Below are 111528 nucleotides of genomic sequence, written 5' to 3'. Positions count from 1 at the left end.
AATGAGAGCATTAATATGAAACTAAAATTAGCATTATGTTACATTGATATTTTCTGAGCTGTGCTGTTCACCTCCTGGTCAAATCAGATCTGAGAGTTCGACAGCAAGCATGATAAATGTCTTTGGTATGTCTTTTGGAGGGTATGCAAACTGCAAGCAAAACACTATTAGAAAAGCATATTTCAGAGGTAACCTGTATGAATAAACTGTCATTTGAGAAAAAAAATGAGATGATGAGAGTTCATGTTTTAGCCTTTGAAGTCTGTCTTTGTTTAAATGTGAGTAAACAGTGGTGCAATTTATGTAAAATTGAACTACTGCCCATTTCTCTGGCAGGTCTGGCCAACAAACAACAGCCCTAAGAGCCTTCCTTTCTATTCATTGGTGGGTAAAAACAAGATTTTTTTTTCTAATTGAGACCACATGTGTGTGTGTGTATGTGTGTGTGTGTGTGTGTGTGTGTGTGTGTGTGTGTTTAGGGGTAGGGGGTGGGTGGGATGTTCTGTGGTTTGATACTGACAGTCATTCCCCCCACACAATCCCATAGACTGAAGAAATGATGTGAGGACTTTCCCGTCAAACTCCCTGCTCTCGTTATAATCTCCGCTCTTTAAAAAAATATTAATGTAAATGATGATTCTGGATAAAATTCTGTTGCTTTTATAGTTCAGCAGTTAAAGCAGTTTCAATGGTTATGATGGTTTTTAGAGATTACCGAAATACCAAATTATCAGTGTGAGAAACTTGCAGGTTTTTGCCGTTCCACTGTTCCCAGTTATAGCAAATACGATAATTCTCTAACTATAATAAAAAAGTACCAAGACGCAGGACTTCCCACTTTCTCCCTCATCTGTTAGTCCTTAAAGAGCCTATTTAACCCTGATAAGGATTTTGTGAACTGACACCAAAAATGTTCCCTGACTTTAAAAAAGGAAAAAAAAAAAAAAAAAGCCTTTACATAGTTCTGTCCTGGAAAGGAAGGAAGATTTCACCAGTTCTATCTTTTCGTCCCTGTTCCTACATAGTGCACATGCATACTGCGAAGGAAGGTGACTGGGGGCATGGTGGCAGCTTGCCAGAACAGGGAGGTCTGGAAAAGGGGAGAGTAAATGAACAAGACTTTGTTAGGCCTTTGACAATTTAACTCTGAAGTCAAGGGCAAAGCCAGGAAGCAGTGATGTCAAGTCTCACAGTTTAACTTTGATGCAGTGACCTCTGAGACGCACCTTGTGTGAATGCTTCTCTGAGCTTTAAAACGATCCAGTGACCCTCATGATCGCTTATGATATTAGTGCACAGGTTCCTGGACTGGTTATGCAGATTTCCCTTGGAAATGTAACTTCAGCTGTCACTTAATAACATGCTGTTTTCCTCTATGCCTGTGGTTTTCCTCAGTTACAATATGTTGACAACGTAGTTTTATGATCAAGCGCTTAATGATGTTATTAATGATATCATGATTAAAGCTTCAGGCAGTTAAACTGTAAATGCCGTACATCAAATGACAAGCACAGAATACGAGATTGTACATTAGTTTACCACAAGCTATATTATAGTGGAGTTTACTGTGTTGTTTCTGTATTGCAGTAAAGGGACACTTTTAATGATCAGATCAAGGTGTTCTGCCTGCAGTCATGGACTCAGCTCAGCTCAATTAATGTTAAACAATACTCATTTAAACATGATGTTTGAAAAAGCTTAACACTTTTTTATCGTTAATCGTCTTCTCAGTACACTGTATGTTTATGTGTTCAGGCAAACTGTGTACTTTGATATACTCGCTTGCATCAGAAACCAACACTTTGCAGAATTCCCTCACTAACTATTATTCTCCTTTAACCACTATTCTCCCTTTACTAACTTTATGTCTTAACTGTCGTTGTTTCTCATTTAAGTATAATTAGAAGGAATGTAGGCCCGGTATTGTTTCAAGAGTCATCTGAATTCTCTTCCTTTCAAAGGTTGACACCAGGTTTTCTGCCAAAAAACAGCTTACCCCGCCCCAGGAAAACCTAAAGACCTTGTCAGCAAATTTGGCCCGAATGGAAATCCTGCTTATCACTGTGGAATTTTATTATTTTGTCACTGTTTGATTCATAGTCACCTGGTGTCTTTCCTTTCCCTTCTCTGTCACGAGATAAAAAGGAGGGGTCGGTCTCCGTTCGTGTTTGTCCAGTAATAATATGTTCAGCCATGTCTTTTGCACTACGTATTTGACCATTTCATTTTTTACAGGTCACACGTTAGCAGAAGGGAGGATGATTTCAAATGGAATAATACAGTATATTTATCATCATAAGATCATGCTATTTTTTTTGGCTCTGTGAGATGGAAAAATGTCACAGATGCCCTCAGGGCTTCATTCCTCTAACTCAGTGTTGACCGTTTAGAGATAGAGACAGCTATCTGGTGGGTGTCCTGCCGTAAATATTGTTCATTTGTTTGATTAGTCTATCACGATTTAGACATTTAAAATTACCAGCTACAATCTGTTGGTAAACTGGGTACTGCTGTACCATCTCTCTCTCTCTTTCTCACTCTCTCCCGCTCTCTTTGTGTGTGTGTGAAAGTGTATGTGTGTTTTTCTCCCCCTTGACATCCTAACCCATGTGATATTTGATAATGATGGCTTTATCAGCCTCTTTGGCTGCTGAGATCCAGTTGCAGCCCAATCGAGAAAAACAGGATGTACAACGTAATGTAAAAGAAGCCACACAGCTTCAGCCCAGAGGTCTATATATAGAAAGCCATTCTTTGAGAGAGAGAACAGACTTTTGACACGCCCTGAAATTTCTAGGAATTGTTTTGTTAATTTATATGAATAATTTATTTGATTTGTGGTCGTACTTTCCCCCATATATTAGTATCATAAAGCAGGCAGGTGGAGTGTATGTGTGTATATATCTATATACACTCACTTACTCTCTCATCTTCTATACCGCTTTATCCTGAATTCAGGGTCACAGGGGCCTGGACCCTAGCCCAGGAGGCTTAGGGCACAAGGCAGGGTACACCCTGGACAGGGTGCCAATCCATCGCAGGGCACACACACACACACACACACACACACGCACACACACACACACACACACACACACACACACACACACTCACATCATCATTCACACACTACGGGCAATTTGGGAACGCCGATACACACACACACACACATATACACCTAAAGGATTATTGGGAACACCATACTAATACGGTGTTTGACCCCCTATCACCTTCAGAACTGCCTTAATTCTACGTGGCATTGATTCAACAAGGTGCTGAAAGCATTCTTTAGAAATGTTGGCCCATATTAACAGGATAGCATCTTGCAGTTGATGGAGATTTGTGGGATGCCCATCCAGGGCACGAAGCTCCTATTCCACCACATCCCAAAGATGCTCTATTGCGTTGAGATCTGGTGACTGTGGGGGCCATTTTAGTACAGTGAACTCATTGTCATGTTCAAGAAACCAATTTGAAATAATCCGAACTTTGTGACATGGTGCATTATCCTGCTGGAAGTAGCCATCAGAGGATGGGTACATGGTGGTCATAAAGGAATGGACATGGTCAGAAACAATGCTCAGGTAGCCTGTGGCATTTAAACGATGCCCAATTGGCACTAAGGGGCCTAAAGTGTGCCAAGAAAACATCCCCCACACCATTACACCACCACCACCAGCCTGCACAGTGGTAACAAGGCATGATGGATCCATGTTCTCATTCTGTTTACGCCAAATTCTGACTCTACCATTTGAATGCCCCAACAGAAATCGAGACTCATCAGACCAGGCAACATTTTCCAGTCTTCTACTGTCCAATTTTGGTGAGCTTGTGCGAATTGTAGCCTCTTTTTCCTATTTGTAGTGGAGATGAGTGGTACCCGGTGGGGTCTTCTGCTGTTGTAGCCCATCTGCCTCAAGGTTGTGCGTGTTGTGGCTTCACAAATGCTTTGCTGCATACCTCGGTTGTAACGAGTGGTTATTTCAGTCAGAGTTGCTCTTCTATCAGCTTGAATCAGTTGGCCCATTCTCCTCTGACCTCTAGCATCAACAAAGCATTTTCGCCCACAGGACTGCCGCGTACTTTTCCCTTTTCACTCCATTCTCTGTAAACCCTACAATTGGTTGTGCGTGAAAATCCCAGTAACTGAGCAGATTGTGAAATACTCAGACTGGCCAGTCTGGCACAACAACCATGCCACGCTCAAAAATGCTTTAATCACCTTTCTTTCTCATTCTGACATTCAGTTAGGAGTTTAGGAGATTGTCTTGACCAGGACCACACCCCTAAATGCAATGAAGCAACTGCCATGTGATTGGTTGATTAGATAATTGCATTAATGAGAAATTGAACAGGTGTTCCTAATAATCCTTCAGGTGAGTGTACAGTATATATATATATATATGTGTGTGTGTGTGTGTGTGTGTGTGTGTGTGTATATATACACATAATGTATACATAGTTTATACCCATATGTGTATATACACACTAATGTTAGTACCCATCGGAATAATTTTTTTTTTTTTTGTAGAAATAGTAAAAGGTTAAAGCTAAAAATAAGTTAATCCTCCTTAGTGTAATCAGTGTTGATAATACTTCAGGTTAAAGCCCACATACATGTCTGCCTGTTTTTTCTACTTATTAATACAAAGAAATAAAATTGAGTTGACGTTGAGTATCTTGTTTACGTTAAGTTGTACTTTTTTCGGCGTCAGCCAAATACAGTACTGTACATTCCCTGTTTGGTAATCAGAAAGTGAATTACAGATGAGAAATTATATGGAATGGGAAGTAGATGGGATAAAGATTTGTCTTTGAAGTTCTCTGAAGTTTTGTCTTCAAATGACTCCATTAAAATTCACTTATACCATTTCAGCACTGTTATTTCAGCAGTGAAAATATGAATTAATCCCAGTAAAAATATTTAGTTAAGCTTTTCTATTTAATATCTACAGCCGCAGGTGTTTGTTTACATTGAGCAAGTAGCTTATTAGTAGTTTATTATAGAGTAGAATTATTAAATCCGCACATAAGCACATACCTTTTCATAACATCACTTTATAGTGTATGAGATATCATGCCCTCTCGTGTCCTGGCTGAAGCCACCTATATTCTTCCCGTAAAGGCAGTCAAACCTGTGGTGACGTCGGTGTAGCCCTGCCTACACCATAAGTCATAGTCACCATGGTTGACTCTCAGTTTAACAGCCTCATTTGGTGAGTCGTTTACCCAGGTAACGCTGACCTTAAGTGCACTGTCAGTCAGAGTATTAGCGACATCTCAATTTGGTTGGCTTCTGTTTAGCCGTGCTAACTGTGCTAGCTAGGATGAGCATGGACGCTAACGTGGCAAAAAAGAAGTCCGCTGTTCGCTACTATCCTCGGGAGTCCAGCTTCTCCTTGCACGAGAAGGACCAGCACAAAACTGGCAAGCGGCCAAGAAGCTGAAGGTGGAGTGGCCCTCCCCGTTAAAAACTGCTTGCCCTTGTTTCCCGACTTTATCGGTGAGATAACATCATCATCATCACTTCTGCTGTCGACCCGCTCCATGATGACGTTAACTTACCGATAAAGTGAGTTAACGTCATCATGGAGCCTGGTTACGGACAGTATTTGCAATTGGACGGAGCCGATAAAGCAGGACTGGTTGGCTGACCGCCAATGGAGCCGTCTTTGGCTGCTTATTTGGCACCCACGCATAATCATGGAATGTCTGGCCCTACTGTCCTTCCGTCCAAACACTGTAGATTCTTCTCTGCCCAGCTGGAGAAGATTGACCGCGCTCAAGTTGGTACCGCTCGTGCGCTCAATTTCGTTATGCTGCTTCAGACGTATCAGGCAATGTGTTTGGCAGAGCTCAGCTCACCGGTGCCTCAAGAGAGCCTGATATGTGCGCTGCTTAACGAGGTCAGGACTGCCACAGACTACATTTTGCGCATGACTCTCTCCCATTTCTCTCTCATTTTGTGCGGCTCACTCCAGGCGAGGCAGGAGGATGGCGAGCGCAGTGGTAGCACAGGGGCATCTATTGCTCATGATCTCCGACATCCCAGATAGAGACAGGGCCATCTGCTTAGATGAACCGCTGTCTGCTGGGGGTTTGTTTGGCCAGTCACTCAATGCCATTCAGGCAACGTTTGACTTCAAGAGAAAACAGGCTGAGACGTTGCGAGACATCAATCTGTGACAAGAGGTGAAGCCTAAAAATACTCAAAAAGTGACCACTCCGCGGCAAAAGACCACCGTCATTAACTAGCTCTGTCTCTCGTCCGGTGAACAAAAAACCTCCTGGGCAAAACTCACGGCAGTCAGCCTGGAGAATGGGCCCCCCATCAGGCCTCCGGAAGGATTCATCGATTAGGAGGAAGAATCCTCACTCCTCCTTTCTCAGATTTTAAAGGGAGAGGAGCTCTGGCAGCAGGGAGACACTGTTTCTTCCCTCTCAATGCCGCCCTATGTTATGCTATGTAATGTTCAGGGAATCAGTCCCAAACAACGTTGCACTTCCCTAACACAGTCTCCCAAACACAAGTGTATCTTCTCAATTTATGAATCCCAGTTTGGGCGTGTTAAAAAATTTCAGGGACTTAGAGCAAGTGCCCTCAATGTTTACAGTTCGATTGCTCCAGAAATGGTGCCTTTTGTAAACTGTGTGAATGTTCCATTATTAAAACCAATAAAGAGTTTTCCTGTTTACAATGTTGCAAAACAAAACATGAGACTGCTCTCTGAGGCTACACTCTGGCGAAATGCCAGATGTAGGCCAGATGCATTCGGTACTCAATGTGAGCCGGTTGACTTCCTACTTTCTCGAGTGGTGCGCATGCACAGTCTTGACATGGGTGCAAAACACAGTCGGTATAGAATAACGACTATCGTAAGCCACCGCACTTCTCTTCCGTAGTCAACACCATGGTGTCGGACAAGCGGTGTTCCGGTAGGAGATAAATTCTCTTCTGAGCAAAGGTTGGGACAGCTGTTACTTTGTCGTTGCAAAGAGAGGGGGGGAGGGAAGCATCCTGTTTTGGACCTCAGAACATTGAACACTTAATTTAATAATTTGTGCCCAGGACATGAATTACAGGTCTACATGGACCATACAATAAATATGCGCTTATGTGATCAATTATTTGTCTGCTTTGCCAGTCCAGTAAAGGGTAAGGCATTGTCTAAACAATGGCTTTTCCATTGGATTGTGAAAGGTATTTCATTAGGTTATCGCAGCAATGGTGTCCCTTTGGCTCAGGGTGTAAAGGCACATTTAACGAGAGCTATGGCAACATCCTGGTGCTGTTCAAGTGCATGCCCGTGGATTATATTTTTGCGGCAGCCAGTTGGTCTTCACCACACACTTTTGTCCGGTTTTACTGTCTATATATATACAGCACATTGCTGCCCCGCCTCACAGCTTAGGCCGGCGAAAAGCGGCTGTCAAACTGAAAGTCAACAGTGCTGACAATGGCTTATAGGTGTAGGCGGGGCTACACCTACGTCACCACAGGTTTGAGGGCGTGAAATCCCACGGTATGTAATGTACCTTGTTCCTCCCCCTCAGGCAACAGAGGTTATAGTCATAACCATTCGTTTGATCTCATAGTGGAGCTTTACAATACTGCTTGTTGTTAGTACCACAGTTTCAGAACATACTGTATGTGACAAGCTGGTTCTAAACTTTCCGCAGGAATAATAAACATACAAAAACATAAAAAAAACATATTGATTCTTCCATTTATCTTCAAAGGTTTGGGTTTTATAATGTACTTCCCTTTTTATGTTATGTCACACTTTTATTTCTGTCTGGTAAGGATTTGGGCATCTTTTACGTGCATTATCGTCATTTCTATGTCCTATGCAAACTCTGCATGGTAAAGTATTGTGTTGATTGGCTCTGTTGAGGGATGCATCTAGTCACTCTCACCTTGAGGGAAAAATCGCTATATTCACCCAAAAAAGTGCTAGATGCTGTGACGTAATAACTGTTCATAACATCCCTTCTACTCAACATTTTAATTTCATTTATGTTCACATACACACATTTACACAATCATTCACACACTAAAGGCAATGAAAAGAGCGAATCCCTCCCAATGCACTGACTTTTATGAACACACCTTTTGCAACAATCTCCTTTGAACAGTTGATAAAGATCTATTGCCTACTTATGCTCTGCAAAGCCTTCAGAACGGCTCTAGGTGTTAATAGGTGCCCCATGTGCCACCAATGTTACTCTGGCCTCAGATGCAAAGGGCCAGGGTGTGTGTGCTGTGGTGTCTGGCACCTGAACACTGGTGGCGGACCCTTTGAGTTTGATGGACTGCATGTCCCCTTATTGGTTCAGGCTTGTTTGTCTGCTGCATGGGTGCTCAATCAGATTAGGATCTGATGAGTTGGGAGGCCAGGTTGGCTGCCTTGGGCTCTTTGCCTGCTGGGGCGAATAGTAGCAGGCTGACTTAGCAGGCAGACTGCCTTTGGGGCCCATGATCCTGTCACCAGTTTACTGGTATTATCAATATTATTTGGTTCGCCTGACAATGGTGTTACTGGTATGGCTGATCATTGTATATGTGATCACTTGCACAATGTGACGAGACCTGACAGTATTGGAACTACTGCGACTGACACACAGCTGTGAGGCCGTTAAAAAATCATAAACAGAACTTGTTAGTGAGTCTTTTCATAAAATAAATTTTAAAAAATTGTTAGGGAACATAAAGACTTTGAAGCAATGGAGTGATATGTGCATCATGGTAAGAAGAGATGCACATGAATTGATGCATCGATCATGCATTGTGCCCACTGTACAAGCCACTGTGTCATGCAGTATTTAGAATGTCCACCAGAATTTATGCAGTTATTGCATCAATGTGAAAAATGAAATGAATGAAATATTACTTTGCAATTTCATTAATTTATTTATTATAAGCAGTGTATACACACATAAACACTGGAACACTGGTACACCTATACATTTATCCAATTATCCAATCAGCCAATTGTGTAGCCGCAGTGCAGTGCATAAAATCTTGTAGGAACGGGCAAGCAACAAAAATTAATTTTTACATTTACTATCAGAATGGAAATTGATATGATCTCACTGATGTTGCCCATGGCATGAATGTTGGTGCCAGGCATTTTTCACGCACAATGCTCTCTAGGGTTTTCTTAAAAGTAGAACAAAATGCCTTGATAAGTTACTCTGTACAATTCTGGTAAGCAGAAAAGCATTCCCAAATATCAAAACTTAAGGTGGATGGGCTATAACAGCAAAAGACCAGGTCAAGTTCTAATTCTGTCAGCCAAGAACCAAAAGCTGAGGCTGCAGTGGAGACAGGCTGACAAAAACTGAAGACTGGAAAAAATGTAGCTTGATCAGATGAATCTTCACTTCTACTAAGGCACACAGATTGGGAACCAAGATGCCTTTTGAACGCAGGTCAATGGAGCTGGTGTAAGGGTGTGGGGGATGTTTTCTTGGCACATTTTGGATTAATTGTTATAAATGCCCACAGATTTTTCAAATATCGCTGCTGACAATATGTCAACAAATCTGAATCCTATATAACTATTTTGGGATGTTATAGAATGGGAAATTTGCATTCTTTCAGAAAAATCTGAAGTCATTGTATGATTGGACTCGAATCTCAAAGAAATGTTTTCAACATCTTGTAGAATCAATGCCATGAAGAACTGATTATTTATTATGCATTATTTAGTTCTCCCCCATTCTCCCCCATGGTCTGCATCCCCTTCAACCTCAAGTCCTCTTCCAGAGGGCTGGGAGTTTGAGGGTCCTGCGTAATATCTTTATTGTTCCTAGTACTCAACACTTTTGTACAGAGACCTCTGATGTTGTTTCTGGGATCTGTTGGAGCCACTCTCGTAGTTTAGGAGTCACAGCTCCACCACTGGGACCACTTTGGCCTTCACTTTTTACATTCTCTCCAGTTACTTTTTCAGCATTTCATCCTCTTTCTTACTGATGTTTCTGTTACTTGGGACTGCTACATCTATCACCACTACTGCCTTCTGTTCCTTGTCTACTACCGTAATGTCAGGTTAGTTAGCCAGTACCTGCTTGTCTGTCTGGATCTGGAAGCCCCACAGGATTGTTTCCCTGTTATTGTCCATGACCTTCTAAGGATTCTCCCATCTGGAATTGTGCAGATGTTTTTGTGTTCTGTATTCTAATCTTAAATTTTTCCTCATGTCAATTTGATTGCTGATGAATTAAACATTGTAAGCATTATGAAGTGTTTTCTACTTTTATATTACAATATTATCCCTTATCATGAACTTTTAGCTTCATGTTAAGTGGAATATATACATTGGCAATGATAAAAATGTTTGACGGTGGGAATGTGTGAGCATGGTGTGATGAATTGGAGTTTTTTTCAAGAGTGTATTCCTGCCTCATAAATAATGTTACTTAGACAACCTCTCGATCTGAACCTACTAGGACAAACCGCTCAATGAAATGAATAAATGAATGAATGAATGAATGAATAAATGAATGAAGATATCAGTCATGAAACTGTTTAAATTTACAGCAAGGGCTAAACATCTTTGAGTGAATTGTAGGGAACAAAGGAAGCATCTAATTTGAATGTGGTTTCAGAGCCTTGAGTAATTACTGTAATACTATTGTATGTTAATGGAAACCAGATTATGTTTTTGTTTCCATGTGGCACATGTAATAACTTAGTGATGTAAATGCAGTGATTGATTAAGCCTCTGAGGATGATTGATCAAATCCTTTTCACAGTGAAAAATATTTGCAAAAACACTGATGTCCTGCCATGCAGTTCATCCAAAATTTGTTCCAAGCTGTTAGTGAGAAAAGCAAAGAGATACAATACACTCCTTTAGAGCCAAATACCTGTGGTTTTTCAATATCAATATGGAGCAGAGGTTTGGAGACCGTAGAGGCCATGGGAGAGGCCACCCAAAGTGTCTGGTAGTGTCAGGACAATGCATTAATGGAGGGCTGACCAGGAGCTGCTAAAATTTTTGTTTTGTGAGGTCTGGAAGAAGGCAGGGTGACGATGTGCGCACTTCCTCTGCAGCAAGTGTCAAATGTGGCAAGCGTATGGCTGGGTGTCTTTGCGTATTTGGCTTTCAGCAGCAGCCTGTTACACAATGTGGGCCTCAACTACTCTTAAAGAACATACTTGGCTGCCGTTGCCAGGTTGCCGGCAGCGTATCCCTCCGCTGTGGTTTCATGGGTGAAGATGTGCTTGTCAGGGTGGAATGTATGATTCACTTTAATAGTTTTAATTTACTGCTGTCGGGACTGTCTCATCTGCTGCCAAACACCCAGAAAACCCAGGTTCTTCTTGCACTGCTCTTAACTGCTTTTATGCGTGCGCGCACACACACACACACACACACACACACACACACACACACACACACACACACACACACACGCACTACGAAGAGCATTCACTGATTTCCCCCACTTGTACATGGGGCCAATTGAATTGTTTGAGGGAAAAATAAATAACTAGGATAAGTTGAAGGGGGCCTGAAGTTCGCCTCTGGCAGTCAGTTGGACACTTGGCCTGATATCCAAGTTGGGGTCATCTGAGGAGAGAAAATTTTATAAAAAAAAAAAAAGAAGGAGAAGAACAAGAAGAAGCAGACGAATAAGGGAAAATATTGAATATGGGTGTAAATATTAGAATAATTTACGATGAGCCTATAGATGCTACTATATGCTGCCCTTTTATTAAAAAAAAAGTCAATGTGTAAAATTCCTTTTAGGGCATATGGCCTATGCATATGACTTTACTAAGTCAAATGAGTGGTGGGTAAGTTTGGGTTTGGTTCAACTATAACATTTATGTTTCAAATGTGTTCTTTTTTCTGTCACCTTGTTCACATCCAGAAAAACATATTGTGTGCCAGATTAACCCTATCGCAGGGAAAAGGTTGGTGCATGTAGATGTTCTCAAAGCTTTTTACTTACTAAAAACAGTTTATACCCAAGACTCACTCTCGGTTTAGTGTATAATTATGCCTGGATTCTATAAACTTCTACCTAAGAACGCCTATTCCACTCATAAAGACCATCATGCTTATAATGCAAATCTTTTCAACGTGCTTGAAAATGTTAGACTTAGAGTAATATTTCTTTCCACAGTATCTCATGACACTCACAAGAAGGTTGATTGTCTGTTTTATTTCGGTTCCTCTCGTGTTTTCATCCTCATGTTCTTTCTGGGCGTTTTTCCCTGCCACTGTTACTGCTGGCGTCATTAGCAATCTAAATTTACAAGTATTCTACATGTACTAGATATTCGAGTGCCCTTGGTGTCAGACGTACAGTTTAGAGCACAGCGAGTCAGACTGCCTGTGAAGGAAAACACCCGGATGTTCCTCAATGTGCATTATACAGTCCAAGTCGAACATTACCCTTTCACTCTAACATTCAATTAAACTGTGTAAAGTTCCTCAACAGCTGTGGATAAGGTTTGCGCACCAAGCCAACAATAAGAGAATCGTCAAATGTGTGTAAATGTTTTGGTGGTCTTCAGAGATTGTTAGGCGGTACTTTTTTTTTGTTTTCGATGAATCAGTGCATTACCAGCTAATTCATGTTTGTTTATTTCAGACTTGTTTAAGTCTCCATTGGGCTGAAGAATTTATAAATGTGAGCGTGTGTCCTTTACCTCCCTGATCTCACATGCAATAGAGCAACAAGCAGACACTGTTTAGCTTGGACTGTGTGAAATTAATACTTGGGCTCACTATAATAGTTTTGGTATTTTTTCCGGCACTTGGCTGTCTTTTCTGTTTAAAGTGAGGACTTTTGTGTTCCTAGAAGCTCGGGTTGGAGCCATGCCCCTGGGCCAAGGGAGGATGATCTCTGTTGTTTTAAAGGATGTGCACCTCCGAGGAAGACAGGTTCTGTGCATGCGCCCTGCTGCTTTGGTTCTTGGAAGAGTGTGTCTGGGGAGGCCATGCTCCTCATTTGCCTTGGGTTGCACATTGCTGCCTCCCTGATTGGTTTCTCCAATTGTCTGGGGGAAAGAAAATCCAAGAGGAACAACAACAGTATACGCATCTGTATCCTAAAGAGGAGAACTAGAATACCAATCAGAGGACACCTTAGGTTCATGTTATATTTTTACTCTCATTACACCATTCTTTCTTAATGAACATCCTTTTCTGGTTCTGATTATGCATCATTAGATTCCCAATAAGGAATAATAACGCGCAAAAACGCAGCCTTGGTTGCGAGGCCAAATGCTAAAACCGTACCTGATGTTCAACATCATCATCATCATCATCATCATAACTTTAACCTGACTTATAGTCAAATCAATGAGAGGATATTTTGGGGAAAAAAAGTCCTAATTAAATACCATCTTTTGATGCAGTGAAAACCATTTCTATTGAGACACAGATGCTATGCAGCACTCTGAGAGCTGGCGTACCCAAGCTCTGGTTGGCGTCGGGCCAGCTTGTGCAGCTGTGCTTACTCTCATTGTGAGGGAAGGCCACTCAGATCAGGTGGGAGGGTGTGGACAGCGTGGCCCGTCTGCCCCGTGTTCTCTGAGCATCTCTCACATCCTTAAACCAGCTTCTCTTCAAAAACAACCGCCACTGTGGAACTGCAGCTGGACAAAAAAAAAGAAAATAGTAAATGTTTTTCTGCCTCTGAAAGACGAGCCTCAGATTGGGTGATAGGGCTGCAAAATGTTCAGCAAGGTGCTCAACACCCTGTTTTCTTTACCTTTGTAGCATATGTGCATTTTTCGAGGCAAGATTCCGTCTCTGTGACCTAATTCTCCGCTCAGGCAGTTCAGAGAGTCCAAGAAAGAAGGGGCCAGGAGGAGCGGTGGCGTGATGAACAGATCTGCTGTTTGCACATGGGCCCATGTGAGAGGAGAGGGGAGATTTGCAAGGGCAGAAAAAGTCCATACTAACATCTGTATCAGGGGTCATGTGCTTGATGAAAAGGGTCGGCTCGGTCCTCCTCTGCCTAACTACGAAGAGTTTTTCACCTCATATGACCCTGATAGAAGTTTTACAATCCATACAGCTCCTATCGCCTCTTGCATCTTCTTAGCCCTGTCTCCGGCCTCTGTCTAGACTGTTTTATTTCATCCCTCAGATGTTTTTCACAGAGCGAGAAATGTCATTCTGGGCCAGGCTGGCCTAAAAGTTTGTCTTTCGTAAGCCACCAATCTGTGTTAGGTATGAGGCATAAGAAAATCTATTTCATTTTATTAGCATGTCAATGACAAAAGTATAAAATAAAAGAAAGAAACAACAAAAAAAAAAAGTTTACGATGAATATGAGGGGGATTACTGCGGTGTACTACAACTGCAAATATCAGCCCTCTCCATCACCCGGACACTTACACACACCGCCAACTTCTACAGCTTGACGATAGGCAACTGCTGAGAGATGGAATTCAGCATAATGTCAAATGCCTTATTTGGAAGCATCAAGTCTCCAGGTCATGGGCAGGGAAAAAAAGGAGAAAGAAAGGATGAAAGGAAGAAAATGTTTATTTGCGGTGGATAGATCCCCAGGAGGTGATGTGAGGTAGGGAGGCATTCCAGGAGAATGAGGCAGAGTAGGGTCAACAAAGGATCACGAAGGACATTATCCAAAAGTTTCACACTGCTGCTTGTAACGGAGACATGGTATTTTATTTAGGCACAGAGCAGAAAAATAGCGAATGCCTGCACGAAGAAAGGAGAAGGAAATATTAATCAAAATGACAAATATCCTGCAGGAAGACAAATATTCAACATGAATTATATGTAAGCAGTAAGAAACATTCAGAAGGCTGCATAACATTTATGGGGGATGATAAAGTAGTATTTTTTTTTCTGCTACGCTTAATCTGAATCCTTTTACAGGTGTTCCACAGAAAGCTGTTATGCAAAAAGTCTGTGAAATCGTCCAAAGGTGGTTGGGGTTATGACTGTTATTGCAACCGATGTTTGCAGAGGTCGGGAAGAGTAGTCAGAGTTCGAGAGCAAGAAAATATAAAGGTTAATTGGACATGCACATCAGAAAGCAAAGAGGCCAGGTTGAATAAAGGCCCAGTGGGAGTCTGCAACACTTTAAAATGGTTCAAGATTATGTTTGGAGAGTCTTAAACGTCTGAGAATGTTGTGGTTGGCAGTTTAATGAACACAACATCTTGGTCTACTTCAGGCAGATTGGAGGAAGTGCTGAAAACAAATTTGCAACAGAAGCATTCTCACTGTGCAGAGAGGCAGAAAGAACAAACAATTCAGGCTCGGTTTCTAAGAGTAGCGCAAAACTCATGGGCCACTAGAAGACCTGCGACAATTGACATGTCTGATGCAATGATGCGCACAGCCGGTGGTATGTATTAGGACCGTAAAATGCTGTTAGTGCTTCATGTGTCATCCCACAGGGTTATCGGGAAAGGTTTCAGCTAGGCAGTAGACGCCTAGTGTGACGGCGCTGCTTGGAATCCAGAGTTCGTAATTAACGTTTATCGGAGCTAAAGGAACTGTGGGGATTCCACTCATTCTGATTGGTTGCTTTAATCATGTGGCACCTCCTCTTCCCTTTGAAGTCTAAGTGAATGTGCTTAAATGCCCATTGTTGAAGACATAAGCAGACTTGATTACAACAAACAAATGCGAGGCAGAGTAGGGAACCTCCGCCTTTGAAAAGCAGTGTGGTTCTGGTTAGGCTGCGGTTGTGGCCTCTAGAAAGGAGAATACATGGGGCCGGCACTGCAGAGCACGCACACGTCATTTTAATGAGCCTTCCTTTGGGACGTAATAGACTTCCAAAATCACTTCCTGCAACGTAGGTAGGCATGTTTGATTCTGCTCGCTCAGGCGTCCATGGTGTTCCCGTGACAGAGATGATCAAGACAGATTAGAGGGGCCTTAACAATCAGAGCCAGCTGGCAGAGTGAGAGACCCCAAAAAGAGCCCCAACCAGAAATCTGACCTTACTGACCCTGTAGTTCTTTTCCAGTGTAAAAGTGGTAAGTATTTTCTCCTCACCAGCAGGGACTGAAGGGGACTTTTCCAAGGGAAAGTGAGTAGTTAAATGCACTTAGTCATAGTTTTAAAACACTTTTACTAGGATTAACTAAAAAAAGATGGGGATTCTGCAATATTTGGAAAACGTTCTCTGAAAGTGTTTATTTTTTTAATTATTGTCTGAAATATGGTGTTTGTGCGTCACCGATATCAGTGTGGTCAGACAGAATAGCTCTGGTTCTATGACGGTGCATCATTACAATGATGCCATTTTTTTTTCTTGTAATGATATTATAATCAATATATTTTATAACAGCTCAATCCATTTACAATAACTGTACTGGTGGTACATGTGTACCACTATGTGTACCACTATGTGTAGATGTGTACCACCATCTCTATTTGTATTATAAGTTCTATTTGTCTTGACCTAATAAAACTAAGAAAGTTTAATCCCTTTAGTGTGACTGCAGTTTCACTTCAGACATCCAGACAAGAAGCAGCAGACAGACGATGCAACAGACACAAATGGCAGATTCGACAAAGAACAAAACATACAAACAAAGAAACACCCAAAAGCGCCCAACCCTCCACCCACATGGGTTAAACCGATCAACCTGTGGCACCAAGTGAAAACCACAGAACACTGCTGTTCCCAACAGCGATCTCCGTTTACTATGAGTTTTGGTTGTCCAACATGGCATAGAGAGACAAACTAATTGACACTTAAAATGTGCCCCTATATTAATATAATATTTTTCAAAAATAGATCAGTAATCAAATTTAAATCTGTTATATAGATTCCATCATGGATTTTTTTTGGCACTTTAATTTTATGTGGGTAATCTCCATACAGATATTTAAAGATGCATGAAACAACCAAACGTAGGATTACATTCTGTGGGACACTGAGGGACTCAAACCACAAAATTATGCCTGTTTACACCCTTCTACTTTGTCAATCATCCAAACCCCTCAGGAAATAAGAAATACCATCAGATTTGTTAATAAATTCCAGTGGTAAGTGAAATTTGGTCAAGAAGAATCTATTAGCAGTGCATTCATATAGAAGTGTCCAAAATCATTGACAATTAGCTCATAGTCCAGATCAACAGTGAATTTTTTCAACAGGTATATTAAAAGTATATCGAAGCTGTAAAAAAAAAAAAAAAAGAAATGAACGGCATAGTGATTACTGTCCCAACATCAAGAAGTGTGTATGCATGAGCACATAATGAAAACGTGCACATATGAGCTCACATATGTGAAAGAGGGCAAATGTGTAATTCTTTCTTCTGACACCACTCTTTGAAACAGAATGAAGAGCAGACCGAGAAAGATGCAGCTGGCACGTGAGGATGCACGTGTTAGCCTACGCTCTCAAACACAGCTGTTGGTAGCTGTTGTCTGATATGGGAGAGCTGGCTGGTGCATGAGAATTGGCAGGTGACCACATTTTAGAAACAAATAAGGCAAAATTATTTTTAAAAAAAAGAAAAGATTGTATTTGAAGGAATAGTTTTATGGGAATCATTTATCTTAATCTTATTCTCTTCAGTAAATATGTAAAAACAGAGATGTACTGAAAAACATGAAACTGCGTGCGTGCACTAGATGTAGTAATGTAGAAATTATTCGATATCAAAAGTAGAAAGAAAGAAATGGTTAAAAAATAAATCAGCTATGTTTTCATTTGATTTCACGCTGTCACATTTTAGAAACTCGCCACCGACCGTGCCCGTCTCTCACTGTGCCATCAGATGCTTCAGATGATTTAGTTTTACCAGCCACAAACCACAGAGCAGCAATACAGCTCTTCCTGAATGACTGTCCTACATCGTCAGCAACACTTTTAAGGCTGTACTTAACATATATACTCTACAGTACAACTACACTTTCATGGAGGAAACATGACTTTTGACAACTGGATAAACTCTTTAGACTGACAATGGATCTCAAAATTGAATTATTTATAGTATAGGACATAATAATTAGAGCACTCTGGGGCATGCAGTTATAAAAATTATAATATAAAAATAATCACTGATGGAGTGAAGTGATGCCTTTAATCACGTGTTTAATCCTTTTTCAGCCATTTTATTAATACTGACAAGTTGGACTTTTTATCATTTATAAATCAGTTTAATACTGGTGAATAGCTATAAATCATGTGTCTATTAAACTTATGCTCCAGTCGCTTTCAACAGTCTTTTATTCATCAGCCTCTTTCTCTCTCTCTCTCTCTCTCTCTCTTTTTTTTTAAGTTAAGACAAATGAAAAAAACAAAACAGTTTGTCATGTTACCTAGAAACTGCAAAGCCTTCCAGCCCAAGACTTTCCTGTGTCTGAAAGCTTAAAAGTTACAGCTTTAACTCTGACCGTTACAAAAGGGAAGCCACTGGATTTCTTTAAAACATCTCTTTACAGAAATGTTCACATACACAAAAATATATAAAAATATTTCTTTATGTGAAGATTGTATTTCACAAGTTACTATGAAAACCATACAGTATTAGAACGAGTGCATGAATATAAACTGTGCAGCTGTATTTTTACTGTATGTCGATCAGCACACATGTATGACCGGATACTACAAATCATCTACACACATCAAAGGAGAGCTTTGTTTACCCATGTAGCCTAGAAATGAAGTGCATAATTTTCGCTTCTATTCTCAGTTTATTCGATAATTTGCGATGAGGCTCTTAAACCTATTCATAGTTCAGCATTTCTGCCAACTTGGCCCAAAGTACAGTTCAATCCTCTCTCATGAAGGGCAGTTACTGAATAACCTGACATTTTGGACTTGATTTTCACCTCAGACCGAACATCCTGGCCCTCATATGTTAACTTAACACATCGTTTTAGTATTTTCCCATGACACTGTGCTAAACCCATACCCACTACAGGCTGTTTACAACAGCAAACAACTGGCATGAGAGCAGAGAACCTATTAACTGAAACATGTTGTGCAAATTGTGAATAGTGTTTTTTTTTTTCCCTCTTGTCCGTTTTTTTTTAAATGAGTACCGTGCTAATGTTTTAATTGGCACATGGGCTCTGGCAGAGGTCACTGTTTGTGAGTCAGTGGTTTTGTTTTTCCTTTTTCAATCACACTATGTTTCTGTGTCTCTCTTCCTTACTCTCACGCACGCATTCTCCGCTGTTGTCTACAAAGGGCAGAGAGAGTGAGACGATGTGACTACGGCGTGACTACAGCTACGGCATATGGTTTCGCCTTGGTCAGATTCCTTTCCTAGGTTTCACTCAGTGACCGTCATGCGTTGTTTGTCTCTCCGTTTTGGATAAGGAAACAATGAAATGCAAAGGAAGTTTGGTGAGACACTCACCGTGTGATTATGTCTGTGGCACATCAGCGACACTTGTGCCTATTTAAAATATTTTACATGCCGTCTGTAGACATAAGCAGACAGAAAAGAAAAGAGGAAAATGAGTTGCGTCGGAATAACACACCAGGGACACACCCTAAAAAAAATATTAGGTGTGTTTATGTATATATATATATATATATATATATACAGTTTATACAGTATAGATAGAGAGAGAAAGAAAGAAAAAGAGAGAGAAAGAAAGAGAGAGCGTTCTTCTGAAATTTTTAACATTTAAAATATTCTTTCCGGATATGGTACATTACAATCCAAAGACACTCTGCACTACCATTATACTGATAATGTTAGCTAGAAATCTTATTTTGGGAATTTCGCTGTCTACAATCACATAGTCCTTAAAAAGAATATTCTATTTCGGGAGGTTTGCCGCACAATGTAGACAAAAACAAATGTGACCTTATATTCCCTTAGCATATGACAAGAACAACTTATGTACAGCCCTACCAGGAATTAGGTCAGGTTTTTTTTTGTTTTGCTTTGTTTTGCTTTAAAAAAAATTGCTGAGATAAAGTCTTGAGCATGATATGTCTGTAGCGGGTAGTAGTACCATATTGAATATCATGCATTTAATCAATAAATCTCCAGACAGTGTGCCTCACGCTGCACTGTATTTTTTCTTTTTTAAATAAACACTGCAGCTAGTGCTGAAATTTGCCACATATTGTGCATTGTATAGAACATGGAGGTCCAGATTGCTTCAATTAACCATCCGTCGAGGCTGTTTCTGGTTAAATCTTGGCAAACCCAAGGTGATTCCTTCCTTAATGGAAAGCACTAGGGAGACCGAATACAAAACACTGGCTATCAAAGAATAATAGGCTCACTTGAGAAGGTCTCCTGCTCTCCTCACACTTCCCAGGGAGTTTCTTTCCATGTAGCCTACATACATGCAGGCATGCCAAAGTATATGAACAAACACATGAAATGGATGAGAGCCTTGTGCAACGTTAGGTCAAGGCTAGGTCATCACTGTTTACCTCATATAGGTTACACGGTTGCATAGTTACCGAATAGAGAGCTTCCCCTAAAACCTCGACATCCTCCGTGTGTGGGTTATTGATGCAGCAGTGTTTTAATCTTTCTGCCGCTCCTGTGTAAGGTAAGCCTACAAGATGGCGCCTGTCAACTTGTTTTTCTCGCCGCCGCGTGATTCAGTCAGGATGTGCTGGTTGCTTGCGTGCAGCCAGAGAGACACCCTGCAGATCAACAGTGAAACAGAGGAACAGGATGATGCCCTGTGCCAACACTGGGCCTTCGCCTGCCCAACCACGCTAACAGACGCCCAGTCAGGAGGGTCAGGAGCAGAGTTCATACTCACACACGAGAGGAAACCAAGCCAAAGGATGCAGCTATTATAAGGGAGGGATATTTTTACAAGTAGCAAACTGAAGGAAAAAAGCAAATGAGATGCAAAGACGAGGTCCAAATGACAAAAATCTATTTGATTGTTGCTTCTTATTTGAATCGTCACATTCACATATTTGTTGTATTGTTTTCCAGGTTCCTTACAAACCGTACTTTTATGCACAATCACCAGAAACCGTAGTATGCAGGACACTATTAAAAGATCAATTGACTACAAGTCTAAAAAAGGATTCATGCCTTCTTACTTTCACAGAGTAGAAATTAAAAAAAACTTTCTTGCTTAATAAAACAAGAGGGTCATCCTGCTCCAACTGATCAACTGCCTGTTAGGATAAAAATCCAGGAACACAGCACTGGCATAACCCTGGGAGGTCATACAAAGTCAGAAGACAACTCAAAAAGCTGGCACTTGTTTTTTGATTACAATGTAGGTACAAATAGTTACAAGATTGTAGTTGTAGCACATATTTGCCATGTATGCCCTTTTCTGATTAAAGCCTTCTTCCAGTAGGTGGATGCAACAAATATACTGAAAAGCATTTGCATGCAAACAGCGGGAAACCCATTCACTATAATTAAATTGGCATTTTTTTTTGTCCACATCCTCTGTTCTGCACTTGCACATGCAACAATGAGGCAAATTTGAGGACATGTGAACTAAAACAGTCCTCTCCCTCACTAGCACTTCCCTGTGAACCCTGTTCTGTCAGACCTCGGTAGACCCGAGCCAAAATGTCTCGTCGGGTTGTAATTGTAGTGCTGGAAGCCTCAGATTGCAGTGTAAGAATGGCAGCCCGCAAGCTTGCAGAGGAGACAAAGGTCTTGGCTTTATTGACCCTTCTAGGAACCGCGTTTGGCGTACACATACACTAACCGTATAAAGGACAATGTGGAGTGAGAGTTTCATGGGCAGGTTTTAAAAGGTCAACAGTCCAGTGAAGGACAACAAATGTCATTTCTGTTTACTTAGGTAAAAAGGCCATGAAAATCCCACTCTGTTTCACGGTGGGCAACAGTGAAGAACTCTTGCCTATGTGCTCCTAAGATCCTTGTTTTTTCTAATCTTGATTCAAATTCATATTTTGCTAAATTCAATAGCACTTTTTAAAAGGAGACTGATTAGATTTAGATTAGCGATTAGATTTAACACCCCGTTTCAGAATGAATTAGTAACTGAAATATCCTTTGAGATAGCTAACTTTGCATGAAATGTAGCTTTCCATTAGCTCACTCTTCCACTTTTCTATTTTGAAATTGAAACACCACAGGAAAATACCATTAGTTTAGCAACTGAGGTTTTCATTCAGTTCTTGGAGCTCAGAATACATCTGAGGTTAAACCGGGTTCCACAGAGAAGCACAGGCCCAACAGCTGGATTTCTTAATACGGTTATGGTAAACAGTGACCTGGCATTCATGGGAAAAGCTGTGGGCCTCTTGTGCTGTACGGTTTTATTTAGTCTGAAGAGAAGCCGATAGCCATGCTGTGGAGTGCAGCTGTCTTGTTGTTTTCTGTGCTGTGTTACACTGGTTACTTTCCTAAAAACAGACACCCAAGAAATTGCATTAAGAACCTAAAACTAAAAAGCATAGAAGGCGGATATGATAAGCTGTGGTACAAAGTGAATCCATGTAGGTATTATAGAGTATATGTAACACTATTAGACTTGAGCGAATTGATGATGGTTTCAGAAATAACCAGATTCGAAGACAGTGATGGACTTTAAGTTTCCTGGGCTGAGATGCTAGACATATTTGGGTTGCTGGAGGTTTGAAGTAAACAGATCATATTTACTGAAGGTGATGTGAGCTCTGTTTCTTCTCACTTCCCTCGTAATCATTTGTACCACCATGCTTGCAGTGATTGGCTGCTGGCCACAGAGTGTTAGAAAGAGAGAGTCATATGAAGGTGAAAATCAGCACTGCAGCACATATGCATGCCAAGACTTTCCAACAAAGTCACGAAGTGACCCCATGACATGGTGTTCGATATAAATATTGTTGTTTTACCGCCATCTTTTATTTTACTTGACTCATCTTTGTACAAATGTGTGACCACTTGTATACCTTAGGAATTTATCCATATAGAGTAATAGCCTTTGATGATGTTTACTACAGGTTCCCTGTACTCCAAAGATAACAAGACAAAGCCTACTATCTGTTCATTTTCATAAGTTGGGTTTCCGTTTCAGCTTTCATAGCTTCTACAGTTATTTTACTGATTTTTGCTAAATGTTTACAATTAAAGACCTTTAATAAAGCAACAGCACTCTAAGTTTACCAGATAAAAAACGTTATTTTACAGATTTTTCCCAGAATTATACGATTAAACATCTTCTTTAAAGCAACAGCACTAGAAGTTTAGCACTGAAACACCGTTATTTTACAGATTTTTGCTAAATTTATAGAATTGAAGACCTTCAATAAAGCAACAGCACTATGTTTAGCAGTGAAACACAGTTATTTTGCAGATTTTTCCAAAATTATTAAAATCAAGCAAAATCATTAGACATTTAGCAGGAAACACTGTTATTTTACAGATTTTTCCTAACATAAAGATCAAACACCTTCAAATAAAGCAATAACACAAAAAACCCTGTTATTTCACAAATTCGTCATAAATTCCTATGAACACATATGCTCAATATAGTGTTAACACAAACTCAAGATTATAATATTTGTAAAATAGCCTGTAGAACTGTGACACAGTATAGTATAAGTGTGATGCAAAATACAATACAAAGAAATTTGGTTTTATAACATTACAGTAAAATCCTAAAATAAAAAACAAAATGAAATATTTGGACTATTTTACTATAACAGTGGAACATTCTTTTTCACAAACTTGAAACTTTTGACTGAGAACCTTTAAAGAAATAAACAATTTCAAACAAGATTCCCAATGTTCCAATTAAAGTTGGATTAGAAACTTTATTACAAATAAAGTACAATGTGTTCCCTTTTTTACTCTATAGTTCTTAAATAATGTATGTGTACAAATAACTTTACCCTTTAGTTCCGAATCCTAATGCATTACTGCAAGTATATCAAATCTAAAACAAACCAAAATAGCAAAAAGGACAGTCCAGTATATCCAAGAAAGATCCTTTCCCAAACAGGCAGTAAACAACTGGATCCTTGGTGCATTAGGATGGATCGGAAGAGAGAAGAAAAGAACACATTAGGATTATAAATAAAAAAAAATCTTATCTTTTTCTCTCTTGCCCAAGAAACAGACTAAATATTCTATCATCTCTTTTTTTGTATGAAACATAATCATAATCAGTCCAGTATCAAGTTTGAACATTATAACCAGCATTCACAAAAATGCTATGCAATTTAATCCAACAGGACAAGCATGTAAATCAGTGTAAACAACTTATTTTCACCACTGACAGGCTCTTACGGATTATAAGTAAGACAATACTGATGGGATCTCTACACAGTAAAAAGAATTGAATTTAAAATGATCCAATGTTGAAGAAGTTAACTTTTAAATCACCATAAAAAGATTCAAAGTAGTCTTATATTGCACTCCATACTTACTAATGAAGGACTTGTCTCTTTACTGGATGCTTCTTCTCCCATGGTAAATGTTTGATCTAAAAATGTAAGCAAGTTTCGGGGGGGCACAATAGAGTGTCTTCTTGTGTCAGTCCCAAGTCTGGATAAATTAACTAAATTGGGCTACTATCTTCTAAGAGTTTAGGAGTGCTCATGACAGGGAAGGCAAGAGAGTTGGTTGACAGATGCAGAGAAGGAAGGTAGATATACTATGTGTCCAGGGGACCAGGTGGTACTAAGGCTAGAAGCTTAGAAGCAAGGTTCAAGTTGTTTTACCATGGTTTGGATAGGGAAAGAAATAGAGTAGGAGTTGTCCTGAAAAAGGAGTTTGTAAGGAATTTCTTTCTAGAGGTGAAAAGAGTATCAGACAGGTCGATGAGTCTGAAGCTGGAAACTGTTGATGTGATGTGCAATGTTGTTAGTGGTTATGCCCCACAGGTAGAACATAAGTTAGAAGAGAAGAAGAAATTCTGGAGTGAGTTAGATGAAGTGATGAAGAGCATCCCCAGAGGTGAAAGAGTGGTGATTGGTGCAGATTTTAATGGACATGTTGGGGAAGGGAACAGAGGTGATAAGTATGTGATGGGTAGGTTTGGTCCAGAGGACAGGAACGCAGAAGGACAGATAGTGGTGGACTTTGCAAAGAGGATGGAAATGGCAGTAGTGCAAATTTTTTTCCATAAAAGGCAGGAACATTGGGTGACATACTGTATGAGAGTGGAGGCAGAAGCACTCAGGTTGACTACATCTTATGTCAATGTTGTAATCTGAAGGAGATCAGTGACTGAAAAGTATTGGGAGGGGGAAAGTGTAGCCAGACAACACAGGATGGTGGTGTTTAAAATGACCCTGGTGGTGAGGAAGGTGAATAGGACAAAGGCAGAGCAGAGGACAAAGTGGTGGAAGTTGAAAAAGGAAGAATGTTGTGCAATTTTCAGGGCGGAGATAAGACTCTGGGCTCTGGGTTTTCAGAAGGTGCTTCCAGTTGTCTGGACAACTACAGATAAGGTGATCAGGGAGACAGGTAGGAGGGTGCATGGTGTATCATCAAGAAAGGGAAAAGAGACTCGGTGGTGGAACAAGGAAGTCCAGGAGTGTATACAGGGAAAGAAGAAAGAAGTGGAGAAGAACTAAGAAGAAGTGGGACACTGAGAGGACTGAAGAAAGTAGACAGGAGTATAGAGAGATGCAGCGTAAGGTAAAGGTAGAGGTGGCAAAGGCCAAACAAAGAGCATTTGAGAACTTGCTAGGTTGGACAGGAAGGAGAGAGAGGTGGATCTGTACAGGTTGGCAAGGCAAAGAGATAGAGATGGGAAGGATGTGCAGCAGGTTAGAGTGATTAAAGATAGAGATGGAAATGTACTGATAGGTGCCATGAGAGTGATGGGAAGATGGAAGGAGTATTTTGAAAAGTTTATGACTAAGGAAAATCAAAAGTTGGTCCTGATGACATACCTATGGAGGTATGGAAGTGCTCAGGAGAGGTTGCAGTAGAGTTTGTGACTAGTCTGTTTAACAAGATTTTGGAGAGTGAGAGAATCCCAAAGGAATGGAGGAGATGTGTATTAGTTAGTAATTTATTTTTAAGATCAAGAGGGATGTGCAGAGCTGTGGCAACTACAGAGGAATAAAGTTGATAAGCCATACAATGAGGCTTTGGGAAAGAGTAGTGGAAGCTAGGTTAAGGACAGAGGTGAGCATTTGTGAGCAGCAATATGGTTTCATGCCTAAAAAGAGTACAGTGGATGCAGTACTTGCTTTGAGAATGCTGGTGGAGAAGTACAGAGAAGGGTAACAGGGAGTTGCATTGTGTCTTTGTAGATTTAGAGAAAGCGTACAACAGAGTGCCAAGAGAGGAGCTGTGGTAGTGTATGAGGAAGTCTGATGTGGCAGAGAAGTATGTTAGAGTGGTGCAAGACATGTATGAGAGCTGTAAGACATTGGTGAGATGTGCTGTAGGTATAACAGAAGAGTTCAAGGTGGGGGTGTGTCTGCATCAAGGATCGGCTCTAAGCCCTTTCTTGTTTTCTATGGTGATGGACAGGATGACAGATGAGATTAGACAGAAGTCTCCATGTACAATGATGTTTGCAGATGACATTGTGCTTTGTAGCCAAAGCAGGGAACAGGGGAAGGAAAATCTGGAGAGATGGGGGTACGCTCTGACTTGTTACGCTTAGCTGTTGCAATCTAGGTACAAAACAGATTGTGTGGAAAGGAGGTGAAGAGGCGGCTACAGGTAGGTTGGAATGGGTGGAGAAAAGTTTCAGGTGTGTTATGTGACAAAAGAGTATCAGCGAGAGTAAAAGGAAATGTGTTCAAGACAGTGGTGAGACCAGCGATGCTCTACGGCTTAGAGACAGTGGCGTTAAAGAAAAGACAGGATGCAGAGTTGGAGGTAGCAGAGATGAAGTAGAGAAGAGGAAGCAGCGGATAGGGTTAGGTGGAGGCAGATGATTCGCTGTGGCTATGCCTGAAAGGCATTAGCTGAAAGACAAAGAAGAAGCTTCTGATTGGCTGTGACAGTTTACGCAGAGAACTTGCGGAGTTTTTGGTACAAAAATAACACCATAGTTCCCTTCATCTAAGCAAAATATTAAAGTGTAACTTAAAGCTCTGCTTTAAAACAGCTACACAACAAATACATTATCCTTGTGTCAGAATATTCAGGCCTGCATTAAGAAAGCTGATGGCTAGATTGCCATGGTGATATTTCAGAACAAATGTCATAAAAACAAAAAAAATATTTTTGCCGTTTACAATATGTGCATGGGTGCTGCACTGACTATTGGTCTCCTACATTCTCTCCATATTCTTTGAAGGCATAAAGGTAAAACTGTAGCATACATGTAAGTGTGGGGCTTCTGCTTCCTTACCTGTGCCACTTCCTCTGGATAATCTTTTAAAAAGTCATGAAAAATGCTCAACTTGCATCTAAAACTTGAATGTCAAAGTATTATAAAACTAATATGATTTATCTTAAAATTACAAAGAAAAATATTAAATTTTTAGTATGGACATTAACCTTTATCTAATGAGTTTCATATTTAATTACAATGTATTATTATAATTTTACATAATGTTGTATGCAATTTTCAATGACAAAAAAAAAAACTCGAAAAAACTCGAAAAAATAATGTTTTTTTTTACTGTTAAAAAATGTAAAAGAAAATGTAAATTTTTTAGTATTGAAATAATACTTTGAACCGCAGTCCACTTAATTTACAGATAATGTCAGTAATTTTACAGAGATTTGCATGTAGTTTTTTTAACTACTATTAAATTTTAAAGTTATTTTCTGTAAAAAAAATAATAAAAAATGACTTTTTACAGTGGCTCAATATAGCACTCACTTCTCTTTTCTTTTCTAAGTTGTTTAAATTTCCCCCATCTGGTGACCGTGTCTATGGCTATGTGCCATGTGTATTTCAATAGTCCCACTATTGCCAGGAATACTGCAGTGGGGGGTATTTCCTTACCATCTCAGCTTAAACACTTCCAACACATCAAGTATTAAGACATACACATCCTGACCACCTGAAGACTAGCAGACCTGTGATTATATACTGCTCGTGTGTTTTGAGGGTCTTTTCCAGACCATAACACATGATTCATGATACATAACACAGTGACTCACAAGTCATGAAATCTGATTTGCATTTGTATCTGGACCCCCCCAGAAGATGATTTGGCTTCGGCATTGACTATCAATAAAGGAAGCAGTCTCTGGCTTGGACATCCTCTGTGCTGAATGCCTGGCAATCTCAATGATGACACAGCTGACAGATTAATGCTCTAACTTGGAGTGGAATCTGACCCAAGAGCCTCAACTTAAACAGCCTACTAGTCGCAAAACATCCTTGTTCTTTGATGACTGATAAGCAGATAAGAAAAGAGGAAAATTAACTCAAAACATATGCGCACTACCTGATGTCATGCATAGCACAGCTGAAATTGTGGATTCTGAAAGTAAAACTCATGTGGTAGAGGCTTGCACTCAGTGGTTGAACACGGATGTTGGTCCCCAGTAACAGCAGAGTTTAAAACAATTTCTACCAGGATGCTTGTACTGCTAGCAGACTCTGATGGGTACCCAAGCAACTAATGCAGATATACAGATGGCATTTATGAGATTTGTATATTTGGTATTTTATCAAGATATAAGAATTTCATATTGTGCATGTGTGTGCCTTTGTTCTGCAATGAGTTGGCAAACCATCCTGGGTGTCCCCTTCCTTGTATCCTCAGCTTTTCCTGATTGGCTCCAGGCAGCCCTACTAGGGAGAAATAGTATAAAAATAAATGAATGAATGAATGAATGAATTAAGGATTAACATACACTAATCAGCTATAACATTATGACGACATGTCTAATATTGAGGAGGCCCATCCCCCTCTTTGCAACCAAACTAATGACCTCCTATGTGTTGTTACACCGAACTGAAAAACTGTAGTTATTCAATTGGATCAGACTACACATCGGAATACACAGAGGATCATAATAATCCTCTTGACAGTTTACCAGTTTTCCTTCCTTGGATCACTTCACATGTCACTGTCACATGTCCTGACTAATGTAGCCTGGAAATGTCCCACAAGAGCTGCAGTTTTGGAGTTTCTCTGAGCCAGTTGTCCAGCCACTACAGTGGTACAGTAGCTTCTCACAATTTTTACATTTTCAATATCTCGAACTAAACCCTTTTTTCTGAAGTTGATGGGTTGGAAGGAAAAAAAATGGGCAAGTGTAAGAATTTGAGTGACTTTGACAAGGAGCCAAACTGTGATGGCTAGAGGACTGTTTGTTAGCAACTTTTCTGCTTTCATTTAAACATATTCTAATATATATATATATAGCTTTTTTCTAATTTGCAGTTTTTAATCCTCTTGATCCTTGATCAGTTCTTGTGAATAAACAAAGCCTCATTGCTAGCAGTGGAACATCTAGGACAGATTGATTGGAATTGACTAGTGTCATGGCATTTTGGAGATGTACACAGGTAGCTCTGTCATCTCCAATGACCACAGCCACCCATAAGTAAACTTTGAAAAAATATCCATAACACTAAGACAGGCCACCACAATAATTGATGTTAGATTTAGTTCCTGAATAATGGTAATGGTATTCACTTTGGTTACTTATCTGTGGTAATAGTTTATGTAAAAGTTGCTACAGTCATTGACTGCAGCTGCAGTTGTAGTAAAGAGTCATCCAGAACTCAGTTATCAGCTCAAGGTTACCTCATTATCACTATTATGTCATTATTTGAACAAATCAAGATAATGGGAATTTTACTTTATTTTTTTCATGCAATGAAACTGATGTATATCAATCAATATTTAGTAAGAAGTCATTTATTTTTAAGAACCTGCTGTATTCAGCTGGGCATAGAGTCCATAAGACATCTGCATTACGCTTGTGTCACTTGCTCAATCTATGGCTGCTTCATTGCTTCTTGGAGAGTTTATACCAAAATTGGCCACACAAGTTTTCCCCGGCTTCAGATAGCAAAATTATACCGCATATTTGTTCCATCAATTATCTAAACCAGCTGATTCCCATTATACAGCGATTAGTTCTAACTGTATAATTTGATTGAAACGAGAGGAATTACACGATAGTTAATAAAGAGCATAAAATCACTGGGATGTCTAACTATACAGTATGTAACACTCTACCACTTCACAGGTGTTCTAATAACATTAATTACACTAACAGTCACCAACCAAACTGGAGTGCACATGACACACATATGTGCCTGTGCATGGTTATAACAAGATCGGTAACAGCTTCACTATTTCTCACTGCTGTTTCCAAAAATTAAAGAATGATTTAATGCTTCATTTCATTAGTTAATGCTAGCTAGTTAACTGATTCCAAGTAGGGACATAATGGGCACACATACAGGTAAATACACAGACGTGTAAAGCAACCAAAATTGCAGGTAACTGCAAATGACCCAGTCTCTCAAATGACTCACTATTAAAAATATAGTGCACTTCATAGAGCAGAACAGAAACAGATAATACACAGCCTATGTACTGTTCTTCAGTAGGAAATTAGAAGTTAATTGTTACTTTGGCAAGCATGGTGGATTAGTGGTTAGCAATGTTTCCTTGCACCTCCAGGGTCTGGGTTCGAGTCTTATGTTTCCCTAACACTTTTGGCTCCCACTGTACTGTAGACCCACCATGGATGCAAAGAATTTTTTTATTTGGACGTTTTAGTTTCTACCTGATGTTGAGAGGAAAGTTGTCCAGTGCCAGGTGGGACTGATTTGATGTCAGGAAAACCCTGATCTGAAACGAGCTAAGCCCACCCTCCTTGTCCCACTGAGGAAGTCTCCCCCTTTCTTTGCTCCACAGAGGACACTATTTTGGCTCATGGTCTTGCCATGGAGATCACTCTGTCTCTTTGCTTTGCCTCAGATGTCACTAGATCCCCCGGCTCCATGTCAGATGTTGCCTCTTTGTTCCATTGAAGACATCACCCTGCCTCCCTGCTTGACAATACTCTACTCAATAGTCTCTCTTCTTTGCAGTGGACGTTACTCTGTCTCCTTACTCCACTGAGGACATTACTCCTCCAACCAGCTTCACAGCATACATTATTCTCCTTTTATGCTTCATGGATCTCACGCTCCCTGTTGGCTCCACATTGGACTTTACTCAAGCAGTGGTGTTTATTGATGTGTATTTAAAAAAAAAAAACACCACTTTGGTAAGTACACCAAAGATGCAGAAGGATGCAGAACACACACTGTTGAGGCAGCACATACAGAACAAACACGTGAGTGATATTTGCACAAGTGGTGTGCAAGTATTACAGCGGTAGAATACTCTAAAGCCATGGATGAATGCGTAGGTGCATGCGCCTGGATGTGAGGACCTGAGACAACATCTTTACAGAAAGTGACAAGGTATTCTAAAGCATGGCGAGAGCCAAACTTTCCTTTACCTGCCTGTAACAGAGATGCTCCTTTTCCAGATGAGGAACTTTGAGCGGTAAAATTTAAGAAACGGGAACAGAGTTCAAACTTTATATGAACTGCCAGTAAAGGTTTGTAAAGCCGAGGATTCTCTGTAGTCCTTTTATTTTTGAAGCTGAAGCCACAACTTCACTCTTTGTTTTGACCTTCATAACACCATGGCTATACAAACTGTGTTCAGAAACACTTTGAGGGCTTGTAAAAAAAATGATTAAAATAGTTTAACCGAAGCTTGGTATGACTTGCCAAAATTTATTCATATGTTTTTGGTCCTTATGTATAATTTTAGACAATCACACATTGGTTTTAAAATAAAGGATAACTTTTACCATAAAGAAGAGAAAGTGATTTGATGGATGTACAAAAAAACCCACCTGGCTCCGTTATATATCTGTATTGCAAATACTGATGGTGCAATCTCACAGACCATGTGTGAGCAATTCAGATGTTTAGTTTTTGGTTAGTTTTTTGGTTTTAAGTTTTAGGTTCTAAGTAAGATGCAGAAAAAAGCCAGAATCATAACACTTTAACCAACCTCAGGGCTATTCGTAATTCTGGCTCAGCCCCACCTTTCTGAGTGGCAAGGGTGTGGAAACTAAATATATATCCAGCTACAGAATGTCCTCCGTGACTTAGCGACAAGAGTTGTTCCCTAGGATCCCTCCTTAACACTCATTGATCAAAAGCTCCCTGAAGGCCCTGAAAGTGTTGGAATGTTTATTGGAGTGTGGATGAATGGAAACTAGCAAGAAGGAAAAATCACTTTTCTTTAATCATTTTCTTTAAAAACTATCATATGTTTTGGGTGGAGCAAAACAAAACTTTTTATGCTTAGCTCCAAGTTAGTGGCTTATACTTGGTTACTCACAGCTGGCTCTAGTGTTTAAATAGCTGATGTAACACTGCTTCAACAAATATAGATAAGTTCGGCTGAGATCTACTGGAGTATGCTTTTAGGAGTTGGCCTTGGAAATCTACAGACAAATGTTTAAGATTTATGCACATAGGAATTTAGTTCAAAAAGAATAAAAATGAAATCATTAGGAAAAGATGGAAGTAGCCATTTGACTTTGAAGTACAATCCAAAGGAGTAAGAAAAAACAGCAAAAGTCTAAACACCATTATGCCTTGCATTAAAGGTGCAGGCTATTAGTTGGTGCCTCAAATAGTAATCGCTACAGTGACCGCTTATGGAATAGCTTCCATTTAATGTTCAGGACTTGAGGAAGGCTAATCTTGCTGAAGTTCTTGGTAGTCGTCCTTAACTTACGAAACAATGATCTTACCAAATAACTTGCATTTCCCACTCCCTCTAACCTCTTTTCAATCTCTGTCAAGCTACACATGCCAAGTCTGAGATATGAGTAATCCTGACCCCTTCTGCTCTCCAGACCCGCCTGATCCGCCCTGATGCCCTACTTTTGGTTGGCTTCTCATCACTTGGAAAGCACTTACTGCTGCTGAGTTTGGTCCCCTCATAGACGGCTTTAAGATATACTTGGTAACCTTAAAGATTTTTTGCACTGTAATTGCTATGAAAAAAAAGTGTTCTTCAATAAACAGCAAATAAATTGAACTGTTGTGTCTTAATGTCTTAATGGTAAAATAAAAGTGATGAATTTCCTGGTTATATAATTACACGTTACATATTATAGAAGGTTTTATATATATATATATATATATATATATATATATATATATATATATATATATATATATATTACAGAACAAATGTCCCAAAACATCTTAAAAGTATTCTAAAGTTGATGGCTGGGGGGCACAGTGGGAGAATGTTATATATTTCACAACCTCCCAAGACTAAACAGTATTGTTTTTTACGTTAAGTTCAATTTGTTTCAGTAATGACAGTTGGCGTGTGCTTCAAAACAATAGCAGGAAGTCTTGGTTTCTTGTGGATTCCCTACAATTGAGTCATGACCCCAGATGTTGATCAGGAGTTTTGAGCTGCACTCCACACACTTAAGGTTTTATTACTGCATGATTGTTTTGAGATCCCTGCACATATGTGAATGCTTGTTTTCAGTGTCATGTAAGTGGTAATTACTAACATCCAGCGAGTTAGTAATCATCATCCATCACATGTGCCCCACCCCACTTTCTTTTTCTTTTTTTTTTTAAACAAAGGATAATCTGTATTGCCTTCAGAAAAATTACAGCTATTTCTAGCTAAAGAATGAAAGGTTTATTTTATTTTACCAAAGAGGTAAAGCTTTAAAATGTCCTGGGATTAACAAGGACATATATCCTTAATCCCCCTAACTATGACCTAAAATTAATCTCTCTTTTCTCTTTCACAATACTTCGTCTCACGCGGCTTTTCTCCTGCCACTTCATTTACTTTCTACCCAAAATGATGCATGTCACTATATTCTCTTACCTCATCAAAGGCTCCATGAAAACAAACCTGTGTTGTATGCCAGTTTTTATCCTGCTGGTGTTTTCTTCACAAACTGAGGCCAGGGCCACAAACCATGAGCTCAAGCCAAAAAAGAGTTTGGAGCACCATGTTGTTTTCTTCCCAGCTCAGCTCACATTTCTGGGACGGATGCTTCTAGTTTAGTGATCCACTCTAGAGATAAAGGGGTTCTTCCTCAATCTTTTGGAAACTCCCATTTGAATTTTTATTATTTTGCACTGATTTTGATTGAGCCAGTTGTAAAGGAGGTGTGTATCTCTTGCAATTAATAAGCAGAAAGCTTTTCTTTTATTTATCATTTATTACAGCACTGCAAAATAAATCACTTTGCATATCCCAGCATGTTTGGACAGGGTCAGCACGATACCTCACCTATGGCACAGAGATGTTTTAAGGGTCTTGCTCAAGGGCCAACAAGTTGCAGCTTAGCAGTGGGGTGAACCCCCAACCTTTTGATCAGTAACCCACAGAACTAACCATTGAGTCACAACTGCTCCATGCATATATTCCTAATTGCATATGTTTTATAGATGTTGTCATGTCCTGAGTCGACATGTTTCGCTAATCAACACATAATTAACCAATGTGGTTATTTTGGCCATTCAGCCTCAGGCCTGTGGAGTCCTATTGTTATTGTTGCCAAGAATACTAATGTTAGCACTGAAACGTTGCAACCTAGGTAGTGAAGTAGGAGTTATGTCCCAACTATAGTCCGCTAATAAGGTAAAGGAAAGTGGTGAGCTGGCAAAAAATCAGCGGGACATCCCTTTAAGACAGTGGTAACAAAATGGAAAGCAGTTTCCCCTGTTGTGGAGATGTGGAGGGACGCAGTGGGGAACTCTTTCAACACAATGATGTCATCTATCAAGCGTTCAGACAACAGACCTCAAACTGCATCACCTACTATTGCTTTCTACCCAAGCATCTTCCAGACCTTATCCAATAGTGTTTTTATGGAAAGACAGAAAATAGCTTAAGTAGGTCAGGCCACAGGACTTGTTATTGCCAGTGAGCTTACAGTGAGGCCAGGGAAAATGAATCTGTTTACTCTATTTCTCTTTCTTTCTCCCTCTCTTTGTGTGGTCAAAGACTTAATCTAAAAGGCAGAAAGATTAGACAGATTTGATTCACCAACAACAATATCCTGGTAAGATATTGTAACAGTACAAGAAAATATTAATTTAATTAGTAAAAAGCTTCATTTCCTGTTCATATATAACAATGTGAAAGAGAGAGTAGAAAATGGGAAATTATCTACGGCACAAGGTACACAGAGACATAAGACATAAACAGACACCTCCCGTTTTTTATAAAATGCATGCAACAAAATTAATTGTATTATTATGACTACATTTCTATTTACCCATCTTTAAGCATGCTCCATAGAGATTTCTGATTTTTAAAGAGGCCAGGATGATGGTCAATCAATCTGGGCGTGGACTGCCTCAGAGACAATTAGCTAGGAACATTAAAATACTACCATTAACAAAATTAATTAACATAAAAATGACATAGAAAATGTTAAATATCAACAGGTCTTTCGAGAACAAACCTCGCATTAAAACAAACAGTAAAAAATGTATTAATACTGTATTTGAATCGAATGCTTGTGTATATAAAAATTAAACACATTTTGATGTAAAAAAAAATAGGGTATATGATTAATTCTTTTAGATTTCAATAAAGTACTCACATGTTTCATTGTCCTCTTCCATCAACCAATTTAACCCTGCTATTATCTTTGGGGTCATTTTGACCCCATTTAATGTTTAAAGTCTCAAAATAAATGACTGACATAATTTTTTTGTTTTTTTGCTTTATATCCAGTGACTTTTATACATAAAATTGGGTAACAATTTTAATTATGATCATTTTCTTGAGGTTGAAATTGCTGAGGTCAAATTGACCCCAAGGATAAAAGATGTTAGTAAATTTGAAGGTAACAGAAGGGTTAAGCATTGTTCATGTTATTGTATACTAGGTGGCATTTGTTAGATATCTTTGCTAATGTGTATACCAAAACATTTAGATACCTGCCCTTGACCAATTAAAACTTGCCCCTACATTTCCCTTTCTAATTACCTCACAGTCAAACCACTAATTTGATTAACTTTATATTTATTTATACAGTACATGGTCACTTCAAACACCTCGTAGCTGCATTGCACTATAATCAGCTCAAATTAGTAAGGTACAATAATACTATAAACAGTATGATTAATGATTATACTGTCCAGATGTTAACCCACAATTTAGACTGCTCCAATTAAAGCCCAGTGTTACTGACATTAACATACACATACATAAATAATCCAATGTCCAAACCCGTACATATATTATATAAATAAAAATTAACATAATTTAATACTAGAATAAAATAAGGCATGGCCTTTCCATGTGTTTCCTGTCTGACCATTGCCTAATCAGACTTTCCACCACATGATCAAATAAGCCCTATCTGTTCAAGGCCACCTAGAGCAAAGTTTTCTCATTCCCATTTATCACGTTCTGCAAATTACTCAGAAATATGTTTCTGTGAAGGCAGTTTTTGTTCAACCATTATGCTTTTAACAACACTTTGAATAACATTTTGTTCTTTCCTTAAAAAAAAGAACAATTTAAATTTTATATGTCTTTCTTTCTATATATTTTAATATTTTTGAGATGAAACGTAATGATGATACATAAAGCAAAGTGGAAAGTCTTAATTTAAACAAGTGACTGAGAAATGAAAATTATATTAACATAACAGTATTTTAAAACTGTACACGTTAGAAGGTATATTTCAAATAAAATCACATGTCTATAAGTCCCCCCGAAATATAAAGTGTGATACAGTAGAAAATCTGGGCTAATGATTGTGTTTAGTATACTGCTAATATACTCAATAGGCATGCACAATTATCAGATAAATCATAACTAAATATTATAACTTTCATAATTAAACAGTTTATAGAATAGAATGTAGTCATTTTTTGTGTGATGAACCCATATGAAAACAAGGATGGAAAATGCAGTGTGTTCTGTTGAGAGTTGCAGCGAGTTGCTGGTTAGACTGTGATGTAAGCGTGTGATGAACTCTTTGCTTCCATGTGAAGGTCTTATGACTAGCTGGACAAAGTGAGACCTATGAAGAACAGTACAAGTATGCATTCACAAAAAGTGTGTGACTGAAAACGATAGTTAATATTATACTTCTACTAACATTTTGAATGCCAACCCATGCCATGGTAAAATAGGCTCAAATAGATATCTGTGGCCAAAATCTATATTTCCTGGTTGCTCACCAGAACAATTTGCCAATTACCTTTCATGGAATTGGTTGGAATATAAACCACTAAAAAAGGGAAAACAAAATCTAAAATGGCTAATAATAAGATTGTGTAAGTTAATCTAGATGATGGCATCTGTTTAATGCTGCAAAAAAAGATGTGTTAATATATAGTGTGGTAAAAATCACTTAATAAACTAGTTTGTTCACTAGCACTGTTGCCTTGCACCTCCAGGGTCCGGGTTCAATTCCCGGCCCGGTCTCTGTGTGCATGGAGTTTGCATGTTCTCCCTTGGTGGGTTTCCTCTGGGTACTCTGGTTTCTTTCCACAGTCCAAACACATGCAGATTAAGCTAATTGGCGTTTCCAAATTGCCTGTAGTGTGTGAATGAGTGTGTGAGGGAGTGTATGTGTGTGCCCTGCGATGAATTGGCACCCTGTCCAGGGTGTACCCTGTGTCGTGCTCTAAGTCTCCTGGGATAGGCTCCAGGACGCCCGCGACCCTGAATAAAGAATAAAGCGGTATAGAAGATAAGAGTGAGTTTGTTCACTTTAGGCCAGTTGACACAATGTCTCCCATCTCCTGCCCATCTTCTATTGATACCTTTACCATGAACTACCTAAAATTTCTTTTTGAAAACACATCATTTTGGATTTGCATTTTGGACAAGACATGAGGACTTGAATTGGCTGCGGTTTGTTTGATAGTTCAAAATTGCAATTGTCTCCAATAACTACCTGGACTCCATATTTACATCAATTAACATCAACTGTTATAGCTGAACTGCCTGCCACCTAACACACAGTATGAATGCAGATCAATTCCTGCTTTCTGTTTCACCCAAATGAGGATGGGTTCCCTGTTGTGTCTGGTTCCTCTCAAGGTTTCTTCCTATTACCATCTCAGGGAATTTTTCCTTGCCATTGTCGCCTACGGCTTGCTCACCAGGGATGATCTGCTCATCTTGATTCATGCACACTTACATTCCATACAGGCTTAAATAATTCTTCTGATTGTGTAAAGCTGCTTTGCGACAATGACAATTGTTAAAAGCGCTATACAAATTAAATTGAATTGAATTGAATTGAATTATTTTTGGGTGAGACACATACATATTGTAGTTACTTAGTTATTTAGTGGTGGTACGCAGTACTGGAAAAAAGGAAAAGCACCTGTCACATTCAAAACCAGTTTAAAACCAGGCATGGTAGCACTTTTAGCCAGAAAACATAATGTCTGATAGTGTCATCTTATACAAGTTCATAACTCACCTCACTGCCAGTGTTGCTAAATTCTCAGTAAGGAAAGTATCCATTGGCTGACCTAAAAGTCGCTAGAAGTCGCTAAATGACATAATTGCGTAATTTATATATTGTCAGGACAAAAAGTAAGTAAGTAAAAACACCCTGAATACGTTTAGAACTATACAAATGAACTTTTTTCTGTCAAATATCCTGCTTATATATATAGAATTTTATTTATTTGTTTTTAATTAAAGCACTCAAAAAAAGACCAATGATATGCAGGTGCTATAACAAGTCTCAGTTAGCTTAACACAGTGCATATAGCAAGGTTTTTATTATTATTATTATTATTATTATTATTATTATTATTATGTAATTAATTAAATGAAATGAAATAGAATAGAAAAAGAATAGAACAAACTAGTGTAAGTGGCCTGTTTTTTTGTTTTTTTTTGTTTTTTATTGTCACGATTCTAACCCTCTTCTTTTATCCTGGCTTTGGATCGGCTAAAGTGACCCAAAAGAGACACTCTGGCGGAGTTAGGGTTTTTTATACCCAGCAAAAAAAGAAACATCTCTTTTTCAGGACTGTGTATTTCAACAATAATGTTGTAAAAATCCAAATAACTTTACAGATCTTAATTGTAAAAGTTTTAAACAATGTTTTCCATGCATGTTCAATTAACCATATTCAATTACTTAACATGCACCTGTGGAATGGTCGTTAAGACCTTAACAGCTTACAGAAAGTAGGCATTTAAGGTCACAGTTCTAAAAACGCAGGACACTAAAGAGACTTGTCTACCGACTTTGAAAAACACCCAAAGAAAGATACCCAGGGTCGCTGCTCATCTGCGTGAACGTGCATTAGGCATGCTGCAGGGAGGCATGAGGACTGCTGATGTGGCTAGGGCAATAAATTGCCATGTCCGCACTGTGAGACGCCTAAGATGGCGCTACAGGGAGACAGGAAGGACAGCTGATCATCCTCGCAGTGGAAGACCACGTGTAACAACACCTGCGCAGGATCGGTACATCCGAATATCACACCTGCGTGACAGGTACAGGATGGCCACAACAACTGCCCGAGTCACACCAGGAACACACAATCCCTCCATCAGTGCTCAGACTGTCCGCAATAGGCAGTCCATGAGGAGGAGATGCACTGCAGTACTTCAAGCAGCTGGTGGCCACACCAGATACTGACTGGTACTTTTGATTTTGAGCCTCCCTTCATTCAGGGACACATTGTCAAACATTTTTAGTTTATGTCTTATAGTGTTGACTCTTTTAGTGTTCATACAAATATTTACACAAGTTTACTGAAAGTAAAAACAGTTGAAAGTCAGAGGATGTTTCTTTTTTTGCTGAGTATATATGTGGACACATCAAAGTCTCCAAAATTTTCCAGTAATACCAGAAAAAGTCGCTAGATTTGTCGCTAGGGGTCTAAATACTTGCTAAATGTAGTGATAAAGTCGCTAAGTTGGCAAGTATTTGGGATTCAGCCCTAGAACAGTGGCACTTATTTACACCGAGAGCATAAGCAACATGTTTTAGTTTTGCCTAAATCGTTCATGAACGATTCGTTCTTTTTATCTTTAACGTGATTCAAAAGAATGAGTAGTCTCAGAGAGTGATTCGTTCATTTTCTACTGGGTGCGCATGCGCAAATCATCGCAAAACCCCAGTAGGTTAAGTATGGGAAACAGAATTAAGCGATTCATTCTCAATGACTCTTCTACTTCGGGTTGTTCATCCTTTTGTCACGTGAGTCCCGTAGAGGCTATGCAGTCCAGTATACAGTAAACAGAATTAAATGGTTCTCCTCAATGAGTCCTTGAGTCCCGAGTCATTCGTTCTGATGTCATGTGACTCCCATATACGCTATGCAGTGAAGTACACAGGAAACAAAATTGAGTGACTCAATGAGTCGTCAAGTCCCGAGTCATTCGTTCTTTTGTCACATGACTCCCATAGACGCTATGCAGTACAGAAGATTCAAAAGAACGAATGACTCAGACTGAAAGATATAAGAGGTGAGCTACTCATTCTGTTAATTATAATATGTCCTTAGCTGCATTGTAATATTTTATTTTCTGGAACTATAACCAGAATTTGTGTATGCAGACCTATTAGGAGGTCGTTTTATTTGAAAATCCAAATATTTTTTTTAAATTTCTTTTCAAAAGAACGAAAAGAAAAAAATGACTCAAAAAAAGATTCGTAAGACTCTTTATTATTCAAACTTTCCATCACTATCACAAGTCAGGTAGATCATAAATTTTTTTACACAACCATACACACAAGTGTACAGGCTATAAAAAAGTAATTAATTGTAATAAATACATAAGTAAATCTATTGAAAATAAATAAATAATTTTCAGAATATAATATTCAATCATTCAAAGAAAAGTCTCTAAATACCTCGAGTTTTGTCAGTTTATACAACACTTAGTTCTGACCGAGCAACCTGATTGGACGAGAGGTTTTTCACGAATAGTGATAATGACATCACTGGGACATTTAACTATATGTACTTTGTATCACTCTGTGTTAAATAGACAACCGGCCCAACTGTCAGTGGCAGCATGGGAGGAGGTAGGTCGGTACAGTCCGCCATACTGAGGAGAGAGCAGTCGCATGCCAAAAAATAAAATAAATCCAAACCAGTCACAGAAGCATTTTCATCCGGAAAACACATTTGACAATATTGTCATCTTAAAAAAACTTAATTGCTTCTAGGGCATTTCTGAATCGCACTTTTTTTTTTTTTTTTTGCATTATTTTGAATTGCTTTCACTACTTAGAGTGTGTGTAAGATTTAATAGTCAACTGTCCATATAATTTTTGCCACATATTGTGTCTGATGCACTTTTCCAAATACACAAAATGTTACAGCTTTAAGATGACTACTGTAGAGATGTAATGTACTGTAATGCCAACTTCATGATTCCATTTGTTGTTGCTGACAAATGCAGTGTTATAAAGATATAAGAGGGTTATAGGAAAATACTACTTCATGAAAAGGAATTTTGGACTACAGTAAGAGTGTATAAAAGTGTATATTATTATTATTATTATTATTATTATTATTATTATTATTACTTGAATCTTATTCTCTATATCACTTATCCTGTGTACTGTAGGGTTATCATGGCCTAGAGTGTATCCCAGGAAGCTTGGGGCACATGACAGGGTACACGATGAATGGGGTGCCAACACACACACTTACAGACCCAATCACACACTACAGGCAATTTGGAAACACCAGTAAAAGTACTGTGCAGATCTTTGGATTTATTATTATTATTATTATTATTATTATTATTTTAATGGTTATTATTATTATTATTATTATTAGTAGTAGTAGTAGTAGTAGTAGTAGTATTATTAATAATAATAATAATAATAACCATTAAAATAATAATAATAATAATAATGTTATTATTATTATTAGTAGTAGTAGTAGTAGCAGCAGCAGCATCAGGAGCAAATTCAGAAAAAATTCTCTCTCTCCCATATATATAAATTTGCAGCTGCTCTCTCTCTCTCTCTCTCTCTCTCTCTCTCTGTATATATATATAGATAAGAGATAAAATATTTATATTCAGAATTTTATTAATATTTTATACATATAGACAATGTGTCTAGATAATAATGAGATGAATGAATGATATAGATAGATAGATAGATAGATAGATAGATAGATAGATAGATAGATAGATACTACCATTCAAATACCTCATAAAGACCATCCCAGGAGGGCGAGACCAAAACCTACCTCTGCCGCAGACGAGAAGTTCATTTAGAGTTATCAGCCTAAAAAATTACCAATTAACAGCACCAGAGTTAACAGGCGAGATTAGATTAGATTACAACAGATTAGAGGTGTTATGAAATCTTTACAGAGAATATGTAGCAGAAACATCTCACCATTAACTGTTCAAAGGAGATTAATGCATTTTTTTGGATGTCTTCAGCATTCCTTTACAACACTCTAAAAAATGATTCTGTGGCCTTGTAAATTTCACAGTTATAAAAAAAGTTATGTTACCTTAATAAAATCTCTAAAAGTCACATACATGATTGTTTGAGTTAGACAAATCAAAATAAATGCCTAAAAAAACAATTATTCATTTCCTCTTAAATTTACACTATAATTTAAGTTTACTTCACTAGTAAAAATCAGCATTTGACTAACTTAATTTTATTTTTAACATGCACTTAATATTTTTTGATACATTTCAATCAAAATATCTGTTAATGGAGTAATTGTACTGATTAGTTTCAAGAACTACAATTATAAATTATTCCAACTCAATATTCTTTATGTTTAACAACAAAAACTTAAATAATTGAGTAAATTGCCCTGTGCAAGTGCTCATGGGAAATCTGGTGTAACATCAGAGACAAGAAGGCGGTGAGGATGTGAGAATGGACATGAAGCATCTGGGACATTCTGGGACATTCCTTACAAATCCTGGTGAGTAAACAGCGTAATAATGACTCTGTCTGCCTGCACACACAACTTTATAGGGTGTGAGTTACTGTTCTGAATCCTGTCACAGCCGAGCTCCAGAGCTAACGATAGCTAGCAACTGGCCAGTCCTGGGGTTCAGTGTGATTTAGCTTGTTTGTTCCAACCACCAAACTGCTCAGCTAAAGCGCGTTTAATACAGACACTTAAAATCTGGTGTAAAAGCGCGTGCATGTCCGGGTTTTTTCCGGGTTTCTCGGTGTAACCGGCCGCGGTTGTGCCGCAATATTTGAATTTCTCCCGCCAAATGCGGTGATTTTGCGCAGCCTACCCCCACTGTGGCGAGGATATAAAACTAACGTTCAAATAATTACCGCATGTGTACCGGTCCACCTCACACACTGAACCGCGAGTCTGCTCGGTCACTCCGACACTTTAAGGAAGAAACTCAGAACAAATCCGGTTTAAACAGCAGAAATGAGGTGCAGTGTCCGGGTTCTGGCAGTGTTTTATCCGTTACTGTATATGAGTATTTTTAACATGATTAAACACTGAGCACGCAGCGGCAGATGTTATAAAATAAATGTGCTAAGTACTGTACTAATAACTAAAGCTATGAAATATAAAGATTTAGTGAAAATACAACATTTCTCTCAGAATTTGAATTGGGAGAAAGTAATATGAAATTAAAATATTGAAGTGAAACATTATGTATGTTCTGATATGTAAGTAAAATAACCTAAAACTGATTGATTTTGTGTGTGTGTTTGTGTGAAACATGTTATATATTTTCTATATTTTCTATATCTCTTTCACAGCACCAACACCACTAATGAAGAGAAGTTGAATAGAGATAAAACAGGAGGTAAATGTCAACTTTTTTAAATGTTACAGAAGTATTAAATGTGTAACCATTGAATCAAAGATAGAAATAGACTATTAGTCCAAAAAGTATGTATTTGAACGGAAGTACTATTTTACCAGTCTGGTAGACTATAGTAACAGTCACACTTGTACTTACTTGTATACTATTGTTCCTTTTTTAGGTGCCAGCATTATGGGATGGCGGTGTAAACTGTGTGCATTTGTCGCATCATCAAAAGGAATTTCGATCATTACCGAGTGAAGCATGGTACTGTTGGTCATGGATATTTAGTGTCCTGTCTTCATTTAGACTGTCATTGCTTCTTTAAGACTCGAGAAGGTCTGCACACACATTTGTATGGATCCCACAGTTTGCAGGAAACTGAAGTGTGAAGGTGTGCAATCTTTCAGATGTAAAATGTGACTCATTAGATTCCAATACAAAAGTCTACATGTGTTAACTGTATAATACTTGTGGCAGGAGTATTGTTTCTGAAACTGTTTACTAATAACATAAATTCAGCTCTTTGTTTATGATCTTGTTACATGTCATTTGCAAAGTAAACCAGGTTGAGTTTAGACTTCATGTCTTGTCAAATTTGGCAAATAAATGTTTAATTAAAATGAAAATGTGTGTATTGTTTCTTTCATTCAGTTAAAATATTTAGTAAATGTAGCACATTTGTTTGTTAAATAATAGTATAATTTTCAGTATCTTCTACCTTCCATTTCAATTATATCTACTCAATTATTTTACTCATTTTCACTTTTCATTAACTTCCAATTTTCATTACATTTACTCAATTTTGTACATCATTGTACTAAATATAGTTATTCAGGTCTACTTAATTTTTTTACTGACTTGTACTCAATTCATGAAGTATATTTTACATGATTTTTATATTTTTTTATATTTACTCAATATTTTTAAGTGTAAAAATGTTTCACCAATTTTTTTAGAGTGAATGTAGAAAGAAATAAAATACAGAGCCTTGGTGAGAGGTAAAGAAGAACCAAAAGATCACTATGGCTGAGCTCCAGAGATGCAGTTGGGAGATAGGAGAAAATTGTAGAAAGTCAACCATCATTGCATCCCTCCACCAGTCAGGGCTTTACAGCAGAGTGGCCCAACGGAAGCCTATTCTCAGTGCAAGACACATTAAAAAACACCTGAAGGACTCCAAGATAGTGGGAAATAAGATTCTCTGGTCTGATGAGACCAAGATAGAACTTTTTGGCCTTAATTATATGCGGTATGTGTGGAGAAAACCAGGCATTGCTTATCACCTGTCCAATACAGTCCCAACAGTGAAGCATGGTGGTGGCAGCATCATGTTGTGGGGTGTTTTTCAGCTGCAGGGAAAGGCTGACTGGTTGCAAAAAAAGGGAAAGATTAATGCGGCCAAGTACAGGGATATCCTGGACGAAAACCTGTACCAGAGTGCCTAGGACCTCAGACAGGGCTGAAGGTTTACCTTCCAACAAGACAATGACCCTAAGCACACAGCTAAAATAACAAGGGAGTGGCTTTACAACAACTCTGTGACTGTTCTTGAATGGCCCAGCCAGAGCCCTGACTTAAACCCAATTGAGCATCTCTAGAGAAACTTAAAAATGGCTGTCCCAACGTTTACCATTCAACCTGACAGAACTGGAGAGAATCTGCAAGGAGGAATGGCGGAGGATACCCAAATCCAGGTGTGAAAAACGTGTTGCGTCTTTCCCAAAAAGACTCATGGCTGTATTAGATCATAATGGTGCTTTTACAATTTTTTTTCTGAATATATATATATTCAGAAAAAAATAGATATTTATACCAATACTTAAAACCATACACAATTAGCATAAATACACACACACACATGTATATATATATATATATATATACATGTGTGTGTGTGTGTGTATTTATGCTAATTGTGTATGGTTTTAGGTTGTTTATATTTAAGTTACACTGGGTTCAGTTTATAGCCAATTGTTTAATTGCTAGATTTCATGGAAAATGAACGACTTCACTACTGTGTTATACTTAGAAAGAGTATCAAAGTCTTAGCTCCATGTCCCAATGCTAAATTCTGTGTAATTTAAGGTTTCCAGAAAGACTTCTGACTGTTCAGCAAATTACAGTTGCGAAATTTGACCCTTTTTTTTTCCTCCGGTGCCTATCTGTTATAAGTAGACTGGTGTCAAAGTTCCAATAAACGATTAGTCAGTGCTCAATTCAGCTCACTGCAAAAACCACAGATAGTCTAAAATAGGCATGATCATTCCTTTTTGTTCAGTCGTGCAAATTCAGACAGTTGAGTAATACATCCTCAGCAGCCCATAGCAAATAAAAAATATGAAATATGGACTCTATGAAAATATGTGGACTCTATAAAAATATGAAATGTCTCTTAAACAGTGCTTCAGTTGCATTTATGTGAGTTACTGGTTTATCTATTAGCGCCCCAATGATACTCTATTGGCAATTTAGTAAGTGTGTGCCAAACTCTTTGCTGTCACATAAAGGTCTTATGACTGGCTGCACAAAAATGAGACTAATGAAGAACAGTATAAGTATTTGAACACTAACCCATGCAACCAGTGCAATCGTATCCTGAATGTTTGAGTGCTGGCTCATATCAGTATCTTTGGCCAAAATGTATATTTTCTGGTTGCTTACCAGAACAATTTGCCAATTACCTTTAATGAAACTGTTGGTATTAAAAGTAACCTTAAAGCCCTCCTAAAACCCCAATGTGGAAAAAAATTAAAATAGCTAATTATAAACTTTTGTAAGTGGATCTAGTTGTTGCCATCTGCGTAATGCTAATGAAGATGTACTTGTATGTATTGTGGTAAAAATCATTAAAATAGTTTGTTCAATAAAACCAGTTGCCAAAATATAATAATAATTTATAAATGAAAATAATTTCTGATGCAAGCATAAAAACATCTTATATACTTTCATATCACTGATCATAATATATTAAAAATCAGGTTTCATATCACCATTAGTGTCATTGGTCTTATGCTGTTTAAATTGTACCTTATCTCTGGTGATCATCACAGATTATCTACATTCAGTTAAAGTTTGACTGATCGAAGAACTTTCGGTTATTGCACTGTTGGGGAAGTCTGCCAAAAAAACTGAGGGGAATATAACCCGGGAATTGGGATGTTTAAAGAGTTTAGATCAATATTTGCCTTCGTTTGGTTAGCTCATAGTTCAAAACTTGGGAAGATCAAACTGTGAGGAGGACAACTCATATTTCAACAGTGTTTTTCAAGACCAAAATGGATGCCTTCCAAGAAGGTTTCAGACATTCTTGGGCAGATGGTTGTGATTTTGTTAACTTTTTTTTTTTTTCAATCGTGGCTACTCATGCAGTGTACTTTGCCAGCTTTACCACATATCAGGAGTACACTGATTCACTTATTCTCTGTACTTATTGGGTACCAATTCTCATTGTTCTTTACTGTTGCTTCTAAAGTCATGCAGAAAGTTCTCAAAGCTCCATGGGTTATTGTAGCAAATCTCCGAGCACAGACATGCTTTTCTGATGCACAACGCAACACTACTTAGTACTAATTGGTAGTCTTGTAAGTCTAAAGCTAATTTCACATACTGTCTCATTATTTGCAGTGGAAAAAGGGTTGGAGTCTTCAGCAATGTATCTTCTCCTTACAGCAGTGACTGCTGGTGTGAAGTCATAAGCCATTGCAGCCAACATTTGAATGAATGAATGATCCTGAGAACTTCTAAATGAATGCAGCTGTGTTTGTGACTTGAGTGGAATTTTGGAATGGATATTTATAGACAGTTTGTGAGTTTGAAGTTTTTGAAGATGCTACATGCTGACAAAAAAATGTTTTATTTTCTGAAATCTAAAGCGTCATCACCTGGATCAAAACAAAGGGACTAAGCTGTTGTTAATAGACAACATTTTGTGGATTGATAACCAATCTGTGGAACAGGCAAAGTTATATGATCTTTCATTAGGAGTAGGCGAGGTTTTTTTTCAGGACCATGGACAGCACACAAGTTGTTTGCTGAGACACTGGGAGAAAAATATCAAATTGTCAAGAAGTATGGGTATTCAAGGATATCATTTGTGATTTATTATGAAGGAGAGATAAATTTAATGTGGATCTATGGTTAAGGGGTGCAAACTGTTTTTCCATAGATACAGTAAAAACTACTCATATGAAATATTCATCATGCTTACTGGGTGCAAGGCTGAGTGATCATGAATGTGTTAGACACAGTAGTGTGAAGTATGCATGAACATGTGGGACAGCATTCTAACAACTCTCTTCGTCATTCCAGCTCCCAAGAAGTCTTCTTTTGGGAACAGATTGCTCATTCATATAATTAAAATTTAAAATGCACCCAGACTTGTGTTTCCAGCTTAGACTCTAAAACCCTGACCAGAAAAAGGTGAAAGTTTGCAACATACAAACATGTACATTAAATCAAGCTTTGGAACTCAACCATGGACTCTGGAGCCATAAAATAGCAACACTACCCACTAAAACACCATTCATTGAAATAAAGCTTAGACATGTTAAATTGTTTGATTAAGATCTATTTTACATAGACATAATCTTACTTTCTTATTTCAGATATATAAAGTGTATCAGACACAAATATATTTTGTATATATTTGACACCTATATATATATAAAGTATATAAATATATATAAAGTATATAAATATACAAAATATTATATTGTAATATATATATATATATATATATATATATATATATATATATATATATATATATATATATATATATATAAAGTGTCAAATATATACAAAATATATTTGTGTCTGAATTGTTTATTTAATCACATATGTTTTTGTCACTCCCATAAAAATGATTACGTAATTACAATATCTAAATGTCAATTAGAAGACATTTTACATTTATTTTAGTCAGGACAATTAATGAATATAATTTTGCTGAATAAAGTAATATAGTAATATTTTCAGAATTATAGCTTAATTGAAAAATTCAAAACAGAAACAAACAGTGCTATTTTACACTTTGTAGTTTAATTGAATTTTAGAATGTAGGCAACTGTTGAACCATTAAGAGTGATCAGGCATAGAATATGAGCTTATTGAATTATTTATAGCATGATTGTATGCTTCAGCATACATGTAAAACCACAAATACATTGTGTTTCAGTACATACATTCTCTGAACTTTCCATTTTCGATCTCACCTTGCTCTTTTTACCTCTGACACACTTTTCTCAGTCAGGGAACTGTGATGGGAACGCACCTTGTACTCACAGTACTCAATCTGTTGAAGTAGCTGGGATGTCACAACTAATGTCTGTCCTACTCTAGGAACATGTGTGCTAAAGCAAATTTGTTGCTTTTGTGTAATTAGATTACACAATATGACGTTGAGGGTAAAGAAACTCGCTCCAGTTTGTTAATGAAGTGACCTGTGCACCAAACAAAAGCGAGCCTCTTTTAAGAAGCTGGAAACTCTGTATAAAAAATGTTAATTTAGTATAGCAGAGGCTTTTGGAGTGCTGGGTTATTACAGTACCACTGCTATTATTTAGATGGCTATCTTTTTGCAATAAAATAAAAAAATAAAAAATCTTATACACGATTAAAAAGTAATTGAACAAATATGGAAAATGTTTAATATTTTTTATATTCAATATTTTTTATACAATATTTAAACACTGAATCAATCATGTATCCACAAATCTGTGTTCAACAGGAATGGAAGAAACGGGACACCAGCATGGTTAATACTGAAAGTTTAAAGTTAACACTGTAGAATGGGTCAGATTTAATTTCTAGCACTACATCTAATACATTTATATAAAATTTTACTTCAGCCATACTTCTATAAATTTGTAGAAAATTGTCGAGAACAAGAAATAACATAGCAATTTTCAGTTAAGTAGTACTTCTGTACTTTAAATTGATGTTTTAAAATTCCATTAATATATGTCTATAGTTATCTTCCTATACACATAATAAACACATTACTATTGGACATGATGGAATAGTGAAGAAACACTACTGTGTTGCTAGCAGACATCTTGTCACGACCCATCACCAGATGGTAACAAGGACTGATCCAATCTTTCTGACTAATACTTCTCACTATAGCTCTGATCTGGCAATAATTATGCTCTTTCATCGATTTGAACTGTGAAACATTATTCACTAGCTGGCTTTTTTGTGTGGTTGCGTATTTCTCAAGTCACTTCTTGTTTGGTTATAAGCCTGTTTTAATACTTGCCCACATATCGAGTGACAGATATCTCGCTCAGTGGGGCATTAGTAGTTGTGGTCATCAATTCTCACAACAGAGTGACTAACAGGCACAGTGTGTCAGTGTGAATCTGTACTTTGGGGTTTGGATTGTTTTTGGTTAACTCTTTCTTAGTCAGCGTATATAGTCATGTTAACCACAGGCAGGTAAAACAATTATCCTAGTTAATACCACAAATATTATATCCATCTCTAAGCCCAATTGTTGAACTGATTAAAAAATAATAGGTTTAACAGCATATGTCATGAACAGGTCACAGACTAACAAATGTCAACTTGAAATGGTGATTTAAAGTTCTTAAATTTGCCATGAACTTACACTTCATAGCAACTTTACCCTTAAGGACATGCATTTTGGGCTTGTGGTAAGGAATGTAGTGTCCCAAGTTAAAGTAAACACCTGGACCTTTAGGACCACTCCTGTACCTTTGAGTATGTATTTACGTTGTTTGGGCAACTGTCAAAGGGGGAAAAAACACTGAATAATATCTGAAGCCTCATGATTAAACCCTTGAGTAAAAAGGTAATAACACTTTGTTACTATGTACTTTTACATAGAAACTTTAAGTTTTGTTTCCTAAGATTTTTTTTTTCTCTACACTGCTGAAAGTTGTCCAAACCTCAAACACCTTCAGAGAAAACAAGAATGTCCTTATATTACATCTCGTGCTCATGAAACATCTTATATAAACACCTGTGGGGCAAAAACACAGGTAAATTAATATGTGGTATTTTGGGCTTTTCAAGTATTCATAAGGTATGAAGATAAGCAGTAAATGCAAGTTTAGGCCCGTAAGATTGACAAGGCTGGAAGCGGGGTTAAACAAGGTAAAGTGGAGACACGTATCTGAAGGACCGGTAGTTATGTAAAAAGAAAAAATCGTATGCACTAACATGAGTTTACTTTTTCACACTGACACACTAAGAAATATCTTCATTTGAATGTGCAGAGTTAATTAACATCCATAGGTGTATAAGGCATATATATATAGCTAATTATATGTGAATGATGCATGCCTTTGAGCTGACCTTCTGACCTTGTGAAAATAAGTCTCTAAATGACAAACAGCAAATGTTCTCTAGCCTTTACCCTCCCCTGAGGGAGGCCAGGTCAGTGCCTGCATAAAATGTTCAGTATTAAAACAAAAATGCTCAGCACTTAAGATCTGTTTTGTGTGTGTGTGTGCAGCCATTTCCTACTATATAAGGATTTTTAAAGATTTCCTTGCTGGTTTAGATTCAACAAACAAGTTTGCCGGCAAGGCTGCATACAAAGTGAGACAAGATTCTTTTGAAGCTTCCACTGACTTTACTTAAAAAAGAGACTTTTTGGTACAAAGCATCTACATACATAAGCAGTACAAATAAAACCATTGTGTAACACGTATCTACCAGTTATAAATGTGTGCTATCATTGGGACCATTTATATGTTTATTTCAAAATAAATAATGCCTTTTTACAGTGCCATTACTATCTGAACCAAGAAACACGCTTGGCGGCTCATTTTTTGCAAGAAAACTGCTCATATGGACTACTCATAAGGTCTATGACATGATGTCCCTGGAGACCGATTACATATACAGATTCAAGTATTTCATTTCAAGCAAAAGCACTGGAATACTACTCTTGTACATTGAAAATATGCAAGAAGACATTATTGCTGTTTTCCCTTTGAAATGATTGTTCCATTAATTTTGTACTGTATATATGCATTAAAGACAGGGAAGTACGGATAAAATGACAAAGATGCAGACTGGAAAGAGGAATATTAATATTATGGTACAAGTGTGTGGCATTTTGAAACTGCTCTTGCTCAAAGTTCAATCTTGAGATGGTCGCAAACGTCCTTAGTGGTGGTATTCCCTGTTGTTCCCTTCATCTCTCCTGATACCACCTTGGACTTCACCTTCATTCTCCACAGCCCATGTAATGGATCTTAAGAGCACAGTTCAGGTCTCTTGAGCTCATTCCTAATTAAACCACTCTTGATTTACCGCTCTTACAACGTCTTGCTTTTCCTAAAACGGAAAGTTTAACATGATGACAAGAGTAGGTTGCTTTGAGCCTCTTCTTTGAGTTTATTCCCAAAAAGGTAGCACCATAATATTACCATATGGAGCAGTTCATTTTAAAAAACAAACAAAACAAAAAAACAATAGTGCCATTAAAATTGTCCGTGGCATTGTGCAATCTGCCGATGTTTTTTTTTTCTTTTTTTCTTCATTATTGCACCGCAGGGGGTAGGGTGAATGAAGGTGCATATAAAGCAAATATCATTTTTGATAATAATAAAAAAATGCTCCCAATAGTGTAACTTTAGAATCGCAGGTGCAAATGAGACAGAGGCACTCCGTCTTAGGGTTGGGATTTTGAGGAATGAAGACCGCCATACTCACTGCTATACACACTCCATTGGTAATTCATTGGGAATGATTCTGGCTGTGCACCCCGTTGAATCAGAGACTTCTTTAATCTTTTCTGTCACCTGATCCATCACTCTTACATTCAGCCCTATCAACTAAAGTCTCTTCGGCTGGGTAAGGCAGGAAATAACACAGAATGTTCGTATCTGTATTTGTAAAGGATGATCGATGACAGGGTTCATTTAAAAAAAAAAAAAAAAGCCTCAGTTGATCAAGGTCAAGGCTTTATAATCCCTTTAAATCTTGCCAGTCTTTGCTTCACTTATGGACAGCGAGGCTCTGGAGGCGTGGGGGATTTGAGGGCTTCTCTTGGACACAGTCATCAGTGGCCGGTGAAATTCGGGCTGCTCCTGGTCTTGGATTTTCTTGGCAAGCCTTTTAAACTTCCTGGAGCGGAGGATGGGGGGGATTCCTCTTCTCAGCCTTTGAGCAGCTGTCCGTTGCCACAGCTCATATCTGGAAAACTTCACATTAACAGGCTTCCTTGTGCTATCCTGCAAAAGAAAATGGATGCATTAAATTGAGCAGCCTCTGAAACTGCAGTAACCCTAGAAGTCATATATGCATCTTTGCCTCATATTCTCTGTTTGCTAACCCACTTCCTGAATTAGTTCACCATTGCTGTTAAAGTTCCATTAGCAATAATTGAGTTTTAGCTTTAGAGTAGAGTAGGTTTGGCTCAAATGTGGCATGTAGCATTTCATAATGCTGTTGCTATGATGATCCATGTCTCACTGATATTTGTTCTATTCTCCACTACTCCGTTGTTTAAGCACTGCTCTTCTTTGTGTGATTTTACGTCGAGTGTGTGCTTCTGTACATGTACTCGGCGTCAATGTTCTGTTCTTAAACGCAGCCCAATTGTTGTTCTGCTGGTTATCTTGTTTTTGTTGTTTTGAAATTCGAGCCTTGGCCAGCCAGCTGGCCTACACTCTTTGCCAGTGCTTAACATATTTTCTTGCCAAGACCACATGGCATAGCCACGCACCAGAATGTGGCACGGCACTTGTTTTGGTGTTTTGAATAATGACATCATTCCAAGTGCGGCCCAACAGCATTGTGTTACTATGTGTTTGTCTCAATGCAGCCAGTATATTTTCTTTAAAACTGTCAAGCCTTTTTATTATCTTTTTTGTGTGTGTGTGTGTTTTTTTCCGCATTACTCAGCTGTTTTAGATGGAACACATGCTTGCCACTGATGTTCCTCTGATAAAATGTCCTGTGTGCGTTGGCTCAGCAGAATCAGCAGATTGGCAGTAGATTGAAGGAGATAGGCTGCTGTACGTACCTTCTGAAGAGTTTGTAACACTGGGACGGCCTGCAGCGTAGTGGCACTGATGTCTCTCTCAGACTTTGCAGGTTTTGCACAATACTGCTCGAGGAGATACAAATCACAGCCCCGAAAACAGCATTCCTCAACTATTCCTTTGTGAGGACGACGACCGTTTGCTCTGTACGGCCGGCCTGGGGAAAGAAACAGAGAGAAACCGTTAACATTGAGTGATTCTTGTACTTATCGCACAGTTTGCACCTCATATAGTGTAGTGACAACTGTCACGTTTATTGCACTGTTTACAACAAAAACCTTAACCTGCTGCAAGATCACTCAGAAAGAAAGCATCCACCAGTATTATTAAAAGTAGTAGTAATAGTATCAACTGTAGTATTAGTAAAAATTATAAAAGAAAAAAAAGAGTCAACTGTGTTTACTGTGTAAAATTAGTTTCTGTATAAAAAAGAAACGAAAAACAGGGATGTAAATCAGGGGTTTATTTTTCACATTGCTTATTTATTCTTTTTAAACATTAAATTAAAAGTGCATAAGATAAAAGAGTTTTATAAACCAGCAGCTTCAAAGATTTGAAAAGATTAGTCTATAATGATATGTATAATGATCACTCAATTTTTGTTTATTGTTTATAATACCATAATAACAATAATAATTATTATCATTAGTAGTAGTAGTAGTAGTAGAAGGTAGCAACAGTAGCAGTATTAGGTCATAGGTGTGTAACGTGTAACACACCTATTACTAGGTGTGTAACGTGTAATGTTGCACAATATTCCCAGTAGTAATATAAAAATGGGGTTAAAAAAAATAGATGAAAATGTTTATGAAAAAAAAAATCGAAATATCTAACAGTTCCCACAAAATAAATCAAAACTGATCTGTAAATGTCCAAGCTACAAAAATCTTTTAACTTTGCCCTTTGTCTATTGAACAGAGATAAGAGGTAAAGAGAAAGAGGAGGAAGTCCACTGTCAGTTCATAGAAATGAGATGGGAGGTGGGAAGGGAAGCTAATCTAATCCGATCTTTCATATTAAACACCACCAGACAGTCCAAAGTTAAAAGACGCAAAGAACAAAGACACATGCTGTAATATGCATGCATGAAAAACTGAGTATGCGTATGAAAATTCTCCTGATATAATAAAGATAATAATGTACATCAAGATACAGTATAAATTGAAGGTGTGAGCACTTGACCACATGGCTTATATACTGTATGAATAGCACCAGGCAGGGAACACACACCAGTAAATTGGGATGAATACCCATTACGCATTTAAAAGGCACAGTCTGGACAATTGCATCACCTTAATGCAGTGGAGATGGCTGCTTTAGTGGCCTGTGTGAAGCCTTAGTGGCTAGTTTAAACCTGTTAGCACTCAGCATGCACCACGGAAAGTGTCATTAAAACTTACTAAAGTAAAAGCCTCTGTCTCCACACACGAACTGCAGAGTGTCCACCAGCTCCCCGCCGCACAAGAGCTCCGCCGAGACTTGAGACGAATACAGTGACAGTGCCACTGTGAAAAGTAAAAGTCTACAGGACGTAGACATCTGGAAGAAGAAAAAAGGAACAAACAAACAATTTTACAATTTTTTGTTGTTGTTGTTGTATGAATCACTTTTAACTGAGCAATCTAGATATCCAGACTATGAGATATCCAGACTGGGTCAGAAAGCGAAGCCACATTTTCCATATGATTTAAAGCATCTGTTCCAGTCAAAGCAGTAGAGGACTGGGCTATGTGATGAAATCCCCCGTGTTAACACCCACAGTGTTTATGTAAGTCCAGCTGGACACAAATGATCATTGACGGAGTTCGCTCAACACTGTAAGAGTTAATTAACCACTGGAGATTTTTACTCTGCATCTCCAAAAACAAGCATATAACATGTCTTTATAAACAGGTAGTATTATTCATTCAAAGACAAAAGCACATAAAATCTGTGATCATACTACAGTGAAATAGTGAATGATTTATGGATGAGTTCATTCAGCCTCCTTTTCTCGTAGAGAAACACTGTGGATTGTACTGTATCTCTAACATCTATGTCCCATTGATGCTTGATGTCTTTTCAGGTAACATTGTTACAGATTGCTTTATCAGGACTGATATCATCTGATTCTGACTCCAGGATACATGGTGTTACAATGTATCACATTATAAATAACAGAGAGGAAAAAAGAAAAAAAAACATCAAAGAGTTTGCTCTCACCATTGTTGTGTGTCTCTCTGCTCTTCTGCAAGATCTGCACACTGAATGATCTGGGCTGACTTTCTGCTCCTCCATCGCTTTTATTTATCATGCATTAAAAAAAAAAAAGTCCCCGCTCGGTCTTTAGTTTCCAGGCTGCTGCATTAGTCTGAGGATGGAAAAAGATTAGGATGAGGGAGATGATGATGGTGGTGGTGATGAGGAGGAGGAGGAGGATGATCACGATGCTGATGCTCGAGGTTCTTACTCGAAGTTCACAGGACAAAGTCGGGGGCGGATTGGTAGCGAGAGGCATTTTATACGTGCCCCCACCCCTCCGCCCCTATCTGCCCCCGAGCAAGGTTGCCAGGTTCAGCAATGCAAGGCTCGCAACCCCGCCCAATTCAGTGGAATCAACCCCCAGCTGTTTCCCTGTCAAATAACTCTTAAGTCACGAGAAAGTCTCTGGTTTCCTATCGAAGCAAATCGCGAATAAATACCAAATCGGAATTTCTACGCGTCCAATCAGACTTCTTGTTAAAATAATAGAGAAGGTTCTGCTTAAATCGGGTGAATCTGGCAACTTTTTACCCCGTTCTGGCCCCGTGCGCATGTGTGAGGCGCGAGACAGGACAACCGAGCTCGAGCTCGAACCAGAGAGAGAACTTGAGAAGTCATGTTGGAACAGTCATTAAGATGACATCTGTCAGATTGTGCAGAAAACAGTAGTTAATTCAAGCATCTTAAACACCTACAATGATGAATTCACTCATCTACTATAGTGATGAAATCATTCTTAGTAATGACGTGATGCTTTAACACTTTGTAGTCTTTAACACATGTAGTCTACAGTGCTGAATAATCATCTACCTTACATATGGATTCATTTACCTCTTTTTTTTCCCCTCATAAAATTGAGGTTAATAAATCATGAATGCATAACAAACCTATCCGACGATTCTTTCAAAAGATAAACTGCACACCATACATTGTTTTCCCGAACACTGGAACAAGTGTTAAGTGGTGTGTGCTGTGTTGTCTTCGCACCCTGCTTTCATATGCGTACCAGCCGTAATAGACAAGACAACTGTACATCAGGTAACCGAGTGCATTCTTAGTCAAATAGGCTTTCTTTTTTAAAATGGCCTACCTTTTGGCAAGAGGTCAGTGAAAGGAATTTTAATTGAGGGTAGACCACATTCTTGCTTCTCACCATAACAAAAGCCGGGGGGTTTGTGGGGGCGCATTCCAGTGTATGCAAACACACGAGAGTGAGAATTCACCTTCACCAGAGACAAGAGTGACTGATGGTCTGGATGGGACGGTGCACATCGATGTACCTGCACCCAGCCAAAAAAAAAAGGCCTATGTTTGAATTAGCATCTACTAGGGGTCATAAGTCCAAGCAGATGCAAAAAGAACACTGGAAGTATGTGTTAATGCTATGCTGTGAGAGTTAATTCGATGTTGTAGCTGTTAATTCAGCACTGTGGATTTAATGTGGCCCAAGTGGCCTGGATGGTAGCCTGTAGTCAGTCTGGTTTGGTTTTAACACCCTGTTATACTTGTAGTGTGAACAAGGAACTTTACCCAAATTACCTTTGTTTAAAAAAAATTCATGGTATTTTAAAGGCAGACAGTGTTCAGTTTAGAGAGTCATATATAGAATTGCTGAGATGTGTTTTTTTCTGCTTTTTTTTGGTGGAAATTCTGTAATTAAATGAATTCAAGGTTTTGCATGTAATTGTACATTTAGGATTCAATTTGAGCATTCATATTATAAAATGAACAGGGGATGTGTCTCAACATGCCCTGGCTACAGACATTCTCAGAACCACTATTTTCCTGCTAGATGGAGCTAGAGCATGTGTATCCTCCCCCTAGTGCACTCCCTCAGGCCTGACGGTTGCAGCCAAAGTGCACAGGCCTACAGACAAGTGCCAGAAATACCCAGAATAAATGAATGGAGAAACGTGAGGGCAGATTACCCATGCTAGCATGGTTTGGCTCTACTTGTCCTCGTGCAGAGAAATTTCACTGCAAAATCAATAGAAAGTTCTTCGAACTGATTGCATTTATCCCAAGGTGAAACATTTCTACCCTGATGGGAGTGGTTTCTTCCAGGATGACAACATCCCCATCCACAGGGCATGAGGCCTCACCGAATGATGAAGATGGAAAGTTGTGGCCTTCACACACCTATGGTAGATCAAGGATCTGCTTTATTTAACAGCATCCTTAAAACAGCATCTAAGGAAATAACTTTGGAAAGAATCACACATTTCTCTAGTGCAGTACCAGAAAACTGATACCAAAGCATAATTAAGCTGTTTTGTTGGCTTATGGTGGCGCAACACCTTACGACTTGGTTTTTCCTTACAAGTGAAATCATTTGCACAACCTAAAATGACTCAGTACGAAGCTGGCTTGTTAGACTTTCCTTCTTCTAAGCCAGACGAGGGGAATCAGACATGTTAGAGCAGAAAAATCACCTGGACTACAGTTGCACATCTTTGAAACAGATCATAGCTTATTTTGTTACTAACCTGAAGATCCCTAAGGATCCCTGGATCATGTAAAATGTCATGATGTTTTGTTACATCTTTGAATGTCTGTTCTTTCAGCATTAATCAAAAGCAAGAACTACATTCCCTTTGTGTTTTCTTTGTTTCAGTGTCTGTGATATGACTCTTGCACTCTGACACCCTCTAGTGGCAAAACAAAATATGACAAGTTGTATTCAACCATAATTGAATTGAATTGAACCATATTAATCAGTTTATATATAGGGTGACTCAAAGGTCTTCTAAAAGTAATAATAATAATATTAATAATAATAATAATAATTAAATAAATACAATTCTGCAAATGTTTAAATTGACAGCCCCTAATTTTACAGCCCTTCTGTATGTACATGATATGCTGAATTCATTGGACATTTCTTCTTTGAATTGTTTATTGTTATTTTTGAAGCCATCTTGGCTTTGGTGTTCAGAGATGCTTTTCGGCATACCTCAGTTGTAACAGGATCTTATTTGTGGTATTATTGTCTTTCTAAGAGCTTAAACCAATCTGGCTATTCTCCTCTGATTTCTGGCATCAACAAGCTATTAGTGCCCTGTATTTTTAAACTGTCATTCTCTGGATATTTTCTTTTAGCTAATACTCAGATACCCAGCATGTCTAGCACCAATAACTACTCCACATTCAAAGTCACTTTAGTTACCTTTCTTCTCCATTTGGATGCTCGCTTTTAACTTCAGCATGTATACTGTACATGCTCAAATGCATTCAGTTGCTGCCATGTGATTGGCTGATTAGATATTTGTGTTAAAGTCCGGTTGAACAGGTGTACCTAATTAAGTGGCAGATGACGGTATTTGGGTTAGCATTTAGATCAAGTATTAAGTTGTTCTTTAGTTTTTGCATTTATATATCAACTGATTGTTAGCAAATCATTGTAATCACTTTTTTCACATTTATTCTTACTTTTGTATCTTTATTTGTGTATTTGCCATTTAAATATTTAAATTTTTCTGAATCCTTGTTTTTTGCATTCATTACAGACATGGAAAATTGTCCTTATATTGAGGTTTGTCATGGACTGTGACTGTGCTTCTGGGTAGAAAGTAGTCAGGTTGTTATTTATAGAGCAAAGTGAAATTAAAGCTAAGTGGAATACTCTGTAAACCACCATACACTCCACACACAGTTTTACTTATAGCACATCAAATAAAATGGCTGGAAAGTTAACAGGGTTCATAAGTAAACATGTTAGCGCTAAGCAGATCTCTGCCCAACATTCTTCTTCTTCTTCGTTTTGAACTGGGCAGTGTTTTGAAGCAGAACTGATTTGAGACCTACTTGACCTAGAAATGAATTGCATAAATTGCATAGTTAAGCCATTAGATGCAAGATTGCAGGCGTGATAAAATGTGATATGTGATCTATATGGACATATCAATATATGATAATCTACTAAGCGTACTGATTATTCTCCTATGCAGATATGTACTCAAACACATTAAAGCATATTTTAACAAATAAAAAAACAAAGGCAAGAGAAGTTATTTGAATATTGATTTATTTCACAGTATTCAATATTTACATGGGTGTAGCAACACTTGCCATGGGTCTTGCTATTTGATTGGTTCCTAAACCTATGATAAATCTGGTCTCATATAATGTGAATGTTGATTCATATATACACAAAAGTTACAGTTACTAAATGTTACAGTCTGAATTTAAGACTTGTCTTCATTTTATTGATCCCCCCCCCCAACAACAATGAAACTATTTACTTTGCATTTCTAGTTTTAATCTGCTTCTGTAAATTAACATTAAGGTCCTTAACATTCTTAGTTTATAAATTGTTAAATTCAGGCCCTGAAGTACATAAAAAAAAAAAAAAGACAAGAAAACCCCCGAAAAATAACCTTCTAATTGAGATCACTTTAAAAGCTAAAATTGTTTTAACAAACCAAACTTCTAAAATAATCAAATTAATGTACATTATTTTAACAAAACAAATAATAAAATAATTAAATGTTAAGTTGTTATAAAACAAAAAGAACTGCACAGTAACATTATGTCCTTCGATTTTTTTGAGGCCGGTTATGAAACTGAAACCTTTCCTTATTATTACAATTTTTTTTTTGTAAACAACAATAAACCGAAATAGCATTCAAACTTCTCCATTCCATTCAATAGCATTCACTTCTGTGCTTTCATTCCAAATATGTAATGTTCATATAACAGTATAATACTTAATATATTACAGTAATATATACTTTGACATGACTCGATATTGTAAAATGTGTGCCAGAAAAGTGTTAGCTGCGGAGCCAAGGAGGTTCAATTCCAGAGAAATCACTTTGCGTAAGCTTGACCACAATGATGCCATTACCCACACTGAAGGGTTAGCCAAGGTAAAAAGAAGTGCTTCCTCACTGACCTACAGTACGCTTGGGTGGTTATTTTGTCTACTGAAATGTAAGCTGAAATGTAAGCAGAATATTGGACTGTGTGGTTTAAGGGCTTAGTACCGTTCAAAGCTGAAAGTGAGTGTTAAGCATGAGATCACTGCCTTCCTAAACGATTCTTAATACTTCAATTAATTAGTTTTATTTAAAGTGGCTGCTGCTTGGCCCTTATTCTGTTGAAAGAACCACACTCACTCACTCATTCCTGCTCTCCACTTAATTTCTTTTTAAACACACATTATATTAACATCAATCAAGAATTTCAATCCCTCCACCTAAAAGTCCAACTCAAATGTCATAACCCCTCGATCCTTAACACAGAAAAAACACACAATTAATTAGGTAAGTGGCAGCATCCTCTTCTTACTACAGTACCCTTGGCTTCAGCTCGAACAATTGCAGCATGTCAAGCATTGCCTGTTTGATGTTGCGGCCAAAGCGTTGAGCATCCTGCATTAAAAAAGACTCTCAGTCAACACTTTGGATATTCCTTATTGAAACTAGCAGTGTCACTATGTTGAACACATTTGTATCGGGTTAAAAAACTAAACAAAATGAAAACTGGGAGCACACTCACTGTTGCTGGGCTGGAACACTTGCAGGAGATATGGAAGTTAATGAGGTTTTCTCCAACTATGATATAAGCTACTCCATAACCGTCATCAGCCACCTGTAAAAGCAAAGCATGAATTTCTGAAATCCCCAAAATTAGGCATCAAAGACATTCATCAAGGTCCTAAATCTAGCACTAAAGGACATTCAGTAAATCAAATCTTTTTATGATGAGATGTTAAATTATTGTAGCCAGAACAGTTGCCCAACCTCATTGCTGCTCTTATGGCTGCAAATGTCATAACAACCACATTCAAATATCTAGTGAAAATCATCCCCAGAAAAAGCAGACCCCTTCCATAAGAATGTCCATAGTTTTAAAATAGGATGTTCAGCAATGATATAGGGATGTGACTGTATATATATTTTTCACTATTTGATGTACTGTGCTGTGTTGTGACTGATTATCTTTTTTACATCCATGATGTGCCCTTTACTAGTTAGTTTGTCTGAAATAGACAACACAATATGAATTGTGGCATAAGTTAATAATATATAATAAATAATATACAATCACAACATGAGTGTCAACATTAGGGAGGATAATATTACCCTGATATAGTTCATACTGCAATATCATGCTGTCAATTAGCCCTGCATGAGGCACTTAAAAAGGAGTAAATTTTTAAAATATTAACCACCAAAAGTAACCTTCAAATGACTGCAGCTGACTTACCGGGCCAAAACCACCACCGCTGGAGACGTACTCAGGATGGTTCACCAGGTCAAACAGCCCCGGTTGCTGCAGTGGTGTCTGACTGGTAGACAACCGCCATGGTTCAGACAGCACCTGAACATACATCAAACAATGTGAGAGTGGTACAGTGCTAGACTGACAGCATAGTGGTTTGACAGAAGTCTTTAGAAAGAAAGAAAATCGGAATCCGGCCAAATCAGAGTTTGTATATTGTAATGGAAAGGAGCTGCATGGGCATGTTAACAACTGCATCTTCACAGCCATCGGATTACTTAATGAGGTTAAAAACTACTAGTACTTTTGCACTCGTTTTGATCTAAATGCTATGTTTTAGCAGGTTATTGCATAATATGGAATGAGTATGTGTGTTTCAAAGGGGCAAGATTAACAGAAAACATTACATCAGTTATTTTAACCTGTGGGAAGCTTCATTCTCAGCCCACCTTTTTGAGGAAGGGGGAGTCCTGCTGCAAGTACTGTGAGACTACGTAGAGGCAGAAAAGATGTCGGTCGATGCCTTTCCCAGTCATTGCAAGTCGGTACATCTGCTGGTGCTTCTCTGCGGCCTGCTTGAGCAGACTCAGCTTCTTCTCTCTCTAAAGAGGAATATTAAACAAAACATATAAGTGAAAAATATAAACTGCTATAATAAAAATGCTATAAGGAAATCAGTATTTAACATATGCAGTCATATATCCAGTGGGTAGACTAGATAGATAAAAACAAATTTAATGTGCTACAATATTAACCAATGCAAATATTGCAAATATTATTATTGCATATTGAATTATTGTACATTAGCTTACTTAAAATACATTAATATCTTAGTTTAGATTACACTTTTATCTTAGTTTAATACTACGAAATACCAATACAGTGGAACCATGTATTACGAGCATAATTAATTCCAGAAGAAACAGTACACACGCGCTTACAAACACAAAATAAAATATGTTTTACACACACACACGTGGTCAAAGTGTTATAATAAATAGTACACACGTGCACGAATGTTGATTATGCCAGTAAGAGACACACACTAAGACCCAGCAGGGAAGACAATTAGACAACAATTCCGCAGTGCAAGAAAGAGAAAAACCATTGGCTCAGTTGTGATCACGTGACACCCGGTGTCAAAACAAGAAGCGCATGCATGATACTTGGTACTCGTAAACTAAGACTTGCTCATTTTCCTATCAAAGTTTATTAAAAATCTTTGCTCGTCTTGCAGAATACTCACAAACCGCGTTACTCGCAAACCGAGGTATCACTGTACTTATACTATTCACTTCATATCATTCCCAGGACATCTTTTCCATAAGAAAGACACAAAGACGTGGACACTAGCAGAAGTTTTATATGAACATGTACAATAACTCACTCTTCTGTCTGCAAGGGTTTTTGAGAATTTGTGAGAAAATATGACTTCATGCTTTATTGATGTCTGTGCCATGTAAAATATTAAGGCAGAAGTATGCAAGAATGTCTGACTTTTCGAATGGTAGGTCTGGTAACTTGGCTAACAAGAGACAGAAAATTCTACTTCAGACTGTCCGGCCCCTTGAAGCAGATATAGAATCTGCAGAAGCACATTTTGTGGGAATATACAAGACATTTGTTTAACTTTAGGATATGTTCTACTGCGACAGGCTACAAAGTGCATAAATATACAATTCAGAAATTGGTTGTTGATGCAACAACCTCAGCAGTAACCTCCATTCCCTCTTGTCTATTCCAACCACTCTGCATCACCAGTATATTAATGAACCTGTTTCCCACTGGTTAATGCATTAAATTAGATTGACTTTTGGTTGTGCAGAATAATAACACGCACTTATCCTAGCGTTTCACGAGTGTTAGAATACCACTGAGGTATACATTTTTGTCAGTATGCCATAACCATTGGAGTGGCTATGAGGACTGAGTCTTGTCTTAGTGCTCAATTTGGCAGGTCCTCAAGATGGGCTAATACAGCCATAATTAAGCTTTCAGGTTGCTGAGTTCCCAGGTTTCTAAGTAATCTGAGGTAAGATAGTTTTAATAAAATGGGTAAAGATTACAATTTACTCTATTTAAATGAAAAGGTTATGTAGCATATATACATAGGTCTTCAAAAAAAAAAAAAAAAAAAGATAAGCAAGTTTACCTGTCCCAAAATATAAGAACTTATTAGATTCTCTATACAACCCGATCAACCCAAGGGTCGAACATGATCTGTGAAAAGGGATCTGTAAAAAATATCTGCCTTTAATTAATTTGTTGGTTTGAAGGTGGTATGTTTGGTCGAGGGCAATTTCTGCTTAATTTATTATATCAACATTAGTAATTAGGATGCAACATCACAATTTTACAGGATCTGAAGCAGGTATTTATCAAATTTCATAGAAAACAAGATTAAAAGGAGATTTCTTAGTAGCTAGCTGGGCACTGAAGTGCTTAAACAACGAATAAGTTGGTAAATACGATGAAATGCATTTAAATATCGAACATCCAAACTCCACTGCCCACTTTTGAGTGGATCTTTGTCAGAAACAGGGTTCCCTAACCCTAAAATAAAATCAAGGTCACTTCAAGACTATTGCCAACAATACTAGTTAATACTAGTCAAAGTCCTAATGTGTATATTTATCTGCTGGCCGCTCAGACTAGTCAATAATTAGCAATGCAGTTAAAGGCACCTCATACGCTTTCAAACCACACAAATCAGGAGAAGGTAAAAAACAAAAATGAACCATGAGTTTAAGAAAATAACAGCTCTAATTAACTTGAACACAGTGCACAGGGCTATAAAGTTAAATATGTAATAACAGTGCATGTTGTAGCTACCTTTACAGTCAGTTAAATATTAGCTGACCAACTCAGAATATGCCTCTTCAAAAATATTGAATGTAAAGACCTGCATTAACGACATCAGGGCAAAGTATCTAATATTTAACCATTAAAATCCCACAGTATTTGAAATGGTGTATTAAAACACTTAACCCTTCTGTTAATTTCCTTACATTCCTATTTTACCATATTTGTCTTTTTTAGTCTGAAACTGATTGTCTTTACGGACCAGCAGCGGTCCATAAGGGGCTTATAAAGTATCTACAGTATGTGATTTTATTGTCAAAATATATAAAAAAATAAATGGGATACAAATGAATTTCCAGAACACTAGAAGCACCATGGAACAAAATGCAAAGGCCATCACCAAGAGCTAAAGAAAATGGGGCGGCAAAATAATGTTACCAAAAACACAAGTATATATATATATATATATATATATATATATATATATATATATATATATATACACACACACACACACACACACACAACACAAAGAATAAACGCTTTCCTAGACCACAAAAATATAAAATAATATTTAGTGTGTAAAACAATGAGAACATCAATTGTTAGTAAGTGAAACCAAGCGGTGTGAAACACTTGCAGCATGCAACCTTCCAAAACAGATCATAGACAGATGAACTGGTGTGGTTTTGAGAGTGACAGCACCCGCTGATAGTCTGCTTGGCGAAAAAGTGTGAATGTCACCGTGTGCTTGCTGAAGACACTTTAGTCGTTTGTACTCGCACAAAAGGTGTGGAGTGATTAAGAGGCTTGTTTATCATACATTAGTGACAGCTAAGTAACATTACATTCCAAACCATGTGAACGCATCCACACACAAAATGATTCAATCTGTCTAAATGCCAGGGTTTTTAAGTTAGTTCTGGTTAGTACCGTCTCATTGCCGACCATGGCCCTGACGAAAGCACAGGTCTCACTGGTGCACGATCGAACTGTCTCAGTCCGCCCCTCTCTGAAAAGACGAGTCATGGATGCCTCGTAGGTCAAGCAAAACTTTCCTTTGTCCTGAGATAATAAATAAATAAGATAAATGTAATTAATGTATAATAAACAACAGGTTGGACATGTCAAATAATGGTGTTCATTTACAGATTAATAACTTAATCAATAGTTAATTAATTAAAATAGAGACCTTGCAACACTTTGCAAGTGGAAGATATGATTAAAGCAACAGTTTTTTTTTCACAAGCAATGATACTAGTAAAAGGAATAACTGACTGAAATACACAGGTAGTTTTCCATTACCAGATTATCTACAGTACATGTAAATATCCTAAAAATTGTTTCCTTTTTCCCGTTTATTTTGGACATGTAAATTCAGACAGTGAGCTTTGTAAAACATTTTGTTTACAAAACAATAGTAAATTATATTATCATTATTATTATTATTATATTTTTCTTATTATTATTTTATTGAGCTCACCCTAAAGTGGGCAAGCTGCAAGGCAATCTGGATAAAGGCATCTGGGCTGGTTTTGCACTTCTTGATCAGCCCTTTACCAAACTCTTGAAAAGGGATAATGACCATGTCCACATCATCAGCCAAGGCCTGAGCCACAGACAGGGAGTTGGCGATCATGGTTTGGCACTGGAAACATTTACAAAGAAAAGAGAATGTGTGAATCATAGGGGGAAAATGGTGTGTACAGTAGACAAATAAATTGCTGCTGACCTGATTTGGGATTTTAAGGAGCAATCACAAGCAACATAACAGAAATAGACCAGAAGTCTCCATCCACTACCAACAACTGGTTTATTATGATAAATAAAAAAATAAAAAATAAATAAATAAAAAAACATGAGGGGGCATGGTGTAGTTGGAAAATATGTCATAACACAGGTGGTGTTAAACCTCCCCAAAGTGGTTACTTTAATATTTGAGCTTGTCTGGAACTGTTTTATTCCTCTTATACTAATATGGAAATCCACTTCTAAATTTCAACATTCTGTATATAAAGTGCTAAGTCATATCACCGTATGGTCCATGACTTTATCTTACTAGATATGACAACCTAATTCAATTTTCTCAAATAATTTTTTTCTAAAAAGATTGCTTTATTTTTCCTTCTTAAGATGTAACTACACTTACTTATTTGTGTATAAGCATTACCAATTGTATAAAATTTCACTGAAGAATATCCCAGAATATATTCTTAAACAAGTATTAAGTACTGTCAAGTTATGTTTTATCAGTCTACTTGACACTGAACCCTGTGTTGCTGTACAAGGCGGTAGTTTGAGTATGAGGTATACCTCAGGAGGGATGTTCCATTGCAGCCTTTGGGGGCCAGGGAGGTTGGAGTGAGGCTGTCCATTACAGTGGCCATCATCTGTGTAACCCAGCTTAATAGCATCCGTTGACAGCACATGCTAAATAAAAATTCAGTTAGTTGCAGTTGTTAGTTCATACTGCATGTTGTACTGATTACGATATGTGCATTGCCAATCTATCATAGTAATACAAAACACGTGTGACTGGAGTTTTGACTGATTATGTAAGTACAAACCTCCCAGAGATGGCCTATGATTGGAGCGTCAGCCCAGCTGTGTTCTGCATTCAGGCCAATTGTTCCATTCTTGTAAATGATCAGGTTGAAAGACTTATCAAACCACCTAAAAGGCAAAGATTTTCTAGTTAACCAAACAAACAACTCGCACAGCTATAGTTTGGTAGCAGATTTTGTTCAACTATAGGACTTACCTGTCGTAGCATTTGCCATGCAGCAGGGATTTACCAAAATTGTGCAGTGATTCCTCTGGGTTGTCTGGATCATGGCGCTGCTCTGTGTCATCCAGGGTGACAAAGAATGCTGCCTTCTCTACAGCATTAAGGCTTTGCCTGTTCTTTCCCTGTCTAAGGTAGGCATCTCGGGCACATGCCCAAGGTACCCTAAAAAACAAGAAGCAATACATAAGTAGAATACCAAAAAGACGTAATTACAGTTAAAGTCTATAATCATACAGAGCATATTAAAAACTATTTATTACTGTAAGTTAATTCAAAAAGTGAAGCTCATTATATAAATTCATTACACACAGGCTGATAAATTTCAAGTGTTTATTTCTTTTAATTTTGATGATTATGGCTTACATTTAACATGATTATTAAAAAAAAAAAATTTAAGTATCTCAAAGAATTTAAATATTAGTGCAATATTAGAGTCTCAATATGTCACACTCTAATCAGATAAAGGACTCAAAACACCCGCTTAAGTTTCCTCAGCTTTAAATGACACAAAAGATCATCGCTAAAAAAGTTGAGTGTTCACAGAGTGCTGTTTCCAAGCACATTACTGCAAAGTTGAATGAAAGTAAAATGTGGTTAAAAAAAAAAAAAAAAGGTGCTTAAGCAACAGTAATACTGTAACTGCAATGATTGTGAAACGGAGCCTTTAGAGCACTTCATGCTTCCCTCTGCTGACCAGCTTTATGGAAATCCTGGTTTAAATTTTTTATTAGGACTTGGCACCTATTCACATTGCCAAAAGTACTAAATACCTGGTTTAAGGACCATGGTATCCTTGTGCTTGATTAGTCTGCAAACTCGCCCGACCTAAATCTCGTAGAAAATCTATGGGATATGCTGAAGAGCAAGGTGTGAAACACCATACAACACCACAGAAAGAGCTGAAGGCCGCTATCAGAGCAACCTGGGCTTCAATAACACCTGAGAGGTGCCACAGACTAATCACCTCGCCTCCATGCCACGCTGCACGGCTGCAGAAATTGTGCAGCCCTGACTAAGTATTGAGTGCTGCACATGTTCATATTTTAAAGTAGTCCAACATTTCTGTATTAAAAATCTTTTTTATTGGCCTTAAGTAATATTAAAATTTTCTCAGATGCTAAATTTTGGGTTTTTATTAGCTGTAAGCCATAATCATCAAAATTAAAGGGGTTATACGGGCCTACATGCACTTTTTCAAGCTGTTTGGACTGAACTGTGTGTTAGGAGAGTGTGTACACAACCACTCTACAATGATAAAGAGCCACCCAGTGATTTTCTTTTCATTTATTAAAATAACATGCCCCTTCTAAAATCAGGCTAATCTTAAATGCCTGTCGATATGACGCCACACCGACAGAGGCTGCTCCTACAATAGTTGATTGACACTGGTGTTTTAGCAAAGACCCGCCCCGAGTGAGAAGAAGCTGTCGGCCATTGTTTTTCGCCGCTGGAGCAAAATGTCGCCTAAGTCAGTGTGGTGTACAGTTGTTGGGTGTAATAGTGAACACAGCAGTCGTCATTTACTACCGACATCTGAGCCGTTGAGGACGCAGTGGCTAAATTTTTTTATTTTTGAAGCTAACGTCCCCGCCGATTTACCTAAATGCGTTCATGTTTGCACTAATAATTTTTCACCAGACTGCTTTATAAACACATGTAGTCTTCTCTATGTACATCCGTCTCTAAATAAACCCCAATCGCCCGTTTATAATAAACAATGCATTAAGGTGATTGTCTAGTTGCAAACTGTGTACGTAGTCGGAAAACTATATTATGCTTAGCTTTGTAATGTTAGATGGTTTATAACAATGTCTGTCAAAGATTAAGAAGTCATGTAAACACATCAGTAAACACATCACGTTCGTATCACTCTCAGTAAGCTTCTCCACTTTTGATGTCGTTGCTCGCGGCAGCGTAACAGTCCGTTAATTCATGCCCATGCAGTGATGAGAAAGACAAACGGGTCGATGCATGTCCATTCTTTTAATTTCTGCGTTGTCAGGCGATATTACAAACTTCCGGGTGGATTCTGTACTTAAATCAAACCAAAAACTACTTAAGAAAACAGGCTAGGCTCTATATTCCAGCGTTTTCCAGTTTGGACTGCATTACCCACAAAGCATTGCCCGCACTGCGTTGTGGGCAATGCTTTGTGGGTAATGCAGTCCAAAGCATTGCCCGCACTGGACTACACTCCCGTGGTTATACCCCACGTGTGTTGTGAAGACACGCCCCACAGAACTGGGGGGCGGGCTCAGCAGAGATCATAAGCATTTAAAGGAGCATGTACTGTACTAAAACAGGTTGCTGAGAACAGAGCTAGTTTTTACCAGGTAAAAGTAGTGTTTTTTTACACAACCATTGAGAATTTTTAACTAAAGTATATTACAAACTTTTCTTTTGGACCCTAAAGAATCATATTAACATTTAATGAAAAATGAGCCTGGATGACCCCTTTAAAAGAAATAAACACTTGAAATTTATCAGTCTGACTAAACACCACAGTTTCTTAATTATGGTATGCTAAAACAAGTTAATATTTAGTATGCAATTTGTCTTATTGACTGTAATTAGGTAGCTACCTGTCTCCTGCAGTTAATGCAGCCAGTTTTTCCTCTCCAGGCTGGGGCTCTGAGGTGTCCGCAAGGATCCTCTCAATCTGCTGTTCTATCTCTCGTGGCAGGAGCAGGCGTCCGTCATAAAACATGCTCACCTTAAAATAGCGGCCTTTGTGGTATACCACAATATGCCTGCTGTCTGACACATGCTGGATGGTGTCTACACTCACAGGAGAAAATAAAGTGGTGGTTCAAGTGCAGAAAGAAGCAGGCATTTTAAATACCAAAATGCCAGGAGCATGAACATAAGAAAAGAAATTATGATGAAAAAACAAGCCACAGCAAGGGAGGCATGGAAATGATAATAAGGTCAAGACCTTTGTTTCATGTAAACTCATAGTTCCAAGTGGTTGTGTACTTTTTTTCTAACATTAAATTTAAGAGATTTTGTATCAAAACAAATGTCTGACCTAGGGTTAGCCATGTATGGAGGCTTTATGGTTGAAAAGAAAAAAAGAAAATTACATTTTGGGGAAAGAAATAATTTAAAGGAAACTGGTGTTATTTTATTTCTATATAATATGCATTCTTTCCTATGCTAAAGAGAAATAAATTCAATCAACTCAACCAAAATTATGTTAAACAAATTAATTTGCCTGTTTCATGAAGCACCTGGAACTAACCATCACCATTCAAGGCATGTGATAATCATTAAGGACAAAGTGCAGAAACACACACCAGGTGTAGGGCAGGTAGGTTTAAAGGTGGCTTTAAATCTTGCTTAAGCATGAGAGCTGTGCTATGAGGGTTCAGTACCTGTCTCTATGCCTGGGATGCGACTGGTGTTGAACATGCGCTCATACTGTGATGAGCACATGGGAACAGTATATTGTAGCATAAGCTGAAAAGCAAAGCAAAAAGGAACAGGTCAAATAAAATGTGGGGAGCGGGGCTTTAATGGCTAACGAGATGCTATTGCATTTTCTTTTGAAGAGAACACGGTTGCCAGTCAGTCTTGGGGTATGGAGCAATAAGGAGAATCTGATCTCGGGTCAGGATTGAGGACGAAGGATCCAATGCAAAACGAAACAAGAAAAAAAAAGCACACACACACACAAAAAAAGTGATATAATGGAGCAATGTAATGGCAATGAGAAGAACGCCTGTACCACCAGGAGGCTACAGGGTCTAAGAGAATCTTAATGAGCTACTGCATGGGGCCAAAACTGACTCATCTTACCCCTTTCCTGGCCTGGGATACGGCTGGTATTGTACAACCGCTCCCACTGGGCCGAACAGAACGGGACCGTGTTTGATAGCGCAAAGAGCTGCGCCACCGTGAGCATAACATCAGGAGGCATGAAAGAAAAACCAGCACAAAAACTTAAACGTAAAACTCACACTAATCTGCAAAGACTTGGCAAAGAGAAATCTAGACGTTTAAGCCAAAAGACGCGATTGTTGTAATTTACTATCATATGTGTTTTGTGCAAGCATTAAAAATAAAAATACTACAGTCCATTTACAAAAGCTCTGTCAAAACGTTCTAACCGGCTTAATCTGGGCTCGGTCCAGCTTCCTCCGATAGAGCATGATAGCATGGATGGTGTTTCCAGCCCTGGCTGCCTGATGATTTGTGGGTAAAACATAGAGGAAGTCCTGGATGAAGAGAAGCATACAAGATCTTGCATTATAACACAGTACACATTAACCAGCTTATGGCATCTAGCAGCAAACAATCTATGTCTTACCAGAGCATAATAGTTGCTATTGACCATGATCGGGTTACGGCTTCTGAGGTAGATGTACTCCTCCCACCAGTCACTGACCTGAAAATAAAGGGCCGGTTTGATAAAATGTAATGAAATGACACAGGCAAGAAGCAGAGAAGCCTCAGCATCCTAATAGGTTTCAAACTGAATTACACACTCAGCATGCTGTTCTTGATAAATTTGTCATTTTGTTGTAATTTAGGAAAAGCTGGACTATCACAAATATACAATGCTTGAAACATTCCTTAAGTATTTCAAAGTACTTGTACTTCTATTTAAATTTTTTTATTTGTCATCAAGGTCATTAGTGGATTTTTCAGCATGGCAAATAATTTTGGTTGTAACACTGAATGGCCATAATGTTAAAACTACTGACAGGTGAAATCGTGTCAATAGGTGGGATACATTCTTGAAGCTGTAAAAATGTTTAAGTGTAAGGATCTGAAGCGACTGTGACAAGGGCCAAGCATCTTGTCAGAGCAACTTCAAAACAGCATGTCTTGTAAAGTGTTCTCAGTATGCAGTGGTAAGTAGTATAAATGTATATTTAAAAAAATGTTTTATAAGACCTACATAATTTGTTGCCCACAATGTCTTCAACTTCAAGTACCACTGAAGTTTGGGAGCCAGGGTCTTCTGAAACTCTGAAGCAAGTTCCTCCATCTTTTTGTACTCGTCATCATCCAGGAGAGGGCGCACAGACTCCAGATACTAAGGGTACAGGACTTTTAAATAATGACATGCGCAACAGAACTTCAAACGTATTTCCGGTATTTCATCAGGGAGAGATGCGATTAAACATGCTACTGGAAATAATGACAAAATAAGAATGAAACCGAAGTGTGCTCTCAGGTCTCAGTGATGCCTGCATTCCCACATGCATTCCAACGGGAAGTTTAAAAATACAGTTTTTCAACTGCGTGCATTTTAGTGGGTTAATGGACATCACACATAATGTAACTCGTATTATGAGGAGATAAATACCAGTATAACGGTACCCAGACCCTGACCACTGCTGGGTCCTTACACAATAAACCAATCTGCAAAGTGATTTACGTTATAATTAAAGAACTGACAACAGAATCAAATTATAAAATGCTGACTAAATAAATGCAAAGCATACCAATTAATCCTGACATTTGGTGGCAAATATGTTCATGAAGGCATTAAAATTCTTGAGCTTACTCGTTTCATTGTGTCTTTCACAGAAGGCAGGGGTAGATTAGGCAGAGATGTCTGGAAGCTATACAGATTTGGTGTTTGCATCCCAGAAAAGATTTTTACAAGTACCTATAAAGAAAGCATGATGCATGAGATGCACTCCAAAATTAATAAATAGATGTAATAATATACAATTACATATAATTTTGTAACACAATAACATTTTCGAATGAACACATTGAAATAGGACTCCAATAGATTACAATACATTATTATTTTTATTTTAATTTAGCAAATATCTCCTTGAAGCTCTCATCTGTCTATTTTGTGTGTGGGCTAAAGAACCTTTTTATTTTTTTGCAAAAGCACTTAAGGGAGGAGTGTATGTCTGGTTCAAATATCAATAGGCTTTCTTTGGTAGTTCATATACTGTAATTGTGAGCTTTTTCTCCACTACTGTCAAAACTGTGCTGTTATAGATAATTAATGAGCACCACCTTAACCTGTGCTGTGTTATAAATCTAATATAAATGCTAAAGAATCTAACATTTCTGTGCTTGTGGCAGAATGCGAAGCTAGTTTAAAGTAAATTGTCAGGGGCTTCAAATAACCATTTCGTTAATGTCTACAAACCACATATTACCCTTACTTACTTACCACCCATATGCGTGATTTCCATGTTAAAGAGCCATGACGTTCACCCATCCAGCCATGCCAGGAGAGCAGCCACTTCAGCACGCTTCTCATGGTAAATATGATGACCACCCAGAGCCCTGTGCCCACCACAACACCGCCAACTCTTGTCTGATTGTCCAGAGATATGTATTTACTGCAGGAAGAAAAAATAAATGGTGGGTCTGACCATATTAAGCTACACCAAAAATAAATACAGTGACAATCATTTGATATAGAGTACACAATTAAAATTATGAAATTGTAGAGAAAAAAAAGTGAATGTTTAATCTGTAGTAAAGATAAAGGCAAGATAAAGACATTTCAGCAAGGAGAAACAAAGAGTAATAGTTACAGCTTTACCTTACTGGAATGTATTTGCCGATTTTAAGGTGGAGACCTAAGGAGGGATCCACTTGAGCATATTTTGCCCTTCCCATGTACCCTGCAAGTACCAGCATCAACCCTGGAGCACTCCCTGGGTATACACCAGTCATAATGCCATTCTGTGGACAGATTTTAATTAGTGGACATCAGCAAAACTTTACAAATGTCAAATGACGTACAGGGGTCAGTTAAGCCTGTGGGTTACTGGATTACTGATCAGAAGGTTGGAGGTTCAAGCCCCACTACCACCAGGCAAAACTCTCAAACATTACAAATATATACTGAAAATAAATTAATTATCAAAGCAGCATTTTAATTTAGTTTTTAACCTACTGACAAATGATCCATTTTGCTTTTGAAAATGTACTTTAAAAGCATAATGATTTTCAAAAAATAAAAAATAAAAATACTGTCTGTATTGTAAACAATGAGTGCAAGATTCATTCATAAACCAGACAAATCTAATTAAATTTAGGGGATTAAGGAAATGTATTACTTTTGTCATCTGTGTAAAAACATTTTTTTTTTATCTCTGGTCTCTTTTATTTACACTTCAATGCACATTTTTAAATTCTGCATGAAACAAATTGATGGGAAATCTACATCTCTACATGCTACAACCTGTGGAGGTCAACACAAACGCGTGTTACGTGTGTGGGAATGAACCAGATGAAATGACAGCTGAAAACTGTGACATTGTGGATTTTTGCTGGTACCTTGAAGCGGATAAACTTCTTCTTCCACGAGTGGAGGCCTGAAAGGTAGACCTGGCGCAGGGCTTCATGACTTAGCTGCAGGTCAATTCCATCAGGCGAGACAGTAAACTGAAAGGCCACGGCCTGGTGAGCTTCTGCCATGGTGACTGGGGCACAGGTACACCTCGAGCAAATCAAACACTTATGCTGGAGGAAAAAGAGGAAGAATTTCAGAGGTTGAATATATGACCTAATTTGAGCCCAACTTTAGTTCTTTTTTAACATGCACAGAGTTAAGTTGCATATTAGGGATGAAAGAGCGTTTTTTCTTTCTTTCACAGGATTAACTTGAATTCAGCTTCCATACATTCCAGTACATTCATGTTTGCTGTCCAAAGTACAAGAGCTTTCATTGACCAAATGAACCAAGGCATAGTTTCTGCTCAACTTCATTTTAACACTACTGACTATTCTAGTTAAACACTTGACTCATCACAGATTCTAACACTGATCATTTTTTATGGCGCCCCATCATAACAACAAGAGACAAGACTCGTACACAAACACACATGCGCGCGCGCGCGTATTAACAAATCAACATTTGATTCATGCAATGTCACATTGGATGTCCGAAACTAGCTAGCAAAAGCTAAATGCAAAATGCAAACATAAAAAAATATATATTACCACAAACCTGCAAACAAGAAACCTAAAAACATATCAATACAATACATATTCCTAATATTTAGCATTAACACTCCTGTGCAGAAAGCCAGAAGGCTAGCTAATTAAAATGCTAAATGGCTAGTCAGCATTAGCCGCCATATTTGTTTATAATGTAATATATAACGAACCCACCGCTTACCTTCACTCTCTGTGTTTAAATTATGAATTGAGTTTTAATCATTTATATCGGTGTTTTTTCAGGATGGTCCTATGTCTGTCTTTTTCCCGACCCGTCACTGATGCTGTCTAATATCTAGGTCAAAGAGCAACTCGCTTTTAGACACATACCGGCTAGCGTGAAAACCGCACACTAGCGCACTAAACAGTACGTCTGGAGGGAAAAGTGCGCAACCCGCCGTTCGCCATACTACAAACCGCAGTATGATGTACGTAGGAACGGCTGAATACCAATTGCCCTCTTACACTTCTTATAAACGCACTATAGGCAGAATAAGGAAACGGCGTTTACACTCTAGCTAGTGCACTATATTGACATAAAATAGTTTATTTGAAATGCAGCCTAGACCTCTGGTAACGCTCACCCCTAGTGGTAAGATTTTTTAAAACCCTTTTTGGGCTGTGAATGTATGACATAAAAAACATTATTATTATTATTATTATTTATACAGACAGACAGACAGCAAAAAGGAAGAAATAATGATTGAATACATAACTATTTAATCAAAACGTTAAACAAAATCTTATATAAAACTGTATATATTATATTTTTATGATAATAAGATTTATAATAATAATAATAATAATAATAATAATAATAATAATAATAATAATAATAAATAATAAGATTTGGGTAAGTCGGAATTTTTTTAATTTAATGATTGATTAAGTCTGAACAAAAAGTGTTATATATGGTAACAAAAAGGTTTTTTTCTTACAATATTAGAACCTTTTTTGTGCCATGCAGAACAATTAAAACATTCTGAGTTATAACAAGCAGCTGACTCTGAAAAGAAGAAACAATACAACAACAACAACAACAATAATAGTAATTTCTATTATACCAATAAAGAAACAATAACACTCTGACTGCAAGTTTAAGTAGTCAGGTAACATGATCTGTTGAAAGTAAATTAAAAGTTAATAGTTTAAAACAATCTGAAACTGAAACGCAAAAAAAAAAAAAAAAATTATATAACTTATTTTAAGTTTCCAATAGCACTAAGTCACCAGAAGATGGCAATCTTTATTTACAAATATTTGTCAATACTGTACCTTTAATGAGGGAGAGGCCACATACATTAGTTGTTAGCAATGTGGCCTTGCACCTCCATGGTCTGGGTTCGATTCCTCGATGCATTGGGTATGTGTTCATGGAGTCTGATGTTCTCCATGTGCTTGGTGGGTTTCCTCCGGATGCTCTGGTGTCCTTCCACAGTCCAAATACAAGCAGATTAGACGTATTAGTGGGTTATTCTTGTTTTTGGCTGTGAATGGAGCCATAAAAATAATTGATTTTTTAAAAATTATTATTTAAACAATAATCGATACAGACAGACAGTAAAGAAAGATTTGCCTGTAGTCTGTGAATGTATGTGTGTGGGATTGGCACCCCATCCAGGGTGTATCCCGCCTCATGCCCTTGAATAGGCTCAAGATCCAACTCATCAGATCACATGACCCTTCTCCATTACTCCACTGTCCAATCCTCATGCTTTCTACCAAACTAAAGCCTTTTTTATGATTAGACTCACTAATAAGTGGTTTTCTTATGGACACACAGCTGTTTATTCCCAGTCCTGTGTGTTCATACAGTATCATTTTGTGTGCTTAAGGAAATGCTCTTACTTTCACTATTAAACATAGCTATGGTTGGTACTGTTAATTTTTAACAGTAACAGTTTTTTGAAAGTAATCTCCATTTGATTTGCTTCTAACCACACTTCTTCCACAAAGTTGATGGTTCAGCACAGTCCTTCATTATATAATATATAATACTACACTATTATTAAACTATTTACTACTTAGTATTTTGTTTACTACTATACAGTAGCGATATAATAATATATACCAGATTGCTGCACTATAGCGTATATTGTTTCATGGCCACATCTCACTTTAAACTTTATTACACTTTTATTATATATTATTTACTCTGTATTATATTGTATCTATTTTAAAACACTTTATGTAGGCTATTTAAAAAGCAGACTGCAGCTGTCCCACTATTTGTTTATTTATTTATTTTTTATTTATTTATTTATTCATTCATTTGGACTTTATTTATTTATTATTCATTCACTTAAAAAAAGAAAGAAAGTTCCAGCACTTGAAATCCAGGAAAAAACAGCATTTTGTATTTTTATTATATTATTATTTAGGGGAACATATATGATCCTCATCCTCCTTCTACTCCTATTCTTTTTTCCCTCCTATTTTCCTTTCTCTTTCTTATCCTCCTCTTTTCCTTACTCTTTATGCATATTCTCTCCTTTATCCTATTTTCCTTTTGCCTCCTCCTCCTTACCTTTATCTCCTCCTAATCTTTTTCTCCTCTTTCTCCTCTTCTCCTTCCCCCTTCCTTGTTCTTCTTTTCTCTTCTACTTTCTCCATTTCTCCCTATCCTCCTTCTCCTCCCCTTTCCTCTTTTCTTTGTTTATTTTTTCCCCCTCTTTCACAACCACGTTCTCCAGCGTCTCTTCCTCGTTCACAACTTCTCTATCTTTATCCTCCTTCCCGTCTTTCTCTTCCCCATCCTCTTTCTCCTCTTCAAACCCTCTCTTCTGCCCCTTTTCCCCCCTGTGTTTCCTGGCCTTATCTGCCTCTGATCCCTCCGTTTCCTCTTCCTTCCCTTTCTCAGCTCTTCTCTTTTCTCTGTGTTCTCTTCTTCCTCCGCATTCTTTTTCATTTTCTCTTTCCCCTCCTTCTTTTCCACCTCCTCCTCCTCCCTAAGTTTCCCCAGCCTAGATCTTGAAGTGGGTAGGGTCAGAGCTGGGTCCAAACCCAAAGGGAAGGCTTTAGGGCTGGAATCTGGAGAAGGTGGCCTTCTTTTGTAATTACAAAAATAATAACAGTGAAAAAAAGCTTTATACAAAGGACACCACAGTGCATCCATTAATGGACATAAATTTCCCATCCTGTAATGCCTACTTTCAGCATGATAATGCATCTTAAATTGGTTTTATAATCATGGCAGTGAATTCAGTGTACTGTATTTTAGTGCTCTTTCCAGTCACCTAAAGAACATCTTTGGGAAGTGGTGCAATGGGAGAATCATGGCATACCTTAGGGTATATGGGTAAGGGATACTTAGGGTAGTTAAGATGACACCTGAAAACTACTTGTACGTTTGCAACTAAATCAGTACTCAATGTGCAAATAAAATTCTCCTGACAGAAAAGTCATCAGCTTATCAGTAAAAGTCAGAAAAGCCAGCGCATTGGAGGGGAAAGGAAATGATGATTGATGATGATTTGAAGCTTTAATAAAACTAAGAAAAGCACCCCAAAAGGTGTTTTGAAAAATAGGAAACGGTATGAAGACAGGGTGCTGGTGCTGATGTCTTTCCAGTCTATACTGTAGCTTTATGCAGTTTATCAGTGACAAACAATAGATTAGAGTTGAGTTCACATTTTTTCCGGCTGAATTACTAAGCCAAAAAATTCACACACTAATATTTTGTTGAATCGCCTTTTGCTTTGATCATGGCCGTGGCATAGTTTTGGTAGGCTAACGTCACAACCTTTATTTCCATCAAGAGTCACAATTACTCTCTAAGATCTTGGTGATATTAGAGGTGGATTGTTGTGTGAAGCCTTCTTCCACAAATCCCAATGTGGTTAAGGTCTAGACTATTTGGTAGCCAATCCATGCATGAAAATTATTTCTCATCTCCTGAACAACTCTTTTACAATTTGGAACTTGGAATATGCCTGTCCCATCAAAAAAGAAAAAAATCCATTGATGGGAAAACCTGAACCTGACCAACTGAAGCAACCTTAGATCATTACAGAGGCTTGCAAGGTACGCACTATGCATGACTTACCCTGATGCACCCATCACTCTGGAACAGGATAAATCTGGACTTACCAGAGGACATGACCATATTACAATGCTCCACAGGCTATTCCTTTTCTAACAAATTACAGCCATTTTGTCTTGATTAGTTTCACTGACTACAAGTGGTTTTTCTAAGGCTAAACAGCTGTTTAGCCCCAGTCTATTAAATTTTATTCACATTAAACATAGCTGTGAATTCTACTGTATTATTTATTTATTTATTTATTTATTTATTTATTTATATAAAAAGTATTACTGTGATTTTTGATTTCACTAAGTGTTTAAATGATCTCCCATTACGTTCATTCAGTATGTTTTTCTGACCACATTTTTTTCTCGAAGATGATGTTTATCATCTGTTCAGGTTTTAATACCATGTTTTTCAGTTCTTAACTTAATTTTAGTAGTTTATACAATCTCAATAATTGTTTTCCTTTTTTTGATTCAGGACAATAATATGACACTTTTGAAACAGAGTAACATGATCACCGGATTTGTCTTCTGTCATGGTTGTTTAAGAATTGAGAAGCTACTCTTTGCATCAGTTAGGATTAAATAATTGGTTGTTAGGTGAACCATATTAATTACTGCAGTCATTATCCAATAGAAGGTTTCTTAACTGTTTGCTTTATTAAATATAGGTGGTGCACTTTGTATTGTTTTACAGTATGTTACTACAATGTGTGAGGGTAAATTAATAACAGTATAAATTTACTCCCCAACCATTATTGACACAGAGGTCTTTATTCCAGGCAGCAGTTGTCGAAATTTTTCTATAATCCGATAAGACTAGGTTTCTTCGCTACAGCTATTTATAGGTTTATTCTTTACTCTGGTCCATGGATGCTTGTCTCTGGTTCATAGGTCTATTTATTACTTCAGGCCAAAACTTGCTCTACACTCCATCTTCCCCCTTTTTTTCCCTTTAGTCCACTGGTTTATTTCTTGCTCCAGTCCAGAGATTTACAGTCATTACTCCAGTCCACAGAGTTAATCCTTACTCCAGTCCATAGATTTGCTCCACTCCTCTTGGAGAGACGTCAGTGGAAAGAAACTGTCAGGGCTGAAACAATATGAGTCTAAGAAGTGTCTATTGCTCCTCTAGTTTTATTCTTTCAATTTTAATTATTTGTTGTGTTTGGAGTGTAAATGGTAAGTCATCAGCTAATCAGTATAAGTGTTTGATTGTTTTTTATGTGATCTATTCTGTGCCCTAGTTTTTATTCTCTGGTTTTGCTGGATATTGCACTATTGTCTCATCATGAGACATTTAAACATCAGACATTTACTGTACATAAATTAAATATAGTCCTTGATGTAATTTAATGTTTTGTTTGTAATCTTTTTTTTTTCTTGTATGGTATTCCTTAAAATTGGACAGGAGATGTAATGAATGTAATTATATTTTAAATTTGTAAAAAAAAAAATTTTTTAACAGCTTTAAGTTACCCTCATGTGTTTTGTCATTTTATACATATAATGCTGTGGAAGTTGTCCTACACCTCCTAATGCTTTTTTGTATAGTAACCTTATACGGCTTACAAGTTGTGCAACCGTCCTTCCTGCAAACTTCCCAGCATCTGTTGTGTATCTATTTTGTCTTTTAAAGGCACAAAGCTAAAAAACAGAATCTCGAAACTGGAAATACATGATTTTTTTCTTTAAAACAGCCAGTTACCAGCATCACTCCTGAACACTATACACCTTTTATACACTAACAATAATAATAATGTTTTTGCCGTTTGTTTTCCCACTTATTTATGTCAGTGTTTGCAGATACACCCACCCCAATTGGACATGCTGCTCACAGCTTGGACCTCTTTTGTACTGTCCTGCTCTAATTAAGCAGCTTGAAAAACTTTCCCCTTCTTTTCGGCTTTTATTCTCCCACAAAACTTAACATTCAGGACCAGTAAATCCCTACCGAAAACATGTCAAAAGAGTACCCAGTTCGTACTTCAGCTCCAAAAACGAGTTACATTCTCATGTGCTCATAGGGGACTACTGTGAGGTGAACTTTTGCCACAATGGCGGGACATGTGTGACTGGCGTAGGAGACGACCCGTTTATCTGTATCTGCGCTGAAGGATTTGGAGGAGACACCTGTGCTTCAAAAGAGAGTGGTAATGGTCATGTTATGTTTATGTGAATAAATGACTATTTAAAACAGAAGTTAATAAGCAGGTCTTAGACATCTATGTGTCCATTCAGGTCCATGCATCCCTAACCCGTGTAAAAATGATGGCGAGTGTGAGGTGATTGCAAACTCCAGACGAGGAGACGTTTTTAATACCTACACTTGCAAATGCCAGGCTGGCTTTGTGGGCGTCAACTGCCAAATAAGTAAGTATACCATCTTATTATAACAAGCAGGTGTCCTGACCATGATGGCAGCAGTACAGAGTTAGATGGAATAGTCTTGTAATTTATAATTTGCCTTGCATTTTCCAGGTTAAGTTAAGCCAGTTTTTAAATATAGAGGGTGTATATATATATATATATATATATATATATATATATATATATATATATATATATATATATATATATATATTACTCTGTATCTCAAAACATATGTACATTGAAATGCATGTTGTTTAGGGGAAATTATACACTTTGCCACACAGAACATGAGGAAAACACACACGCACATACACACACAACACACTAACTGCTTAAATGGAAGAAACAACCTTTTGAGAATTTTTTAAACTTCTTCCAGTCTAGTGAATACATCTATATTGTGTGTGTGATGTATCCATCCATCCATACATCTAGGAACCTCTGTAGTACAACTAGGGACTGTGGAGGCTAAGGGCAACCATTGAAGTCCAATGGTGACCATTGTATTTATTCCCATTTTGTATGACTGTGGTAGGACCTCCAGTCAATATATATTAATATGATATATAGGTTTGCTTAGTGTTCATTACAGTTTGTGATGTTTAGCAGCCCACTTGAAGCTATTATTATAATAGGACAAATGCGCCCAGGATGTAGAACCCACACTTGTTATTAGAGAGCACACATAGGGAGTATTATATAATAGCTATTGTCATGATTTTCCAGTCCTGGCTTGTCTTGCTGTGTCTTTTTTCGCTGTATGCTCTCTACATGTGATTTTAAACACAGATCCCAAAATTTTAATATACATGTTTACAGTGAAGTAAAGTACAAAACACTGGAAGTAAGCATTTAATATGCTGTATATGCTTAGGGAATATCTAGAACGGTATTAAAATGGGAAATCAGGCATTGAAACTTTCAGTTATTATAATTGCAATATTTTTCCTTTTTTTCCCTCAAGTGTAACAAGCAATGTAAATGGTTAAGTTTAGACAGTGTTAAAAATATGACTTGTTTTTGAATATTATAAAATATTATTTAGCCACACTGTTATAATGGTCAAAGTATAACACAGTACTAAATATCCTTGTCAAGTCCTATCTGAATTATTATTATTATAATTATTATTATTATTTTGCCGTCTCTGGTGCTTAGCATTACACAAAACAGCTGCTATAGATTTAGTGTAATTAGTCAAGCTCTAATCAACTGCTAAGAGGTCTTATAGCAGCATATCCCAGTCTGGGCTTTTAGCCATCTACAAGGTTCTATATATACTGTATATATAATGGAGGGATTTAGTAAGTTTCTGGAAAACTGGGACAACATCCAGGTAGGTCTTCAGAAGCAATTTATACTCTTTATTTTACATAATACTTTGAATGTCCAAACAGTCTCCATCATATAGACAGTTTTAGCTCTTCTTCAGAAACACCTCTGACCCAGATTAAGTGTCTTCAGGTCCCATCAATCCTCTTAGGAGTTTTAGAAAAGAACTGTTGACGTGGAGAGAATCATGAAGGCAGATTAGAGTCTTTTGGTGTTTTGTTTTGTTTGGACTGCAAACTCTTAAGCCTATGATAAATACAGCCGGTCTTCTTCAGGGTGTAATTTTTCAGAGCATACTGCCCCTTAGTGGTAAGTAGTGGAAAGTACAACAAAACAAACAAAAGGTAACAAAAATGGAACTGGGGCTTAATATAACATTTTATACTGTTTCCGTTTATATTTAATCAGATTTCTGGTGGGAAATGTGTTTCGACTACTTTACAAATACTTTATTAATAATTTATAGAAAGACAGCCGGCAAAGTTTTATTTGAAATTTTTTATGTAAAGATATAAAGGAGATGGGTCTGTAATGAGTGCTACAGTAAAAACTTACACAAATAAACCAAACACAGTCTTAAAATTAAATAGAGATTTTATTTACTGTATTTTCCCCCTAATTGTATATCTTGGAATTTCTAATTTACAATATGTGTTTATTTTATTGACAAATAGGTTTCCAGCATAAAACAAAATAATAAGTTAAAACTTTTTTTTATGATTCTGACCTTTTCTCCCACTTTGCTACTTGTCTACCTCAAGGTCTTCTCTATGTGAGTGTGTGTGTGTGCGCGTGCACATAAAAACATCTCTTCCCGTGCAGACAAATGGCCTCATAAATGCTTAAAAATGCACTTTATTCCTTGTAAAGTAAATGTATAAACACTACCAGTAAAACATTTGGATAGACTTTCTAACTCTGTGGTCTCTTCTGATTGTTATTTCTTTCTACATTGTAAAACAATGCCAAAAGCGTCCAAAATCACTTTTAAAAATGCACTTGACAATACTGTTCCAGAACAGCTGACCTTGGTGGGTTAATATAACAACTGACTTTTGCTGTTGTTGTTGTTGTTACTTAATTTCCTAATTCCATAACTTGTGTTCAAACTTTTTACTGGTACAGTACACACAATGTACATGGAGTTAAATATTTTATATATTTATATATTTAAAATATTTTTAGCACATATGAATAAAATATTTTTATCATGAAAAATTCAAAAAATTCAAAATCACTTCTCCATCAACTTCTTCTGTTGAAGTTAAACATACCTTAAGGCTGTTCCACCTAGGTGTCTAGGTTATAGCTTTGTCTAGTTTAGCCTTATCTCGAGTCAAGTAAAGCACAGAATGCCATCCTCTTAATTCTATTTCGAGCACACGTTTAATAGCTTTTATCTGGTACCTCTACTCCAATCCTGCCTTCTGCAGATGTTGCTTGCTCCTGGTTTTATCTGAGGTCATGACCCTGCACTGTGCATTCCCAGACTTTCCTCTGTTCGTCACCACATTCCTGCAATGGTGCCTGTTTGAAAACAGTCATTAAGTAAATGGCCACCTGTTATAAATTGTAAAGAGAAAAGATTTGCAAGCCCAAAGTCTCATTACATTTAGGACACTGGTGAATGTTTGCCTTCTGCAAACATCTCGCTCTACAGCCCATTGTAAGCTGTTTCGACGTTTTGTGTACAGTTAGAGATTGTCCATCCCACACAGCAGGACACAGAGAGTACACTGTCCCACAAGATCATAAACTCATTTACGGGGTGAATGAGCACCTGCGTCCATCTGCGAAAGCAAACAGTGTTCGCATTGTGCCGCTCTCACTCGTTGCTCGCTCAGCGTTAATATATATTTCTACGCATAGCTGACCTGATTCAATGACCCCTGTAGGGAAATTAATTTAAATGCACAGTCATCACTTTTATGTAGTGATTTTGTTTGATAACAATCTGTGCATTTACAAAATACTATTATCAATGAATCAACTTAAATTTATTATTATTAATTTTTTTTTTACAGATGTGAATGATTGTGATAACCAGCCTTGTAAGAATAAAGGCGTTTGTCGTGACCTGGATGGAGACTTCACATGCCAGTGCCCTTCTCCCTATGTAGGGAAGCAATGCCAGCTAAGTAAGCATAATACTGATCAGATATTGAATATCTACATTCATGTACAGTCCAATAAAAAAAAGTCAATTTTTTTTTTTTATAAATTGAAAATTATTTATTATTACACGATTATTATTATTACTATAGGTAGTAGTAGTAGTCAAACTAGTCAACATCATAAGCATACGTTTATTCTATATATAACAGTACAGATGTGGAGCTAATCTGTTTCCATTCCCGTGGCAGGCTGCATCTCTTTGTTAGGAATGGAGGCAGGGGGAATTGTAGAATCCCAGATCTCTGCCTCCTCGGTGCACTTTGGCATTCTTGGATTGCAGCGCTGGGGGCCCGAGCTCGCCCGCCTTAACAACCAGGGTTTCGTCAACGCCTGGAGTTCAGACCCCCATGACAAGCACCCCTGGCTTGAGGTTGTTAGAAATATCTCTGGGACAATATGCTGCTTATGTTGATCCCAGAAAAATGAATGCCTTTTTCTGGCTGGTCTTACAGATTAATCTACAGAACAAGATGCGTCTTACGGGCATCATCACACAGGGTGCCAGCCGTCTGGGCACATCTGAGTTCATCAAGTCCTTCAAGGTGGCATCCAGCTTTGATGGCAAAATATTCACACTGTACAGAGCTCCAGGTCAGAGGAAAGACAAGGTGAGTGGTATAGATCATGCATTACTTTTTCTCATTTTGTGTGGTTTTGTTTGGGATTTATGTCTCTCTCACATTCCTTCAGGTGTTTATTGGGAACACCGATAATGACGGCACCAAGACGAACCTGTTTGACCCACCGATTGTGGCTCAGTATATTCGCATCATCCCTGTGGTGTGCCGCAAAGCGTGCACACTGCGTCTGGAGCTGGTTGGCTGTGAACTGAACAGTAATACAATTTGCTTGTTAAAGAAATATGTTTTACTTGAACAGATTAAAAGCAAAAAATGACAGTCTTGTTTAACAGTATGAACAATGTTAAAATATTTTTAGACATAGGATCAGAATCATGTTATAGCCTCATAAAAAACATGATGCAAATGTCTAGACTAAAAACTCAATTGTTTATTAGATTAAATAACTGTTTTAACCTTTCGTATGTGAGTGTGAGAGCTTTATTTAGCGTAATTTATTACTGTATGTATTAATACATTTACTGTACATGGATGCTTTTTATTTTATTGCTTATATTCATTGCTTTCTTGCTGTACTCATACAATTTCTTTCTATTTCCATATTTATCTCTATTCCTTAGTTCTTACTCCCAGGCTGCAGCTGAAACAGATCTCTTCCTTTCATGTCTTATTTCATTAGCGTGTTATTCTTTGCATTTGCCAGCATATCTATCATTGTCCCTCCTCTTCCATCTTTCTGTTTACAGTCTACTCCAATGCTGTAGGCTGCTCAGAGTCCCTGGGTATGAAGTCTCGTCTTATCACAGACAACCAGCTGTCGGCTTCCAGCGCTTTCCGCACCTGGGGCATAGATGCGTTTACATGGCTTCCACACTATGCTCGCCTGGACAAGCAGGGCAAAACCAACGCCTGGTCCCCAGCCAGCAACAACCGCACTGAGTGGCTTCAGGTGAAAGTCACATTTAAGTCTTTAAGTCCATATGAACAAGACAAAAGAAAAGAATTGTATTTCGTGCTGTATTGCAATAACGGCCTTCTTTTATCATATATACTGGATTACCCTGTTAGACTCAACTAGGTCAAGATGAACCTTCGTCACTCTTGTAAACCATTTCCTATTAGTTTTATAAAGGTTACAGAGGGATATGCTTTTAGATCATGTTGTGGATTAAAAGCCGAAGCTATAGATAATATAAAATATCTCAAATATTTTATAAGTTAAAATAGCTGCACAATAGTTTTTGCAGTCAAAAAAACTATATATGTAGCATTTGGATGGTCCATCCAAAAACCCATATTCAGTGTAGAGAAAATCATAATAATCAAGCCACTAGAAATTTGTCATGTTCTCCACATACCAATAAGTGTTACACCACCAGAAATGTATGAGTAAACTATGCACCCATCTATCCATCCCTTTCGAATCTTTTGCTGCTTATGCTGTTTAGAGTGGCAGGTGGCCTGGAGCTCATCCAAGGGAACTTAGGGCACAAAGCACGATACACCCTGGATGGGGTGCCAACCGATCGCAGAACACAAGCTCATTCACTGGCACACCAAATCACATGCGACGGGGCGAATTTTGAAATGCCAGTCAACCTACACTTCTTGTAGGAGGAAACCAGATTACCCTTTTAAACCTCCATCTCCATAAAGTCAGTGTTCTCCTGAGTGAACTACACATTTCAATTTATCAACACAGAAATTCCATATTAATATGATAGACTACCTTATTTATATGCACTGACTAAATGCGAATTTCTGTATTAAAATACTGTTTTTGACAGATATGAAAAAAAAGACATGCAGCCCAAATTAAAAGTAGTTATTTAATGTCTGCATTGTCTAAGCCTGTCCATGTTGTTTTTACCATAACCTTGTGTTACCGACATTATACTGTATTAATACATTTATTTATTCATTCATTCCTTCATATACAGTATTTTAGCTTGCGTAAAAGTTCTGTTAAAATGTGTCTCATGCATATCTTCCTCTATAAGTCTATAATTCTATACGATTTTTTCCCCTTTTTTTCAGTTTACAATTGGCGTTATTTACAAAATAAGTGTACATGTGTTTATCACTGTCTTATTGTATTTTGCTTTTTTTTTTTTTTTTTAGTTGGACTTGGAGAAGCCTAAAAGAATCACAGGCATCGTTACTCAGGGAGCGAAAGACTTTGGTGTTGTACAGTTTGTATCTGCCTTTAAGATTGCATACAGTGACGATGGTGAGTCATGGAGCATTGTAAAAGATGCAACCAACAAAACAGATAAGGTTTGTGAAAATTTTTGGTGATAAGTTTTTGTTTCATGTACCTCTGTAATTCTGAACTGTTAAATGCTATAACAGCAGCTCTGACAGTATTCAGAGGTTTATTTTTAATGTGATTATTATAATATATTATTGTATTGTAGTAAAACATATTCACACGGATTTGTACACCAGACCATCTACATAATCCAATGCTAATGGTTTATAGTTTTAAGACATGTTATTTAATAAAGAAAAAACATTGGTCTGGCAAATCTTTCTTAAAGAGAAGAATTTATGGAAGGGGATCTGTCAAGATGATTAAATTGTCTTGTGGACGTTCCATAATTACACCATTAACTGTATCTCTAAGCAGTTAGAAATAGGATGCATCATTCGAAAACTTTAATCATTGGCAAATTGTGGTATAAGAGGAATTAAACCCTTCAGGACATGTTGTAATTGGCGTACAATCAGCTCGTTGTTAAATTTGTTTCTATAACACCCTGTCCTAGAGTGTTATATTTTTCACATGTTCTACTGTTTAAGAACTTTTGGAGATATATTTTTGGAATGGGAAAAATGGAAAAATGTTTCACTTCAATTTTGGACTTGCATGGGCATTTTTAGGTTACTGAGTTCAAATGTTTGTTGTGTTTAAGGGTTGCCAGTAATTTCTTGCTTTATAATCTATCTATCTATCTATCTATCTATCTATCTATCTATCTATCTATCTATCTATCTATCTATATGGATAATTTCATCATGTCAGTATTGTTTACTTGTGACTTCATCATAAACTCATCAAGATATCTTTTCTGCTATAGATTTTCCAAGGCAACATTGACAACAATACACACAAAAAGAACTTGTTTGAGCCACCTTTCTTTGCTCGTTTTGTGCGCTTCCTGCCTTGGGAGTGGCATGAACGCATCACTTTAAGGATGGAGCTTCTGGGCTGTGATGCTTAGAAATCATGAAGAGGAACATGACACGCTTAACTTCATCATACATATAAGCAGTCAGAGTGGGTTAATGGTTCAGCTACAGTAGGAATATAGAATAAATTGTACTGACTCCATTGTCTGGTTGATAAACTATAGAAAGATAAAAATCTTGTAATTTGTCTGTAACTGTTGCTAATATGCCTAGATTAAAACTTGCACTTTTTATGAATTTTATATTGTATGATTTTAGCAATATTAATGTATTCATTCTGTATAGTACATGAATGCGTTAACCAGTTTTACATGGATGCATTGTGTTCCCCAGTAATCAGCCTGATGTCAATGATGTGTTTTAGCTTCTGATTTTGGATGAAGACTATCCGTAGTCAGGGATTGTGCAATAAATTAATATAAAGCATAAACACTTAAAAAAGAAAAATGGTCTAGAAATTATGGCATTTCAATATGAACATAATTTTGTTTAAATAGAAAAGCGTTCCAATATTACACTACACTTAATTTGGCTCTGCATGCATTTTTAGCACAATTTCTGATCTCTCATTCATTGTACTTTGTTTATACAGTATTTACAGTTTCAACAACCAAATTCATACAGTGTCATTTTTTTTTTTACTTTTTATAAAATAAACTGTATGCTTTTCAATAACAGCCCTTTTTAATAAATGGTTTAGGGATTATTGCTTCTCTTTGTGTGATTATATCAACCACTTTTAATGTACTATTATGCAATGAATATAAAACATACATCAAGTATGAATTATTTTAGCTGTGTGCATTCCTAAATCTCAAATTATAGCGCCTCAGGCTCAGAATCAGAATCTTGCTTTTTTTTTTTTTTCAGACTTCCAGGAATCCCATTTCTTTGTTTGCATCACCTCTTAGAAACGTTGTCATACTACAGCTGGCAAATGCAGGAGATTACATTAACATTTACAGCAGAGGCACTTGCGGTCTAAACTTTATTACACAAATTACAGGCTCCTCCTCAGACCCCTGCACCCGATCAGCATTCTTACCCTGGAGCAATGCCTTTCATCTCACCCTGTGAGTGTATACACACCGCCCTCTAAACCCACGTAATGGCTCTCTGTGTGTGAGGACAGATGGGGGGGAATCGAAATGTACTCTGAAGCAGACAGCAGGCGAATCAGCTAAGCCCCTTCTCTTTTTTTTCTAGAGGTTCAGATTGGTATCTGCCCAGGTGTGTGCAGTCAACTAAAGTAGGTACTGGTGGTAAGACGCGGCTCTTTATGTCTTGAGCTCTTGCAGTTTTAAGTCTTATTTTTGCAAAACGAGAAAAAAAGGTAAGATTATTTACAATTTTGTTTAATTTTTTTTTTTTTTAAGATTTTTATGGTACTTTGAAACGATGATATTGCAATTCTGCAAAGCTGTTATTACTATTTTCTTGGAACTGCCTTACCCTATTATTAGATTTGTAGACAATTTGTGGCAAGCAAGAAGTCTTTCTTCTTTCAGTACTGTATGACAGTTGTTTCCTGATGAGCTCATCTTTTATGGTTCAGACTGTACTGATAAATGAACCATAACAATGAACCCATCAGAAAGTAGGGAAAAAAATGTCAGCAAAAATAAGATCCAAAAATCCCTGGACTGGGGGAAAAGAAAACAATTTCTCATCTAACTTCCTAAAAGGTTTTATTATTTGAATTTATTGTGACTGGGTAAATACTGCAATTAACCTTAAATCTAGTTCTGTTATTTATTTATTTATTTATTTATTTATTTATTTGTAATAAAGTATGGATGAAATAGTTGTAACCTCCAATATTATTATATTGCTTAGTTTAATTAAATGTATATAACAATGACAATTTCCTGTTGTTTTGTCTCATGTCTCATTTTTCTTACATCTTATTTCAATCCTCTCACCTGAGTTAACATGGATTATTGATAATGCATAGTAGGTGTTTTTAAAAATATATATATATATATTATATGTGAAGACATTCTAAAGTGGCATGTAAGAGCTTAATTAATGATTAATGGAACCTTTAGCTAATTTGTTAAATACTGCACAAGTAAGCATAGCCTTTTTTTTTTTAAACTACTAACCAATTTTAACTGTTTAAGCTGTTCCAGTTAAGATTGTGAAATGCCTACATTATTTTTAGAGTAAAGTGGAGCTTTCTTTTCTTTTCAATTTTCTCCATTGAATATTTACTTTTTCTTGGCTTTGCCTTACACGGTGTTATCTGTCTTTTGGTACCTTGCTATGATTTCACAAAGGCAGTTCTTTTTTATTACCTAAACAGTTTTGGTATTCCTGTTACAGTGAAAGGATTTCCAAGAGAGCTGTTCCAAATGGGAAAAGTGCACACTCTACTGGCTTTTGCTCTGCAAATATTCTACTCCTGTCACGCAGCCTCCACTTTTTCCAATGCCTTCTTCTACCAAGACATCCTTAATGGAAATGGAAATGGAGAAAGTACGTTCATTGGACTGGTTGTTGAAAAATTGCAATTGTATTGATAGTGCTGATTTTGCAAAAGCAGTTACTATATTTTTGATAGTTAAGAAAAGATTTTTCTACATTTTAAACAAAATGCTTGCTTGGACAGGGATATTGAATACCAGATATACCAGAATATTGAAACAGGAGTTCAAATCCAACACAGCAGTTTTTCCACATATATGTGTACATGTGGTAGCCCATAAAAACCCTTCACATCATTTTCTACTATATGTCTTTTTCGATAAACTGCAAATTTGTTTGTCAAAGTATGTTACAGGCAGGAAAACTATATATTCACATAATGTTAGATTTTAATATTTCTTGCTTTTTGCCACAATTTAGCTGCATCAGCATCTGATAGGGTTTCACAAGCTACCATACGTCTCCTGAGTATATCCTTATCTCTTGTCATTTTGGTTACAGTTCATTTCAATGGCATCAAACTGCGGGTTGAGGCTCAGCCACACACTGTGTTTGCTGTGCGGGGCAGTAATGTCACCCTGCCCTGTCGGTTCTGGTACGAGCCTTTAATAATCAGCCCACGGAGAGTGAGAGTGAAATGGTCCTTGTTACCACTTTCCGGAGACCAAGAATTCGATGTACTCGTGTCTATCGGTCAACGTCAAAGAAGCTTCGGAGCCTTCGAAAATCGAGTGCATCTTCAAAAGCATGTCCAAGGAGACATTTCACTCATCATCACCAACGTGAGCCTAAAGGACAGTGGACAGTATCGCTGTGAGGTTATTGATGGATTGGAGGATGAGAGTGCAACAGTAGATTTGAGACTCAGAGGTACAAACTAAACTTCTCAAATACCAGCTTCAGCCATTTTTTTTTTACAATGTCCAGTAGCAGTAAGTCAAGACATTCCTCCCATTGTCATGTTCTTGCAGTGTTTGTCTTTTCATGTAACCCTGTAAAATGGTGATCATACACTAGGTCCCTGTGTTTCAGGTGTAGTGTTTCCATACCAGCCGCATCATGGCCGCTACCGCCTAACTTTCAGGGAAGCTCAAAAAGCCTGTAATGACCAAGATGCTGCTGTTGCCACATTCGATCAGCTTTTTGCTGCCTGGCAGGAAGGGCTGGATTGGTGTAACGCTGGCTGGCTGGCAGATGGAACAGTGCAGTATCCCATTGTCCAGCCCAGACAGCCTTGTGGTGGCCTTGAGCTGGCTCCTGGGGTACGCAACTATGGAGCAAGGCACAAGCATAGAAACCACTATGATGTCTTCTGTTTTACCCCCACTGTTACTGGTATGACTGAATTTGTCTCTCAAATTTATAACTTAAAGAAATACTTTACCGTTGAGTTTTTCTATAGACTCTTTTCTGAGACTCTATAGGCTGTTATGGTCTATTATTTATATTAAGTCTTCTATTAGTAAATTGAATACATAAATAACTACAACAAATGATAAAATCTTTACTTATTTCTATCTGTAAATTAATTTACAGTAAGGCTAAAATTAGACATCATAAAATTTTAATTAAGACATGGGTAACTAGCTAACACTAGTATAACTATTATACTGTGTGAGATATCTTACTAGAAATATTGCCTACTTGTTAATTTTAGCTTATTTATTTATAAAGTATTTATTTCAATTATATGATGCCTGTGTTTGGCTAAAGTCTTCTGAAAAGATAACATTATTTAAAGTATAGTATTTCTATCTGTCTATCTATTTATCTGACTCTATTAGCATAGCTATGTGTGTTATACTGCCATGCGTCGGTGCTTCTTTTGTCCTTCTTTGGTATTGCAGATAACAAGAGGAGCCATGCTATTTTCACTCTGATAACAAATCCTGACTTCAACCAACCACTTTCAGAACTTTGATAAGAAATTCTGATAACGAGCAAAAAACAACAATAGTCTCTCTCAATAGAGATCATTAAAAACTTTATATATAAAAATAAATATATATACCTGCATCCAGTATGAGCACTGCTTATTCTCTCCAGGCTAAAGTTGTAAATTTTATGTAAGGTTTATGTAAAATTATATCAATATACTGTATATGATTGAATAATGTAAGCTAGTGCTTGGTGCTAATTACATAATACTTAGTTTGACGTTAAGCTAGCTTGTTAGTAAACTTGAAAGACAAAATTGTTTTTGTTAGATAAGCTCTAGCTACTAATCTGGGAAGATACTGTAAGTGTAGTGCTGTACTTTGTTGAATAGTTATCTATTAAGTGTTGCAGATAGCTTTGGAGCCAAAGCTATTTTAATTCTGTGATACCACATTCTGACAACCTACTGTAGGAAAAGGCAGAAAGTGGTTTCTCGATATATATAACTAAAATTAAATGCTAAAAGGTTCTGTACTATATTTCTGCACATATTATAGTTCAAATAAACCTGACATTGCTTTATTGTTCTATTATCCCCCAGGAGAAGTGTACTTCTTACAGCTTCCACAGAAGCTCAACTTTACCATGGCAGTCCAGGCGTGTATTGAAGATGGCGCTCAAATTGCCAAAGTTGGTCAGCTGTTTGCAGCATGGAAGTTTTTGGAGTTGGATCAATGTGATGCAGGATGGCTGGCAGATGGAAGTCTGCGCTACCCAGTCAGCAACCCTCGCCCAAACTGTGGCCCTCTGAAGTCTGGGGTCCGTAGCTTTGGCTTTCCTCAGCCCTACCACAAACATAGTGTATACTGCTATAGATCTAGGTAAAGGCTTTATGAGACTTAGTACCTGTTGAATGTTAAATAAGTGGAACAACAGCGTTCTGTCGAAGTGTATATTTGAACATTTCTAAGAAATGTTCAAATATTACTTAGATAACTTAGATAGAAGGACAAATTTAATTAACACCTTAAACCTTGCACATTGTCCAGATATAACTGAGATTCTCCCTCAGAATGATTTGAATGACTAAGGTCCAGGTTCATGAGGTCAACTTTAATTATGTAAAATTATTCAATGCCATTTCAATCCCCTCCTAAACAAATTTTAGCTGCAGAATGATCAGACAATCTAGTTATTGATCCCCGTATGCTGATGGAATATCTTTTTTCACACATCTACAATTTAATTTTGGATTTTGTATTATCCATGAAGCATTTGGAAACAATACTTTTTTTCTCCACAAAGATGTTTTCCACTTAAAAAAATGACAAAGGTGCATAGATTGAGCCATCATAATTTTCTCATTATTAATCACAGAAATTGTTAAATATTTCCAGTTGTGTTGGGTTAAATATTTCTGGCAAGCTCTTTTGAGTTGTTTGTTATTATGTTAGTGGACGTTCTAGATATTTATGTTATCTATTTTATCATACCTTCTTTTTTTACGCACTACCTTTCTAGATTTTAATATTTTTTGACTTTAAAAAAAAAAAATGTATAATGTTTTATATCAATACACAAAGGTGGTGGTTTAATTAAATGCAGAAACATAAACATGTCATTTTTCTAAAATAATATATCGAAATTGAACATTTACAGGCATATTAAAATGACTTCCTAATATATACTTAAATATTTCAAAAGTCTGTTTCTGTTTCATTAAATACTGCCATAATGCTACACACGTACAGTATGACCCATTCTCACTTTCTCAGCCTGCACTAATTATGGATCTGTTCTACTTCTTAATGAATCCTGTTACATTAACAATGAGAAATCAAATGTAGATCATCTCACTTGAGGTGGTTTTTCTGAAGCTGAAACTGTCCTACCAGTAGGGGTCTCAGAGTGTGAGTTTACCCTGTGAATGTGGAGGAGCTCTAGGTAAGAGAGGAGAAAGGGCCTTGTGCATAAGAGGAGTCCTAAAAGAGCCCATTCAGTCAAAGGCCACCTATACTCCACCCACTGTGCACACTGCAACGCCAGTGATTTTGCAACTGTTGTAACTCCAGAGGTACTTACTGCTCCACTCCAAGGCCAGCTGCATTTTTAGACTGGCCTGGACAAGGTCAAAACACTTTCCATCACCTGTGAACTGTGAATAAAGTCTTTGAATAAAAATCCAAAAAACAGGATTGTGACTGTCTTTGCTTGTGAGTGCAGGTCATTATTTGATACAATACATTAAATCATTGCTTTTAAAGTGATGTGTGGAATTTATTTTAATTTGGCATTTGTCGCCTTTTCATTTTTTAAAAATACATTTATTCAAGCAAAAACAGCCTGCATGATGTCATCTGACAAAATTTAAAAAGATAAGTCAAATCTGATGCCGACACAGTGTACATTTCTCTTCTTCAGCATGGCTTAGTCTCCTCTCTTTATCCCCTTTTTCCAATAAAACATGTCTACGAATCAAAATCTGCTTTTGTTCCCTTGGTATATATGGTTGCACAAATCAGTCAAATATTCATGAATAAAACAATGTTAGTGTTTGTAAGAGATCACCAAATGCTTGGGGAAGAGAGGGGCACAGCCCCTAATTGATACTAAACAATCCCAATAATTTGGGTATTTCATAAGAAAGACATTTATAAGGCACAAGTTATAATCGGGAGCAGCTGAAAATAAGAGAGAAAAAAAAACATCACTGAGGTTGTATGAGAACTGAAAGTAAGAGCTATTTAACAAGGGTGATGCTGGTCTCACAGTACTGTGCCCTGCACAGCTTACAATAAGACAAAAAACAATAATATATGGTAATATATGGCTCAAATGATCAATACTAATGTCCAAGTTAACAATTTGACAGGATCTGGCCATCAATTACTGCTTTTGCCAAATGTAATGCTTTTTTTTTGCATCATGTATTTGTTTAAATGTAATCTAGGTGTAGAAGATGGACAATCCAAGTCAGATTGCCAGATAGAATGTACCAGGTGAGCATTAAGACATAAGCTGATTTAAAATAAACAGGACACAAAGCCTATGCTAGGTACAAATGTGTGGTTCAACCATCCAGTATCTGCATGACTTATTCTGTGTAGGGTTGTAGGAGGCCTAGAGCCTATCCCAGGGGACTCGGGGCAGGGTACACCCTGTATGGGTTGTCAATCCCCTGCAGCACACACACACTCACTTAATCTTTTACTACAGGCAATTTGGAAATGCAAAATTCAACCCTTTGGACTGTGGGAGGAAACCAGAGTACCTGGAGGAAACCCAGAGTTTATGTAACCCAAAATATATGTATATCCTACTAATTTGTCTACATAATGCCACAGCATTTATACATTTATGCTTTTATCATAGTTTTTAAGATATAATTGTAAACAATAAGGGAAGGACTTGATGCTCAACCTGAAATATTGTGAGAGGTCAATAAATATGCTTATTTTCACATTACTGTCAACACAAGTATCAAAAATGACACTTTTTGACCATTTGTATAAATAAATTAGTTGTATGTAAACCTCTTCTTATTGATGGCTATACATTTTAGACTCATTATCCTTTCTGACAAGCTATACATGAAAATAATACTTCACATAATTGAATCTATTATGTATTATCTTGTATACATTAAGTGCTATAATTTTTTGTAACTTGCAAACTGAACACAATTGCATCCAAAGCAAAGCAAAACATAACAAAACCAAAAAAAAAAAAGGAAAACCAAGAACCTCTTTGATAATTCCACTCAGAAGAAGAATTGCACACAGTTCTTAGCTGTTCCCTTTTGCCATAAAATTCCAGACTGTCTGGATGAAAGATCCTCCTCTGAAAGGTTTTGTAACATTTAGCTGATACTCTGAGAAAAAAACTGATCCAGTAGGTGCAAGTTTAGAGATCCAATTGCATTAACTATGGGAATAAATACTACTTGCATAAATAAAGTGGCTTCCAGGATGAGGTGGGACAAAGAATAACAGAATTCATTACCTTATGTTTTCTTTCTTATCGAAGCACCACAACATGTTGGGTGTGACACTATATACAGGTTGGGAAGTTAACTTAAAAATAGCACTTTTTTAAATAGATAATGCATTCTCAATTCAAGGCCATGTAAAACAAGATTTAATGATTTTAAAGAAATCTCGTTACTATTACTTTTTAAGTCATTAGAGGTGCTTCCTCAATGATGTCCTCTTAGCAGGTCGACGCCTAGTGGATCTCTTCTGTAGTCTTCTTTTACCCTCTAAGATAAAAGAAAATAATGTAATGTAAATAATGAAAAGCACATTTTACATTAACGTACATACATACACGTACTGACCACATTATTTAAACCTGTATACCTGCTTATTAATGTAATTATCATATATATATATAATATACCCAATCATGCGCCAATAGAAAAAAAATCTATATAAAAATCATATATACACAGGTTCAGTTAATTTTTACATCAAGCTTGAGAATAAGAAGAAATGTCATCTCTGTTGCTTTAAGTTTATCGTGGTTGGTGCAAGACAAACTGGTTTTTTGGTTTTGGAAACTGATGATTATCTCTACACATTCACAGAATGGTGTGAAAAACAAAAATCATTCAGCGGGTAACTAGAGCTGACAGCAAGGATCTAAGAATGCACAATGAACACCACATTGGTTTTCACTCCTGTCAGCCAAAAACAGCAATCTGAGGCTACAATCAGTGGCCACAGACTCACTGAAACTATTCAGTTGGCAATGTTTTGTCCAATCTTCACTTGCATTCTGCTACACGATTGTCCACTGATTGGATAACAGTATTAATGCACGGATTTATAGGTGTTTCTAATAAAATGGACAGGAAGTATACAACAGAATTGATAAATATAAGGAACTTACGGGGTATGCATTCCACCTGTGGCTTCTGCCAGTGTCCATCAGACATACAGCGGACCACAGGTGGATGCCGCTGTCTGAAGCCATCATTGCACTGATATCTGATTATTGAGTTGACCTGATAGCGTTCCTTCTTAGCCCCAAACCACTTGGCATTCTTCAGTTCAGGTGGCTGACCGCATGTAACTGTGGAAAAACTCATTTAAATAGCTTTCATTGCATCCACATACTGTATAATCATTGCACTCATTGTATAGAACTTCTTCACTGTGTACTGTTTGCATATGCAAATTATTTTGCATTGAGACAACAACACTTCTGGGTAAATGCTAATGGTATTTCAAAGCCTTATTTTTATTTTAATGACCACATACCTGGGCCAGTTTTGCATGTAAATGGTAAATGATAGTTGCAGGGCACATCATTCCACTGCCCATTTTCGTGCCAGATCATCACCACACAATCCTCGCCAGAGTTAAAATAGTTATCTGGCTGATTAGGTCTCCAGTTCTCATATTGCTGAAAGGAAAAGTGTTGTTAAAATTGAAGAATTAGGTTACATTAAGCCGAGGCTGTTTTTTTTTCTTTCTTCTCAGCACACTTACCATTGGAGTGCCATCTGTCCACTGGAAGTCATTCTCAAAAGTCTTATCATTTAGTCCAATCCACTGGTAATCCTGTGCATTGGCTAAAGAAAAGAGATGGCATGTTCGTAATAGTGAAGGTACGTTCACATATCGACATACTGTGTTGTCTGTTGACATCACTCACAGTTAACAAATACTTGCTCCTCCGGATTGGTGATGCTGACCAGGTGAGCTCCAAGGCTCCGACAGTGTTGTTCAGCCTCCTCCCACACTGTTCTGTCCGGGAAATGCAGGTAACAGTTGCCCTGAAACTTAGTCCAGCCTTCCTCACATGTTTCAATGTCTGTAGTGACATATGGGGTAATAGGGGTCACATTTTATTCCAGTACGCTTTAAATGCCATAACCTTGAAGCAATACCCTGTTAAAAACTGGGTTGGACAGAAATACCTACAGAACTTCTGAGCTGGAGAAAACAAAGTTTTATTAGATGGGTAAGTATTTTTTTTTTACGGAAAAATAATACATTTACAAAGTTCTGTCCATAATAGTAGTACAAACATGAGTGCTTTTATTCTCTAAAACAGATTCTGCCTTATTTCCTTATTGTGTCTTACATGTTAGAGATGCATTACATCATTGGTGTCTACAATTCTTTTCAGCGTTGATATTTCAATAAACTCTTTTCTCATTGGGGAAATTGAAGTCATATAGTGGATTGTAAACGTACAGTAGTGAAGAGGAAAAATAAATAAAAATGAATATAACTGTATCAGTGTCATACTGTGATAAGTGTATCTACCTTCAAAGGTAGCAGCCAGATAATAGTAAACACAATGCATATAAAATGGCAGCAAAAAACATCCCAAAAAACAAAGGTTCTGATGCAGAGAAACTTTTGCGTGCAAAAATACCAATGACAGAATGCATTTTAATAATAATGTATTATGTACTGTGATTATAAAAATCATATAATCATGCTTTACAAAGAGTTATGCAAGTAACTGTGAAAAGTAATACATTCTAATGCCAGGTTAAATAAGTTGTTAGGGATGCCTGGTAACACATCATGAATACATTTAAAATGCATTCTGAATAAACTGGCATATACACTGCCTGGCCAAAAAAATAAAAAACTATTATATTTACTAACTTTAGTTTTGATTACTGTGTGCTCTTACCATGACAAAATTTCAACAACCTTACGGAACATTTATTTGTGTCCTCCAGCACGTCCCAAAAACTTAACAGGGTTAGGATCTATTCATGTGGCAGATAGTATGTGTGAAACTGATTCCTCATGCTCCAGGACTACTATTTCATAAATATTGAGCCTGATGAGTTTTTAGCGTTGTCAACCTGGAATATGCCCACAATCAGGAAAGCAAAAATAAATCCATGTGATATTCGATTTATTCAGTCAGCTGACTTCATTTTATTGTCACATAACATTGCTTAACGCGGACCTAACCAACAGAAGCCAACCCAAGTTCCCAACACTGCCTCTATGCATAACTATGCATGATGAGTGCATTGACTCATTTGTTTCCCCTTATTACCCTGATGCACCCATTGCACTAGAATAGAGTGTGTCTGTACTCATGAGACAACAGTTTTGCACTGCTTCAAAATCCATGCAAAAAAATCCATCCATTCATGCTCCGTTCGACATTGGAACCTTTTTCTCAGATTATCCTCACTAACGAGTGGTCTTCTTACTTTCACGCAGTTACTTAGTTGCAATCCTGTGAATTCTCCATGCATAGTGCACGTGCTCTTACTTTTACTATTAAACCCAGCTAAGATTTTCTATGTAATCTTTTTTATGATGCAATTTCACTGCCATTTAAGTGATCTCTGATCATTCATGATTTTTGTTCTGATGACATTTCTTTTGTGAATGACAGTTAGTGACAGTTTAGTGCTTACCTTTTAGGTTTTAATCATGCATTAGGAAGTTTTAAACCAATTTCCAGTACAGTATTTTCAGCAATCTCATTAATAATTTTTTTTTACTTCATCAAAAGCCTTTAAAAAACACTTTTACATCTTTTCCACGACCACATTGATGTTTAAGAAGCTACTCAGATGCATCTGCTAGGGTTGAAAGTATTGATGCCAGCTGAAAAATATGAATTACTGCAATAAGTATCCAACCAAAGGTTCTTAAAGTAGTATTTTCTTATTTAAATCCAAAATTACTTTTTTAGACCAGGCAGTGTTTTACTATAAAATAGAGCATAAGAAGAACGTGTTATAGAAGAATCTCACATGTACAGGAATTTCACCCTAAGGTAATTAATACATCACCTATATGCAGTCAGGAATAAACATAAAAAATTAAATGAGGAAGGTAAAAACAATCTGGTACTATGCTTAAATGGAAAATAGAAACAGCACAGGCACAATGTTATTATTTCCCTACCTGCTTGAGTCACTGAGGGACCTTCTCATACTGACCAGTAAATTATAAATTTCTTCCTTTACAGCACCTTTTCCTCTACCTCAGTCTTCCCGCAACCACTCACCATTTTGCAAAAACATGAATGGCTAGTATTAATGTCATAAAGAAGCATGTTATAGCACTAAGATGACACCAAAAGACCAGTCAATGCTATTAGAGCACTTAGACAGCCTTTTGTTGCATCAGGTTTGGTTGTTTTTGAGAAATTGTTAGTAGATTTAGCTGAAGCCAGCCTCATACCGATCTCACAGCGATCCCCTCCATAGCTGGGCAGGCATAAGCATTTGAAAGCATCCTGTACCTCCACACACGTAGCTCCATTGGCACAAGGGTTTGAATGGCACACATCAACCTCTGAAAATAAACGTTCTGCGGTTAAGACTGAGGACTACAAAGAGACCCTTGAGCTAGGTCACGCCTAGGTAGAACGCAGGCACTGATCAAATCAGAAACCATAAACCATGCAACATGTTTATCTGACTTATTCAAATCCATAAACCAACAACTCATCAAATGGTTTGAGAGGAAATTATTATTCCCATCATTGCTATAATGACTGGAATATATTTAACTGTTTCCCCTTATGGTTCAAAATTAATAGCCAAAGCATATAGTTCACACAGTGTTGCATCAGGTCATGGTCCAGATTCATATCAAGGAGAAGGAAAATGTAGAGCCATGTACCAGGTGTTAAGAGGCGTGTAGCAGGCTGGAAAATGGAGTGCTGATTAAGCCATACTTGAGGAAAGGCAGAGCTAAACAAAAACAACACATGGGTGCACAATCAATTAACTGAACTGATAACTGGGAGGTCCTGTAGTAAATACACCAGGTAGAATATAAGATATCCTCACGCACATGCCAAAGAACCTGTGAAATGGATGCCTTTTTGAAAATGACAATCAGGCAAAAGCAAACAGATTAAAAGACACATACACACGGGTAGGGAACAATGAAAGAGATAGAGAGAAGAGTTCCATCAATGAGAGAAAAACACTAAAACAAAAACAGGTATTGGGAATAAAATTCTTGTAGCAAAGAGGCACATAACTGAATATTGAACATCAAATTAAATTAGAAAACCACATTAAACTGATAAGCAATTATGGAATCTTTGAAACAATTAAAATCCAGCTTAAGGGACTCACCGATATGACACTCTTCCTCCTTCACCCCAGGTGGGCAGTGACACACACCAACCCCTTCTTGCACAGAACACACAGCAGCACCACCACAGGGGTTTGGATTACATGGGTCCACAGATGCTAGGACACAGATATAGGCAGAAGAAAAACATGAACTGAAACATTTGCAAAAGGACATTGCAAAGGGACACCAAATCTTGGAAGGTTTTAGCTTAGAGTTTTATAATTTTTGTTTTTATATAGACAATTAGTAACTTACCTTGCTCCATGGCTGGAGCCTCTATGACAGTTGGGGTGTTCACTGAAAAGGCAGGCTCGGTAGTGGTGTCAGCCATAGTTGGGGTCACAGTATCATATTTCCAGAAGGTTGTCGCAATAGATGACAAAATTTCCTGTGGCCATGCACTGTTACTAAGCAACCCTGAGGGAGCTATAACTGATGTCTCATCAGTTGATTGAACTGGGACTTCACTAGGGAGGGATGTGGGATGGTGGTCTTCACTTAAAATAGTCGTATCCTGATGCCCACTGCTCAAAAATGTTACACTCTCTTTCCCACTGTGCTCTATTGGTCCTTTTCTAAGCTCCTGGTTTTGAGTGGATGTAAACAAAACTTCCATCAAACTCTCATCAGGAAATGATACAATATCCCCACTGGTTGATGCCTCTGTTGTGTCTCCTGATGGGAGACCAGAGCCTCCAGAGAAGTCACCACTCCCTTCTCCTGAGCCATACATCAAAATCCCAGATGCCTCTTGTTCTCTGCTGGATAGGTCTATGAGATTAGTAAGGCTTGAGTCCAAAAAGGTGATGGCAGAAATTCCTGAACCACTACCGGAGCCACTTAAATCACCACTGTCACCCACACCAGAACCACTCAAACCAGACCCTTCTAGAGCTCTAGATCCACTGAAAAGCACCTCACTTCCACCTAACTCCTGTGATTTTAGGAGTGAAGCAGTAGACAGTTCAACTTCTTGACCTTCCATGATTAAACCACTGCCACTAAGCCCTGAGAAACCACTGTCATCTCCAGAGGAAGATGATGAAAAACAACTGACTCCAGAGACCTCACCACTAGAACCAAGGCCTGAAATAATGCCAGAAGGTTCTCCACTTCCACTATCTCCTAAGATACCGAATTGGTCTGCCAAAGACCCACTCTCTGCTGAACCAAAACTTGAGCCACTTCCTGATCCAGACCCATCCCCACTGAAGAATCCCGAATCAAAACCTGACATGAAAGTGAGGATCTCCGCACTGCCCTCCCCAGCTTCCTGAGGTGCCCCTGAAGCTGAAGTGCCCCCAGAAAATATTGTGTTAATTCCTGAGAAAGTCACACTTATGCCTGAGCCATCACCACTAAGGCCTGAGCCAGACAAGTTTTCATGTAGCCCAGATCCAGAAAGTTCCCCTCCAATACCTGAAGATCCACTTGGCAGTCCAGATCCTGAAAGTTCTCCTCCAATACCTGATGACCCACTTGGCAGTCCAGATCCTAAAAGTTCTCCGCCTAAACCTGAAAACCCACTTGGCAGTCCAGCTCCTGAAAGTTCTCCTCCTAAGTCTGAAGACCCACTTGGCAGTCCAGATCCTGAAAGTTCTCCTGCTAAACCTGAAGACCCACTTGGCAGTCCAGATCCTGAAAGTTCTCCTCCTAAGTCTAAAGACCCACTTGGCAGTCCAGATCCTGAAAGTTCTCCTGCTAAACCTGAAGACCCACTTGGCAGTCCAGATCCTGAAAGTTCTCCTTCTAAACCTGAAGAACCGCTTGGCGATCCAGATGCTGACAGTTCCTGTCCTAAACCTGATGACCCACTAGTAAGTCCAAATCCTGAAAGTTCTCCTCCTAAACCTGAAGACCCACTAGCCAGTCCAGACCCTGAAGGTTCTCCTTCTTTGTATGATGCCCCTGTAGGCTGCTCCCCACTTCCACTAGCTGACACATCACCAGAAGAACCACTGGTCCCAGATGGCAGGTCTGCTGAACCAGATCCAGAGAGGTCCACAGGAATAGGAGAAACAATGGTATGATTCACTATGAAAAATAAAAATACAGAAAAATAAAACAACGGGTATCAACAATGTTTATCCACAAATATTAATACCCATGACTTAGATACAAGCAATAAGATCAATTACCAAGAAGGCCAGTTATCAAGGTCAGGTTTACCAGCTCTTCTTCAATCCATGTCATGTTCGACTCAGTATCATAAATGTATAATTCGAGATCAACTGTGAATTTAAAAAAATATGTAATAATATAGATTTATTTGTAAGCTTCATAAATCTAGACAATTCTCACATGCCATGTAATTGTTAATACCTTTCAAGCAGTAGGCATCAAATTTGGAGTGCATATCAGGATATTCAGTTTGGTTGGGAAACTTAAAGACTGTGTGGACTCCTGATTTCCCTCCTCCACATTGAGGCCTGGGATTATTAATAGGATAACGAACACTGTGGTCAATGAGCCAGCCAGCACGGCACTTATCAAATCCTTGCTTCCAGGCCATATACAGATCAGCTGTGGAGGCCAAAGAGGCATTCTGGGCATGGCAAGAGGCCATTGCTTCATGATATGTAAAACCCTCAAGTGAGCTCACATGAAAAACATTCCCTGGAAGAAAATGGTATGTGATTATTTAATTTACTTATGTTTTTTTGATTATATTGTTATGTATCTAGTTAATTATAATTCTGGAAAAACCTCAACCAAATGCCATAATAGCATTATGCTATTATTTTGCTATAATTTTATCAGTAATTCAAATCAGCATTTAAACTTATTTAAACTGTGAAAGAGCATTAAAGTTGGAATCATCATACCTCTTGGTTTGTCCATGTAGCAATACACGTCATAGTTCTCACTGGCAGGTCGTACACCATAAGACCTCACACCGGGCATATCTTCCATATCACCAGCACATTTCTCTCGTGGGGATACAATAGGGTACCTTCATTTTCAAAATGAAAAACAATGTAAATTAATTAACATTAAATTAATTTTTCTGTTTCTGTTTTGCTCTCTATTTAACAAATAAATATAATAATAATAATAATAATAATAATAATAATAATAATAATAATAAGCTAGAAAAAAAATACCTCACAGTCTGGTCTATCAGCCAGCCTGCATCACATTGGTGATACCCAGCTTCATAGGCAGCCTGTAACTGTTGAGGATTGGCAATCACTGCACCTATGTTCTGACAGGCTAGCTGAGCCTCAACAAAGGTAAAAGCATAGCGACTGTGGCCTAGTCTGTAGTGAAAGACAACACCTAGATGGATGGGATGAAAAAAAGAAAATGTCTTGCATTAGTAGTTTTTTTTTATTTTATTTATGGAAGTGTACTGTTGATAAACTGTAATTAAAGTTTTTTTTTTGTTTGTTTGTTTTTTTTTACCAGTAAGGGACATCACAGGTTCTGTTGCATTTTCATCAGAAAATCCAGGTGTCTTGGCTAATCCAAGGTCAGGCTGTGCAGTCACCACTTCTACAATGTCGCCAATGGTACTGGGTGGCGATAACAGAGGCAGCTGTGTGATATTCTGCTCTACATAGAGAAAGTCAGCAGTAGTGGTGGGGGGTTTGTGAGTTTCAACTTCGCCAATCGCCTCACTCTTGGTAGAGGTCTCCATAATAAACTCTGGTGGGCCGTCTGTCACCATGCCCACACTTAATACATCAGTTGTGGACTCTGGGATGATGTTGAATATGGCTGAGCCCTCTTCCACCTCATCTAAAGAAGATGAAAGGATATTTTATCACTTAATCAACTTGTCTGCTGGTAATCTGACCCATTTATTCATAACTATGATTCACCATTATTTGAAGAGATTTCTCTTAAATGCGTCATAGCTTTCTACATCAAGCCAAACACTGGTAAATCCATAAAAAACATTCTAAAGTAGGAAAAAGGACATGGAATCCAGTGTGCGCACCTGTGTAACAGATAGCATCATATCTTGATTCTGGTAGCGGGTAGCCTGTCTGATTGATGAAGCGGTACACAGTGCGCACTCCCAGCAGACCTCCTCCACACTGTGGTCTGGCAATGTTGATAGGATAGCGGACACTTCCGTCTGCCAGCCAGCCTGCATTACATTCATCCATACCAGCCTGCCAGGCCAGGTAGAGCTGGCCAGTTGTGGCTAATTTAGCACCCAGCTTAGCACACTTGGTCTTTGCTTCACCAAAAGTGCACTTTCCAGGGCATGTGGAATAGAACACCCTCCCTAGAACAAATCATAGGATAAAATTAAGTGTTAACAGTTCATTTGACAAACTACATTTGCCTGAAGTTTTGTTTGTGTACCTGACATCTTCTCAGCAAAGCAATACACATCATATGTCTCGTCAATTTCTCTTACTCCGTACGTTCTCACTCCGGGGAATTCATACTTGTCACCATAGCAGGCTTCTCGGGGATCGTGGATAGGATACCTTTCATCAACAGCAAAATATAACATTATATAGAGAAATATAGTGGAATCAAAATAAATATGGAAAAAAATTTAGTTATCAAAACTGACCTAACAGTTTGGTCAGAAAGCCAGCCAGCATCACACTGGTGGTACCCTGTATCGTATGCTGCCTGTAGCTGCTCTGGTGTGGCAATCACAGCACTATTTTCAATACAGGCTGCCTGTGCCTTCTCAAACGTCAGGGTGTAACGGGAAGTAATGGCACGGTAGTGGAATACAATGCCTAGACAAAAATAATAAATATATTCAGTCATTACAGGTTTTATATATATTATAATTTATAAATATATTTTAATATATATATATATATATATATATATATATATATTTAGAAAAAGAGAGAGAGAGAGAGAGAGGACCATTTAGAAAAAAAAACTTGAGTGGTATTACCTTGAACCTGGACATTCACAGTATCATGGCTGTCTTCGATTCCATGCACAACTTCACAGCGGTACACTCCAGACTCGTTTGAAAGAAGTTGCGTGATTTTAATGCTGCCATCATTTGGGCTGGTGGGGTATGCCACCATTTGAACCCTATCCGTGTACTTTTTATTCAGAGCCACGATACCCTCGGCGGCTACCAATATGTCTATGGTCTCATTTTTGGTGATAATGCTCCATTTGATGCGATGGGACAAAGGCGCTATGGTGGGAGCACCTGGGTCAGGTACTGTGTCATCTTGGAAATAGCAAGGCAGAACCAATGTATCTCCCATTAAAGCTTGGAGAGGTTCCGCAATGGGAATGCTAACACTCAGGGTTCTTTCTGGCTCTGGGATACATACAAGAAAACAGTCATTATCAAACTACCAATACAGATCTAAAACACTATACATAAACACAACAAAATGTTTTTTTTTATTATAATATGTAAAAAATCCATTTTTAGAAAAATGGATACACCCAATGTACAATACAGAAAATTACTTACCCGTATATAAGTAATCTGTAAAGAGCCATTTCGCTGAGATTACCCGAAGACACAAACACAGTAACAACAATGACGTCATGGCTCACCTGGAAGTTAGATTAACTATTATATCAATGTGTTCAGTATATCCAGAGAAATAATATTTTGGAACATACACATAATAACTATATGTAATAAAGCTAGAACCAAGCCTCATATTGCTACCTTATGTTTGCAGGCCTAACAAACCTTGCCTAGAACAAGAAGTCTTTGTAAGATTATAATATTTACTGTATATCTTTGTGGGAACCAGGTTTGGGTTTCTTTCCAAGTTTGATTTTTATTGATTCCAGTTATGCTTTTCAGTTCTGGTTCCTAATGATTCAAGGTTTAGTTTTAAAAATAGAAAGAAAGAAAAAATAATAATAATAATTAAATAATTAAGACATGAATCAAAATGTTTATGTAAAGAATATCTTTAGTATATAAATACATAAAGATGTGTACTATTGTTAGTGTACTGTCAGTACATGTGAAGAAAAAAGATTAAACATAGCAAGATAGAACATTAGCTTTGTATTACATTTAGATCTGATACATAAGTGACAAATGATATAACAATTTTGCCCTTTCACAACAAATGTTGTGATAACTCTGTAACACTACTCTTTCTCTGGACCATTTTCCCTTGATTGCCAAAGACCAGAGTCACAAGCCTGAGCAACACATGTGCTAGCAAAGTGCAAACACTAGCTAGTCAGGTGTTAGCATTAGTTAGCGAGGGTTCCGTTGGACTCTGGCTTGAAGCCCGCAAGATGTCAAACACGATACATTGGTGGGGGTTTATGGTGAGCTGAGTAATTGTTTTAAAATATTTGAGATGGAACCTCCTTTAAAGCCAATTAGTTTGATCCGAAAAGTCAAACCACACTTTTGGTCATTTCTGTCATTCCATCAGCCACTGTCTGCCACCAGCCTATTTATCAAATCTAATCAACAAACACTTAATGTGGTGAAGCATGGTGTAGGCAGGTCCTAAAAGATAGCCACATCCTCACAAATATAGGCAAATATATAATCAAGAATAATTATTCACACTGTGTGACAGAATTCACTTTTCCCTCAACAAGAACTGATAAGCAGATCAGATTTTTTTTAACAGTTCCCTGATTATTATTATTATAAAACCCAAATTTTGTTATACCACTACTCCAATGGTAATTTTCATTTTTAGAAGACAAAACAGTAGTACTACAATACCCAAGCTGCTGTATGCTACTATCTGTGGACCATCACCACCACCTCAGCCAATTCATGACCAGATGCCAGCATTGAATGAATAAAGAAAAAGCCTACTGTTCCTACATTATTCCTCAAAGGAGGGTTTGGAAAATATATGACTCACAAGGAAAGCTTCAGAATTAGGTTTAGTTTAAATGATTGTATATCAGCGTTGGCCAGTAATTAGGGGTGGATTTATGTTTAGCAGCTCTTCATACACAGAGTGTATTCATATGCATAAAGGTAAAGAGTGTCTTATTCATAGCTGAGCAAAATAAAAATCAGTTTGATCACATTATACTCACCTCCCTGCTACTCCAGGATCAAATCAAACTAAGCAACAACTTAAAATTTATGTTGTTAGAGGAATTAATGATATGATTTCTATGACTCAACAGGAAGCGCGTTTTTGTTGTTTTAGCAAAAATAGACTCTTTGGCCAGAAGAGAAAAAAAAGCAAAGCAATCTCAGCTGATATGCAGCATATTAAACAATTTGTCATTTAGAAAATACAGCAAATGTTTTTTGTGGCACTGTTCAAGAATTCTAGACTATAATTAGAGACTGGAACTGACTGATAAAACAGTATCATTGGCACATTTCTATAGAAAACATTCTCCTAGAAAATATAAGGAACCATGCCTTGTGCTTTTTATGGCCTCTTGTAAAAACAGGTGATTGCATAAAATTTTAACTTTATAGCCTTTACTGTTAAGGAATTGTAGTGAAGTATTTATAATAAAAGAGCACATTTAATTGCTATTAAATTTATGAACATTCTGCAAAATATATTCTGTAAATAAATTCACAAATATTCTGGCTCTTTTTTTCTGTAGCATATTCTTACAGAAAATAATGTTTCTTTTTCACTCATAGACTGTCATGACCTTTCAAATCTCATCACCATGTAACATTCCAGATGCTTTTCAAGAGTTGTCCTTCAAAGGACTAGAGGATTATTCAGTTAGTCATATGACAGATAGTGACATAGCATTGACACCTCTGTGTGTTGTTGCACAGCTGCAGCTGAGGCGTATGAGTATTTGGCTCTTTCAGGTTTCTAATATCTGAAAGTCATGCACAAAAATTAACTGCCTATTAACCGCCTAGTCTTTTTTTTTTTTTTTTTTGTCAACACTGAGTGCATTTTGCAAAAGAAATGAACTTAAGGTTGGGCAGTCAGTTTGAGAATTGACAAAGCTGCATCACTCTGGGTTAAATTTGACTTTATCTTAAAATAACAGAACTTGACCTATATTTGGCCTATAATGCAACAATATAAGGTTTGTTATTTTTCATTTAGCAAAAATGGAAAAATATTTAGATGTTAACCATTACTTGATAATAGTTAACGTCTAAAAGTTAAAATATCTTTCTATTATAAAACATGTTCATAATCTTTTAAGTCTAGTGATATAACTCTATTCTATCATAATTCCGTCATATTAATGCTGAAACATTTATGCATACCTCTGTTAAAATAAGATCAACAAAAATAAGAAGAATATATATACTGATATATATAGTAGAAAAAAATCTAGAAGTACAGTATATGCATATTACTTTATGGAATATTACATTGATTTAGTAAAATAACTCCCACAGTATTCACTGTAGGTGTTCCATTAACACTGTGGTGTTAATTAACTGTTTATTTAATACTTATAGGCTCAGTCACAACAGATGGTTATTAATATTGCAGATGAAGCCTACCTGGTTGTTGCGAAGGCTCTCCTGTTGATGAAGCCCCGAAACTATAATCCTCTTTAAGTCTGTTATCTTCCAGATTCTCAGTGAGCAAACAGACAGCGGTGCGTTTGGAGAGCTGTGTGTCTCCTCAGAGCGCAGAGCAGAAAGAGCCAGCTGAAAGAAGAAACCTGCCAAGCTGTCAGGACACCGAGGCTCCGCGAGGGGAGGGTGCAAAGCCAGGTTTACTTTATTCTGGCATCGATTATGCGTTGAATTAAATGATGTAATGGCTCGCGACTTGTGTGCAACGCGCACGCGTGATGGCTCACATCCATTTAGATCTGAGTGACAGGAGTGATGCTGACTAAAGTTTACATTTATCTATTAATGATCGCATTTATAATCTTTGGGTCATCTTCTGTTAGCTTTGGTGCAAGAACTTTGCTAAAAGAGATCTTTGCTTATC

At 37.5% G+C, this 111528-nt stretch overlaps 5 protein-coding genes and 1 long non-coding RNA gene across 10 annotated transcripts; 3 read left to right on the top strand and 3 right to left on the bottom strand.

Annotated features, from left to right (window-relative positions):
- Positions 1-43126: 43126 nt before the first annotated feature.
- On the top strand, positions 43127-44276 carry LOC128519646 (uncharacterized). Its single transcript, XR_008357867.1, has 3 exons — positions 43127-43228; positions 43565-43611; positions 43793-44276. It is a non-coding gene; the product is annotated as an uncharacterized LOC128519646 (long non-coding RNA).
- A 6915-nt stretch (positions 44277-51191) lies between these two features.
- igf2a (insulin-like growth factor 2a) lies at positions 51192-56090 on the bottom strand. The gene is made up of 4 exons (XM_053493297.1): positions 55839-56090; positions 55037-55175; positions 53618-53793; positions 51192-52823 (listed from the first exon to the last, which is right to left on the bottom strand). Exons 1-4 carry the CDS (start codon positions 55911-55913, stop codon positions 52566-52568), a joined length of 648 nt encoding a protein of 215 aa, XP_053349272.1. The 5' UTR covers positions 55914-56090; the 3' UTR covers positions 51192-52565.
- A 3794-nt stretch (positions 56091-59884) lies between these two features.
- On the bottom strand, positions 59885-75973 carry cpt1aa (carnitine palmitoyltransferase 1Aa (liver)). Of its 2 annotated transcripts, none has more exons than XM_053493294.1 (19): positions 75803-75973; positions 74959-75144; positions 74219-74361; positions 73841-74012; positions 73208-73312; positions 72596-72733; positions 72002-72079; positions 71802-71909; positions 71491-71578; positions 70275-70470; positions 67666-67854; positions 67472-67577; positions 67218-67334; positions 66388-66552; positions 65838-65969; positions 62552-62704; positions 62088-62201; positions 61377-61469; positions 59885-61249 (listed from the first exon to the last, which is right to left on the bottom strand). In XM_053493294.1, exons 2-19 carry the CDS (start codon positions 75097-75099, stop codon positions 61166-61168), a joined length of 2322 nt encoding a protein of 773 aa, XP_053349269.1. In that variant the 5' UTR covers positions 75100-75144; positions 75803-75973; the 3' UTR covers positions 59885-61165. The 2 variants fall into 2 exon arrangements, with proteins under 2 accessions (XP_053349269.1, XP_053349270.1); XM_053493295.1 differs by lacking the exon at positions 71491-71578 and adding an exon at positions 71067-71151.
- A 4719-nt stretch (positions 75974-80692) lies between these two features.
- Positions 80693-89996, top strand: mfge8a (milk fat globule EGF and factor V/VIII domain containing a). The gene is made up of 10 exons (XM_053493195.1): positions 80693-80832; positions 81678-81803; positions 81892-82023; positions 85380-85493; positions 85719-85900; positions 85983-86138; positions 86221-86365; positions 86858-87060; positions 88233-88388; positions 89192-89996. Exons 1-10 carry the CDS (start codon positions 80754-80756, stop codon positions 89333-89335), a joined length of 1437 nt encoding a protein of 478 aa, XP_053349170.1. The 5' UTR covers positions 80693-80753; the 3' UTR covers positions 89336-89996.
- A 192-nt stretch (positions 89997-90188) lies between these two features.
- On the top strand, positions 90189-95903 carry LOC128518938 (hyaluronan and proteoglycan link protein 3-like). Of its 3 annotated transcripts, XM_053492383.1 has the most exons (6): positions 90189-90376; positions 90510-90636; positions 91629-91781; positions 92232-92600; positions 92763-93065; positions 94210-95903. In XM_053492383.1, the coding sequence occupies exons 3-6, from the start codon at positions 91658-91660 to the stop codon at positions 94491-94493; spliced, it is 1080 nt and encodes a 359-aa protein (XP_053348358.1). In that variant the 5' UTR covers positions 90189-90376; positions 90510-90636; positions 91629-91657; the 3' UTR covers positions 94494-95903. The 3 variants fall into 3 exon arrangements, with proteins under 3 accessions (XP_053348358.1, XP_053348355.1, XP_053348357.1); XM_053492380.1 differs by having other exon boundaries at positions 90189-90552; XM_053492382.1 differs by having other exon boundaries at positions 90189-90636.
- Positions 95868-111228, bottom strand: acana (aggrecan a). Of its 2 annotated transcripts, XM_053492378.1 has the most exons (19): positions 111087-111228; positions 108114-108199; positions 107571-107954; positions 107229-107403; positions 107012-107139; positions 106638-106931; positions 106100-106435; positions 105799-105973; positions 105520-105647; positions 105017-105310; positions 104833-104925; positions 102950-104728; positions 102694-102810; positions 101786-101899; positions 99267-99425; positions 99101-99183; positions 98870-99014; positions 98499-98681; positions 95868-97866 (listed from the first exon to the last, which is right to left on the bottom strand). In XM_053492378.1, the coding sequence occupies exons 2-19, from the start codon at positions 108190-108192 to the stop codon at positions 97790-97792; spliced, it is 4743 nt and encodes a 1580-aa protein (XP_053348353.1). In that variant the 5' UTR covers positions 108193-108199; positions 111087-111228; the 3' UTR covers positions 95868-97789. The 2 variants fall into 2 exon arrangements, with proteins under 2 accessions (XP_053348353.1, XP_053348354.1); XM_053492379.1 differs by lacking the exon at positions 101786-101899.
- Positions 111229-111528: the final 300 nt, after the last annotated feature.

The sequence above is a fragment of the Clarias gariepinus genome, chromosome 3 (assembly GCF_024256425.1).
Source record: "Clarias gariepinus isolate MV-2021 ecotype Netherlands chromosome 3, CGAR_prim_01v2, whole genome shotgun sequence".
Lineage (NCBI taxonomy): Eukaryota > Metazoa > Chordata > Actinopteri > Siluriformes > Clariidae > Clarias > Clarias gariepinus.
This window is presented reverse-complemented; position numbering and strand designations above follow the sequence as displayed.

What these genes read in the sequence shown, in the direction of transcription:
- mfge8a (XM_053493195.1), top strand. Translation starts at nt 80,754, where the DNA reads ATGAGTCTAAGAAGTGTCTATTGCTCCTCTAGTTTTATTCTTTCAATT. An exon ending in TTGTGTTTGGAGTGTAAATG is followed by an intron (nt 80,833 to 81,677) that starts GTAAGTCATCAG and finishes ATGTGCTCATAG; the next exon opens with GGGACTACTGTGAGGTGAAC. An exon ending in CAGGTCAGAGGAAAGACAAG is followed by an intron (nt 86,139 to 86,220) that starts GTGAGTGGTATA and finishes ACATTCCTTCAG; the next exon opens with GTGTTTATTGGGAACACCGA.
- LOC128518938 (XM_053492380.1), top strand. An exon ending in AGTAGATTTGAGACTCAGAG is followed by an intron (nt 92,601 to 92,762) that starts GTACAAACTAAA and finishes CCTGTGTTTCAG; the next exon opens with GTGTAGTGTTTCCATACCAG. An exon ending in TTTTACCCCCACTGTTACTG is followed by an intron (nt 93,066 to 94,209) that starts GTATGACTGAAT and finishes ATTATCCCCCAG; the next exon opens with GAGAAGTGTACTTCTTACAG.
- cpt1aa (XM_053493294.1), bottom strand. Translation starts at nt 75,099, where the DNA reads ATGGCAGAAGCTCACCAGGCCGTGGCCTTTCAGTTTACTGTCTCGCCT. An exon ending in GCATTAACTGCAGGAGACAG is followed by an intron (nt 67,855 to 70,274) that starts GTAGCTACCTAA and finishes CTTGTTTTTTAG; the next exon opens with GGTACCTTGGGCATGTGCCC. An exon ending in AATGGAACATCCCTCCTGAG is followed by an intron (nt 66,553 to 67,217) that starts GTATACCTCATA and finishes AAATGTTTCCAG; the next exon opens with TGCCAAACCATGATCGCCAA.
- igf2a (XM_053493297.1), bottom strand. Translation starts at nt 55,913, where the DNA reads ATGGAGGAGCAGAAAGTCAGCCCAGATCATTCAGTGTGCAGATCTTGC. An exon ending in CAGAGAGACACACAACAATG is followed by an intron (nt 55,176 to 55,838) that starts GTGAGAGCAAAC and finishes TTCTTCTTCCAG; the next exon opens with ATGTCTACGTCCTGTAGACT. An exon ending in AGACAGAGGCTTTTACTTTA is followed by an intron (nt 53,794 to 55,036) that starts GTAAGTTTTAAT and finishes TTCTTTCCCCAG; the next exon opens with GCCGGCCGTACAGAGCAAAC.
- acana (XM_053492378.1), bottom strand. Translation starts at nt 108,192, where the DNA reads ATGACGTCATTGTTGTTACTGTGTTTGTGTCTTCGGGTAATCTCAGCG. An exon ending in TGTGAATGTCCAGGTTCAAG is followed by an intron (nt 107,404 to 107,570) that starts GTAATACCACTC and finishes ATTTTTGTCTAG; the next exon opens with GCATTGTATTCCACTACCGT. An exon ending in AGGGGATCGCTGTGAGATCG is followed by an intron (nt 99,426 to 101,785) that starts GTATGAGGCTGG and finishes ATGTCACTACAG; the next exon opens with ACATTGAAACATGTGAGGAA.